This window comes from Semicossyphus pulcher, unplaced genomic scaffold (assembly GCF_022749685.1).
Source record: "Semicossyphus pulcher isolate SPU_LCO1_2020_fin unplaced genomic scaffold, fSemPul1.0.p SCAF_24, whole genome shotgun sequence".
Taxonomy (NCBI): Eukaryota; Metazoa; Chordata; class Actinopteri; order Labriformes; family Labridae; genus Semicossyphus; species Semicossyphus pulcher.
Window position 1 is genome coordinate 9,739,160 of NW_027211698.1, and position 139,322 is coordinate 9,878,481.

Genomic DNA, 139,322 nt, shown 5'->3' on the forward strand with positions numbered 1-139,322 from the left:
ACACGCAAAGCCCTTATAATTTAATGCAGTGTAAGTATAGCATTACAATTGTTAAAACTTTAAGATTAAATACTAAAGACTGCTTGAATGCCCCTCCTAATTTCCCTTCTACATTGATCAAAATGTCCATAAGAGATGAAAATACCCTCAGAAAGAACAAAGAATTGGGTCTCAATTTTTTTCAAATGCTGGTGAACTTTATTTGGTTGCTGTTTGTGTTTTTCCAGATTCTGGTACTTTCTAGTCTGAAGAGTTTAAAGAGGACACAAGTTTGGGGGATAACAAGAGATCCAAAAATAGTTCAAACGGAGGTGACAGGACCTGAAATATCATGACTTTATGTCTTTTAAGTATAGTTGTAAATCACATCAAATAACAGTATGTTCCAACCAAGTAATCTGAGGAGAGGCAGAGTGCTGATATAGAAAACAACATCACTGGGACTTTTCACTCTGTGTATCACATTGCCTCAGTCACATGATCTGAATACTATCACAGCACCGTGTATGTCCACACTGATCAAGCTTGTACCTCTGAATCACGCAGCAGACTCCTATTTCACTCCTATCATACAAAGTAGCAAGAGTGCAGGAGAATGTATGTGTTGCTTGGCAACAAAAGTCCAGTTTCAGTTAAGTTGTGGAAGTGGTTGAGTTGGTGGAGCAAAAAACAATCTGTTGTTGTACTAAGTTTTAATGCTATTTGCTGCTTGTATAACTGTTGTATAAAAGTAGTATTACACTCAAGGTAGTGATGTTATACTGAATATCAGCACTGCTGTGATTATGGAACGACCAAATCACAGCAGTGCTGATATTCAGTACATCTGACCTCTAGTGTGATTTTGCTTTATCACTTGGGTTTATCACTCTTTTTAGGCTAAATCATACTCTCTGTAAGAAATACAGCACACTTGATTTGAAAAAATAGACAGCATGCTCCTTTAAAGCCTGAAGATTGACTCATTGACAGATAAGCAGGTCACAGCCTGATGCTGTCACCCGATAACAACCACACACATTAAAGGAGTGGGCATTAAAGGACGTCTCCTCAATGCACTGTACATCCTCCTCTGAAACCACAATGCTGTGTGCACGAGGCCACACAAGCTTGCAGGAGAAGCAGATTGGGGCGATGAAAGGAAAGGATCAGAGAGGAAGTCAGCTCGAAGAGGGTGAACCACAGACACTGCTAACGAGTGATGAAGCTGAAGTCAAGGTGCACAGTCTGAAACAAGAATCGGAAATGAACAGAGAGGGAAGATCGTAGTAACAAATGAGGTCTTGTCGGGCTGTAATGTAGCAGGTTTCGCACATGAAGTTGTGGAAACCCCCCTAATCTGAGATGTTTCGCTGCTGTGAACCTGCAACATTTGCAAAACCAAGACCACCCACCGACCTTCACTCCCCTCCTGAGCTCTCACCGCCCCTACTTTAAGGGGAAGAGGTATAGGTAGGAAGGAGCTGAGGGTAGAAAGAGGAAGCAGCATATAGCTAAACAGCCACAACCTCGTCTTCAGCACTTCTGTTTTTCTCAGCCTAATGATGCTGTTCGCAGTGGACCGGCTCCCACTTGGATTTGCCGCGTCTGAAAGTTGACAAGAGGTTTTTTGAGCGTTCCCATCATGAGGCCTAACCGCTGCTGGTCCGTCCTGCCTGTGTTTACCTTGGCAGGGCTGCTTCTCACCTTAAAAGCTGACAGTAAGTTTTTCTTTTTGGCATTTTATGCTAGCTCAGTATTTGTGTAGTGTTTCCTTTCCGTCCTTTAAGGGTCTGTAATGTGTAATATCAGGGGTTTTACTGAAAAAGATCACCTTACAAATTAAGAGTTAGAGGCCTGATTTTTGTAAAGGTCGCAAACTTTGAGTGCTGTTAACATTCGACCCAGGATTTAGAACTTAAACGCAAATGGTCACACACTTTTAAAAAGGACATAATTTGTCCAAACCTCTTCAGGTTCAATTAATTTCTGTTTAATTTTTAAATACGGCATAGTGTCTGTTTCTGATGCTAAAAAAGCTTCTTTCACTTTGCATCTTCCATAGGGTGTTTTTTGTGTGTAGGAGCTTGATGGAAACAATTAGAGGTTTTATCCAAACAATAAAGAGACTACTAGAGAATAATTCTAAAGTCTTACTCACTAGCTGCATCAATCGTCTACCCACTCTATATTTCTTGTTTTTGAAGTGTAGATTAAGACAAGGCAGATAACAGTTTCCTGTTTGCAGGTCCTTCCTCATGAAAATAACACAATTTATCATTTCTCAAAAAGTGAAAAGGCCACGTGTGACTTTATTCAGCACTTCTGACCGCAGTGTCATTATTCTTATGATGTCCTATTTAGTTCTATTCTGTGGTTGTCATGAACTCTAAATGTGTCTTTGTGGTCTGAGGGCAGAGAGGGTATTATTAGCGCTGACTCATGGTGTTGGTTACAAGCAGACTTAATTTAAATAAAATTTTGTTCAATACTGGCACTATGAATGCATGGGATGATTAAAAGACAAATGGGTCCTGGGCGCTGTCACGATGAAGGCCCCCCACTCTTCCTACTTTTCTCATCCGAGAAAGGCTTCCGTCGTTTTAAGACATTTTGTGTTTTGCATCTTTTTATCGTCATTTTGTGTCATTTGTAGTCTTTTTTACTCCTTGTGGTTGTTTCCTGTCTCTTTGTTGTACTTTTTATTCTCTTTGTAGTTTGTGTCACTATGCGGTTGTTTGTCTCTTTAAAGTCGTTTTGTGTCTCTCTGTCGTAGATTTGCTTCTTTTTAGTCGTTTACATATCTTCGTAGTATTTTTGTCTCCCCGTAGTTGTTTTGTATCCCTACGTTGTTGTTTTGTGTCCCTTTATAGTAGTCTGTGTCTCTTTGTAGTTCTTTGTGTCTCTCTAGAGTGATTTTGTCTCTTTTTGTATCATTTTTTGCCATTTGTATGTCTTTTTGGATTTTGTATCCCGATTGATGTTGTTTTGTGTTTCTTTGAAGATTTTGTGTCTTTGTGGTTGTTGTAGTTTTTTGTCTCTATGTAGTTGTTTGTATCTTTATGGTTATGTGTCTCCATAGCAATTTGGGTCTCTCTGTAGTAGATTTGTGTTTTTTTGTAGTTGTGTCTTATCTCGTAACAGTTTTTCTCCCTATGTTGTTGTTTTGTGTCTTTTTATAGTAGTCTGTGTATCTTCGTAGTCTTTTGTGTGTCTCTGTAGTCGTTTTGTGTTTCTATGGAGTTGTTTTGGGTCCTTATTCTGTTGTTTTGTGTCTATTCAGAGTCTTTTTGTCTCTTTACAGCCATTTGTATGTGTTTTTGATATTCTGTATCCCCATTGATGTTGTTTTGTGTCTTTTTAGTTCTTTTATGTTCCCTTCATAGATTTCTGCGTTTCTTTCTGGTTATTTTGCGTAGTTGTTTTGCGTCTTTGAAGTCGTTTTGTTTCCCTTTGTTGGTGTTTTGTCTCTTTGTAGTTGTTTGTGTCTCCTTGTAGTTTGATTTTATATCCCTGTGATGTTGTTTTGTGTTTCTTTGTAGTTTGAATATATTCCTCATCTTTTTGTGTCTTTGTAGTTGTTTTTCTTCTCTTCATAGATTTTTGTGGGTCTTTCTGGTTATTTTGTGTCCATATGCAGTTGTTTTGCATCTATTTGTAGTTGTTTTGTTTCCGTATGCTGTTGTTTCATCTTTATAGATTTTTTCAGGTCTTTGAAGTTTTGTGGCTCTATGTAGTTGTTTGTGCTGTACTTGCAGATAGTTTTGCACACTTACCCATCAGCTCTGAAATTGAAAAAAAATCAATTTAATATCTGCCCTTGAAGCTTTACATGTCCAAATTCATCAAATGCTCCAGAACAGCTACATGTGTTGAGACTGTTTTATAAACTGTTGTTTAGAGTTGCTGATTTTTTTGGGGGGTGGGCGGATTTCAAAGATTCCCCGAGAGACACTTCTTTAGGCTGGGTTCACGCTCAGTTACTTAACCGGCTGGAACTCATGCAAATAGTGTTTCCACTAATCACAACAAGAAACGTCACAGAAACTTTCATCAGTTTGTTCACATTTTCATTTTGTGCATCACGTTCACTTTTTTTTTTTGATGTGACGTTTTTGCATATAATGGTAGTTTTTTATTCCTATGTTACTTTTACAATAAGTATAATGCTGCTTATGTTACTTTAAATTTCAGGTGATTTCAGGGTATCTGCATGTTCCTAAAATTGTATCATGAAGTGTATAATTTTCAACAGCTAAAAATATTTTATTAAGTATGTAAGCAGTTTAAGAAAGGTCAAAGCTTCAGTCAACGGCATCAGACCTGTAGCAAACACTGTCCCTGTATCTAACTCGCTCGGAAGCTCATTGACTTGAACAAATTTAACACTGATAACTTCAGAATCCATCCATTATCATCAGTCATGACGCTTACTTGAGTCTCGGTCGTATTTAATTAGGAATGATATATGCTGCTGCAAAGTAGTGGAACATTTTGTTGCTGGTATCAGATTCAATTATTACATAATAGGGATAGACCGATTATCGGCCGGGCCAATTATCGGCGCTGATATTCGGCATTTTGATGCATATCGGCATCGGCCTTTTTTTTTTTTTTTTTCGACAGCCGATAAGAATTCATTTTTTTGCAAATTTTATTTAACTTTGTTTTATTTACTTAATAAAACTTCAGGAAGTTATTTATTTATTTATTTAGTTAACTTTATAAGAGATGCCGCTGACCCTGGGAACTCCCTGCGCTTTTTGTTTGTTTATTTAATAAACATATGCTTAAAGGCATTTAAACAAAGTTAAGTGTTGGAGTTTGTATTATTCAAAGTTTTGGCGCCAATATTTTCACTTTTACTGCAAATGAATATCGGCACCAAATATCAGTTATCGGCCTCCTTGACTACTAATAATCGGTATCGGTATCGGCCCTGAAAAAACCATATCGGTCTATCTCTATTACATAGCAATGTTTTGGTAAACAATCTTGTAAGGATTAACTAATCTATTCTCCATGTTTTTTGTCATTTTCTTGTTGCAGGTGAAGATTCTGAATGTTACGTTAGTATTAACGTTCGTCGCAACACAGTGTATAAAGCTTTCCTCGGAGGAAACCTGAAGATTCACTGCACAGTTACATTCTGTAACAATTCACCACCAACAGTGTCCTGGTTTAAACGTGAGCAAACTGATGTTCCTGTCAATGTCAGCAGCACTCGCTTTAAAACGGAGTGGAAAACTTTAAAGCCTTTAGAGGGAGCATCGTTTCTGATCTTTCAAGACATTGTCAGAAATGACTCAGGTGTGTATCAGTGTCGAAGTGGTCAAGATGTTGGACATGGCATCAACATCTCTATCTATGGTGAGTGTGACTTTTACACTAATAAAACATTTACACTGGACTGAATTGACTTGGTAACATTGGTAACATTGTGCAGCATGAATATAAATAAACAAATCTAGTGTTCATTGAGAGTGTATTTTCACCTCTTCCATCTTTCAATCAAGATTCAAGACTTTGTATTGTTTTATAGATTATCCAGAGAGTAACAATGAAACACAAAAGAATGACACAAGTAAGAAGTTTATATCATATTGTGTTCTAGTGTTGCCTTTGTTAATAAAGTTTTAATACATTTTTATTTTGGGGAACTTCCTCTTTTTCTGCAGACAGCACAACATCTCATACTGAACGTAAAGATGAGCTATGGTTGTACGTCTACGCTGCAGCAGGGATCTTAGCATTCGTCGTCATAGTGATAATTATATCCGTCGCATCAATGCGAGGGTGTAAAGGTGAGATTTTCTGATTTTGTATTCACGATTAAACGCCACCGATCACGACTCCGAAAACAGAAACTAATTTCAGCAAAATGTCATCCCGCAGGAAAATCAGAGAAAGGGACGATCGCAGATAATCAGGTAAGACAAGGATACATCCTAAAAACTAATCCCATTTTTTTCTGTCAAATATTGTGCAAAATGTTGTTTTTTATCTTTGCAGTATGCTGCGATCCCCATGGTGGAGCAACCCTTCCCAGGATCCAGCGTTCACCCGTCGCCAAGAGGAAGCCCCTCTGCGCCGCCGCCTCAGAGGTCGACCCGTAGAAAGACCCCGCCCCCACAACACATAGAGCCACCGTTACCAAGAGACCATGAGGCCGTTTACAGCAGGGTGAGAGAGGACAGAAAGAGGCAGAGGAATACGATGGAAGAAGACAGGAGTTCTCTCGTGTATGCCGCCCTCAACCATCAGGTCCCAGCGAGGCCCGTTGCTCGGCCACGGAGGCAGTTGGAGGAGAATTCAGAGTATGCTGCGATCCGTATTAAAGACCCCAACAGCTGTTAGACACTAGAGGACCACTGATGGACAAACAGAGACTCTCTCACAGCGAGAAGCATGGACAAAGAAAACTGCTCTCTTATTATAACACGAGGATACTACAGCACAATCCCAACCAATGTACCTGAGACTCCAAAGCCTTGCCCTACAATGTTAGCACTAAAATTAGCATCTCCACAATTTGGTCAATTGAACTGAATCCAAAAAGAAAAGGCTCTGTGCTGTCTTTGCTGACGTTTTGAAGCTGTGAAAAGATTACATTTAAAGGGGGGGGGGGGGGGTATTATGCTAATTTCAAGCTTCATATTTCACTCTGTGATACCTGAGTAGCTTAGCATAATTTACAGTTGAAAAAACTCAACATTTTTCTCACACTGGTGCTATGTGCAGGTCCTCATACAGCCTCTGCCTGAAACAACTCAGTCAGCTCTGTCCCTTTAAGAAACCCCGCCCCTACAAGCCTGCTTTCTTCTGATTGGCCAGCTCTGTGACATCACAAAGTGCAGCATGTAGAAAAAACTGTGTGAAACCTGGCGTTCACAACAGCCAGCAGACTGAGCTGAGAAGCCTGGGGATTACTCCAGCATACTTTGACCTACAGATTTTAAACTTCATCCAACATTGTAACATTATATATATCTCTTAAAATCCGAGTTTAAGGCAGCATCAAAACACCAGCTGATAGAGGTCAGAGGTCAGAGGTATTGCCTCCTATCTGCACTCAGATTTGGCCACCTTCCACGTCTTTGGTGCTATGTTGCTAGCCTCACACGAGTTTAGCCAAAGATGAGGGTGTAAGTTATCCCGCACAAACAGGTGCAGCAAAGGGAATACAGGCTTTGAACCTTCATAAATAATGGATCAGCAAGAAATGTCTTTGCCAATTATTTTTGATAATTTTGTAAAAGTTGACTAAATGAAAAATGTTTTGTGGACTAAGGGCCTGTGTCCACTAACTGCGTTTTTTTTTCACGCTGGCCACTTTCTATACACAACCAATGCAGTTCAGCGTTTTCAGTGCTCAGCATCCTCTGCACAAAAACCCTCTGGACGCTCTCAGATGAAAATTGTTTTTTTGCTCATCAATGTCACTTCTCTCTCACCGACCTATCAAAATCAAGAAGGGGTGGGACTTCAGATATTTACTTATTCAACAACAATGGCGGAGGTGAAGCCTTTTGTTTTTTTCGAGGGTACAATTATGTTGTTTAGAGCTGCTGCTAATGCCGGAACTCCTTTCCATTGTTTTTATGTTTTCTTTGTAAAATTTTCTTGAATAGAAGCAAATATTAAACATACAGAGCAATTTAAAAACAGACTTAACGGTCACTACCAAGAGAATCGAAACTGCTGTCAGGTACATTTCGCTACCTAGCAACAGTAAGTGCTGGTGACAAGCGTTTTGAAATTGAGGTTGTGGGCGCTGCCAGCGCAAAAAAAACGCCGCTAGTGGACGCAGGCCCTTATCCATACTGCTATGAACTTTCCCTCTTTATTCTAACAATTTCAGACCTAAATTGGAACTAATCAGCTTGGGGGCGTGTTTCCATCGTGTGCTACGGACAAAAGGAAGTCAGAGAGTTCTGAGAGATTGACTCATGTTTTGGTATATCGTTACATTTGTTGACAGTAAGAATATATAGGATTACACCAAATGGGTAAGGGACTTCAGGCTACATCGCAGCACCAGCTCTTACCAAACTCAATTTGTTTTTAAATGAATTTTGCAAACGTTCTACAAGTCGTACAGGTTTATGTCTGATTGATATGCTTTGTGTAATGTGCTGGCTGCAGGTTAACACTGTGGTTTTATGCTGTCTATAACTTGAAGCATCACATCCGATAACCAATGGTTCCATGAGCTTACAACATGAACCACTGACTCATTTTATGACAATAAGAATGACAATGCAGCTTGTGTAATTTTGTGATTCACAACCTTGTAGAATTATTGATCCTGTTTTTAACTTGCAAGAAAAGAATGTAATAATAACTTAATCATTTTGTGCAATCAAATATAATTGTGTTTGACAAGCTTTTTTGCTGTTTACTGTCTAATACCACTACAGCAATTGTGTTCACTTGAATACCCCCTGAAGTTTTAATTGCACTGAGGTTGAAAAAAATCTTTTGTATGCTGACCTCACACCATACTCAGTAGAGTGGTTTCACACACACCAAAGACTGAATTAGGTGTTACACAGGAAGTAAAGCAGACCAGATGCCATTAACTGACATACATAGAGCAGAGCTACAGCAGAACTGGAAAGCTGGTTCTTGATTGTTTTTTCACCATGAGACCAAACTACTGCTTCACCGTCCTTTATGTGTTCACCTCAGTGGCGCTTCTCCGCACTTTGGAAGCTGACAGTAAGTTTTTGGTTATTTTGTGTCTCTCCGTCTGAGCAGGTCTGCGTTACTGTCCTTGCTTCTCAGACATTAAGAAGTAAATATCGACAAATATGCTTCCGAAAAATTATGTTTTACAATCTTAAAGGTTATAAAGTGAAGGCGTAAAGGACACATATCTCCTACACAAACGAAAAGACAACTGTGTGGCGTTAAAACTCAACACGGAAATGAAGTGGATTCAATGTAAATGTGGTCGGTGGTCTGTTTCTTATGAAGGGAAAGGTAAAACAACCAAATGTTAGATTGTAAAACATGTTTTCGATGCCAATTTGTTCATATTTTGCGTGTCAGGAGGATCTTTATGGAGCATTTGTGTGTTGTCTGGTGGGAAAAAAGCAGCCATGCCTCTTTTACAACCATTTTAGGCAGAAAAAATTACTAATTTGTTTATTTTTCGTGGAAGTGGTGATTACTTTGTATTGGTAAAAATTCATCTGATACAGCAGTGTAATGGCTGAATTCTGAGCTATATAAGCTAATGTAGAGTCACCACGGAAGACAGTTTTAGAGCTCTTTTTGAGCACTTTCTAATAAAGCTCCCCAATAAAATTGGTGAAAACCAATCTCAACCATGGTTTCAACCCAAAATACATCATTTTCTAACTTAAACCAAAACATATTTTATTTTAAGAGAGTTTCTTTCAGTACAGAACCCATTGTTATAAAATAAAAAATTAAGTGCCTTTGTGAAAAGCACACGACACTTGACTTCCTGCCCCGAACTTTCCGTTTGATGAACACAGCTGCTGCAGCATGAGGCAATCCAAAGCAACTTTTTCTGTGATCTAAGTCTCCCCACTGCTTTCATGTTCTGTTAGCATCAGCTGGTATCACAGTCGCAGCTGAGGATAACTGCCCAGACATTTGTAATTTTTAATTGCAACGTTTTGTCATTTTGCTTTCGCAGGTGAAGATTCTGAATGTTCCGTTAGTATTAACGTTCGGCGCAACACAGTGTATAAAGCTGTCCTCGGAGGAAACCTGACGATTAACTGCCCAGTTACATTCTGTAACAATTCACCACCAACAGTGTCCTGGTTTAAACGTGAGCAAACTGATGTTCCTGTCAATGTCAGCAGCACTCGCTTTAAAACGGAGTGGAAAACTTTAAAGCCTTCAGAGGGAGCATCGTTTCTGATCTTCCAAGACATTGTCAGAAATGACTCAGATGTGTATCAGTGTCGAAGTGGTCTAGGTGTTGGACATGGCATCCGCATCTCTATCTATGGTGAGTGTGACTTTTACACTAATTAAACATTTACACTGGACTGAATAAACCCAAGACATCCGTGGTAACATTGTGCAGCTTGTGTTTATACCTGCAACTACTGGATAAGCCTTTTGTTTTTTCGAGGGTACAATTTCGTTGTCTAGAGCTGCTGCTAATGCCGGAACTCCTTTCCATTGTTTTTATGTTTTCTTTGTAAAATTTTCTTGAATAAAAGCAAATATTAAACATACAGAGCAATTTAAAAACAGACTTAACAGTCATTACCAAGAGAATCCAAACTGCTGCCAGATACATTTCGTTACCTAGCAACAGTAAGTGCTGGTGACAAGCGTTTTGAAATTGAGGTTGTGGGCGCTGCCAGCGCAAAAAAACGCTGCTAGTGGACACAGGCCCTTATCCATACTGCTATGAACTTTCCCTCTTTATTGAACAATTTCAGACCTAAATTGCCTGCCTGTTTTCACTTTTTATATATGAATGTATGATATGTCCAATTTTTAAAGTTATACATCTTCAGTTGGAACTAATCAGCTTGGAGGCCTGTGCCACCACAGATCCACTATGAGCGAAACGCTTAAATGAAGTTATTTATTAGCTGAACAAGCTTTTCGTCTTCTAAGGTCACTTCCGGTCGATTCCTGTGTCAAGACGTCAAATCAAATCTGTAAATAAATTTTTGACCCGACCCTCAGCCTTTTGCTGCTTGTCATCCCCACTCTCTCTTCCTATATTTCTGACTCTATCCACTGTCCTATCCAATAAAGGCTCAGAACATAATCTTTAAAAACTTGCTAATACTTCAGAAACCATTGATAACAGACAGGATTACCACCTCACTGTACAAAGACTCTTTGATATCAGCACTAACAAATCAACAACAAAGGCACTTTTCGGTCGAAAGGCACAAACACAGATCCAGTGCAAGGCATCATGGGGTGGCTAAGGGGAGGGCTAATAGTTTATATGACAGAAACATGGATAAATAACCCAATAAAAGAGTATTACAGATTTACTGTACAAAGTTTCAGAAAAAGACACTGTTCAACGCCGGATTGCGAAGCCCCTGAAAGAGAGATGATCGCACCTGACCTCTGTTCGAACATGTTTCTAGTTTACAGAGTTCCAATGATATAAATACAGTAACTTTACCCTCTGATTAGGGATAAACGATATTGGATTTTTTGCCGATATCCGATATGCCGATATTTTACACCTCATTTAGCCGATTACCGATACCGATACCGATATTTTTTCCCCGCACACCTAATTGCAGATTTCATCAACTCTCTTCTGTATTGGAATTAGCGTACAGTATAATGGTGATACTCTTATCACATTTGTTACAACGGTCGGGGTGACGGGTCTTGAGATGGTTAATCAGGTTTGTAGTGTAGAAAGACTTTGCCTCGGCTCCTCCTCGCATCACCGAAGCTGAGCAGTCATTGCAAATAGCAGTTTTGCTTTCTACTTCGGACACAAAAACTTCCACACCGCGGACATTTTGGCTTCTAACTCTCTCATGCTGCAGGTAGACACACGTGACGTCATCACGCTGCGCCGCGCAGGTCTTCTTCGCGCTGGGGACATTGCGCCGAGGTCGGGCATTTAATCAAGTATGCAGCAGCCCATTATATTATCGGTTAATTATATCGGCGGATATCGGCCGATACCGATAACATGCCGATAATATCGTGCATCCCTATCTCTGACGTTTTATGACATCGCTAAACTAAGAGGGTTAATATTTTCAATAAAAAGGAAGTGAGTTTGGTGGGGGAACGAGCATGACTGGTCAAATTCGAGGACATTGGGACATTGCAACTTCCTGGAGGGACTGACTAAAGAAACCCAGATAGCATAGTGCTACTGAAAAAGAGCTTAATACATTTGAAAGTATTCATTATTTCTGACATTAAATCTCCTCATTTTCACCCTGTTTGACTGTCGCTCCGATCGACACATGGACGACTATAGATCCGGGTAAGAAAACTTCATTCACAGTCTGACGGTGCCGGCACAGTACATTATTTAACCTAAGTACACGGATGATGAGTTAAATGTCCTCTTATGTTTTTTTGCAGAAAGCCCAGAATCTAACAACACTCTCTGGCCATTTGTGTACCGTGTCGTTGGAATCATGGCGTTTGTCATCTTAGTGATAACTATGTACATCACATCAAACTCTTTGTGTAAAGGTGAGATTTTATTTTTAACATATAGAAATGGTTCAACTGCACCGTTAATCTGCACAATGCAAACAAAAAATGCCCCATTAATAAACAACACAGTGTCCGGTCTCTCTTAACTTCATATAAAGGTGTCCATGCAGGAGGATCCAGGGACACACCCAATCCGGGCTGCCAGCCGTCCCATCATGCCTTGCCCATGGATCAAATCTATGCAAACGTGTAGTAGTCTGAGTCTTGAAGTTACATAACATATTAGGATTATGGTAAATATGACATTTCCTATAATTAAAGGGGCTATATGTAACTTTCTGAAAATCCTCATTCCTAGTGACAGTCGTTGAGTGAACTGCAGTCAACCTACTTGTACGCGCTTGTGCGGACACTCACTCGCATGAACGAGCATCCGTTTTGGCCGAAGACACACGAAACTGAGCATGCTCAGTCTCGGAACTCACCGGCTCTGTTTACTTTTCACTGACTGTGTTTATTGACCGGAATCATGTTGTCCAAAATCAACACTGTTTGTCATAATACCTAAGTTAGTATCATGTTAGCTGGCAAAGTTATTTGTCAAGCTAGATAACTTACATACACACAGTATTTTGGTAGTCATAACGTTAGTGAGCATGCTAAGGTTAGCCAACTAGCTCTAACGTACATACACTGCATGACTCCAGCATTGTACTTCGTAACCAAACTGCAAATTACGCCGGCGAACCAGCAAATCATCACAAGCATTAGCGAACATTAGCCAGGCGGGGCAGGGCAGCTGGAGAGAGTTTCTATGACAACAATAAGTTTTACTTACTACAGAGTAGGGATGCACGATATTATCGGCAAGTTATCGGTATCAGCTGATATTGGCTTAAAAATGACACGCCAACACGCCGATATCCGCCGATATCCGCTGATATTATTAACCGATAAAATAATGTGCTGCTGCATACTTGATTAAATGCCCGACCTCGGCGCAATGTCCCCGGCGCAAAGAAGACCTGCGTGGCGCAGCGTGATGACGTCACATGTGTCTACCTGCAGCATGAGAGAGTTAGAAGCCAAAATGTCCGTGGTGTGGAAGTTTTTCAAAGTGTCTGAAATAGAAAGCAAAACTGCTATTTGCAATGACTGCTCAGCTTCGGTGATGCGAGGAGGAGCCAAGGCAAAGTCTTTCAACACTACAAACTTGATTAACCATCTCAAGACCCGTCACCCCGACCGTTGTAACAAATGTGATAAGAGTATCACCATTATACTGTACGCTAATTCCAATACAGAAGAGAGTTGATGATCTCTGCAATGAGGTGTGCAGGAAAAAATATCGGTATCGGTATCGGCTAAATGAGTTGTAAAATATCGGCATATCGGATATCGGCAAAAAATCCAATATCGTGCATCCCTACTACAGAGCTAACGACAAGCTTACAACGCGTAGCAAGAAAGCCAGTTCTGGGTCTGTTTTGATCCCCAAAAGCAAACGAAGGTCTACATGATTCGCATGCCCTGCTCCCCCGGACGTCGATGATAAATGACGTCACATGATAAAACCTTTTGTTTTTTATTTTGTGTGTACTTTGTGTTGGTGCTGTTGTGGGCGCCGGTCGTTTGCTAACATGATCCGTCTCCATTTCTCAGCTTGTTGTCGTGGCGCAGAATGAGCTCTCGGCAGAGGTATTCGCGACCGCGCAGATACGTCACATCCTCTTTTTCCACGGAAAATTTAGGAGGAAGTTGGGGAAGATCTTAATTTTTCAGTTCCTCTACTATCCCTTCACATTGGCAATAACATGATATTTGATTGATGAATACATGTAAAACCTTACATATAGCCCCTTTAAGTGCAACTTGTTGATTTCATCACATTTTTACTGACCTGAGTTTGAGCTTAATGTTTTTATGCAATGTGTTTTGGGAGTTATTAATTGTGCTTTAATGGCTTTGAAATAAACAAATTACTTTTTAAACAGGCCAAATAATGGTGTGTTTATTATGGTGAATAATGTTGAATCTTGCTGTCAGACCTTTTATGCTTGTGAGTTCCTGTAAGTGAAGCCGTGATGATACAAGAAGTGAAATTTCAAACCTGAGAAACCGCCATAAAATAGAACTACTATGTGTTTGTGTGTGTGCAGATTTAAAGCATTTACACACATCTGCTTCCTGTATAGGTGACAAACCACTGAGAATTCCTCATGTGAATTTTATTGTCAGCAGCTCTATACTGGTGTGAGTTTTAGCACCTCTTTTCTTTAAGACCTCTTTTTTCATATTATAATAAGTTACATTTCTTGTTGGGTGTCTGTTGAGCCTCTGAGAGCAGACAAACTGACGGCTCACAAACAGGAAGCAGAATTAAACCACACGTCACATGAAGGTTTGTAAAGAAAAAGGCTCCACTTATCCTCCACCGGTGTGAGATGTGACGTTTCACATCAGTTATTACCACTGACATACAGCTTAATGTTAATGATTCACTGAAGATGTTCATTTTCTTTAAAGGTATAATAAGTAGGATTTTCCTAGAAAAATAAAACATAGACTTTTACAAATATAATATAATATAATATAATATAAATGATCACTTATATCACTTATACATGTGTGTTGGTGAGTGTGTGTGCAGACCCTTGTGAGACCCTTCCCTCTGCATCTATTCTGTTGTTTTGCTTTGCACGGGACGTTTTCAGGAGGGGCGCTGTCGTGGTTCTCTGAGCCAATCACAGCGTGTAGGTGAGTGTGGGAGTGGTTCAAATTAGCAACTGGGCCCCATTCAGACCGGCGAACACGGCGCAAGAGCGACGCAGAGTTGGCCTTCTTTCTGGGCAGGTAGGTGCCTCAAACCGGGTAGGACAAGCTAACTGGCTAGCGCAACGGTAACCGGCGGTTAGCATGCTAGCACAAATGTTTGTAGTGAATTTTTTTTGTTTGAATGTGTTGACAAAACACAAGGGCAAATCCTACTTATACCTTTAAACAGATAAATACAAATCATACCACATAAAAAGTAATTTATGGAAAGCTAGCTTTGTAATATTACAGGCTAATTAAGCTTAGCTATCATCATGTTAAGCCTTAAACAAGTTAGCTAACTACATGGTTAGCAAAGTAATTAAAAAGACTTGTCATCAGCTTCGCTATGTCATGCAGTACTAGTACAGGCTAAGTGCTAAAAACATCTATTAGTTTAGCATGTTAGCATGCTAACAATTGCACGTTTCAACTCAAGAACTGTGTCCCAATCCAGGGGCTGCATCCTTCGAAGGACAGGGTCTACGAAGGGTAAGTCATTAGTGCGCAATAAATCTTGGGATACGTCAGGCTGCAAAGGATGCACCCTAAGGATACTTAGTGGCCCGGGAAAAAGAAGGCCGCATCTGAAGGAGCCTTCAAAATGGGACAGCCTTCGACGCAGCCTTCAAATACGTCCTCCGAAGGATGCAGCCCCTGGATTGGGACACAGCTAAAGTGGCCGAGGTCTCTAGTTGTGAAAGTATTTGGTTGTAAACTTTAGTGAATAAATATGTGGATATAAATAGATAATAATAAATAAGCTTTCTACTAGCAAGTTGAGTTATTAATGTGAGGAAAACAACCTGGTTCCAGTAAATGTTAGCTTGACTGACATGAGCACAAAAGGAGCATCTTATTGAGTACGCCAAGTTAGAACATTTTTATGTAAAATATTGAATCATACAGTGACACTTTGAACTTTGCAGTTCAATATTGAAACTTGTGCTTAGGTACACTTTTGATTGTGTCTTCACTCAATCTGAAGGTGAGCTGATGCAAGGTGAGAATTTCCATCCTGTGGTTTCTGACTTCACTGAAACTAGACAACGGTGCAAATAAACTAAATCCCTACAAGATCACAGACATATTTTAATATGAGTCACCATGAAGTTCAGCCGTGTGGAGCAAACAGACGGGGGGAGAAAACTCTTTATTTTTCTATTTTAGCTCATCAGGAGATGAACCAGGAAATGACACCTTTCGGTTCAGACTGAAACTCGGCAGAAAAAAAAATCTCTACAGGCCACAGAACATTTAGTTTCTACAGCTCAAAGTGAATCCATAAATGATAATAACAGAGTGAAAGAAAACACTATTAATATAGTATTTGGACACAAGAACAAGGCTGGCAACAACGAAGGCTACTGGGAAAGGAAACTCTTTTTAATCCGAGTTTTATGTATTCACATTTAAATTCTAAAATGAGCAGCTGCTTAGCATCTTGATTTTATTCAGTGTGAACTTGTGATTTTGTGGCAGCAAATCTGTACGCACATTGACTAACTGCTGATGTTTTGTTGACTTTAATCACTGTATATAAAGCCACAAAAGAAGTGTGAGTGAAAAGTTGTTTGCAGCTGGTTTTAGGGCCAAAAACATATTTAAAAACTGAAGTAGAATGAGTGTGGAGTAAAGTAGTGACGGGGGTGGGGGGGAGTTGGACGTACAGTGCAGGGTGCATGAAGCACGTGGGCTGCGCTGCCTCTGTGGTTTTTAAAAGTGCTTAAAGCCGACATACCACCCCGCACTGCATGCACACACAGTTTCACAAACACACATGCACCCCACCCTTGATGCATCATCGCCCACCACACAGCATGTGATTCATGCAGGCGGAAATTGCCCCTTTAGAGGTGCAACAAGGAAGTCATTAAAATATCTGCTGGTTTAACCTGTATTTACATTACAGTTTCTATATCATTTTGGAAGAGAGCAGGTGGATAAATGTGCACAAAAAGTGGACGTGTCAGGGGAAAAATCTGAGCTCTGACTCTAAAGAATTTAACAACATCGCCCTCTGGTGGCGTAAAAGCAAAACCCCCTTGATTTTAAAGGCAACTTGAAAGATCCTATCTTTTTATCTCGATGACACAAGGTTGTTCAGAGTCTATTAAAAGGAAAGTGGAGTCATGATTTCCTGCAAGTGTGACTCCATAAACCTTAAAGGGCACAGAGGGACCAACAATAACACATTATTCATTTAAGTTTTTATTTTAAGTCCACTTAAGGTGAGCGCAGTTTCCTCCAGATAAGCCTCTGTTTTTATTAATGCTTTAATTTTATCAGTGTTATTGATAAGAAGAATAAATCTGCCACATAAGTGCCTCTTAGTAACAAAGGAATGACTTACCCTTTCCTGTCTTTGTGAGGTTTGTGGAAACTGTGAGGAGAAAAAAACCCATTCATTTACATGATAAATGTTTGAGAAATGGTCACAATGGTGCAATTCAGAGTTTATTTCCAAAACAGGATGAATTCAGTTTGATACAAATGATAAGAAAACAGACACATTTCTGGGAAAAAGAATTAGGTCAGTCTGAGACGATATCGCCTCTGGGGACACCGGTGAACACGCCGGGCGGTAAGCGATAATCGATTTCCCGTCGAGACTTCCTTTTCCGCGTGCTGCATTGTTACAGAAAGAGAAAACGTTTTCTTGTGATTTACTTGTTATTTGCTGAAATTTCAACATCATGATGCAGATTTGAAAGAAGTAAAAATTCAAGCTTTGTCAGGTCTGTCCTCAAGAGGAGAAGAAAGCTTCTAAAATACTCGTTTGTTGAACGGAGGTCGCATCGATCTGATGCATTCAAGGAAGTCGGGAAATCTGAACGGGAGGGAGGGAATTCATCTAAAGTTTTTTTTTTTAAATTTTAGTTCTAGAACAGATTGTTAGCTGTTAGCATGCAGATGTCTCTTTATAGAGATTAACAGGAAGCTAAATTTTCGTCAGATCACTCTGATGGGAGCCGGGATGTCATTACGGCGGATTGCATTCTGCCTGCTTTTGCTCTCCTCACGGACTGTTTTTCCTCCATACGCCACAGCCTGCTGATCCCTGATTGGTCCATATTACTACAGATTCTATTATGTAGAATCTTTAAACAGAGATTAGTGCATCTTTTAACGTTGATGTTTATCTGCGCACTGTCAACTGTCAACATCCCAGAGTAGTCTTATCAGTTTTCAGATGTTCCTGTTTGTTAAAGAATAGATTTTCTTAAATAAATACTTCCACAAATCTGCAACAAACTGCCAGAATATCTTTTGTAACGTTAGTCTCGAATGGTAATTTAACTAGAACTCTGCTGCTGCCCCATTTAAATAAAAGGTAAATCAATTTAACCTCTTTATATCCGCTCAACTGGCAAAATAAGCAAGTGCTGTGTACGCTTAATATTTGAAGATAAAACCTCGTTTCTAGTTAAGTCTCAAAGGAAGTGACAGTGTCATTCAGGTAGACTAACAACTTAACACTTGTGAAACCCTAACCCACTTTAATATCCCAAAATGAAAATGAACTCTTCTTTTCCAATAAAGTGTCCAATTATAAGAAGCACTTCTGTTATGCCGTTCAAATGATGTTGCTCAAATTCCTTTTAATAGCTCTAAAACAATTACTATCACACTTGGCCCAGAAATGAAAGACATGTTTCATAATGTAGGACACTAGGAACATTGATATGCGCTCTTATTGCTTACATGCTAATGGAGCCCTAGCATGCTAGCGCGCTAATCGCGATTAGCATCACAATTTGTATGAACTGTAAGAAATTGGGGGAATATTACAGATACACCCAAGCGTACTTACCTTTTGCAGGTTACGATACGTCCTCAACATGGCTGTGTTACTCTCTGTTATCCGAAGTTGTGGAAATATTAACTAATTATTCGCCAACGACAACTGTCTTCTCGTAGCTAGCTAGATCTACTTTTGACTACCCTAAGCTAACCCTGCAGTGTTACCTTAACAATCTGGCTACAATTGTGGATAAACCTCAATTTATTACATTAAAAGCTATACTTTAATACATTTTTACGTATGTCTTTGACGTCCATCGCTGTCAAATTCTGTATCTAAACAAAAAGTAAGACAATAAAATAGGAAGAATGCAATCCAACATATTCAAAATAATGTATTGATATTCAGTTCCTCTGCAATAGACTTAACGAGCCTTTCATCATTGATGTTTGGGTCCACTGAATTTTTTCCCAGCAATTTTTATCTTGTTTAAGTCAGTGAAAAAGCTCTTTCGGGCTTTTCTGAAGCAGATATTTTTCTGCTATTTTCTCGTCTGAAACTAAGAATTACAACAACAACAAAATTAACCTTCAACATCATAGATCAATTTGAAAAAGGATGGGTATGGATCTCCCTGGAATAAATCCAAATACCTTACCTGAAAGTGTTCATATAATTCATATACAGGAGTAAATGTAACAGCAGCCCATTTGCATTTAGAGCGGGGCTGCTCAGACTGGGACTCTTCCAGTTCTGATTTCAGAGCAGTGATCTCCATCAGATCATGTCCGCCGCCCTCGTTGGGTTTTAAATTGGACTTGCCCTGGTGATGCCAAGTTCCTGCAAAGTCCTTGGTGTTTTGAGCACCACCATCGAGCTCTGTGTTTAGCATGTTTGTGATCTTTGGTTTGACGACTCTTTGGCTTTTTGTTGCCATGTGAACTAAAAACCTCAGCATTCTGGACACATCATAAAACATGTCATAATGGTGACAATGGATGTTGGATTCTATTCCAGTTTTTGTTAAAATCTCAAAATAAAAGCAAACTAAAATAAAACTAAAATAAGAGATTGCAGTGTGTGCCGATTACACATATGAATGTCAACGGCAGGAATGCCACTCGCTGGGTCTGAGAGTGAAATGCTCAAGTCACCGGAGTGGGCTGTGGAGGAAATGATTTTCCTTATTGTGTAACTTTCTGGTGAGGTTTCTGCACCACCCACAATGTTTATACATCACGCGCCAACAATGTCAAAGGAACACAAGGTAGTTTGGAAAGTTAACATACAAATTTAAGATGCTCTTATTGAAAAAAAATAGACAACTATCAACTCTTACATGTATTTAAAAGGTGCTCTAATAAAGCAAACCCTGCAACACAGTTGTCATTGAAAACATGAAACTAGAAGAAAAATAAATCAGCAGGTAGACATTTTTTTACCTTTATTATAAGCATTTAATAACATTTAAACCTAATATAATACTCTTTATATAAATGTATTTCAGTTTACTGCAAAAGTAGACGTCGAGTTTAATTGCAGCCATCCAACAACTGCTAAACTGTTAACAGAATATGAGATTTTCTCTAAAATGAACTACAATGTACATTGCCAAGGCCTATATTAACATTTTCAAAATGAAAGCTAAATTTTAACACTGGTGTTCCCTTCAGTTCGGCTCTGTAAGTCATGAAACACTGTACAACTATGCAAAAAAACGCAGCAATATGGCTCCAGATTTCCACACAAGTACGCACACACACACTCATTCACACAGGAATCATTTGGGCGGTGTTAACCACCCGTAACATGGAGGTTACAGGTTGACCACCCTTCAGCGCAGCAGCTATAAACAACAAAACCTTTCATTCTTTCAGTCTGAGTCACAACAGGGCTGGTTCACTTAAAGTCACATTTAAGCCTCCAACCCCCCAGCTTTTTAAACTTTTATTTACTGTAACTTGGAAGTCCAGTTTAAATTGGCACCCTTTAAATTATCCCCTTCTCCATTTGAACACCACAAACAGACGGTTGTCAGTGAAGCAAGTGGTGGCCGTACTGGATGTCCACAGCAAAGAGCAGCTGATGTGGCTTTAAATTTAGTCACCTTAAAAGGTCCAGAAAACCTATTTGGTCATCTTACTCTGACTGATGAGGTCCCACATGAAGACCACATTTTCTCCCAAAGTTTTTTGTACTTCTGTTGAAAGATTTCTGTTTGTGTTGTTTCTGAATTGATCTATTCTCCACGCCTTATTTATTTGTATTTAGATGACCTCAAGCTAGATATGTCGGCCTAACTTAAAAAAAACAGACACAAATATGCACACACACACACACAGCAAAAACAGGTGCTTAACCACCATTCACCATACTCACACGACGGCCATGTTCCTGTGACGTCACGCTCGAGTGGGAAGCTAATATGCTATTATAATGTTGTAAATATAAATGTATAAATGGAGAAAATCTATCATCATTTCACTGCCACCACATGGTTGGGAACAAAAAATACAATGAACAGTGAAAACCTGGAGGGACGTCAGGCCATTAGCGATCAGAAAACAGCTAATTAGCATTGAACTACATTCTAGCTTAAATTAGTATTAGGTAGAAAGTGGCAGAATGCTAACATTAGCATTTGATCATTTTAAAGCTACTATAGCAAAGGCATTACAAACTTACTTTTTAAAAATAATATATTTGACAACACATTAACCATCAGACAAAAGCTAATGTTAGCATTTAACCACTTCCCAGCTAATATTATCATTAGCTAGGAAGTGGCTTAATGCTAATATAATCTTTTGATAGAGTTATACAGTATGACTTTGTAAAAAAAAACAAAAAACATTTGATATCCTGGCTACTATTGTCAAAGAACAGCTAATATTAGCATTCATCTACTTCCTTGCTGACATTACCGTTATCTAGTGTTAGCTAATGTTTTAAGATACAATAGCAAAGACATTGTTGGATTCCTAAGGTTGCCTATGTTAGCATTAGCTAGGAAGTGACTGAATGCTAACATACTTATAGATACGATAGCTAAGGTATTACAGACTTAACTTGATAACCCGTTAGCTAGGATCAGAAAATAGCTAACTTTAGCATTTACCTACTTTATTGTTGACATTACTGTTATCTAATGGGAGCTGGTGTTGTAAGATAAATTTGCAAAGGCATAAACATATTTAACTTTGTATAATCTATATTTGATAACCCATTAGCTACCATCAGACAACAGCTAATGTTAGCATTTATCTACTTCATTGCTGACATTACTGTTATCTAATGTAATGTTATAAGATGCAGTAGCAAAGACGAAAACAGACTTAACTTACATCTTTTCTATTGTATTGTACAACACGCTCAAAAGTAAAGTTAGCATTTAGCCCCTTCTTAGCCAACAGTAATATTAGCTATTAGCTTTAAAAATGTTGTTTTAGCTTGAAATGTGTCCCTATGTCTCTCCAAATTATCACAAAGAAACATCTCTTCAGTTGCTGATCAATCACAAAGCGGTGAAATGATAACCGTCAGATTCAATACGTTTATATCTGCAACACTGCAACGACGACTGTGATGTCAGAGGAAAATGGCGGCCGTGTGAATATGTTGTATGAAAACATTTTCATATCACAAGGATATCATCAAAAATCAAGGCAGCTAGTGTAATATGTAGCATTAAATAATGTGGTTTTAGGTATGTTTACTCTGTGGTTAATGACAGGAGAAATCAGTGTCTGCACCAGCAATGTCTACACAGCTCATGGAAGCAGAACCAGCAGTGTTGGCTGAGCTCTGTGAAAGCTCTGTTCTCTTCCTCTGCACGCTGAGCTGCAGGGCACGGTGCTGAGCAGCTAGGTCAGGCTCGGGTCTCCGCTGGACCTTCATCAAAGCAGCAGTGACGCCGGCCGTCCAAATCAGTCTACACAGAAAGAAAGAGACAGATTGTTGGTCAGCTTTGTCCAAAAGTAATTTTCCGCAATTTTGCTACAATCACACGGATCAAATCCTTCCTCAGCAGCCTGCAAGTCCTGTTAGGCAGTGACACCCTTTTCCTGACAGAGCACCCTGGAGATTTAGTCATTAAAATGAATATTATGAGAGGACATCAGGTTGTTTAGGAAGCTGACTCATGTTATACTGTTTTTTCCCCATTAAGTGATGAGAACGTGACACTATAAAGGCTGGTGCTTTTATTTTGAAAGCGTAATGCTGGTAGGAGTAAAAGAGGCAAAATAACGCTTTCATAGATCCATGAATGTTTATGGTGCAATAACCTTTGTATTATATGTCCACACTTTGCTTAATTACATATCATTTATTCAATATGGATTACTTATTTTTTTTAAATGGAGGTGAAAACCAACATTTTCAGCCACAGTAAAAATATTTTTTGACCCCCTGTTTTCCGGCCCTAACCTGCGCTCTTTGTCTCGACAGGAACAGTGAAGAATAAGTGTTTCCACAGCTAAAATGTCATAAAGTGAGAGGTTAAAGGGGGAGAGGTTGTGTTTCCTTGATATAAATCCAACACAAGAATGCAAAAAAACCCCACAGCAAGCACATACACGTCTGTATACGCACAGAGTCCCCAAAACACCCACTCAAATCCAAAAAGACCACATGAACACAAGAATGAAACACTGCGGGAATTCCACAGACATCATAAAGAACCTGCCACACCTCAATGTACATGTGGCAGCAATGCGAGCTATTAAGTGACTCATTTTGAAAAAGTCTATAGGGTTGACGCTGCATGTACACACATAGCCTTAAATCCAATTAGAGCATGTGTGACAAAATAACAACACAGAAGCCAACAATCCGTGTAAGAATTAGCTATAGGGTCTAAAAAGTGAAGCTAATGTGGAAGTGCCTTAAACTTGCATTCTTTCTCGTGGCCAGCAGGGGGCAACTCCAGTGGTTGTTAAAAGAAGTCTGATTATTACATAGACGCTTATGAGAAGATGACCCTACATTTCCTTGAATTTTTACCTTAGTTAAAACGTCCCTAATGAGTTTATGGACTCAATCCTCAGATTTTTATTTTGTAAACTAAACTAAGCCCCGCCCTAAGTCAAGGGTATGCCTTAGGGTGGGGCTACCTTGTGATTGACAAGACACTACCAGCCTGTAGCCTGTCTTTGCTAGCCAAAATTAGCCTCCAAGTTAGTATTACAGTTCCAGTAAATTCCGGATGGATCCTGCTTACCAAACCAGTGTTGGCTTAACCTTAGCATTAACGTAGCATTTTCTAACCCCTTGCTCCTATCCTGCACTGGCTACAATGCCAAACTCAAGGCTTCAAAATGGTTGTCCAGAAATCAAAGGGTGACATCACCGTGGCCACTTAAGTCCCGCCCCTAATTTAGTGTTTCTAGTCATTTATTTTCTAGCAGCTAGCTAGCAAGGGACAGAAAAAGGGCTAGAAGCTGCTGTGTGGTGGATAAAGTGCCAACAACACGGTGAATTTTAGAAAATCTGGCTGGATTCAGAGGGATCATATCTCCAACAAAAACAAGCTAACAAGGAGTCAAAATATTTGGCATGATTTAATCTTGTGTTTTGAGCTAGTTACTGGTGTTCTGTTAGCGTTTATTTTGCTGCATATTGTGGCGCCAAAATGTTTCCCTCTAATGGGCGTTGTTTCTGTTAATCCTCTGCAGTCTAGCGAGCAGCAGGTGCCAGCTCCACCATGATTATATCAACTGTGCTGTTTAGTGTTATTTTAAAGATATCATGAATGTCATGCTTTCCTCCCTGTAATCTCTAAGGAGCGATCAGTGTTACTCTCAGTTCTTCCCTCGTGATTCAAAGGCCGACCGTGTTTGTGCGCTGGACTGGATGTGGTCGCTCCCCTGCACTTCCTGTGGTGCTACAGATTTAAAAAAGGTGCCACTGGAAACATTTACTTTCATGAGTAAAAATGATCTTATCTGTGGTTCACTTCCTGTCTTGAGGTTGTGCCACCACCAACCCCTATAGTCTGTACATCTCCACCCGACCACACTAAAAAAGAAAAAAATCAGACCCAAATAGACCAGTGGCATTTTACTGGAAGAACCTCTTCGGGCTTTGGCCCGACTTCCCAGTCGTGATTGATTGAAGCAGGCAGAGGCTGAATGACGCCCACTGACTCAAAAAGAACCACAGAAGCCTTTGTTGCCTGCTCGCGGTTTGACCTAAGCCGCAGACATCACAACTTCTCGGGCCGTCCACAGCGGACTCCTCTGCAGAAGAGCACGACAGACACACTGTAATGTTTGTTTTAGTTTCGGTTGTAAAGTATTTGTTTTGTTTTTTAATTATTCTGCTGCTGAGGTTTGTGGCACCACTTATGAAAGGCTTTCTAACATAGCTGCTTATTCAGAGGTCCCACAAGAAGACAAAACTCAGTCTGACACATTCAGAAGTTTAGTTAATTTTTTGATTAAAAAAATGGTTGAAAATTTACTTTATTTTTTCTCTGCGCTTCTCGATGGTTTGAAGTGGGTGGGGCTTAGTCAGAAAAGGGCATTTTTCCTGCTGACTGACTGCAGTATAGGTGATAAAGCCCATGTTAACAGATGGGACATGAATCAAACTATAAAATCAAAACATTTTTCTTCAACATGGTTTCTGTCATTAAAGTTAGTTCTTATCATGCTGATTTACGTCCAAGTGTTCACTTTTCTGACAAGTTTATTTTTAATTAGTTATTTGATGCTGTCAAAATGATGATTGACAGCTCTGTTGACAAATCCGGCTCCTGCAGCCAATGAGTTCCGGATTAGCAGAGTAGAGGAGGAACGACGAGAGGAGACGTAACTAAAACAAAGTTTCCATATCTGTGAACGTCTGCTTCAGACCAACACAAGAAGCTGTTCTGCTGTTAAATATGCCGACGTGCGGGATTGTTGACTGCGCAGTCTCTCTCCGTCACGGGGGCTATTTTGGCATCAATTTTGTACGGTAAGAGCAGATGGGGACGCGTTGTCTATCTTTGTATACAGCCATTGGAAAAAGGTGATGGTGAGAAATTGCACCAATCAGAATTGTCATGAGATTTGTGGGCGTGTTCGATTACGTTGTTAATCTTTATGAAGCCGTTTTTTGAATCTATAACGACTGTAATGTCTCAACTTTTTCCATAGTTTAATATTGAATGTTTTTCTTCTGTTGTTCTGTTGCTTTAGTCTTCTTTATTTCTTATCTACACTTACTTATTATGATAACCACACGACAGTGACGACATGACTGAATGAATGTTGTACGCTTTTAGTCGGCTCTGTAACCATTGCAGGCACGGTAACACAACCGTGTTGCTCCGCCGTCACTCATTTAGTTCATTTTTTCCCGGAATACTTCACAATAAACACTCACTTCCTGTCTAATGGTCACATGACAACAGAAGCTGCACAAGGGGCTTAAAAGGAGTTGTTTGTAAGGACTATTTTTATGGTAGTATGTAGTTGTGCAGGGATATCTTAAAACCTCTCTTAAAACCCTAAAACATGACGCAAAAAATATCTGCATGCCTAGAAAAACACCTGGCAAAAGTAGGCGTAACTTAGGTAAAGTAATCGTTAAACTGGAACTACTTTTTTTCATTGTGTGTGACGAAATCAGAACAGCCTTATAACGCTGTGACAGAAGCTCCAAATTGCGTCACAGCTCGCTCCCCTTAAACTTCAATCCCATCACAGTAAAAGCCTGTGTTCCTCGCACTCTTCAGGCCAAGCAATGGCTGAAATATACAATAAGTATGTGTGTCTCTACAGTCGAGTGTTGTTATCAACTGGGCAGACTTTCAACTTCAGGCTCGGGTCCTTCTCGTCACTGCCCCCTCCTCCTCCAGGCCCACTAATGTCTGCCTGTGCCCCTCCGCCGTCCCGAGGGATTACACAGAGAAAGAGGGTCTTTTCTTCTGGCTGCTACCTCGAGACAATCAGCAGAACTACTTGTTATTCTGCTCAGGAATCAAGAAGTTGGAAAACAAGGAAACTGGGGGAAGCGATGCGTAAAGTCTCAAGCGAACAGGAGCTTTCGTTCTTGGGAAAAATCTATTTTTGCAGCGACCCAGCTGCGGTCTGTTCCGAGATATCCCACGCTGACTTCTGGCCACAGATACTTGAGCCAGATCTGGTCCAACTCAGCGCTATCAATCATATCTAATTGTAGTATTTAGGAGAGTCAGGACTGTCCATGATCTTTATGTTGATTTAGTGATGCAAGGAAAGTTGAAGCCTTTGTTGTGTGCAACCGATGTGGGCAAATGTTGGTTTGAGGACTCGATGCGATGAAATGACGAACAATGTGTTTGAGACAAGAGGAAACTGGGCGTATGTGCCCTCTGCTTTCTTATCGCGTAAGAAAATAAAGACGAGGAGGAGATGACGGATAAGGAAACTCCTTTCTTGAACTTATGATTAAGGTCAGCGTGAGGAAGCAACACTCACCCGTCATTTATGATGACCGTCAAATGTGGAATATAAGACTCACATCACATTCCTCTCTCTGCATTTTATACTGGTATATTAGTTGCACCCGTAAATATGATGTAGCCCACTTTTTTAGATGAAAAGAAATGTATTAAACGTGTGTCTTATACTCTGAATTTAACGGTAAGTTGTTTCTTTTTTCTTTTTATCCATTTTAGTTGATGAAAACATGTCCGTCATTTATTGTGTTATCACTCAAGTATTTGTTTAATTCTTTACTTTGATTTCTAATCATGAGCTGAGTCTCAATTCAGAGGCTGCATCCTTTGAAGGACGCGCCGTACGGAGGATGAGTCATTCATAGCCTGCGTAGTCGCTAAGGCCGACCTGAAATGAGACGGTCCGGTCTATGGAGGACTTCCTGTTTGCGTCACCAGCTGTCCCCGCGCTTACCCTTGCGTCACCAAACGCTGTCGCAGAGCAACAGGTAGCTAGTTAACTTACGTAACTTAACCTATTATTCGAAAGATAACTTGTTTCAAGGGCCCTTTCATTTTTTTTAACCTGTAATGCGAGCTATTCGATTTATGTGAAACCAATATCGTGTATTCCTCGGTCGCGTAAGAGTCCGCCATCTTGGTTGAATTGGAATAAATCTTTGGATGCGTTTGGCAACAAAGGATGCGAAGGATTTCGCATCTGAAGGACCCTTCGAAATGGGACCGCCTTCGACGTACCGCTGTGACGCAATTGGCCTTAAAAAACAGCCCCTGAAATGAGCACTGAGTCCACTTCCTGGTTGAGGAGAGCGCTCTCATAAACACGCGCACATGAATGCCCCTTGCTCAACCAGGTGTTGGCAATGTGGACTGTACCAAGTGGGACTTTGGGACAGGGGAGGATGCAACGGTTTCTTGTTTATGTATTTATTTATTACTTATTTCCGACCAGATTAATTCTTGCTTGAAGACAACGTAGGAGAGTTACTGCACATTTTTGACCCCTGAACCCTAACCGTCTCCTGAGGACAATTCATTACAAGAGAGACTTTTTAGAAACCTTTCAAGGCTCCAACGTTTGGAGAAATCCCAGTGATTATAACACATATTTCCCCGTGACTTTTAGACTCTGGTTAGCCCAAGCGAAATTGTACATTGCCAAATCGAGAGGAGCCCTGGGACAGTCCTGACCATGAGAAATCAGCTCCCACATTTGTTTTTCTTCCTCCGCGACTTTTGTTTTGGCCCGCAGCAGCACCGACGTCAGCCAAGGGTTCCGTCACTGCAGAGATCACTTTAGTTTTTCCCTGCCTCTCCTTGGTGGCGAAATTTATGATAACGGGGAAGTGGGCAGTGGTCCACATGCCACATTGTGCTGACACCGCACGGTGGATGATAGGAAGGTGTGAACAGGAGCCAAAGGGAGGTTCACACAGCAAAGCAGCCATCCTGACACCCCTGTGTGGAAAGTAGCTGTTAGCTGACCTTTAGAGCGTTTCAGAGGGTTCAGTGAGGCGCTCATTCTCACTTTATCAACGTGCACCTTCACCACATCCACTTCATGTGTGGTTGAAACTGTTGTGTTTCCTGAATCTACTACATTTCCCAGAATAGATAAGACCATATTCTTTTTTTAAATGCTGAATTTCCCTTTTGCTCGTAATGGACTTTTTTATTGCCGATGAAAACATCTGTCAGGTGTTGGGCTGCAATTGGGCGTCTGCTTCTGTTGGCCGTTGAAGGTTTCGATACGTTTTTACGCATTTTTTAATTGAGTTTCAACAAAAGTCTGATTAAGTATTATTAGTATTTAAAGTAATAATAAGATTTTCATTTGAATAAATGTCTGTTAAGTCACTACCTATCGCTGAATGAGGTAACAATGGTGATTGAGCCAATGGCCCGCTGCTGAAAGCCTTTGCATTTGCAGTATTACAGACTGGGTGACGCATTTTCCATCAGCCAGCAGTGGTTGGTCTGCCAGAGAGGGTAGGCGGAGCTAAGTGGCTGCTTTTCCGGCCTCTGCAAGCGTTGCGAGTAAACAGTAATCTACTATGGCTGAACAAACAAAGAAAAGATGGATGACTACAGATACAACTTCAACAAGAAGTGAAAATCCAAAGAAGAAGAAACAAACTCGACGCTCAGATGAAGCAAACAGTCTAAAAAGGAAAGCGACCGTCAGCGAGGAAAATCTGGTTAAAACCGGGGCCAACCGTGGACGTCACACATGAGACCCCGTCTGGATATCTGGGAAGTGTGCTCCTGTAATTACCGTCTATCACCATAGGTGCCGCCAGAGAGAACAAAACTGAGATCTCGAGATTACAACTGTAATACAGTTACTTTAAAGATGATGGCTCATTAACACAGAGACTTTTATCTCTGTTTTTGGTCTCCACCAGCTCCTGAGGGAAACACCCGTCACTTTAGCTGCTTAACCCTTCGCTATGGTTACAAAAAAGTTCAGGTGTATTCAAGTAAAACTGAAAGAGGTCCAGATAGAGAAATTTCTCTCAAGCAAAGGTCCGGAAAATCATAATGTCTAACTTACGTTATGATTCAGTAACATACATTTTTTAGTAGCCTAGCAGTTGTAGCAACGTCAAGAGTGAGAGTCAGACAAATATTTGCCACAGTCACATAACTATACGAGTCTGTCCATCCTTGATTAAAAGTTCTGTCTTCTTTTCTCATTTTAGAGCACGACTCACTTACACCCCTTTCCCACTGAAATCGGCGCGTCGATGCGGGTTTTGTGTTCCCATCAATGCCGATCGGAGCCGAGGCGATAATTACCCAGGTCTACTGCAGAGTAATTTGAATGCCGATTGTAGCCTTTCCCACTGAGCAAAAACGCCAGGTGTTAGCGGGTGTTAGCAGGTTTTTGACCAGTGGGAAAGGGGCTTGATTTTCTCCCGTGACTCTCCTCTTGGCCTGCTCCTTCGTGCATCTGTATTCTCACACGCACTGGGTCCAGTCGTGATGTTTATCTGAGTAACAGATTTAATTGACTGAGTAGCGTCACGTGTAATGAGCTACAACGAATTCATTGGTCTGCGAGTTTCCTGGGCCTTTTAAGACAAGCAGTTATGTGGTCTATTTCAACAGTAAAAAAATACCACAGCAGCTTTGAATAAAACGTCTTAAAGCAAAAGTCTATTATCAGCAGTGCAGGTTTTGTCAGAGCTCATAAACTCACTGGATGTTTTCTGTTTGTATAACATTCATTATAATCAGTGACAAGCAGCACTCAAAACTTGGCCAGAACAATTTCCTGTCATAAAGAAACGCCAACAAAAGAGACTGTATCATCTTCAGCCTGTTTTTTCAGGCTGCTTCTCATTCGTAAATCACGCTGTCACTCCGAAACGCTGCCTAGACAAAACCCCAGACTTCTTTTATAACTCAAAGCATCAACATTAGGAAGTGCTAAAAAACGCTTCCTACTCACATTCTTAGTCCGTGTTTTCCTGAGCGACTGGAAAGCGGAAATCCACATCCAGGTACTCAGAAAACAGGACTTCCAGTATTTTTGATGACTGCTTTAATTCGCTCTTCCACGCATTGCACTTCCCAGAATTCTTTTGGAAAACAACAGGACTAAAGGCTTAACCTACAGCTGCGGCGAACGCCGTAATTTCTGTTTAAGGTGGATTAAATGAAGTTGTAATTAAGTGACACCTCGACGAATGTGAGCAGAAATAGCAAACGCATTTTGCAAAGTCATTCGAGATGATGAGAGAGTAAACTTTTGGGGTTTTTGTGGGATGCAGCGCTCGGACTCACCGTCGGTGCAGATGAAGCGCTTGCAGAGACACACACACAGGCAGAGGAGGAGGACCGCCGCCACACCGCACACAGAGACGAGGATGACCGTGGCTGGACCCACTAGAGCACAAAAACACACCTAGAGTTACTGTTTATGTTTTAAAATGACAGAGTGTAAAATGCATAACATCTGGACCAGACATTTAGGATGGTGAGGCTTGTATGCTGCGACATTTGAGGATTCAGGACCCCTTCAAAGCCGCCATAATTACCCGTTACTAAAATAGCTTAAAATACACACATGCGGAAACATAACTTTAAACTGCACCTCAGCACCCAAAGATGGGAAGTGGAGCTGTTTTAACCATTTAGAGACAGGCAGTACCTGTACCTGGGGTAACATCACTATTTTCACCTGGTCAATCATGAAAACTTAAAACATTAAGTTACAACAGGATTTAGGAGCTCCTCACCATCTGTGTTGAGGGACACCGATAGGGGTTTCTCCAGACCCGGGTGGTGCACGATGCACTTGACGGACAGGTCACTGAACAGCGCGGACTGTAACAACAGCGTGCTCGTCACGATCGTCGTGCCATCGCCCTGGTCGTAGGAAGTGGTAATAGGCGGCCCGAGTGTTCGGTTCTCCCCGCCGACGTCCCACGTGATGTCTGCTGCCGGCCGAGACTGAGCGGTGCAGTTCGCCTCGGTGACTCCCAAGGGCGAGGTCGCATGGTTCACCTCCGGTTTGGGTAAAACTGTTGACAGAAAGAAAGATTGTGTTATTATTCTCATATCAAATTTATTTTTCTTCAGTAAGCTTTCAGTTCATGTCACACATAAAATCCTTTATAGGTCGCACAAGTGTCATATTTTTTAATCTTTGTTTTATTGTTGTTAAAAAGCATTAAATTACGTTTTTAAAAAGTTACTACACAAATAAATAAAGTTACTATTTTACCAAGCAAGCTATGTCAGCCATATGCAGAAAGTAGTCAGCTGCAAATGTCTGCGTTTCAAGTCACGTCAGTTAGCTAAAGTTAGCAGCTGAGCTAGCTCATCTAAAAGTGAGCTAAAAGTGATTTTAAAAGTGTTTTTTGCCGATTTAAAACATTTACAGCAGACTGCTTTCTTAGTATTTTAAATTAAGTCACCATCTTTTTTTAAAAATTGAATCATTTAACCAGATTTAGGATTTCAGTTAGCTACTGAGCTAAATTTAGCGACAGTTCGGCTCACACCTTAGCTAGCTTCTCTTAAGAGCGTCGGATAAATACATTTTTTTTATTTAGTAATTTTACCAGCTTAAGAAATTAACTGCTGACTACTTTCTTATTATTTTATATCACGTCACCGTCTTGTTTTGACTGAATCATTTGACCAGTTTATTTAGCTAGTGAGCTTAAGTTAGCAACAGCTCGGCTCAAACCTTAGCTAGCTTTTCCTCAGAGTGTCGGACAAACAGAAATGGTTTAACTCTGTAATTTTAGCGGTTTTAAATACCATCTCTGTTCCTTTTAGAGAGCAGACCTCTGCAAATATTGAGCTCTCTGTCAAACTATCGAGAACAATGAATACTAAAGGAGTGCTAAGAGAAAAACAAGCTAGCAGCAGCTCCGCTCGCAGCCCCTGCTAACATCCTGTGCCTCATGAGGAAGAGGAGCGTCAGAGAGACACTGTATTTTTACTGGAAACTTCTTCATTTGTCTTTTTACTTTAATGACAGGGTCTGTTTGTTTTTCGGCGGGGTGAAGAATTTGTCTCTTGGTAAAAAAAAAGCTAAAAACGAGCATCGTCAAACTAGCTAGCGGCAGCTCAGCTCGCAGCCCCTCTTAAGTTCCTGTCAGTCGAAGAGGTCGGTTTGAACACTGATTTTTAACACTAAAACTTCTTCAACAAAATGTTTTTCACAGGTTTCAATCAACAGGTTGGGTTGTTTTTTTAAAGGAAAAAACCTCTGCGGTTAATTTGTCTCCAGGTAAAAACAGTTGAAGGGTTATTTTGGGCCTAGTCGAATGAGGATCAAATTTTATGCCATTGTATTTGGGTCATTTTCTTTATCCTGTACTCCTTTTACTTTGTGGTACAGGCGGGTGTTTTCTTTTTCATCCGAGCCCGTCAATCACAGCGAACTGAAAGCAGATATTTGTTCCTCCGCCTTCATAATGGAGATGGAGAGACATGGCATGTCAATGGGACAACAATGACACAAGTTGTCCTCCGACAGGCCGCCAGAAAACAGAAGCCGAGCAGCTTTTAGTGACTCTGTGTGGTTGTGTTTGTGTGTCTGGATCTCTGCTCCCATCTGTGGGGACAGAGCTTGTTTGGCAGAGGAAGGAGAAGGCCACACACACACACACACACACACACACTGAAGGCCTTGTGTCTCGGGAAACAGTGAGCCACTCATCCCCTGGGCTTTCTCCCAAATAAATTACCACTTTCCCCTCAGTGACACCCCTCGCTCTGTTCACATTATCACTCCAAAAACACACACACACGAAGAAAATCAACAGCCACTCATAGTCCTGGCACGTTAGCTTAGATCCTAATAGTGTGAGTGAGTTCCTGACTTTGTGGTTTACACCGCTGTGAAGGAAAAAGTGCTGTCGAGGGACATGAAGCACCGTCGGTACAGCAGGTCAGAACAGTAGTCTAATGACCAGAATAACTCTCACCTCAGGGCTGCCTGAGGTTTATTTATACACGGCGCTTCCCTTTCCTGCTATGGGATGCACACACACACACACACACACACACACACACACACATTTCCTCTCAGGTTACAATATATCTCCAGAGTTGTACAGCGGGCAAGCACATGGTCCCGTGGAGGTCCGTTAAGCAGAACAATGTATTCACTTTTACTGTTTAATAGTGCTTTTTGTGCTAATGCTATTTTTGTATTCCGGTTATTTTTTTGTGTGATATGTAAAAGGCTTATATAAAGACTATAAAAATCTATATAATTTAAAAAAAACAGTAAGCTCCACTGAGAAAGTTTGCAGCTGCTATTTATGCTAGCTCATGACCGATTAGCCCAACATTGCTAGCATCTTTACTGTAGCAAAAAACAAGGGTTAGCATCATTTCCTTCCCACTAAATGACACCAAGAAGAAGCAGAACACTTCCCATTTCATTTTGTCTTCATCTGATTTACAAAGAACAAAGACTGGAAATACTTGCGCATGAGTTATAAGAAGCTGTTTCCAAATTAGCTTCATTAAACGTGACAAATCATACGACATGGCTAACAAGACAGGGCTACATTTTGTGGCGTTGTAAATAGTCCATTAATATGTTTTGTGTGATGTGTTCTGCGGCTTTGGAGCAAGTCGTTAAAATTACTCAAGTGACATCATCCAAGTATATCAGGTTTGGGAAAAGTTAATGAAGCTGGAGGCGTGGAGGTTTAAAGACAGACTGTTTACCAGACAGGAAGGATGACAGGCGCGATGGAGTTACATTATTTGGGGGTGTAGGAGCGTTTTTAGAGACAATAACATCTCCACCTCTGCTACATACATTTTCAACACTATTTTGTTTATACTGTGTCTGGCAGGTAAATGGCGGGGGTACTTCTTTACACATTGCTTTATGAAGATTCAAAACCTATGAGGGAAAATAACAGCCTTGGCTCCTCCTCGCATCACCGAAACTGAGCAGTCATTGCAAATAGCAGTTCTGCTATCTATTTCGGACACTTTGAAAAACTTCCACACCACGGACATTTTGGCTTCTAACTCTCTCATGCTGCAGGTAGACACACGTGACGTCATCACGCTGCGCCGCGCAGGTCTTCTTCGCGCCGGGGACATTGAGCCGAGGTCGGGCATTTAATCAAGTATGCAGCAGCCCATTATTTTATCGGTTAATTATATCAGCGGATATCAGCGTGTTGGCCGATAGTTAATTTTTAAGCCAATATCGGCTGATACCGATAACGTGCCGATAATAACGTTGAACCCCTTTTGATTTTGGCTCTTCTTGATTGACATCTCCCCAGCTCTGTCCACAGTAGGGTGCAAGTGACAATCAGTGTCGTGCAGCCCGAAACAGCATGTTTGAGTCGCCTGAGCCAGAATCAGTGCAGGCAGCAGAAGCCCTGCCATCTGAAATGACTTTTGGTAACTAGCTGTTTTTAAAGCAATAAAGGCAATGCTACATGATAGCTCGGAGTTAGCTCGTGCTATATTAACACCAACACTCAACACCGGCCGTCGAAAACAGATCAACGGCCTGAACTAAACTCCTGCAGCTGAAATTACACAATAATTCACAATAACGCCCACTTCAAACTCAGAATCAGGACAGGTTACAGACACTTAGATTTGATAAACTCGATAAAATACATAACCCAAAATGTTACTTTAAACAGAAACTATTCAATGTATATTTATATCGGAGAAAACTCAAACTTATATAAAAGACTGACCGTAAACAAAGAGGCAGGCGGTGGAGATCATGGTGCCGCCAGGATACGTGTGGAACTCGCACGTGTAGCACGCCTCGTCCTCCGTCCTCACCTCCTGGATGGTCAGCTGGGTGTCGCCCAGCGTTTCACTCAAGCTGACCCGACCCACAAACTGCTCCCCCATGTTGTGGCGTCCATGCCTGGCGAAGTAGGCGACCATCGTGGTGTCCCCCTGCTCGGCCGTCTTCCTCCACATCACCTGTTGCACCCTCTTGGGGATGCTGTACCAGCAGGAGAGGGTGGCCGGCTTCCCGTTAACAGCTGTTTTGTTGCCCTCCTGGCGCACTCTACCTGTGGGAGGAAATTGAAAAATGTGAGTGTGGTGTTTGTGGCTGCATGTTTGCTGCTGTTTGTTTGCAGGTGCCAGGACAACGAGAGAAATCTGGGACTAATAAAAAGGTTGTGCAGCGGTAACAAAAAGTACAAAAGGAAGTGTCAAGGCTAGGCGGCTGGGTGGGCGAACTCCCTGCTGGTTTAGTTCAGAATTTTGTCTTCCTGTGTTAGACGAGGTCTAGTGAGAAAAACAAGCGCTCTGTGAGCCTTATCAGGAGAGAGAGCAGAGACTTTGTCTTAGGGGAAAAAAGGAACAAAAGTTCAGGTGTTAGGTGTGAGAAAAGGCTTATTTAGTGAAGACAACAGAAACTAGGAAGCAAAATCCAAAACAAATCCAAAAATTGCTTTATCATCTTGTCACATATTTTAAGGGACCAAAATGTGATCTCAAAATTTCCTCTTTTACACAGTTTTAAAAGTGTTATATTAAGAAATTATAGTATATAGAAATTGAGGTACAAAAATGCTAATTAGGAAGATTAAAACCAACCCTCACCTGTGACGCTGACGCACGTCCTGGCATCCTGCGCGCCTTTGGGGAAAACATCAAAGACGCAGCGGAAGCATCCCTCGTCGTCAGGGTGAATCCTCTTGATGGTGATGTAGGAGGCCTGGTTGTTGGAGGCGGTGAGTTTCACGTTGGGGTCTTGCAGGCTGATCCGGAGCGGCGCGCTCTGCTCGTACGCCAGGATGACTTTGCTGTACTTGTTGAGCCAGCGCACCTGCCGGATGCTGTCGCCGGGCGCTGTTGTGATGTTACAGCCGAGCTGGAGGGGTTGACCGGCCTCCACGGTCAGACGGGCGGGAGCTAGGACCTGACCTAGAATGAGAAGTAAAATTTTTGTCATTAAAAACGTTGATATATTATAGCTGCATTAGTGAAGAGTGTTTCAGTTAGCGTGCGGTGCTAAAATAGGGAAAGAAACGACCCATCGCTGCTGTAGGATAACTTTCTTTGCAATAATGCAGAAGAAGAAGAAGTAGCAAGAGTAATTCATACAAGCAAAAGGACAGAAGTATTATGGGCAACATATACTTACAAACATACCCGCCCTGTAGAAAAATAGTCCCTTTGAGTGATATATTATTATGTTACAATACTGGGGCTGCACAGTGTTGCAGTGGTTCGTGCTGTTGCCTCACAGCTAGAAGGTTCCTAGTTCAAGTCCAGGTTCGGACATGTCTCTATGTGTCAGCCCTGTGATTGACTGGCAATCAGTCCAGGGTGTACCCCGCCTCTTGCCCAATGACAGCTGGGATAGGCTTCAGCCCCGGGACCCTGAACAGCACGAGCAGTATAGATAATGGAAGGCTGTTACATGAATGTGTATGTATTATTTTACTGTTGTAGCTTGTCATTGTGGAGCTAGTTTTAGCTAGTTTAAATGCAGTTTGGTAGTTAAGTCTGTTAACGCAAAGGTCAGTACAAAAGTCAGCTGTCTGTCAAACATGTTAGGGAAGCAGCCAGCGGTCTGGAGTCTGACCTGCCGTGGTCAAAGCACAATCTTTGATGCTGATGTTGCTGAGCTACCCGCTGTCTACCCGCAGTTTGAGGAGCTATTTTGCCGGTACCGTCCATCTTCTGACTCCGACACGGGACGCTCGCGCTCTCTTTTGAGTCAGTCATTTTAATAAGTCACGTGACTCCGGTCCAATTAAAAACGAGAGGACGGGAGAGCTTGGCGAGTCCGCTCAACAAGGCCACAAAAGTTACGAGACACAACATGGTGTTAAATTTGGACTTCTGTCTTAGTTTTTATCACATTGAGTCTGCCACATTTACTTATATTAAACCATGAGAAACGTTGGTATTGTGGTAAAGCTAACAAATAACTTAACAGTAAAGCGAGTCCAACAAGGTTTAATATTAAAAGCAAAAAAGGTAAACAGTTAGGAATAATTAAGATCATTAGTACATATAATAACTTTTTATCGCTGCCCAAATGAATGCAAAGAGCAGAGCATTGGGAGGAAACTAACACAACTTTTATTATATCTTAAATCCGTCAGTAAAACAACATACCTTGCGTCCTTGAAACAGCCGTCCCTCCTATCCAGAGCAGCAGACACAGAGGAAGCGCGGGTCCACACATCGCACACATGGGTTACAAACACACGCTGACCCAGTATCACATCCAGCTGCAATCACAAACACAGAACCTCAAAAGCTAGCTTGTGGCTACATCGGATTGAAAAAAAAAAGGGACTTCATGTAGCAAAGAAACAAGAGGCGGTGATGCAGACGCACTTAGCTGTCAGCCGTCCAGTGTTGTGACTTGTTGCTGGCGTTGGTCAGCACAGTTGTGGCTGCATCTTACTGGCACACTGTCTGATGTAGCGGGAGGCAGGAGGATGACATGAGCAGTGACAGCATCTCTTTGCTTAGCAGGGGAGGGGAGGGGAAAAAACACATTAGCAACAGTTACCAGAGGTCTAATAGAGGCTGTAATGTTAATGCACAGCAGGCAAATCCCGCCCACACCCATCCGGCAGCAACACAAGCAGCCACTTTGAAGTCTAGACGAAAGCCAACCTTCAGATTTCAAAATATAGTCCTCCAACAAATTATGGTAGTCACATGATGAGGCAAGAGGTGAGGGGGTGTTAGTCATTAAAGGTGAGTTTGCATGTAATCAGAGGGCGTGTTTGCAGAGCTAAGCCCAGCGGTCAAATTGTGTGTTTTTCTAACCCTGGAAAATCAACTCAGATCACCTGTTAAAGTGGACATGTTGGTGGAAATATCTGGGATCAGGCTTTAAAAAAAATCCGCCTTGTTACCACACCTACAAGAGATTCAAAGTGAACTCAGTGGGAGAGAAAAAACCGCCGAAACCACAAGACAGACCAGGTCCAGACCTCAGAGCTTTATAGGCGTTATCTGCTCTCTTTACAGCGCCAGCTCATGCGGCTTCAAACGTGCAGCCTGCTCCTGTTGGGCAGCAGTTAAACCACGTTTCCACTACAAATACTACACAAAGCCACAACACATCTCAAACTGAGGGCTTTTAATTGGAAACTCCAGCAGAAATAGCCATTGATTTTGCTGTATTTAATCACTGAATTAATTGAAAGTGTATGTTTACTGACAACAGGAAAGGAGGGATTGAAACCAGGTGAGAAACCTACACCCAGATGTTATTTAAAATTGCTTTAACAGAATGCTGAGGGAGGAAAACGGTTAAAAATCATTACCTTTCTCACATTCACGTTATATCAAAGGAAGGAGGGCAATGGCTTTTACATTTAGGGGGTGTAAATCTCTCTTGGCAGGTTTAACACATGGAAATCATAAAAATTGAGAAATACAACCTCCTAAGAAAAGAGGGAAGATGGCTAAATTAAATGTTTACGTTTGTAAATCTGTCTCGTGCACCCAAAATAACAAGTGAAAATGGCGTTTTTACAGCTAGGAACACCCACAGAATTAACAAATGTTTATATAAGAGGTGCAAAAAGGACAATTGAAGTTAAACATTAATTAAATTGCGATTCATTGAAGTTTAAAGTGGATTTAAGTGTATTTTCTAGAGATACAAGTGCAAAATTTCTTAATTTTTACGCCTTTTTTTTTCGTAAAAAGTACGCTATTTATCTTCGTAGACAGGTGCTAAAAACGTTTCACAATACAATGTTAATTGAAGTGTTTTAACTTGTAAAACTTAATCCCAGTGCCGTCGAACAGACTGTTAGTGTGCTACAAAGACTTTAAACTTACCAGCTGACAGTTAATCGTCCTCAGCAGTGTCTGTTGTCTCCCCGTATCTGAGGTGTTCCCAGCGCTACAGGTGAAGTAAATCTGGAGCACAGTTAGCCATGGTTCCTACATTTATCTACGAATGAAGTGTGCTGAATTCCTGCTGCCGCTTTTCACTCCCACATCCTTCAAACCGCCTCAACTCTTCTTCTACGAATCTTATTACAGCGGGACCTCTAGTGGCCATAATGTGCTACTGCAGCTAGAAAAACTCCACAGGAAAGATACAGATTTTTTGGCAGTTTTAAATAAATAATTTGATCAAAATACAATCAAAAGCAGTTATATTACAAAAGGCAACGTATACAAACTTTGGCCCTAACATTGAGTCAATAAAGCCCTTTTCAGAAATGTAAAATACAACGTTTTAAGGTGTTTTGTTGTTCAATGTTCCTTTAACAAAGTAATGATAAATTAACTTCACATGTATTTACTTTTTTCTTTTTTCTAGTTCTCTAATCATACTATTTATTTATTTTTTATCTCACTAAGAGAAATTCTGTTAAAGCGGGCCTACGGCAATGCAGTGCAAAAAGATAATTCATCTACATGTAGGGAACAATTTGTAAAGCAAAAAAGAAAGCTGGTAAAAAGAGTAATTGCAACAATATTTTGGTATTTATGCTTAAATCCAACATTGTTCGGGACCTGTGCGTTATTTTGTGTTATCAAAGAGTGGCCTTAGCACTCGTCTACACTTCACTCCAGGAAATGATTTGGGGACTTCTGGGAAGTCGTTGTCCTTCTTCTCAGCAGTAGACGTCTGCAGCCTGAGGCCTGCCTGCTCGCTCTGTTGCTTTATTAAAGGAGCAACTCCAGCAATCAAAGGAGTTCTGATGCGAAAGATAAAAACATTTTTTACATTAATGTACCAATGGGTAGGAAAGTCAATGGACAAAGAAGTAATAAAACATTATGGATGCATTAAAACATTTTTTTCTTTCTAAATCTGTCATATCTGCAGGGTACGGAGCCCCTAAAGTCCCAAAAGGTGACATTTTTTATCCTGTGCGCACAAGATAATAACTTGTTTGCACAAGATAATAATTTGTTTGCACATGATAATTATCTTGTGCACACAAGATAAAAATGTTCACCTTTTGGGACTTAAGGGGCTCCGTAGATTACCTTTTTGCAGGGAGGAGAAATTTATTCTGCCATGTTTCAAACAATGGTGAAAACATATCAACATATACTGATACTGCTTTTTACAGAGCCCCTGAAGTCCCAAAAGTTAATTATCTTGTGGCAACAAGTTATTATCTTGTGCGAACAATATAATTATCTTGTGGGAACAAGTTATTATCTTGTGTGAACAATATAATTATCTTGTGGGAACAAGTTATTATCTTGTGCGCACAAGTTATTTTCTTGTGCGAACAATATAATTATCTTGTGGGAACAAGTTATTATCTTGTGCGCACAAGTTATTTTCTTGTGCGAACAATATAATTATCTTGTGGGAACAAGTTATTATCTTGTACGCACGAGATAATTATCTTGTGGGAACAAGTTATTATCTTGTGCGAACAATGTAATCATCTTGTGGGAACAAGTTATTATCTTGTGCGAACAATATAATTATCTTGTGGGAACAAGTTATTATCTTGTACGCACAAGATAATTATCTTGTGGGAACAAGTTATTATCTTGTGCGAACAATATAATTATCTTGTGCGAACAATATAATTATCTTGTGGGAACAAGTTATTATCTTGTGGGAACAAGTTATTATCTCGTGGGAACAAGTTATTTTCTTGTACGCACAATATAATTATCTTGTGGGAACAAGTTATTTTCTTGTGCAAACAATATAATTATCTTGTGGGAACAAGTTATTATCTTGTGGGAACAAGTTATTGTCTTGTGCGCACAAGATACAATTTTTCACCTTATGGGTGTTCAGGGGCTCTGTAGCAGGGTAACACAGCAATGAAGTACTGATTCTGGCTGATTTTCATGTCAGGATAATACAAAAATAAATTTTAAAAAGTGCAGTGCTAGCTTTTGGAGTGTTAGAGAGTGTTACCCCGTTATAGGAGATGATGCTTCTGGGGATTTGTTTTCCTTCTTAGCAGTAGACGTCCGCAGCCTGACGCCTGCCTGCTCGCTCTGATGCCGGGTTGAAGGAGTTGCAATTAAAGGCGTTTTGGTCCTTTAGATAAAAAAAAGACATGGAGGTCAATATTCAAATCAGTGTATGAATGGGTAGGAAATTATAAAGAAGTAATAAACATGGATGCATTACACCTTTTTCTTCCCTCTAAAACTGCCCAAAAAAATGTATCTTCAGGGTAGCACAGCAAAGGCGAACTGATTCGGGCTTATTTTAATGTAAAGGAGTGTTAGAGAGTGTTACCCCATTATAGGAGATGATGTGTCTGGGAAGTTGTTTTCCTTCTTAGCAGTAGACATCTGCAGCCTGAGGCCTGCCTGCTCGCTCTGTTGCCGCATTGAAGGAGTTACTCCGGCAATTAAAGGCGTTTTGGTCCTTTAGATAAAAACAAGACATTGAAGTCAATTTTCATATCAGTGAATCAATGGGTAGGAAATTCTAGTAATAAACATGGATGCATTATACCTAAAACTGTCACAAAAAATGTATCTGCAGGGTAGCACAGCAAAGAGATTGGAGTGTTAGAGAGTGTTACCCCACTACAGGAGATGAGGCTTCTGGTAAGTTGTTTTCCTTCATAGCAGGAGGCGTCTGCAGCCTGAGGCCGGCCTGCTCGCTCTGTCGCTGGATTGAAGGAGTCCTTAAGATAAAAGCCAAGTCAATTTTTACCACAATTTACTGCAAATATATAAAGCAAAACAACAACAGTGCAGCGCTAGCTTTTGGAGGGTTAGAGAGTGTTACCCCTTTGTAGGAGATGATGCTTCTGGGAAGTTGTTTTCCTTCTGAGCCGTATACGTCTGCTCGTTGCCTTGCTGGATTGAATGAGTCCTTTAGATAAAAACAAGACATTGAAGCCAATTTTTACATCAATGTATCAATGGGTTGGAAAGTAAATTACAAAATAGACAAAGAAGTAATAAAACAGTATGGACGCATTATACTTTTTTCCTTTTTAATCTGTCAAAAATGTTTTTGCAAAACATGTAGCTTTTGGAGTGTTAGCGAAAGCTGGCAAAATGTGGAAATGAGGTGTTCAGTGTGGCTGCATTTCCCCCGAAATTTAGGAAAATATAACTAATATCAGCAAAAACACCGCAAAGAAGGACTGATTCTCTGTAAGTTCTGTGATGATAACAACAGCAGCAATTCTAGTTTAAGCTAGCAACACGTCAGCAATCGCTGTTCCCATCACATATTTTAAGGTTGCATTGTTATCTTAAGTAGGGACAGTTAAAAATAAGTATTTCATTTATCTTCAGAGGTCAAAGGACGTCAGGAGGGAACTTCCAAAAACACGGTCAGACTAGCCCCCACGTCATTGGTATACTGAGTATTACGGTAAGAGAGTCGAAGCATTGATTTCAAAATAAAATCACTGATCCTGTGAAATTGGTTTCACACAGGCTACGTTTAATTAATCAAGCAATAATAAATAAATACATATATTAATGACGGTATTAAAAATACCTTTTCCGCTGTTGTTTCCACAAGCACAGAACTGCTGCAACACAAGCAATGACCACTGGCACTACAATGGCCCAAGCGATGTAGCTGTTATCAGATCCAGATTCTGCCTCTACACCTGAAAAAAAAAACACATCAGAAACGTGAAGTATTAATCAATCTAATAATCTGTATCTTTGGACGTGTTTCTCACCATCAGCAGACGTCTGTTCGACCTCAGGAATCGTCACAGACACCTTTTTTGGAGGAACGGAGAGCACTTGAACTGCACATTCAACCCGTGCGCTGTTGTTATGGAGACGAGAGAGCACAGCTGTCCTGGTGACAGCGACTGTACCGTTTGTGTTGGTGTGAACGTGGTCAGAAGAGTCGAGTTTGAGTTGTAGGACACTTAATGTCACGGTGGGAGCAGGTCGACCTGTGGCCGAGCAGGAAACAACGGCCTCTTCAGAAGAAACTCTGACATCTAAAACGGGGCCATGCAGCTCTGCAAACACAAGGTCATTAAAAATATGACATTAATGACATTAAAGAAGGATTACAAATGTGTCTAATAATGCAGACAGGCTCACCATAGAGTTTGAGGCAGGTTGAACCAATGAGAGCACCACCAGGGTAGGTGTTAAACAGACAGCGATAGCAGCCTTCATCCTGCTCCGTCACCTCCCTGATCACTAAGGAGGTGTTCTGCAGTCCACTAACTTTAATCTCCACATTGTCTTGATAACCAGGATTCACTCTTTGACCAAAATCTTTGTTGTAGATGGCAATATTCATCACTCCCTCAGGTGTAACCTTCTGCCAGGTGACTTGAAGAACGGTTTTAGTTTCTATCAGCAGACAGTTTAAGCAGGCCTGGTCTCCTGCTGCTGCGCACACAGTCTGCTGTGTTTGTATCAGAGCTGTTAGACCTGCACGAGATCAGGCAGATGGAAAGTGTATTTTACATTTATAATAAATCTGATGAAAATATATATATTTACAATACGCGACTACAACAGTGATAAATTCAGGTTTGATAGGGCGTGTTTTTCGCTGCAAAATGATATGAATGCAAAGCAGTTTAAAAAGACGCACCGCAAAACACGTGAAGTGTAACGCGCAACTGCAACATCTCAACAACAGACTCACACAGCGGTGCGTTCAGTTTAGGAAAACTAAATTACGCAGGGCTTATTAAATAGACTGTTTGAGATCTTACTTACCTTTCTGAGACAATACCGAAGCACAGAGTAAAAGTGTAACTGCACCGTGCGCCATCTTTGATTTTGATTTGAACTGAATTTACCGCCAAAGTAAAAGTGAAAGGTAGAAGTGTGAGCACGTCACTAACTGCTACAGAGGCTGCACACAGACACGTTTACAGCAGAATTATTTACACATTTTTTATATATTATCAAATTAAAATAGCTTTTTAAAAAGCTATTAATTAATTAATAAGCTAAAAATATTATACTTTATTAAAACATAATGTTTATACAGCAATCAGATGATTTAACATTATGTAAAGTGAAATTTGTTCGTTAACTAAATGTACTCCTTGTATCTGTTAAAAGTCTGAGTTACTGATCGATTGTAGTCCACAAAACAATAAAACAGGAAGTTCATAAAAAAGTGGAAAGGGGGCTCTGAAGACATTCCTAGCATTGGGAGCAGGAACTTTAGATTTCCTATTTTTACTGGAAAAAACTTTCATGAAAACAAAAAGACAGCAGCGAGAGAGAGAGAGAGAGGTGAAATGATATATCTGTGCTTTTTAATGTTTCAATGTTTATATACAAACACACAAAAACATGAAAAACCATGTAATACTGTGTATTTAACCATCAGAGGCTGATTGAAAGTGTTTGTTTACTGACTAAAGGAAAAGAGGGAGTGAAACCAGGTGGGAAACCTACGTCCAGATGTGCATTCTGTACTTATTCCACCACAGCTGGTTAGGTGCCAGAAGACAGATGTTATTTAAAATTGCTTTAGCAGAACGCTGATGCTGATTGGCTAAAGCAATACAGTGTAAAACGATAATTCATCTACATACAACAATTTGTAAAAAAGCAAAAATTCTAATGTATGTATTTATTGTGTCCTATTGTCAATATTTGTTATCAGTAAATACAACAAGTCTTCTGTTGTTACATTTTTGATTTATAATATACAAATAATCTTCATTTAAAAAAAAGCAATAGCAGTAATTATATACACAAACATACAAAGTAATAAGGAGTCATGTCTGGAACAAATGACGCAAATCACTCATCTGGATGCAACAGTGAATCTCAGCGGGAAGTGTTTGTCATTAACTCAACTCTCAACTAAACTTTATTTATATAGCACTTTAAAAACAGCTGAAAATAAAGTGCTGTACACAAATAGACAAAATAAAACAATTAAAAGCAATAGAATAAAAAAAAATAAAAAAAACAAGAATAAACACTAAAATAGTTGATTCATTGTTTTTAAAACAATCAGAAACAATAAAACAATTAATAAAAACAAACCAGACCTCGGTACCTCCAGGAGCAGCAGGTCAGCTGACCTGAGGCACCGAGCAGGAGTGTAGGGCTGGAGGAGCTCAGAGAGGTAAGGCGGGGCGAGACCATTTAAAGACTTAAAAACAAATAGAAGAATCTTAAAATGGACTCTAAGGTGCACAGGCAGCCAGTGGATGGAGGCCAGGATGGGGGTTATGTGCTCCCTCTTACGTGCTCCAGTTAGCAGGCGAGCGGCTGCATTTTGCACCAGCTGGAGATGAGCAAGGGAGGATTGGCTGACTCCAAAATAAAGTGCATTGCAGTAATCCTGCTGAGATGTTATAAAGGCGTGGATCCCTGTCTCAAAGTGCTTTTGTGCAAGGAAAGGCTTCACCTTTGCCAGCTGCCTAATCAGAAAAAAGCTGGACTTCACTACAGCACTAATTTGCCGATCCAATTTAAAATCACTGTCCATCTTAAAACCCAAGTTAGTGACTGTTGGCTTCACATAGCCTGCCAAAGGGCCCAAGTCAATGGTCGTGGGGTTCACAAGAGCCACTGGGGCCAAACACCATCACTTCTGTTTTTTCCTCGTTCAAATTTAAAAAGTTCAAGGCCATCCAGGATTTGATGTCTTCAAGACAAAAGTGGTGTGAGGGAGAAACATTTTTCTTTTTCAGCGGAAAATATATCTGACTGTCGTCCGCATAACAATGAAAAGAGATGCCATGCTTTCTCAGGATGGATCCCAGGGGCAGCAAATACAAAGAGAAAAGCAGGGGCCCTAAAATGGACCCCTGTGGAACCCCATACAACAGTGGAGCAGCGCCGATTTCCCAGGCTTACACTCATGCTCCTGTCAGCCAGATAAGATTTTAACCACTCTAGAGCAGTACCACAAATACCCACTAGGTGGTGTAACCGAGCCACTAAGGTGTTGTGGTCCACAGTGTCAAAAACTGCAGTTAGGTCCAACAGAACAAGGATTACGTGGTCACCAGAGTCATTAGCCTGAAGGATGTCATTAAAACTCTTGATAGAGCTGACTCGGTGCTATGCAGAGTTTTAAAGCCAGATTGAAAGACCTCCAGGACATCTAGAAACTATTTTAACTGAGCATGAACAACTTTCTCCAAAATTTTGGAAATAAACGGCAGCTTGGAGATGGGTCTAAAATTGGCCAGCAGGCTGCAATCAAGGCCAGGTTTCTTAAGTAGTGGCTGCACCACTGCATGTTTAAAACTTAAGGGGACAACACCAGAAGACAGACTGCTGTTAATGATACCTAGGACTGACTGCCCTATACTAGGAAAAACCTCTTTAAGGAGACGAGGAGAGACAGCGTCACAGGGGGAACCTGAAGGCTTAATATGGTCAACCAGATCTTCTAAGAACGACAGGGACACAGGCTCTTGACAGTGGATTTATGTGTAAATCCAACGTCTTTGGGCACCTGTGCGTTATTCTGTGCTACTAAAGAGTCGACTTAGCTCTTGTCTCACTTTAGATGATCTGGAGACTTTTGGGACATTGTTGTCCTCCTTTTTCCCAGTCGACGTCCGCAGCCTTAGGCCTTCCTGCTCGTTCAGTTGCTGCACTAAAGGAGTTCCTCTAGCAGTTGCAGGAGTTCTGGTCCTTCAGATAAAACCAAGAATTTAAAGTTAATTTCTACATGAATGTATTATTGTGTAGGAAAGAACATGACAAAATAGACAGGGAAGTAGCTCAACATTATGGATGCATTATAACCTTTTTTCCCACTAAATCTGTCTGCAGGGTAAATTATCTGAGGGATCCATTTCTTATTTACTCAAGTAAAGTAATCATGTCAACACACACTGATATATTCAGATACAGCTGTAATAGGCTTATATTGATTATTATCTGGCAGATACATGCCGCGCATCCCCACAGAAAATAAATATGTAAAAGAGAAACTGATAATCGTCTTACTCATGACGGTCCTCCGTAGATTTAAGAGGCGTTTTGATCACCTCAGGGTCCTTCTGTGACACCCTGAAGGATTTAAGAAAAGTTCATGTTAAACATGTATCAAGTATTTGTTTGCAAGTATTTGTTTCGGCACGGCCAATTATCGGCGCCGATATTCGGTATTTTGACTATTTTGTTTTTTATCCGACGGCCGATAAGAGATCAATTTAAAACTAGGTTATTTTGGCTCTGATGCATATGCTTAAAGGCATTTAAACAAAGTTAAGTGTTGGAGTTTGTATTATTCAAAATTTGACGCCAATATTTTCACTTTTACTGCAAATGAATATCGGCTTCAAATATCAGTTATCGGCCTCCTTGACTACTAATAATCGGTATCGGCCCTGAAAAAAACATATCGGTCTATCTCTAACTATAAGACTAGGGTTGTTCCGATACCAACTCCAGTATTGGAAATGCCTCCAATACTGCTTTAAACACAAAACAGGTCTCGTGAGTACACAGTCAATGAAGCGAACCAATACCATCATTTTTTAGCCCCCCGATAAATTAACTTGTTTTTGATTCTCCAAAACTGTCGCCAGATATATTTACCATGGCTGCCACCAGCAACTGTTTTAAAGGAACAAAGAATGTTTTGTGGCCAATTATCAGCCGACGTTAGCAAACAACAACAGTGCTAGCGGAGCGTGTTACGTTAGTCAAAGCTAGCAAGATGTCAGCAATCAGTGTTTTCCACGACATATTTAAAGGCTGCATTTTTAAATTTCAAGTAAAAATTATAAAACCCAGAAAAAAAAAACACGGCAAAGAAGTTCTGATTTGGGAAACTTTTCATGTGACGATAGCAAGTGCAGTGCTTGCTAGCGGAGAGTGTAGTAATCTCTTTTTTCCCATCACCATTTTAAGGCTACATCTTTCAATATTTTCGAGAAGAAGAAGAGAAGATGATTCAAATCGCCAAAAACAGCAAAGAAGACACTATTTGAAGTTAACTTTAATGGGATTATAGCAAACAACCACAGTGCAGTGCTAGCAGAGGGGTGTAATGTTACTCAAAAATGTGCTGCTGATGTCAGCTTGGCTTGTTTTTATTTAACAAGGCAGGCCATACAACGATAGCAAACACATCTATACAGGGTTTGGGGTTAAGAGCTGTTAAATTATTATTACACGGCTGTGTTAAATTCTCGATGCTGACTGGTTAATTATAGCATTCTGAGGTCTGTTATTTGTCGATAACAGACCGTTGTTATGGAGAACAGACCGTCGCTAGGGATGCAGCTCTAATCACACAATCCGGAGGCCTAACTGTGATCGTATCAGCCAAAAGAAGTCCGGTAAATTTGACATCAGTCTGTTTACAGATGGGACGAAAAGAGAAGAACAGCAGAGAGAAAGCAATGAAGGTTGAAAAACTGCAAACACACAGTACGGCGGTGTTTAAAGACGGTGAAAGGAAAATGGAAATGTTTCCAATTACTGTGAGCAAAGTTAGCTAGGTTAGCTCATTTAAAGAAGGCTCAAGTTAACCGTTGCTATGGACGCAGCTCTCCCTGTGAGTGTAACGGACTATTTTTAAATTTTTAATTATTTTTTAAATGACTAAAATCATTTACAAATTTATATATTTTGTCATATAATTGATTTCATAAGTAAAAAGCTGCGGCTTTTAATGTATGATGTCCTGCGCACCCTGTCGGGGTTCCATTCCTCAATAACAACCTGCTCACTATACATTATCCCCAACATATTAACTTACATTTTTTCGTATTTCTTTGGTACTAGAAGGTTGCTCAGTATTGAATTTATATCAGGAAGGAAAAAAACGTCATCAGAACATCTCGAAACAGGCACGAGCTAAAGGTAAAAAGAAAAAGGGTACCTTTTCCACTGTTGTTTCCACAAGCACAGAATTGCAGCAATTAAAACAATGGCCACTAACACAATCACGACAACGACCCAAGTGATGTAGTTATCAGATCCAGATTCTGCCTTCAAAACTGAAAAAAGACAACAAAGAAACATCAGAAACATGAAGTATTAATCAGTCTAATAATCTGTGACTGTGGACGTGTTTCTCACCATCAGAAGAAGACGTCGGTTCGACCTCAGGAATCGTCACAGACACCTTTTTGGGAGGGACGGAGAGCACTTGAGCTGCACATTCAACCTGTGCGCTGTTGTTATGGAGACGAGAGAGCACAGCTGTCCTGGTGACAGTGACCGTACCGTTTGTGTTGGTGTGAACGTGGTCAGAAGAGTTGACTTTGTGTTGTAGGACACTTAATGTCACGGTGGGAGCAGGTCGACCTGTGGCCGAGCAGGAAACAACGGCCTCTTCAGAAGAGTTTGAAACTCTGACATCTAAAACGGGGCCATGCAGCTCTGCAAACACAAGATCATTAAAAATATGACATTAATGACATTAAAGAAAGATTACAAATGTGTATAATAATGCAGACAGGCTCACCATAGAGTTTGAGGCAGGTTAAACCAGTGAGAGCACCATCAGGGTAGGTGTTAAACAGACAGCGATAGCAGCCTTCATCATACTCTGTCACCTCTCTGATCACTATGGAGGTGTTCTGCAGTCCACCATCATTGATCTCCACTCTACCGATAAAATACGGATCCACTCTTTGACCAAAGTATTTATTATCAGTGGCAAGAGTCTTTTCTTTACCAGGTGAACACTTCTGCCAGGTGACTTGAAGAACATCTCTAGTTTGCATCAGCCGACAGCTGAAATGAGCCTCCTCTCCCAGTGCTGCCATCACAGTCAGCTGTGTTTGTATCAGAGCTGTTAGACCTGCAAACCAAATGAGTTACTTTAAGGGACAGAAAAACAGCACTATACAAACATCAGTCAGACCCAGGACGGAGAATCGTCAAAAATAAAACACGTCAGCGTACTAAGGGATGCAATTGTTAGAAAACTACTTTTAGTGTTTCTTCATAATCAAGATAAAGTGAAAGTTAAAATCAAATATATTTTGTTTGATATTGACAGCATAGTGTTTAGAAATTACAAGTACCATTTTGATTATTTACGGCAGTGAAAGGCTTAATAGGAGGTTAATGTCTAGTTTGTTACTTTAACAGTTAAACACAGACAGTAAAGACGACATAATAAGATATTGTTTTGTGAGACCAATTCAGGACATAATTCAAGGCGTAATCTAGTTTTGGTTTCAATCTGGATTAAACCTTGAGTAAGTAACATCATTGATCATGCATTTAACTATTAAATAAAGCAACTTTTGCAATCTTCCAAATTGCAGTCCACTAACTATTAAACTATTAAACCGCTGTGTTTGTATCAGAGCTGTTAGACCTGCACGAGATCAGGGAGATGGAAAGTGTGTTTTACATTTATAATGAATGTGATATAAGTTTTAAAAAAAAAGTTGAATCTGAAGTATCCTGGCGTGACTGTGTGCCTTTATATGTGCTGCAAGTTTACAGGATAAGTGGCCATAGCATATTAGAGGTATATTACAGGCTACAATACGCGACTACAACAGTGATAAATTCGGGTTTGTTAGTGTGTGTTTTTCGCTGCATAATATGATACAAGATATGAATTGAAGCAGTGACTAATGGCAAAGTATTTTAATTAACCGCCAAAAATGTGGAGCGTAATGCGCAAGCCAACAACAGAATCACGCAAGTGTGCGTTCATTTTAGGAAACCTAAGTTGCACAGGGCTTAATAAAAAAGACTAAATGAAATCTTACTTACCTTCCTGAAAAAGTCCCGAAGCACAGAGGAAAAGTATGACTGCACGGTGCGCCATTGTTAAATTGAACTGAATCTACCGCCAAACAAAGTGAAAGTGTTTGAGGAGATAAGTACGGAAGCCCGTTTCCGCCACTTGGATTAAAAAAGAGAAGCTCCTGTAAGTCATTACATTGAGATACTTTCTCAATATTTCGACTTAGTATTTCAAAATAATGACTATTGAGATAACAGGTCATTATTTTGAGATATTAAGTCGAAATATTGAGAAAGTATCGACGTATAATGACTCAGCCTACAGTGGTGGAAACGAGCTTCCATACGTAAGATTAATTTACATTCTTGTGTCTAAAACCACACTCCATTAAGTTTTAGTTTTACGAATTTCTCCACAAATTATATCCGACTGTTTGCCAAATATAATTTTTTTTAATAAAGACGTAATATCGAAGTTAAAAACTTGATTGATGATTGATTTATGACTCATGATGAAGCTGCACCTAATATTAAATCCTCCAGTATTAAGCAGGTGCTTTGTCATGACCCGGCATTCCTAACCGTTAACAGAAGTAACGATGGCTGAAGTATTATTATATTTATTATTATAATAAGAATACATAAATTAATCGATCACAGCACAACAGATTGGCACACACAAATTTAAAAATGCCATACTTCTTTATTTAGGTCTAAATTGAGGAAGAATGAGCAGGGGGTGTGGAAGATGAAGCTTAAAGTGAGGAAGAAGAAGCAGGGGGTGTGGAAGATGAAGCTTAAAGTGAGGAAGAAGAAGCAGGGGGTGTGGAAGATGAAGCTTAAAGTGAGGAAGAAGAAGCAGGGGGTGTGGAAGATGAAGCTTAAAGTGAGGAAGAAGAAGCAGGAGGTGTGGAAGATGAAGCTTAAAGTGAGGAAGAAGAAGCAGAAGGTGTAGAAAAATGAGCTTAAAGTGGGGAAGATGAAGGTGAGGAAGAGGAAGAAGCTGAAAGTGAGATAAAAAAAAGCTGATGAGTGAGAGATATAGCAAGAGGGAGTAAGACAGAGAGAGGGAGAGAACAAGAGAGAGAGGGAGGAAGAGAGAGAGCAAGAGGGAGTAAGAGATAGAGAGAGAGAGGCAGAGAAAGACACTCGTGTGTCTTACTGCACTAATTAGCTCATCTCAATCAGCTGTGTGGCTGTGACTCCTGGTTGAAACTGTTGATTTTCTTGACATTTTAGCTCTGAATTTTCTACTGCAGGGCCAAACCCGTAACTGATATCAGCAAAATGACCACACCAGCAGAAACCTTAGAGTCTACTGAAGACACACATGTAATTTTCATGGCATAGATGCCAGAAATGTGGCCAAGGTGGCGATAGAAGAGAATGCTCACATCTTGTGTGTATTGGAACTTTGCTGTCAGAATTTAACATAGGAGCAGATGGAGGCAGTTGTCAAGTTCATGTTGGATTTAAGCTTCTTGTGGCAGAACTGTAAAACTTTTTGCTTTAATAACCCAGCTAGCAGTACCAGCACAAGTTTACTTACATTTTGATGTATGAATTATGCATGTGGAGTGAAAATTGTGGGCTCAGGAGCAATTTGTTTGGATACATTTTGAGTTATTTTTAACCTGCTCTACACTCTACCGATGACATCACGTGCTCTAGCCTGTGCCATCTGCACCCATTGTAAAATCTGAAAATTGCTGAAAACATCTTGTTACTTAGAGCTGAATTATGCAAAAACTGTAAAAGATAGCAAAATGCTGAATACAAGTACAATAGTAGAAAGATTTGTGAACATTTTAAAGCAAAAATGAAGACTGTGAGTGAAAGTATGCTGAAGCAGTAGCGTGTCAAAGTTGAAGGAGTTGAAGTGAAGTTGAAGATTTTTCCCATCTGGTTCAATAGTAAAAATAAAAGTAGAAAAAGTAGAATATTTAAAAAAAGTAGGAGTAGAAATGTGAAAAGTAGTAGCGTAAATGTGCTGAAGAAGATGAACAGTTTGATAGTTGAATGGTTTCTGTAGCCCAAAGTATGTAAAAGTAGTAGCGGGACAAAAACGTACGGAAGAAGTAGCTATAATAATAATAATAATAATAAAGAACCGAATAACAATAGTGAGAATGCTGTATCAGCATTCCCACTAATAAATAAAACAAGAAGTTCTGTTTAACTACAAACCAGCCTGTGTTGAAATCTGAATAAACAGGGACCTCTAGTGGCCAAATAGTGCAACTGATGCTGATAACCTGCCGCTCACATTGAGGCTTAATTGGATAAAATAATTAAATACAAATAATTATGAATATATGAAGGTTTGACAGGTCCGGTATAGTTGTCGTCACAGTTATCATTAGCAGGAGTAGAAGACATTCCTAGCATTGGGAGCAGGAACTTTAGATTTCCTATTTTTACTGGAAAAAACTTTCAGGAAAACAAAAAGACAGCAGCGAGAGAGAGAGAGAGAGGTGAAATGATATATCTGTGCTTTTTAATGTTTCAATGTTTATATACAAACACACAAAAACATGAAAACAGCAAATGGTTTAAAAATGATTTAGTGTATTTAACCATCAGAGGCTGATTGAAAGTGTTTGTTTACTGACTAAAGGAAAAGAGGGAGTGAAACCAGGTGGGAAACCTACGTCCAGATGTGCATTCTGTACTTATTCCACCACAGCTGGTTAGGTGCCAGAAGACAGATGTTATTTAAAATTGCTTTAGCAGAACGCTGATGCTGATTGGCTAAAGCAATACAGTGTAAAACGATAATTCATCTACATACAACAATTTGTAAAAAAGCAAAAATTCTAATGTATGTATTTATTGTGTCCTATTGTGAATATTTGTAATCAGTAAATACAACAAGTCTTCTGTTGTTACATTTTTGATTTATAATATACAAATAATCTTCATTAAAAAAAGCAATAGCAGTAATTATATACACAAACATACAAAGTAAGAAGGAGACATGTCTGGAACAAATGACGCAAATCACTCATCTGGATGCAACAGTGAATCTCAGCGGGAAGTGTTTGTCATTAACAGGGACAGACATGCTCTTTGACAAATGCAACAATTATGTGTAAATCCAACATCTTTTGGCACCTGTGCGTTACTCTTTGTTACAAAAGAGTCGACTTAGCTTTTGTCTCACTTTAGGAGATGATTTGGAGCCTTTGGGGACATTGTTGTCCTTCTTTTTCACAGTCGACGTCCGCTGCCTTGTGCCTGTCTGCTCGTTCAGTTGCTGCACTAAAGGAGTTCCTCTAGCAGTTGCAGGAGTTCTGGTCCTTCAGATAAAAACAAGAATTTAAAGTTAATTTCTACATGAATGTATTATTGTGTAGGAAAGAACATGACAAAATAGACAGGGAAGTAGCTCAACATTATGGATGCATTATAACCTTTTTTCCCACTAAATCTGTCTGCAGGGTAAATTATCTGAGGGATCCATTTCTTATTTACTCAAGTAAAGTAATCATGTCAACACACACTGATATATTCAGATACAGCTGTAATAGGCTTATATTGATTATTATCTGGCAGATACATGCCGCGCATCCCCACAGAAAATAAATATGTAAAAGAGAAAATGATAATCGTCTTACTCAGGACGGTCCTCCGTAGATTTAAGAGGCGTTTCGATCTCCTCAGGGTCCTTCTGTGACACCCTGAAGGATTTAAGAAAAGTTCATGTTAAACATGTATCAAGTTTTGTTTGCAGCTATTAAGTTATTATTACACGGCTGTGTTAAATTCTCGATGCTGACTGGTTAATTACAGCATTCTGAGGTCTGTTATGTCTCGATAACAGACCGTCGTTATGAAGAACAGACCGTTGCTAGGGATGTAGCTCTCTCTGTGAGTGTAACGGACTATTTTTACATTTTTAATTATTTTTTAAATGACTAAAATCATTTACAAATTTATATATTTTGTCGAAGAATTGATTTCATAAGTAAAAAGCTGCGGCTTTTAATGTATGATGTCCTGCGCACCCTGTCGGGGTTCCATTCCTCAATAACAACCTGCTCACTATACATTATCCCCAACATATTAACTTACATTTTTTCGTATTTCTTTGGTACTAGAAGGTTGCTCAGTATTGGAATTCATATCAGGAAGGAAAAAACGTCATCAGAACATCTCGAAACAGGCGCGAGCTAAAGGTAAAAAGAAAAAGGGTACCTTTTCCACTGTTGTTTCCACAAGCACAGAATTGCAGCAATTAAAACAATGGCCACTAACACAATCCCGACAACGACCCAAGTGGTGATGTAGTTATCAGATCCAGATTCTGCCTTCAAAGCTGAAAAAAACAAACAAAGAAACATCAGAAACATGAAGTATTAATCAGTCTAATAATCTGTGGCGGTGGACGTGTTTCTCACCATCAGAAGAAGACGTCTGTTTGACCTCAGGAATCGTCACAGACACCTTTTTGGGAGGAACGGAGAGCACTTGAACTGCACATTCAACCTGTGCGCTGTTGTTATGGTGACGAGAGAGCACAGCTGTCCTGGTGACAGTGACTGTACCGTTTGTGTTGGTGTGAACGTGGTCAGAAGAGACGAGTTTGAGTTGTAGGACACTTAATGTCACGGTGGGAGCAGGTCGACCTGTGGCCGAGCAGGAAACAACGGCCTCTTCAGAAGAAACTCTGACATCTAAAACGGGGCCATGCAGCTCTGCAAACACAAGGTCATTAAAAATATGACATTAATGACATTAAAGAAAGATTATACAAATGTGTCTAATAATGCAGACAGGCTCACCATAGAGTTTGAGGCAGGTATAATCAATGAGGGCACCATCAGGGTAGGTGTTAAACAGACAGCGATAGCAGCCTTCATCCTGCTCCGTCACCTCCCTGATCACTATGGAGGTGTTCTGCAGTCCTCCAACTTTTAACTCCACTTTGCCTTGATAACCAGGATTCACTCTTTCACCAGAGTATTTGTTGTAGGTGCCAATATTCATCTCTCCCTCAGGTGTAACCTTCTGCCAGGTGACTTGATGAACGGTTTTAGTTTCCATCAGCAGACAGTTTAAGCAGGCCTGGTCTCCTGCTGCTGCGCACACAGTCCGCTGTGTTTGTATCAGAGCTGTTAGACCTGCACGAGATCAGGCAGATGGAAAGTGTATTTTACATTTATAATGAATGTGATATATGTGGTTATATCTTAACTCTTTGTAAGTTTAAAAGTTTAAAACAAATTTTGAATCTGAAGTATCCTGGCGTGACTGTGTGCCTTTATATGTGCTGCAAGTTTACAGGATAAGTGGCCATAGCATATTAGAGGTATATTACAGGCTACAATACGCGACTACAACAGTGATGAATTCGGGGTTGTTAGTGTGTGTTTTTCGCTGCATAATATGATACAAGATATGAATTGAAGCAGTGACTAATGGAAAAGTATTTTCAAAATTTACCGCCAAAAATGTGGAGCGTAACGCGCAAGCCAACAACAGAATCACACAAGTGTGCGTTCATTTTAGGAAACCTAAGTTGCACAGGGCTTAATAAAAAAGACTAAACGAAATCTTACTTACCTTCCTGAAAATGTCCCGAAGCACAGAGGAAAAGTATGACTGCACGGTGCGCCATTTTCATTTGAACTGAATCAACCGCCAAACAAAGTGAAAGTGTTTGAGGAGATAAGTACGGAAGCCCGTTTCCGCCACTTGGATTAAAAAAGAGAATTGGGTCATTACATAGAGATACCTAACTTCCCTAAAGCCATTACATTAAGATACTTTCTCAAAATTTCGACTTCATATCTCAATAGTCATTATTTTGAAATACTAAGTCAAAATATTGAGAAAGTATCGAAGTATAAGTTGTTGTTTTTTTTACCAATTTCTCCACAAATTATATCCGACTATTTGCCAAATATTTTTTTTTATAAAAACGTAATATCGAAGTTAAAAACCTGATTGATGATTGATTTATGACTCATGATGAAGCTGCACCTCATATTAAATCCTCCAGTATTAAGCAGGTGCTTTGTCATGACCCGGCATTCCTAACCGTTAACAGAAGTAACAATGGCTGAAGTATTATTATATTTATTATTATAATAAGAATACATAAATTAATCGATCACAGCGCAACAGATTAGCACACACAAATGTAAAAATGCCATACTTCTTTATTTAGGTCTACCAAAACTTACATTAAAAGTATAATGTAGTCCGATAAAAATAAAAAAATATTTTGGAGGTTCATAAGAGGAAATAAAATGCATCACATATTCAAACATGTTGTGTCAGACAAGTAACAAAGACATGACGTATATCAGTCCACAATAAATAAAACTGGAAGTTCCGTTGAACTACAAACCAGCCTGTGTTGAAATCTGAATCAACAGGGACCTCTAGTGGCCAAATAGTGCAACTGATGCTGATTATCTGCAGCACACATTGAGGCACAATTAGGAAATAAACAATGATAAATACATGACGGTTTGACAAGGTCAGTAATGTTGGCCACAGTTAGCAGCCGTAGAAGACATTCCCTGCCTTGGTAGCAGGAACAGTGATAACGGACTCATGTAACTAATCATTTATTTGTCATCATTTGAATATTAGACAGTAAGAGATTTTTCTATTTTTAGTAGAAACATATTTTCAAGATGGCAGCCGGAGAGAGGTGAAAAGATATGTACGTTTTTTAATGTTTGATGTACCTACACCACCTTGAGCGTTTAGCCCCCTGCATGCGGAAGCGGGGGATACCAGTTAACACGTACTTTAGTCATCAAGTGATATTGACATATTTTTTGTAGGGCATGTCAGTGATTTAGGTTGACACAATGACACACATATGAAAAGAGTTAACAAAAAATAAGCGTACAAAACAGTATCAAGTAACAGGAAAGAAAACAGTGAGAGGTGAAACAATACTTCTGTAATTGTTGAGTTGTGAATATCAGTTCACTGGTATGAGCAGCATGATGTAAAAAAAAGCTTATTGTACAAAAATACATTCATGATGTCACAAACGTCACAAAACTCTGTCAGAACACTTCTTATAAAAAACAGACTGTGGGATTGATCAGATTAACAGTGAGTACATCGTTAATCATAATCAAGAGGAAAATGTGCATTACACGTGCAGTAAATACCAACAGGAAGTTATAAAGGCGGGTCCTGAGATATAAAATGAGACAATATATAGCAGCTTTAAGAATGACTGTAGTTCATCTGGAGGTTCCTGTGTGGCTGACAGAGCTGGACCAACATTCATCGACTTAAACCAGGAGTGGCAAACTCACATGAGGTAGTGAGTCACGTGTTCAAATGAGACGTAGCAGAGGCCGGACTCGAATTTGCCAACATCATTATGACTTAACTCATAGATATTGAAATCACTCAACAAGAGCCAGCAGATACTTGTAACTATCAGTGAGCGTTTCATATCGTCTCACAAACAAGAATAAAATTACACTGAGCAGAAGTGAGAGCAGCAAGTCTTTACAAAGACACTTTAGATACAACAGATGCACTGATGATACACGGTGCAGCTATAAAGCACTACATTTATTCTTGCACGTTGAAAATAACAACAGTAATAAAACTGTTCTCTGCCACTGGCTTTCCTTTCAGTGCCATGAATAGCGACGCATTTGAGCACCACTCCTCGGCTCGACCAGCAGACCTCAGTGTGTGATCAGCCTGTGCCTAGTATCGTGTCCAGGCGCTGGTCAAGTCTTTTCGCTCTGTGCACAATTCACAGTTTGGTATAACAACACGCATAGCGTGGTCCATTCTCTTCTTGTGCCTCAAGCGTCACAAATGCACGCGTCCACACCGTGAATAAATGCGCTCAACAGAGCGACATCAGTCACGTCGGTGCTTTCGTCAGCAGCGATAGAGAGGTAGTTAAAGACTTCATATTGTTACTTCCTGCTGAGGGAGACGGTGGTAGTTTAAAGGGCCACGTTTAATTAATTTATCATATCATAGAAACTGCTTACTTTGCCAATTACATAGAACATCGACCTCTTGTACATAACCTGATTCACAACCATATTTATCTCTGCACCGTTGCACTCCCTTTTGCACCGTTGCACTCTCTATTGCACCGTTGCACTAGTGTCTCCTGTCTATAAGTGTTGTTGTGTGTTTTTAAAATGTATAATTTGTCAAATATATTTGTACCCAAAGGTCTGTATATAGTTCTTTTAGATCTAGTTTTTTATCGTGTCTGTGTTACCTAGTCTAACCTGTCCTTGTCTTTAAGTTCAGTATGTCTGTTTAGTATGTGTGTCTGTACGTTGAGAGTCAAATTCCTCGTATGTGCCCAACCTTTTTTCCTTCTTTTTTCCTCCCTGTACCCCAAAACATCTAGTAGGCCTCTCATGGGCCCGCAGGCCATGTCTTTGACACCCCATTACTAAGATACAAGTGATAACATAACGAGTACCTGCTGTTTTTTATGTTTCTGCAGTAAAAATGTGACTGCAGCAACACAAAACACGGTCACAAACGAGACAATGATCCAAGTTTGACCTTTGAGGAAAGAGAAATAATGTTTATGATACAAATAATAAATTACAGATTAAATGGGAATATAACTTCTGAATATAAACTTACTGCGGCCCCTGTTAGCTGATCCAGATTCTACATCGAAATCTGGGAAAATAAACAAACATCAGAATCATAACATATTAATCAATGTAGAAATCTGTGGCTGTGGACGTGTTTCTCGCCATCAGCAGAAGACGTCTGTTCGACCTCAGGAATCGTCACAGACACCTTTTTTGGAGGAACGGAGAGCACTTGAACTGCACATTCAACCTGTGCGCTGTTGTTATGGAGACGAGAGAGCACAGCTGTCCTGGTGACAGCGACTGTACCGTTTGTGTTGGTGAGAACGTGGACAGAAGAGTCGAGTTTGAGTTGTAGGACACTTAATGTCACGGTGGGAGCAGGTCGACCTGTGGCCGAGCAGGAAACAACGGCCTCTTCAGAAGAGTTTGAAACTCTGACATCTAAAACAGGGCCATGCAGCTCTGCAAACACAAGATCATTAGAAATATGACATTAATGACATTAAAGAAAGATTACAAATGTGTCTAATAATGCAGACAGGCTCACCATAGAGTTTGAGGCAGGTTGAACCAATGAGAGCACCATCAGGGTAGGTGTTAAACAGACAGCGATAGCAGCCTTCATCCTGCTCCGTCACCTCCCTGATCACTAAGGAGGTGTTCTGCAGTCCACTAACTTTAATCTCCACATTGTCTTGATAACCAGGATTCACTCTTTCACCAGAGTATTTGTTGTAGGTGCCAATATTCATCTCTCCCTCAGGTGTAACCTTCTGCCAGGTGACTTGATGAACGGTTTTAGTTTCCATCAGCAGACAGTTTAAGCAGGCCTGGTCTCCTGCTGCTGCGCACACAGTCTGCTGTGTTTGTATCAGAGCTGTTAGACCTGCACGAGATCAGGGAGATGGAAAGTGTATTTTACATTTATAATAAATCTGATGAATATATAGATATATATATATACAATACGCGACTACAACAGTGATACATTCAGGTTTGTTACGGTGTGTTTTTCGCTGCAAAATATAATATAACATGTGAATTGAGCCAGTGACGAATGCAAAGCAGTTTAAAAAGACGCACCGTCAAACACGTGGAGTGCAATGCGCACCTGCTCTATCTCAACAACAGAATCACACAGCGGTGCGTTCACTTTAGGAAAAGTAAATTACGCAGGGCTTAATAAATAGACTGTTTGAAATCTAATTTACCTTTATGAGAAAATACCAAAGCACAGAATAAAAGTATAACTGCACCGTGCGCCATCTTTGATTTGAACTGAATCTTCCGCCAGACAAAGTGACAGGACGTAAAAATGTGAGCACGTCACTGACTTCTACAGAGGCTGCACACAGACACGTTTACGGCAGAATTATTTACACACTTTTAATATATAATAAGGGTGCTTACATTACATTCTTACATTTCCACTCCATTTAAGCATTTTTACACATTTTCCCAAAAATGATATTAGGAGTAAGAAGCATTATTACAAGAATAAATACATCAATCGATCACAACAGATGTGAACATACAAATGTGATATTAAGCTGCCACACTTTATTTTTTAGTCCCACAAAGACAAAAAAAGAAGAAAGTACCTTCACAAACAGACAGCGTGAAGTAGCTCTTTGAAAAAAGAACAAGTGCTCCCTGTATCTGTTCGAAGTCTGAGTTATTGAGCATTGTAATCCACCAACAATAAAACAGGAAGTTCATAAAAAAGTAGAAAGGTGGTTCTTCTGTTAAACGACAAACAAACCTGCGATGAAATCTGAATCAACAGGGACCTCTAGTGGCCAAAAGGTGCAGCTAATGCTGATAATCAGCAGCTCACATTGAGGCACAATTGGTGCCGAACAAAGAAATAATTCACAATACTTACAGGAAATAGTGGATCAATGGCCAACACAATTACACACAAATGTTGGTAATCCATTTATCTCTACACCCCCTGGATGTGAAAGTTAGTGCTCTGAGTTATAACGTCCTTTAGTCATCAAAGAGATGTTGACATAAAGAAAATGTACCACATTTGAAGGCTCAGTGCAAAAACTAGTCTGCCATTTAGGTTTAAGTTAAAGTACAAAATAAACAGAAGAACATTTTCCTTGTTTGGATTCTTAAATATGTATATATGTATAATATGTATCATTCATGTGTTTTTTAAGTTGTAGTTTCTACATAATTATTGCATACTCTACTTTTTGTACTGTCACACAGAGCTAACAAATCCCTATTTGGACATAAAGTATTAACAAGTTTGGCTTTTTTCATGTCCAAAGGTCTGTTAAACATTCTTCTGTAAACATTATTTATGTTCAGTCACAACACAGAATTACTTTTTTTGGCACAATTCAACTTTTTGAACGACACAAATGATAAAAACTTGTACAAAAGTTTAAAAAATACGCTTTCAAAACAGGATCAAGTCACAGGAGAGAAACCAGTGAGAGGGGAAACTATACTTCTGTTGGATATTAATTCACTGGTATGTGCAGCATGATGTTGTTAAAAAAAAGGTTATCGTATAAAAACATGAAAACAGTAAACGGTATAAAAAATATAAAACTTGTTCTCCAAGCGTTGGATGAAGAAGTCAATCATTAGTGCCTTCAGGAAGTCGTGCGTCACACAGCTACAAGAATCGGATCAATCGAACATCAATGGTCTTGATGTGACAGGTGATGGATTTGTGTTACTACTTGCTTGACTCTTCACAGGAGATGTCCGGAGTCTGATCTGACCTTCCTGTAAAGATGCTTCGGCCCTTAAGATAAAAACAAATAACGACATTTTAACTCCCAATGTTAAATGATTAAGTTCATAATGCATGAATTAATAGTGAATAACATTTTAGGATCAGGAATTTGCTTCACATGTGCAGTAAATATCAGTAGGAAGGTATAGAGGCAGGTCCTGAGGTATAAAATGTTACAAAGGTGTAATATAACAAAGCATTTCTTACACATGAGGGTCACTGACTGTAGCTGTAGGCACTTCAATCATCTCTAGGAAACTGTGTGAGAGACTGAAGGATGTAACAGTTAGAGCTGGAGCAACAATAATCGACTTAAACTAAGATACAAGTATTAAAATAACGAGTACCTGATCAGTTTTTTATATTTAAACAGTAAAAATGTGACTGCAGCAACACAAAACACGATCCCAAACACAGAGAAGAGAATGATCCAAGTTTGACCTTTGAGGAAAGAGAAATAATGTTTATGATACAAATAATAAATTACAGATTAAATGGGAATATAACTTCTGAATATAAACTTACTGCGGCCCCTGTTAGCTGATCCAGATTCTACATCGAAATCTGGAAAAAGAAACAAACATCAGAATCATAACATATTAATCAATGTAGAAATCTGTGGCTGTGGACGTGTTTCTCACCATCAGAAGAAGACGTCTGTTCGACCTCAGGAATCGTCACAAACACCTTTTTGGGAGGAACGGAGAGCACTTGAACTGCACATTCAACCTGTGCGCTGTTGTCATGGAGACGAGAGAGCACAGCTGTCCTGGTGACAGTGTCTGTACCGTTTGTGTTGTTGACAATGACAGAGCTGTTGTGTAAGACGTAGAAGTCTTGCTGAGTGACCATAAATGTCACAGTGGGAGCAGGTCGACCTGTGGCCGAGCAGGAAACAACGGCCTCTTCAGAAGAGTCTGAGTCTCTGACTCTGAGGACGGGTCCATAAAGCTCTGCAAAAACAAAAATTACATTATTGCTTATATTTAAGCAATATCACACTAGAGGGAGTGCTGTTGTACTGAATATCAGCACGGCTGTGATCCAGTTACAGACGATAATCACAGCTGTGCTGTTATTCAGTACAACAGCACTCCCTCTCGTGTGTTACAAGTAAATAGTAGAAAACAGTAATGATGATTCATTTGGCTCCATTTCATGTCTACATGTTATTACAAACCACCTACTTTTTACTGGGTTCATTTTCTGTTTCTATTTATTCTGCAACCAGTGAAATAAGAGTTTGTTCACAGTTGGTATGTGAATGATTTAAAGGTATCAGCTTCAGAGGAGACTATAATCTGTAACGTAAAGTAAAGTTACTCAGATAACCTGACGCGAATACACAGTTAAATGTGCCAGTTCTGTTATACTCTATATCAGCACTCATAGAATCGCTCTTGTCCAATAAGGTTACTTGGTCAGAACTAACTGTTGTATAACTAATAATATCACATGAATGAAGGTCCAGAAAAGACTTCAAGGGGAAATTTCACTTATTTTCAACCTTCTTGCTATCTTTCTCATACATTATGTAAATGCCTGCAGTTTTTGTCACTAATTTTTTTTTTGCTTCCGTGACTATATTAACTATCACACTGATTGGAAATCAGCACAAAAAACAGTGTAAGGAAAGTGTGTTGCATAAATGTTCTTACCGTACATTTGCAAGCAGGTTGTACCAGTGAGAGCACCATCAGGGTAGGTGTTAAACAAACAGTGATAGCATCCTTCATCATACTCTGTCACCTCTCTGATCACTATGGAGGTGTTCTGCAGTCCACCATCTTTGAACTCCACTCTACCCTTAAAATATGGATCCACTCTTTGACCAAAGTATTTATTATCAGTGGCAACAGTCTTTTCTCCATCAGATGAACACTTCTGCCAGGTGACTTGAAGAACATCTCTAGTTTGCATCAGCCGACAGCTGAAATGAGCCTCCTCTCCCAGTGCTGCCATCACAGTCTGCTGTGTTTGTATCAGAGCTGTTAGACCTGCAAACCAAATGAGTTACTTTAAGGGACAGAAAAACAGCACTATACAAACATCAGTCAGACACAGGACGGAAAGTTGTCAAAAATAAAACACTGAAGAGTACTAAGGGATGCAATTGTTAGAAAACTACTTTGATTGACAGCACAGTGTATTTAAATCGACAAGTATCATTTTGATCATTTACGGCAGTGAAAGGCTTAGGAGGAAGTTAATGTCTAGTTTGTTACTTTAACAGTTAAACACAGACAGTAAAGACGACATAATAAGATATTGTTTTGTGAGACCAATTCAGGACATAATTCAAGACATAATCTAGTTTTGGTTTCAATCTGGATTAAACCTTGAGTAAGTAACATCATTGATCACTGAAACCAAATCCTCCACATAAATGTATTTTCATGTTTACACTCGGCCATGTAATGCTGCCTAAATAAATATGTGTAATATATTGTGAAATATAATTATAAAGGTTCTATATGATCTTTCTCTGCACATTTATGACAAATTATTTTACATTTTATTACATTTTTTTATGTAAGATTTATTTTTATTTTTTATTTAATGAATGTGATAAAGTTTAGCACAATCATGGTTGGCAATGTTGTGCTGGACTGCATCATATTGGGAGGAGTTTCTATTGATTTCCCCGCCTCATTTACATTTGTTATTGTAGCACACCACTTACTATGACCTCAATAATAAAAACATAAGATATAATTAACACATATTTAACAAAAGCGGAGCATTGTAACTTTCCTTAAATGTATAAGTTCTGGCAGATCTGCTGAATTGGATGGCATTAAATTGTTTAGATTTTCCAAAAAGTGCATTAAGAGTATAAAATAATGATACGATGTTGATAATGCCAATAAGCATTTATTCATTCAGCTCTATGCATGATTTATGGCCCCGGCCTCATTCACTGACTTCAAGGATGAGCCCCTGATTCCCACTGACCCCAGAACAGCCCCTGAATGAAAGTCCTGTTTATTAAACCTAAACCTAAATCTTTGCATAATTATATAAAGCTTGAATTCAACAATTAAATAAAGCACCTTTTGCAATCTTCCAAATACCGTTGCCTGAGTCCACAATAACAAAATGCAACTGTGCTCTGATTAAGGAAAATCAAATACAATGTGCAAAATGTGGGACACAAACGGAACTGTATTATTTCCGTCTTACCTTTGTGAAATACTCCAAGCACACAAAGGAAGTGCAAGATTGTAAGGTATGCCATGCATACCGTACATTTGTATAACTTATAGTCTCCGGTTCCACCCGCCAAAAATTTCAAATGAAAGTAAGTTTGTCGCCGTGGGAGGGATCGAAAGAGCGCGCACCGCTCAGTGGGCGTGGGATCTGCCGGACATTGTAATAGGCTTGTTCAAGATGACTGCCGGCTCACCTCGAAAACAGGCGAGAGTAGCCGATTGCAGCCGGGGGAGGAGTCATAAAGTCGGACACTTCCTTGTTGACAAGTTTGCTGCTGGCCTCGTCAAGCATCTATAATACCAACACCTCACTGTAAATTGAAGTGAATAAAGTCTTCATTTGTTGTTGTTATTATTATTACTATAATTGTTATTTTAATTGGATTTAATATTAAGTTCTCATTATACTTTATTCAGGGCTTTTGATACTTATTTCGATATAAAAGTCATTGTATTTATGTTTATTAAGTCAACGTTCATGAGGCATGAGTAAAGCATCACAATGTGAATGACAGTACTTTGATAAACCCGTTTGGTGTCTGTCTGACACTTCATGAAGTTTAATGAATAATGAAGAATAAGACAGAAGTCTCATCACTTCCTTGTGGGGTGTGACACGGCCTTTTTCAGCCAATAGGCGCTTCACTCAAACCAGAGCAAGTCGTTTCCCATCATGCATGGAGTTGTACAGTCGGTGGAGAGCAACTGCGGCGCCTGGCCCTGAAAACTTTTTAAAAACGATACAAGCAATCTCTTAAGGGGTTATGTTATGAGAAATAATCAGAAGTCTATAGTTTATGAAGGCTTAGTGTCGTTTGTGTTTTTTAGCCTCAGGAGAAAAAGCACATTATTTGTGTGATCTGTAATATACCCGTCAAAACGTGTAAGGGAAACTCGTTAATTTTTTACATTCGGAAAAAATGACAAACTCGATCAAATAAAAGAAGTTTACCTGGTGTGCAGTGGTATTTCAGGCCAGGTAATTAATTACCTGTTACTCCCAACAACCGTGAATCAAACAAACATGTTAATTAAATCAAAAACCCACCGCTGTTAAAAGAAACTTAACAGAGGTCGGTGCATTATTTGGCTACACATGCCAGTGGAATGGTACATCCGGGCCAATCAGGAAGAATCATTTTATTTACAACATGGCAGTGGGCAGCTGTGAGCAAAATTATTGTATTTATCCAAGTTTAGTAAGTTCATCACGTCATTGTTGCTTTCCCCATGATGTTTAATTACAGATAAGTAAAGGTAAGAATGATACAGTTAAACAACAGTTACCAACAAGCAAAACACATGCATCTGAATTTGAGACATGTAACATTAAAGTGCAAAACTATACAAAACAAACAAATGTAATTCATAGATAGATACATATATCAATATCCTCATCCATGGGAATAAATAATCACCTGATTGTGTCACATCTCAATATTTTAGATCATTTAATGAAGTAAAAAGTGTCAGTATCCTGTGCAAAAAACAAAGATTGAAATATCTGCTACATTCCTGCGGTCCTCTGGCTCACGTGCCCATAATGCTCACTAGATGGCGCCATAGCCCCGCTCTGTGACATTGCTGCCTGCCACAGGGCGTCTCCTTGACTTCAGCCCCACTCCTATTTCAGTGACAAATCGGTTTCTTATGCAAGAACTCTGCCTTTAAGAGCAGATCGAAGCCAACTTTCACTATTACACTGTGTCACAGTCACTGGTACTCTGACTAAGAGTGAAATCACCTGCTTTAAAATTCCTAAATCTAATTAATTATGCATGAATGAGGCTCCTTGGAAACAACATATTGGTCTGATGACTCATGTTTTAGCTAGGTTGAGTCATTTAGGTTTAAGTTAATGTACAAAATAAACAGAATAACACACAGCTACAAGAATCTGATCAATCGTACATCAATGGTCTTGATGTGACAGGTGATGGATTTGTGTTACTACTTGCTTGACTCTTCACAGGAGATGTCCGGAGTCTGATCTGACCTTCCTGTAAAGATGCTTCGGCCCTTAAGATAAAAACAAATAACGACATTTTAACTCCCAATGTTAAATGATTAAGTTCATAATGCATGAATTAATAGTGAATAACATTTTAGGATCAGGAATTTGCTTCACATGTGCAGTAAATATCAGTAGGAAGGTATAGAGGCAGGTCCTGAGGTATAAAATGTTACAAAGGTGTAATATAACAAAGCATTTCTTACACATGAGGGTCATTGACTGTAGCTGTAGGCACTTCAATCATCTCTAGGAAACTGTGTGAGAGACTGAAGGATGTAACAGTTAGAGCTGGAGCAACAATAATCGACTTAAACTAAGATACAAGTATTAAAATAACGAGTACCTGCTCGTTTTTTATATTTACGCAGTAAAAATGTGACTGAAGTATGTGGCTGTGGACGTGTTTCTCACCATCAGCAGAAGACGTCTGTTCGACCTCAGGAATCGTCACAAACACCTTTTTGGGAGGAACGGAGAGCACTTGAACTGCACATTCAACCTGTGCGTTGTTGTTATGGAGACGAGAGAGCACAGCTGTCCTGGTGACCGCGACTGTACCGTTTGTGTTGGTGTGAACGTGGTCAGAAGAGTCGAGTTTGAGTTGTAGGACACTTAATGTCACGGTGGGAGCAGGTCGACCTGTGGCCGAGCAGGAAACAACGGCCTCTTCAGAAGAGTTTGAAACTCTGACATCTAAAACGGGGCCATGCAGCTCTGCAAACACAAGGTCATTAAAAATATGACATTAAAGAAAGATTATACAAATGTGTCTAATAATGCAGACAGGCTCACCACAGAGTTTGAGGCAGGTTAAACCAATGAGAGCACCATCAGGGTAGGTGTTAAACAGACAGCGATAGCAGCCTTCATCCTGCTCCGTCACCTCCCTGATCACTATGGAGGTGTTCTGCAGTCCACTAACTTTAATCTCCACATTGTCTTGATAACCAGGATTCACTCTTTCACCAGAGTATTTGTTGTAGGTGCCAATATTCATCTCTCCCTCAGGTGTAACCTTCTGCCAGGTGACTTGATGAACGGTTTTAGTTTCTATCAGCAGACAGTTTAAGCAGGCCTGGTCTCCTGCTGCTGCGCACACAGTCTGCTGTGTTTGTATCAGAGCTGTTAGACCTGCACGAGATCAGGGAGATGGAAAGTGTGTTTTACATTTATAATAAATCTGATGAATATATATATATATATATACAATACGCGACCACAACAGTGATAAATTCAGGTTTGTTACGGTGTGTTTTTCGCTGCAAAATATAATATAACATGTGAATTGAGCCAGTGACGAATGCAAAGCAGTTTAAAAAGACGCACCGTCAAACACGTGGAGTGCAATGCGCACCTGCTCTATCTCAACAACAGAATCACACAGCGGTGCGTTCACTTTAGGAAAAGTAAATTACGCAGGGCTTAATAAATAGACTGTTTGAAATCTAACTTACCTTTATGAGAAAATACCAAAGCACATAATAAAAGTATAACTGCACCGTGCGCCATGTTTGATTTGAACTGAATCTTCCGCCAGACAAAGTGACAGGACGTAAAAATGTGAGCACGTCACTGACTTCTACAGAGGCTGCACACAGACACGTTTACGGCAGAATTATTTACACACTTTTAATATATAATAAGGGTGCTTACATTACATTCTTACATTTCCACTCCATTTAAGCATTTTTACACATTTTCCCAAAAATGATATTAGGAGTAAGAAGCATTATTACAAGAATAAATACATCAATCGATCACAACAGATGTGAACATACAAATGTGATATTAAGCTGCCACACTTTATTTTTTAGTCCCACAAAGACAAAAAAAGAAGAAAGTACCTTCACAAACAGACAGCGTGAAGTAGCTCTTTGAAAAAAGAACAAGTGCTCCCTGTATCTGTTCGAAGTCTGAGTTATTGAGCATTGTAATCCACCAACAATAAAACAGGAAGTTCATAAAAAAGTAGAAAGGTGGTTCTTCTGTTAAACGACAAACAAACCTGCGATGAAATCTGAATCAACAGGGACCTCTAGTGGCCAAAAGGTGCAGCTGATGCTGATAATCAGCAGCTCACATTGAGGCACAATTGGTGCCGAACAAAGAAATAATTCACAATACTTACAGGAAATAGTGGATCAATGGCCAACACAATTACACACAAATGTTGGTAATCCATTTATCTCTACACCCCCTGGATGTGAAAGTTAGTGCTTTGAGTTATAACGTCCTTTAGTCATCAAAGAGACGTTGACATAAAGAAAATGTACCACATTTGAAGGCTCAGTGCAAAAACTAGTCAGCCATTTAGGTTTAAGTTAAAGTACAAAATATACAGAAGAACATTTTCCTTGTTTGGATTCTTCTTGGAAAACTTGTTCTCCAAGCGTTGAATGAAGAAGTCAATCATTAGTGCCTTCAGGAAGTCGTGCGTCACACAGCTACAAGAATCTGATCAATCGAACATCAATTGTCTTGATGTGACAGGTGATGGATTTGTGTTACTACTTGCTTGACTCTTCACAGGAGATGTCTGGAGTCTGATCTGACCAACTTCATTCATCTATAGGACACTGCGTAAGAGACTGAAGGATGTAACAGTTAGAGCTGGAGCAACAATAATCGACTTAAACTAAGATACAAGTATTAAAATAACGAGTACCTGATCAGTTTTTTACGTTTACACAGGAAAAATGTGACTGCAGCATCACAAAACACGGTCCCACAGACAAGACAACAATCCAAGTTTTACCTTTGAGGAAAGAGAAATAATGTTTATGATACAAATAATAATTTAAGATAAATTACAGATTAAATGGGAATAAACTTCTGAATATAAACTTACTGAGGCCCCTGTTAGCTGATCCAGATTCTACATCGAATTCTGGAAAAAGAAACAAACATCAGAATCATAACATATTAATCAATGTAGAAATCTGTGGCTGTGGACGTGTTTCTCACCATCAGCAGAAGACGTCTGTTCGACCTCAGGAATCGTCACAGACACCTTTTTGGGAGGAACGGAGAGCACTTGAACTGCACATTCAACCTGTGCGCTGTTGTCATGGAGACGAGAGAGCACAGCTGTCCTGGTGACAGTGACTGTACCGTTGGTGTTGGTGACAATGACAGAGCTGTTGTGTAAGACGTAGAAGTCTTGCTGAGTGACCATAAACGTCACAGTGGGAGCAGGTCGACCTGTGGCTGAGCAGGAAACAACGGCCTCTTCAGAAGAGTTTGAGTCTCTGACTCTGAGGACGGGTCCATAAAGCTCTGCAAACACAAAAATTACATTATTGCTTATATTTAAGCAGTATCACACTAGAGGGAGTGCTGTTGTACTGAATATCAGCACGGCTGTGATCCAGTTATAGACGATAATCACAGCTGTGCTGTTATTCAGTACAACAGCACTCCCTCTCGTGTGTTATTGCTTTCATACAACAACTGTACAAGTGGTAAATAGTTTTTGTTTATTTAATGATTTATTTGGCTCTGCTAACACAACTAGTTCAGTGACTCGAGAGGAACTGGATTGTTGCCGAGCAACCCAAACATTTTTCTGCACTCTTGCTACTTCTACACTTAACCACAGACCAGCTACTTCGTACGGTGCACCTTTACCTGAATGTTTCAATTTATCAGGAAACAATCAAATAAGTGTGTTGACAGTTGTTTTGGTGTCATGTGTGATTCAGAGGTACCAGCTTAATCAATCTAGAGAAAAGAGTTTTTGCTGTAACATAAATTAAAGATATTCAGATCTTAGGCAGGATGATACAACATAGTGAAACATCCCAGTTCTCTTATACTCTATATCAGCACTCATAAATGCCTCTTGTCCAATCAGATTACGTGGTCGGAGCTAACTTTTGTGTAGTTAAAAATATCACATTAATAAAAGTAACAAAACAGACGTTCAGGGGAAATTTCACAGATTTTCAACCTTATTTCTACCCAAGTAAAGTATACGTTATAAAAACCATCTGGGGCGCTGGTTTAGCTCAGTTGTTAGAGCGAGAGCCCCGTGTACAGAGGCTACAGTCCTCGACACACTGATCGCAGACTCGACTCCCGGTCTTCCGATCCATTTGGCACATTTTTCATTCCACACTCTCTACTCCCAACTTTTCCTGCCTCTCTTCAGCTGTCCTATAAATAAAGGCAAAAGCCAAAAACTAAATAATCTTTAAAAAAATAAATTTGATAAACTGCTAGTTTGTGTGCCAGAAGAACTACTGAATATTTTAGCTCAGGATGAGTATATATCTATGTTTACAGTATTTTGTATGAACCAGATATATAGCCGTTTGTTTGAGCCAAAGTAAACTGGTAAGCAGGAGAACTCAGCTTTCGCGGTCTGCACACACTGCTTCAGTTGATTACATTTACGATCAACTCTGTTTGGAAATCAACACAAAAAGGGGAAACATTAGCTTTAAGTGTCTGTGAACGTGTTGCATAAAGGTTCTCACCATAGAGTTTGAGGCAGGTTGTACCATTGAGAACAACATAAGGGTAGGTGTTAAACAAACAGCGATAGCATCCTTCATCCTGCTCCGTCACCTCCCTGATCACTATGGAGGTGTTCTGCAGTCCACCATCTTTGAACTCCACTCTACCGCTAAAATACGGATCCACTCTTTGACCAAAGAATTTATCATCAGTGGCAAAAGTCTTTTCTCCATCAGATGAAAACTTCTGCCAGGTGACGTGATGAACATCTCTAGTTTGCATCAGCCGACAGCTGAATTGAGCCTCCTCTCCCAGTGCTGCCATCACAATCCTCTGTGTTTGTATCAGAGCTGTTAGACCTGCAGGAAATTATACGTTAAAGTCAATTTAAAGCCAAATTAAAGTTAGGTCATGAAATGTTTCACTGGGTGAATAAGTGTTTTGGAAAGTTGCCTAGTGACGTCACACCCATTTGGGGATGCAATTTTGAATATGATGACTTTACATGTGAAATACCATTAACACCAGCAAATATGCCAACCAAAATTAAACTTAAGTCTTTATATCCAACTTTAAATCCTACCTGGTACAAACATGACTAAATCATCTTTCTCACCTTCACCAAAGACTCGGAACGCACAGATGACATGTAGAAGAGCTCGATACTTCATTTTTGCTTCAAATTGTTTGACTTAAACGAAGAAGCTAAACCTCAGTGTAGATTCAAGTCCTGGTACAAAGGTCACCAATGGCCATAAATGAAGACAAGAAAGTGAAGTGACACGTCAGTAAGACGCCCCAGCTGTTATCAGCTGTCAGCTGACTGAATGATTGGCTGTGGTCCAAATGTGCTTTATAAAGGAAGCAACAAAGCTCCTTTCCTCATCATCTTTCCTTACCCGACGCCTCATCCTGTCGAGGTTCCATTCCGCGATACGCTGCTCACTATACATTATCCCTTACATAACTCTTTGTGTGAAAGTATTGATAGGATGCCGAGCAGTGCCTACATACATCATCGGTGGTCTAAATATGATAGACTTCAGTACTCAATGCATTCAAAATAAACTGGATTAAACAATAGCTTAAAAAAACAACAACTTCTATTTGGCATTTCACGTCTCATCACGTCTTTTCACGTTCAGGTGGCCTAAAATTATTTTGCCTTGTAACTATAGTATTCCAAAAATCCCACTCAAACTTTCCAACTTTCACCAGAAGGTTCTTTTGGCATTGGCGCTGCTTTACAAGCACAACTTCTCTCCACAGAGATGTTATGTGTGGAACAAATGAAGCCTAGTATTTTGTATAAGAACAAGTCATTATGATAAATGGTTAAGCAATGCTATTGTGAGTCAGTTAATAAAGAGGGACTGCTGTACGATACAGGTACAATATACTAATAGCCTAATCACCCCTTTCATTGTCGCCCCCCTGGCCCAATTCAAAGGTTTGAACTCCAGAATGAGGGCTTTATTTCAGGTTTCAACTTGGTAGCATTTTATTGGAGTCATTTTGTTGGTAATATTGACTGGAAGAAGGTGGACCTTGGCACAAAAGTACGTTTGAACAAATAAGGTGAAAGACGTCTTCTTTAAGCTGATCCATAGAGTCTATCCTGTGAAGAATTTTTTTTACAAAAGTTAAACAGTGACATAGATGCAAATTGCTCTTTCTGTGAGTTACATTGTGCCTGTCATTATAGAAATGTCATATTTGGTTGCTATTGTAAGCTATTTGGTTATTAGGGCTGTTTTATGTAAACTGGTGTGTAACCATGTTTGTATTATATACTGTTGAGCAGTGTACTATCTATACTTAGAGCTCTTGTTTTCAAAGGAAAAAGAAGGGAAGTTGTTGTTGGTTCGGCAGAAGCGGTATTGTCAGTACCCCATCCGTCCCAGCTGCCCGATCCGTTCTGCGCATGCTCGTACGTATTCCTGCCCGATTTGTATCTCGTGTGTGAACGTTTGACGGCAGCAAGTCTTTTTTTAAATTACTTTATTAACAACACAATATTGGACAAATACACTTCACTGCAATACAAAAAACAGTACGTGGCCAACATTAGTCAACATAAAAGCACAGAAAGGATGCGCAACTGCTTGTTTTATTAGCATTGACTGTTAAAAGAACTCTGTACTCATACATACTAATTAGCTAATTTGGTAAAACTAGCTAATTTGACAGCCAACCCAATGACACAACTCTCCAATCTAATGTTACACACCAATTCGACCACCAGCACACGAACACAACTCTCTCGAGTCGAGCGATGCATGCGTGGAACAGATCGGGCTGTGTCGTAAAACAGGTTCAATTCTGCGCATGCGCAAAAGTCAGTGCATGCACAGAACGGATTTGGCAGCCGGGACGGATGTGACAGGTATAAACCATAGACTGTATAAAAAGATAGATAGATAGATCTATATATACAGTCATTGGTATAAACTGGTGTGGACGTTTCTGAATAAAAAGTTCTCCCGACGGAGTCTCCGTGGTTTATTGTTTTGTAGTTCTAACAAGTCTAGGCGCCTTTATAAACCCTCGGTTACACTATGATTACAGTGACAAAGATGTTAATGCTGTTTCCCTTGTTAATCTAATCTTACTTCTCGCCAAATTCCACATCCACAAAAGTACATTTACAAACTAGAAAATGCAATTTCTGAAGAAATTGCACTGTGAATGCTGTCTGCTGAATTTAGCATCTACACTGCTAATAGAGCTGACGCGAAGTTGCTAATGCTAAGCTGCTAATGCTAAACTGCTAATGCTGTGCTTGAAAGATGAATTAATGTAATGTATGAATGATGTAAAATGTGTTGTTGAAGGGCTTACGCCAAACTGCTAATGCTGTGCATGAAAGATGAATTAATGTAATGTATGAATGATGTAAAATGTGTTGTTGAAGGGCTTACGCTAAACTGCTAATGCTGTGCATGAATGTTGAATGAATATAAGTTTGAATGATCTGTAATATGTTGTTGAAGAGCTGACGCTAAGCTGCTAATGCTGCACTTGAATGTTGAATGAATATAAGTATGAAAGATATGGAATATGTTGTGGAAGAGCTGATGCTTAATTGCTAATGCTGGACTGCTTATGTTGAATGAATATATGAATGAATGAGTCTGGAGGTGAGGAAGATGACTGAGGAGGTAATAAAGGTTAGGTTAGAGGTGATGAGAGTCAGTCTGGAGGTGAAGAAGATGACTGAGGAGGTGATGAGGATGATGGAGGAGTTTAAAATGGAAGACCAGCCTTGAGAAATGCTTGAGATAGTGTCAAAATGTCTGTCCTGTGTGTATGTGTCAACTAAGCTCCAAAAGAACTCAAGTGACCCCTAGCTGAACTCAGCTGTTGCCGTGGTGATGGCTCATGAGGAGAGGCTGTGGGTTAATTAGCAGCAGCTGTGTGACTCCTTGGCTGAGCAGTTGATTTTACTGAGATTTTAGCCGAAAACACCCTCTCAATCTTCTGCCATTGTGCCAAGACCGTAAATGCTATCAACACAAGATTTTCCTATGAGCATCATGAGGGTTTGATGAAGCTGTCATTCGAATTTTATGTCTCTACGGCCAAACATGTGGTCAGGGCGGCGACAGAAAGAAGGGCTTCTGTTTGCAGTTTTCCAGAAATGTTTAACATTAGAGCAGATGGGGCAGTTGGGCAACTTTCTGTGACATCGAGGCATCTAGTGGCAAAAGCGTACATTTTTTGGCTTTGGGCCACCATTTACCACGAGCAGCACAAGATTACCTACGATTTGATGCATTTTTTTACGTATGTGGAGGGAACATTCTGTGCGCTGTTGCAATTTGTTTGGGAAATTTCTGAGGTGTTTTTTCACAGCCTCCCACCTCTGGCGATGACATCACCCACTCTAATGCCGGGCATTTTTCACTCGTTTTGTGAAAACTTTAGGTACTTTGAAAGATTCCTGTGAAGAAAGTATGAATGCTATGAAAGAGGCGAATGATCTGGATGAAGGCTGAAAGATGTTTGAATATTTTAAAAGTGGAATGGAGTTTCTAAGTGAATGTATGAATGAGTTATGGAGGGTTGAATTTAGTGTTAATTTTTGAGAGTTTGAATTTTTTTCCCATTCATTCCAGATGGGGAATTTTTTCGGGAATAACTCGGAATTTTTGAATGGTATAAATGCCAAAAGTCATAACAAACGAATCCCGAATGAAGCGCACGTAATGATGTTTGAATGGTTTGAATTGGTTGAAGTTTGTGGAAGGAGTAGCGCGACAAAAAACGCGGCAGAATAAAAAGTAGAAGAACATATGTGTTAAGAAGCCTAATTTTTTTTGTTTTTACGAAGGAAATACAACAACGCAATTTCTTTGATTTCTACCTCGCTAAGCAAAAAAAGCTATCAAAACAATGAGTGTATGCGATATCTTATATAAAGATTTTTGTTTGTGTTGTCTTTTGCTGTTGAGACTTTTTGTTGCGTCAGTGCCTCATTTTTATGTATGTGATTGTGATGTTTTCTTTTGATGTTGTGTATGTTGACAGTTTGAAATAAAGGTAAAGAAATATAAATGATTAAATAAATAAAAGGAAAAAGGAAGTTTATAAAAAAGTAGAAAGGCGGTTCTTCCATTAAACTACAAACAAACGTGCAATTAAATCTGAATCAACAGGGACCTCTAGTGGCCACAAGGTGCAACTGATGCTGATAATCTGCAGCTCACATTGAGGCCTCACTCCTAATCATTTCTAAGTAATGATGAACAACACAAGAGTTTGATAGGCCCAGTACAGTTGTGGCTACGTAGCAGCAGTAGAAGACATTCTTAGCGTTGGTAGCAGGAACAGTGATAACTTTAGATTTCATATTTTATTGGAAAAACTTTCAGGAACACAAAAAGACAGCAGCGAGAGAGAGGTGAAATGATGTATCTATTTTTTTTTATGTTTTAATGCTTAGATACACAGGTATGTGCAGCATCATGTTGGGTTCACATTTTTGAATTCAAACATACAAAAACATGAAATACAGCAAATGTTTATAATACATTATTTTATCCTGAGATGCTGCAATAACTTTGCAGTTATTTTACAAAAAGATTTGTCCCTTAACTGAAGTGTTAAACAAAGAAATAATTCACAATACTTACAGGAAATAGTGGATCAATGGCCAACACAATTACACACAAAGTGTTGGTAATCCATTTATCTCTACACCCCCTGGATGTGAAAGTTAATGTGAGTTATAGTACTGTATGTAGCGGCAATCTATCTACAAAAAATGCCACTTGAGGGAACTTGAAGCCTTTCCAACTCATGCTGGTGTGTAAAAAGCTCCTCCATGTTTGACACTTTATTTGATCACAAACATTAAAAACACCTACAAAAAGACAGGTGTAAAAACGACTGTACCAAAACTCATTCACTCGACACACACACACACAGACACGGTTGTAAAACTGTGTGGCTTCCCTATCTAGCCTACATGTGACTAATCACCACCTATGCTCACAGATGTGCAGGTAACCAATAGCAACCATAGTGCCTATCATAAACACACACCCAGATTCACGCACACAAACATACACAAGTCTAAATTGGCTGCAACAAACATCCTTTAGTCATCAAAGAGACGTTGACATAACAGAGAAAATGTACCACATTTCAAGGCTCAGTGCAAAAACTAGTCAGCCATTTAGGTTTAAGTTTATGTACAAAATAAACAGAATAAAATTTTCCTTGCTATACAAAATATAAAACTTGTTCTCCAAGCATTGAATGAAGAAGTCAATCATTAATGCCTTCAGGAAGTCGTGCGTCACACAGCTACAAGAATCTGATCAATCGAACATCAATGGTCTTGATGTGACAGGTGATGGATTTGTGTTACTACTTGCTTGACTCTTCACAGGAGATGTCCGGAGTCTGATCTGACCTTCCTGTAAAGATGCTTCGGCCCTTAAGATAAAAACAAATAACTTCATTTTAACTCCCAATGTTAAATGATTAAGTTCATAATGCATGAATTAATAGTGAATAACATTTTAGGATCAGGAATTTGCTTCACATGTGCAGTAAATATCAGTAGGAAGGTATAGAGGCAGGTCCTGAGGTATAAAATGTTACAAAGGTGTAATATAACAAAGCATTTCTTACACATGAGGGTCACTGACTGTAGCTGTAGGCACTTCATTCATCTCTAGGACACTGTGTGACAGACTGAAGGATGTAACAGTTAGAGCTGGAGCAACAATAATCGACTTAAACTAAGATACAAGTATTAAAATAACGAGTACCTGCTCTGTTTTTTACGTTTACACAGGAAAAATGTGACTGCAGCAACACAAAACACGGTCACAAACGAGACAATGATCCAAGTTTGACCTTTGAGGAAAGAGAAATAATGTTTATGATACAAATAATAAATTACAGATTAAATGGGAATATAACTTCTGAATATAAACTTACTGCGGCCCCTGTTAGCTGATCCAGATTCTACATCGAAATCTGGAGAAAGAAACAAACATCAGAATCATAACATATTAATCAATGTAGAAATCTGTGGCTGTGGACGTGTTTCTCACCATCAGCAGAAGACGTCTGTTCGACCTCAGGAATCGTCACAGACACCTTTTTGGGAGGAACAGAGAGCACTTGAACTGCACATTCAACCTGTGCGCTGTTGTTATGGAGACGAGAGAGCACAGCTGTCCTGGTGACAGCGACTGTACCGTTTGTGTTGGTGTGAACGTGGTCAGAAGAGTCGAGTTTGAGTTGTAGGACACTTAATGTCACGGTGGGAGCAGGTCGACCTGTGGCCGAGCAGGAAACAACGGCCTCTTCAGAAGAAACTCTGACATCTAAAACGGGGCCATGCAGCTCTGCAAACACAAGGTCATTAAAAATATGACATTAATGACATTAAAGAAAGATTATACAAATGTGTCTAATAATGCAGACAGGCTCACCACAGAGTTTGAGGCAGGTTAAACCAATGAGAGCACCATCAGGGTAGGTGTTAAACAGACAGCGATAGCAGCCTTCATCCTGCTCCGTCACCTCCCTGATCACTATGGAGGTGTTCTGCAGTCCACTAACTATTAACTCCACTTTGCCTTGATAACCAGGATTCACTCTTTGACCAGAGTATTTGTAGGTGCCAATATTCATCTCTCCCTCAGGTGTAACCTTCTGCCAGGTGACTTGAAGAACGGTTTTAGTTTCCATCAGCAGACAGTTTAAGCAGGCCTGGTCTCCTGCTGCTGCGCACACAGTCTGCTGTGTTTGTATGAGAGCTGTTAGACCTGCACGAGATCAGGGAGATGGAAAGTGTATTTTACATTTATAGGCTAATCAACAAATTGATACATTCAAATTAGGTAAGGTGTGTTTTTCGTTGCAAAGTAAGATATACTATATCAATTGAACCAGCAGGTAAAGCCAAAGTATTTTCAAAAGAACCGCCAAAAAACAGAGCGCAATGCGCAAATGACAAAACCCCAGGGCCGGCTCTGGCCTGGCCCTTTCAGTGCCTTAGGTGAGTAAAATGTTTGCCATCCCACACCGCAAATGGTGTATCATTTTCAGAATCAGAGTGAGTTTTACTGGCCAAGTATGTGGGCACATACAAGGAATTTGAATCTGGTTTTACATCACTCTCAATGTACAGACAAACTGACATAGGCTACTACACTTAAAACAAGGAAAAGTCAAGGTGACTCACAAACTTAAACACTAAAAACTATAACCACTATATACAGGCCCATGAATACAAATATATATCAAAAAGTATTTATATATTTAAGATTGAGCTCATGACAATGTGTTAATGTGTGATGATGTTGTGGGGCCTTAGACGCCAGAACGGGGTCTGCGGGATTTGACCCCAGAATTTTTGATGCCATTTTTGACACTCTTTATTTGCAACCAAAGTAGCTTAATCATGACAAAGTTTAAAATGTGTACCTCAACTTCTTTCAATTAAACTTTGACTAGAGTTGGAAAAAAAGGGAATTTCATACGATTAGTTTATTGTCATATTAAAAGGGTTTTCTTCGTTCTCAGACAGATAGAGTTTATGCTTTATAGTGCTGCACCTCTCAGCATCTGCTACTCTCTCTTCACTTGTGCTGTCTCTTTCCTCTCTCTCTACATCACATGCTGCTGTTTCTATACCTATTCTATAGGATCAGACGTGTAGCCTAGGGCAAGCTAATTAAACGATAAAACGTACAATATACACATCTATAACCTACAGTATATCAAAAGATAAATCAACAATTATTGAGAGATCAGAGCATGCGCTGGACTTTTTCGTTGTCTGTCATTTTGACTGACAGGGTCATAAAAATCCCATCATAATCTGTTTACCCCTCACTTTAAGTTTTTAAAATGATAATAATGACATATTCAATAGCATTTAATTTTCATTCATTTTTAATTATTCCGTCCGAACAAGCTGAACAGAGAATATACACCGTGCCATCAAGCAGTTCTCCGCAGTGACAAAAACCACTGACTGTGGCCCCAGTAGCTACATATGAACAATGAAATTAAACGATTGCATGAACAGTTCACCTGCTGTGGCCTGAACGCACAGTCTCACACCGCCCTCCTGGTCCACATGGACTTGAATTGCGTGCCCGCTTGTGCGTAATCAAATGTCTCAAGTGGGATTGCTGCAGCGGCTATTGTCATGAGGTTTTGGACTTTTGCCTCGGACAGACTTCCCATGGCTGTTTTAATGTTGTTCTGGAGGCTGAATCCGCGCTCTGCTGCCACACTGGAGACTGGAATTACAAGCGCCAATTCAGCCAACGTTTGGAAATCAGGGAACATTTCTCCAAGTGAAGTGATCAGAAGTCGGCAAGACTCTCTGAACGAGAGGTTTCCTGATCCCGCAAGCACTCGTTTCAGCGGGGGGAAATACCGCAGCATGCGCTCCTTCTGCACAACAGATGGCCCTCAGATTTTTCCGGCACCGTTTTAAAAAAGCGGTCAACGACGGAAAATATTCGGTTAACGCGACCCCTGCTACAGATGCCAACGTTTTACCCTCCCCTCTATTAAAAGATCGAGTCTGAGTCTTCCCAACTGGACTTGAACGCTCTCACATCTCTCCTCTCGTAACTTGTGTCGCAGTGAGTGAGTGTAAATGAGTGCCCTGCCTAACTCCCAACAGTATCACACAGCTGCGCGTTCAATCTAAAGAAATGGATTACACAGGGCTTAATAAATAGAATGAATAAAAACGCACTGACCTTTCTGAGAAAATCCAATGGCACAAAGAAAAATAAACGCTGTGTGCGCCATCTTTAAATCATGATCAAAAGAGAAAGTTCATACAAGTTTACACACGCCCCTAGGCTGCAAACAAACGAGTTGACAGCAGCATTTATTTACGTATTTTTATAGATATAATAAGGGTGTTAACATAAGAGCATCTAACATTCGTGTTAAAACCCTTCTGCATTTTGCCTTTTCCTTTTGAATTTCCTTAAAATATTTCAAATTCGACTGTGTGCCAAAGTTAAAAAATGAAGCTGTTGCTAAATTGATATGATTTATGACTTTAGATGAAGCTGCTCGTCATTTGCCATGCTCCAATATTGAGCAGGTGCACTGTCATGACCTGGCATTGGTAACTGTTAAATACATCAATCATCACAGCACAACAGATGTGAACATACAAATCTAATGTAAAGCTGCCATACTTTATTTTTCTACAATAGAGTCGTAACAATCAAATACGATCAAAAATATCAAGTGTAAAGCCCTTGAAAAAAAGGGGGAAATTAAATAATAATTAAAAACAATAAAGTAGAAAGAGGGTTCTTCCGTTAAACTACTAACAAACGTGTGTTGAATCTGAACAGGGACCTCTAGTGGCCAAAAGGTGCAACTGAGGCTGATGATCTGCAGCTCACATTGAGGCACAATTATGAATACAAGAGAACAATAATGAACAATAGGAGTGTGATGGGTCCATTATAGTTGTGGCCACATATTAGCAGTAGAAGACATTCCCAGCATTGGTAGCAGGAACAGTGACCACATCAATTTTAATCAGGATAGAAAATAACCTAAATTACTCCTCAGAGATACTGTAAAAAAGTGCAGCATCATGTTGGGTTCACAATTAAACAATTCAAACATATAAATACATGAAAACACAAAATGGTTTAAGGAGACATTCTTGTATCCTGAGATGCTGCCGTAATTTTGCAGTTACTTAAAAAAAAGACTTGTTCTTTTACTTTGGTGCCGAACAAAGAAATAATTCACAATACTTACAGGAAATAGTGGATCAATGGCCAACACAATTACACACAAATGTTGGTAATCCATTTATCTCTACACCCCCTGGATGTGAAAGTTAGTGCTCTGAGTTATAACGTCCTTTAGTCATCAAAGAGACGTTGACATAACAGAGAAAATGTACCACATTTAAAGGCTCAGTGCAAAAACTAGTCAGCCATTTAGGTTTAAGTTAAAGTACAAAATAAACAGAATAACATTTTCCTTGTTTGGATTCTTAAATATGTCAGTGCTAGTTCATTGTTTAGATTTCATTCATGTGTTTTTTAAGTTGTAGTTTCTACATAATTATTGCATACTCTACTTTTTGTACCGTCACACAGAGCTAACAAATCCCTATTTGGACATACAGTATTAACAAGTTTGGCTTTTTTCATGTCCAAAGGTCTGTTAAACATTCTTCTGTAAACATTATATCTGTTCAGTCACAACACAGAATTACTTTTTTTTGGCACAATTCAACTTTTTGAACGACACAAATGATAAAAACTTGTACAAAAGTTTAAAAAATACGCTTTCAAAACAGGATCAAGTCACAGGAGAGAAACCAGTGAGAGGGGAAACTATACTTCTGTTGGATATTAATTCACTGGTATGTGCAGCATGATGTTGTTAAAAAAAAGGTTATCGTATAAAAACATGAAAACAGTAAACGGTATAAAAAATATAAAACTTGTTCTCCAAGCGTTGGATGAAGAAGTCAATCATTAGTGGCTTCAGGAAGTCGTGCGTCACACAGCTACAAGAATCGGATCAATCGAACATCAATGGTCTTGATGTGACAGGTGATGGATTTGTGTTACTACTTGCTTGACTATTCACAGGAGATGTCCGGTGTCTGATCTGACCTTCCTGTAAAGATGCTTCGGCCCTTAAGATAAAAACAAATAACGACATTTTAACTCCCAATGTTAAATGATTAAGTTCATAATGCATGAATTAATAGTGAATAACATTTTAGGATCAGGAATTTGCTTCACATGTGCAGTAAATATCAGTAGGAAGGTATAGAGGCAGGTCCTGAGGTATAAAATGTTACAAAGGTGTAATATAACAAAGCATTTCTTACACATGAGGGTCATTGACTGTAGCTGTAGGCACTTCATTCATCTCTAGGACACTGTGTGACAGACTGAAGGATGTAACAGTTAGAGCTGGAGCAACAATAATCGACTTAAACTAAGATACAAGTATTAAAATAACGAGTACCTGCTCTGTTTTTTACGTTTACACAGGAAAAATGTGACTGCAGCAACACAAAACACGATCCCAAACACAGAGAAGAGAATGATCCAAGTTTGACCTTTGAGGAAAGAGAAATAATGTTTATGATACAAATAATAAATTACAGATTAAATGGGAATATAACTTCTGAATATAAACTTACTGCGGCCCCTGTTAGCTGATCCAGATTCTACATCGAAATCTGGAGAAAGAAACAAACATCAGAATCATAACATATTAATCAATGTAGAAATCTGTGGCTGTGGACGTGTTTCTCACCATCAGAAGAAGACGTCTGTTCGACCTCAGGAATCGTCACAAACACCTTTTTGGGAGGAACGGAGAGCACTTGAACTGCACATTCAACCTGTGCGCTGTTGTCATGGAGACGAGAGAGCACAGCTGTCCTGGTGACAGTGACTGTACCGTTGGTGTTGGTGACAATGACAGAGCTGTTGTGTAAGACGTAGAAGTCTTGCTGAGTGACCATAAACGTCACAGTGGGAGCAGGTCGACCTGTGGCTGAGCAGGAAACAACGGCCTCTTCAGAAGAGTCTGAGTCTCTGACTCTGAGGACGGGTCCACAAAGCTCTGCAAACACAAAAATTACATTATTGCTTATATTTAAGCAGTATCACACTAGAGGGAGTGCTGTTGTACTGAATATCAGCAGGGCTGTGATCCAGTTACAGACGATAATCACAGCTGTGCTGTTATTCAGTACAACAGCACTCCCTCTCGTGTGTTACAAGTAAATAGTAGAAAACAGTAAAAAGCAACAGATTATTACTTTTTTAAAATGTAATGGTTCATTTGGCTCCATTTTATGTCTACATGTTATTACAAACCACCTACTTTGTACTGGGTTCATTTATCTGTTTCTATTTATTCTGCAACCAGTGAAATAAGAGTTTGTTCACAGTTGGTATGTGAATGATTTAAAGGTATCAGCTTCAGAAAAGACCATAATCTGTAACGTAAAGTAAAGTTACTCAGATAACCTGAGGCGAATTAATACACAGTTAAATGTGCCAGTTCTGTCATACTCTATATCAGTACTCTAGAATGACTCTTGTCCAATAAGGTTACTTGGTCAGAACTAACTGTTGTATAACTAATAATATCACATGAATGAAGGTCCAGAAGAGACTTTCAGTTGAATTTCACTTATTTTCAACCTTCTTGCTATCTTTCTCATACATTATGTAAATGCCTGCAGTTTTTGTCACTAATTTTCTTTTGCTTACGTTGACAACATTCACTATCACACTGATTGGAAATCAGCACAAAAAACAGTGTAAGGAAAGTGTGTTGCATAAATGTTCTTACCGTACATTTGCAAGCAGGTTGTACCAGTGAGAGCACCATCAGGGTAGGTGTTAAACAAACAGTGATAGCATCCTTCATCATACTCTGTCACCTCTCTGATCACTATGGAGGTGTTCTGCAGTCCACCATCTTTGAACTCCACTCTACCCTTAAAATATGGATCCACTCTTTGACCAAAGTATTTATTAACAGTGGCAACAGTCTTTTCTTCACCACGTGAAAACTTCTGCCAGGTGACTTGAAGAACATCTCTAGTTTGCATCAGCCGACATCTGAAATGAGCCTCCTCTCCCAGTGCTGCCGTCACAGTCAGCTGTGTTTGTATCAGAGCTGTTAGACCTGCAAACCAAATGAGTTACTTTAAGGGACAGAAAAACAGCACTATACAAACATCAGTCAGACACAGGACGGAAAGTTGTCAAAAATAAAACACTGAAGAGTACTAAGGGATGCAATTGTTAGAAAACTACTTTGATTGACAGCATAGTGTATTTAAATCGACAAGTATCATTTTGATCATTTACGGCAGTGAAAGGCTTAGGAGGAAGTTAATGTCTAGTTTGTTACTTTAACAGTTAAACACAGACAGTAAAGACGACATAATAAGATATTGTTTTGTGAGACCAATTCAGGACATAATTCAAGACATAATCTAGTTTTGGTTTCAATCTGGATTAAACCTTGAGTAAGTAACATCATTGATCACTGAAACCAAATCCTCCACATAAATGTATTTTCATGTTTACACTCGGCCATGTAATGCTGCCTAAATAAATATGTGTAGTATATTGTGAAATATAATTATAAAGGTTCTATATGATCTTTCTCTGCACATTTATGACAAATTATTTTACATTTTATTACATTTTTTTATGTAAGATTTATTTTTATTTTTTATTTAATGAATGTGATAAAGTTTAGCACAATCATGGTTTGGCAATGTTGTGCTGGACTGCATCATATTGGGAGGAGTTTCTATTGATTTCCCCGCCTCATTTACATTTGTTATCGTAGCACACCACGTACTATGACCTCAATAATAAAAACATAAGATATAATTAACACATATTTAACAAAAGCGGAGCATTGTAACTTTCCTTAAATGTTTAAGTTCTGGCAGATCTGCTAAATTGGATGTCATTAAATTGTTTTGATTTTCCAAAAAGTGCATTAAGAGTATAAAATAATGATACGATGTTGATAATGCCAATAAGCATTTATTCATACAGCTCTGTGCAATATTAATCGATCCTCACGTGGCCCCTGCCTCATTCACTGACTTCAAGGATAAGCCCCTGATTCTCACTGACCCCAGAACAGCCCCTGAATGAAAGTCCCGTTTATCGAACCTAGTCTTTCTTTGCATCATTATAAAAACATGAATTTCCGTTTTCAAAGTCCACAATAACAAAATGCAACTGTGAATACATTGTACAAAATGTGGGACACGAACGGAACTGTATTATCTTACCTTTGTGAAAGACTCCAAGCGCATAAAGGAAATGAAAGACCGCATGGTGTGCCATGCTGCATACTGTTGCTTGAGCCAACCGCCAAAAATGCAGAAGTGAAAGTCTCGCAAAATTGCGGGAGGCATCGCGAGAGTTCGCACCGCTCAGTGGGAGTGGGAACTGTAATGTTTTCTACGGCAATTTACTGTTTAAAAACGATACAAGTAATCTCTTAAGGGGTTATGTTATGAGAAATAATCAGAAGTCTATAGTTTATGAAGGCTTAGTGTCGTTTGTGTTTTTTAGCCTCAGGAGAAAAAGCACATTATTTGTGTGATCTGTAATATACCCGTCAAAACGTGTATGGGAAACTCGTTAATTTTTTACATTCGGAAAAAATGACAAACTCGATCAAATAAAAGAAGTTTACCTGGTGTGCAGTGGTATTTCAGGCCAGGTAATTAATTACCTGTTACTCCCACCAACCGTGAATCAAACAAACATGCTAATTAAATCAAAAATCCACCTCTGTTAAAAGAAACTTAACAGAGGTCGGTGCATTATTTGGCTACACATGCCAGTGGAATGGTACATCCGGGCCAATCAGGAAGAATCATTTTATTTACAACATGGCAGTGGGCAGCTGTGAGCAAAATTATTGTATTTATCCAAGTTTAGTAAGTACGTTACGTCAGCACGTTATTGTTGCTTTACCCATGATGTTTAATTACAGATAAGTAAAGGTAAGAATGATACAGTTAAAAAACTCATGTTGTTGACTTACAAACTCCCTGTCAAATTATACTGTATATTTGAAATCCAGGGATACAAACACATAGTACACAAGTGAAATCACGTATCACAGAGTCATTTTTTAATTAACACAAATAAATAAATAGCCTATAGGCTAAGGTTTATGTCACAATAAATTATTGAAGCACATTAGCATAAAGATGATATCATTAGAAATGCCATAAACATAATACAATAACACTACGTGTTATTAATCTAGTTTGACAGCTGTTGGCTACATTACATCCGTACCACAGTTACTAACAAGCAAAACACATTTGAATTTGAGATATTTCAACATAACACAGAGAAATGTAACATTAAAGTGCAAAACTATACAAAACAAACAAATGTAATTCATAGATAGATACATATATCAATATCCTCATCCATGGGAATAAATAATCACCTGATTGTGTCACATCTCAATATTTTAGATCATTTAATGAAGTAAAAAGTGTCAGTATCCTGTGCAAAAAACAAAGATTGAAATATCTGCTACATTCCTGCGGTTCTCTGGCTCACGTGCCCATAATGCTCACTAGATGGCGCCATAGCCCCGCTCTGTGACATTGCTGCCTCCCACAGGGCGTCTCCTTGACTTCAGCCCCACTCCTATTTCAGTGACAAATCGGTTTCTTATGCAAGAACTCTGCCTTTAAGAGCAGTTCGAAGCCAACTTTCACTATTACACTGTGTCACAGTCACTGGTACTCTGACTAAGAGAGAAATCACCTGCTTTAAAATTCCTAAATCTAATTAATTATGCATGAATGAGGCTCCTTGGAAACAACATATTGGTTTGATGACTCATGTTTTAGCCCGCAACTGATTTGAAGCAACAACATTGTTCACGTTTGATGCATTTTTCAATTAACGAAGCCTAAACAGGTGTCTTCGTTGAAGCTCTATTATCAAGGTTAAATTCCTAAGAATATTGCACATTAAAAGAAATGTTCTGAAGGCAGGTGTTTCTCACAACACCTGTGAAAAATGAATCTTGAAGAGCTTTCTAGCTTAATTCACTGTCACATCTTTAAAGTTTAGAGGCAAAATAATACAGACTTTTATGATGCTTTCATGCTTTGATGTCCTCAGTGACAAGACAGCCGTGTGAAGGGTCAAAGGTCACTTAAACAACATTAGCATTTCTTCTGTTGCTCATTAACCTATGGAAAAGAGAATAGCAAAGTTTAGTAGAATGTAGGCAGAACATCACACAGGTAAAAAGCTCCTGCTTCACTGGGATGGTATTTAAGGAGCATGCAGGTACGTTTATTTGCATGGTGTAAAATATATTACCTTTTACGCTTCAGTGCAACAGCAACAGCGATGAAGGTAACAAAAACTGTAGAACTAATTACAAGTGCAATCCCTGATTTAGACAGTGATTTCACTATGGAGAGAAAAAGCACAGGGTTAGACTACACCGGAATAATGGCAATTAAATATCCCTAAAAAAGATGAAACGGTACCATCCTACCTAAAATGCCAAAGACCAAACTTCCCCAGACCTTTCATGTGACCACCCCAGGAGAAATCCTGTTTATCAACATAATCCTGAACTGTGACGTGGTTTTACCCAGATATGAAAGCTAGTAAGAAATGAAACTGAAAGCTATTTCATTTTATGAGTCACTGTCAGCTGACTCTCAGGAAAGTCCACAATAGTCTGCAGAGTAAGTGACATGCAGCACCTGACAGAGGTGCTCCTGGTGCTGTGATTAAGGTGACATTTAAGTGTCATTGATGTGGAACAAATAACCAGGCACTTCAATGACATATTCTCTGCGTGTGTTAGAAAGTCAAATAATGAGAATAGTCATAATGAAGAGATTAAATCATGATGTTTATCTGCTAATTACCTTTTTATCTCACAATGTCAATATTCGACTTGATCATGATTTTCTTTCTCATAATAATGTCTTTACCTCATTATTGACCTTTTCTCACATCTCTCATGATTATGAACTTTGCCTTATAACGCCTACTTCTTTACCTCATAACTATTACTAAATTTTGTTCTCACAATTATGACTTTTTTTCCCCCCACTTTTTTTTTCTTTTTATCTCATGATTCCATATAACTTTCATTTTTTCCTCATAATTATGACTTTTTGACAGAAATACTCATAGATACAAAAAGTAGAAATTATTAGCTAAGTCGTGATGTTTTATGTCATAATTGTGACTTTTTACCTCAATTAACTTTATTTATTTTTATATCTGACATCTCAAAAGTTTTACTTATTCATTATTATGCCTTTTTACCTCATAATTTTGACTATTTATCCCATACTGTTACTTTCCATCTGATAAGTTCTATCACCAATTATTACTTACTTATTTAACTATTAGTTTTCTCTGTGTGGTGGACTACAAAGTGAAAGATATTAGAAGTATTCACTGGGTAAGAGATATGTCATAATTATGAAATAAAGCACATTTCGTCTCCTAAATAAGATTTATTTTAATATCATTATTGTGACTTTTTAATCTCATAAAGTACTATTTTATAATTCAGATTTTTTTCTCATAACTGTTCCTCAAAATTGTATCTCAGTATTAAGACTTTTTAATCTCATAATTCTGACTCTTTATGCCACATTATGACTTTCTATCTCATAAGTGGAACTTTTTAAACTCAATTATGAATTGTTATCTCGAATTTCTGACATATTTCTGTTTTTTTTTACAGTTTTTACACCATGAGTTTATGACAGAAGTCATAATTATGACACAAAGCCATGATGTATTCTCCCTAAAGTATGATTGATTATGATGCTCTTTAACCTAATCTTTTTTTCACAAAACAAAGTAATTTTTCCTCGTAATTTGTCCTCAAAATCTTCTCATAATTAGACTTTTTATCCCATAATATAATTTTTACTTCCTATAATGGGGATTTATTAAACACATACTTATGACTTTATCTCATAAATGACTTCTAGTCCACAAACTACAGAGGAATATAACTTACTTTGTAAGTTACTAACTTGTAAGCAAATATTGAAAAGAAGTAAATGTGCTTACTGGCACACCAACATCAGCTCCACCCATTGTGATCTTGTTCAATATTGACATTATTCTCTAGAAAGGATGTTGCGGATGGCTCCACCTCTTCCAGTTAGTGGGGATAATTAACAAAGATGCTTATTGCTGGGAAAATCCCCACACTACAGCTACATTACGACACATACTCATGATTGTCAGACTAATAAAGCAGTCAGGCCCTTACAAAGTGAGTGCATACCTTTCTCTTCCTTATTCGTCTCGTCCCCGGGACCAAAAGAAAAAGGGATCCTCTCCCGCCTTTGTCCTCTCACTCCTTTGTTCAGCACACAGTCCACATATCCATTCCAGTCTGAAGGTACTTGCAGAGTGATGCTGCTGCTGCTGGTAAATGTCCGGTCACTGTTTATTACTGTGGCACTCTGTGATTGGTTTAAGATGGTGGCCTCAGGTGGGAAATCCCAATGAATGGTAGGAGCTGGTTTACCTGTTGCAGAGCAGCTAATCCCAACCACATCCTCGTCCTCCTCCTGCTCACTGCTTGGAGAATGCACTTCTGTTTTCACCTCAGATATTCCTGGACAGAGAAGCAAAACCTGGTCATTTTGAGAGATGCAGCCACAATGTTTCCCATTCTGACAAAGATCATTTGAGAACTTCAATACTTCAGATATACTTTATAGAATCAGGGCCAATAAAAATGTATTTCACATTTTGAAATCTGTTTTTTCTGAACAGCAGTTTACCTTGCACTGTGAGACATATCTGCTTCCTTTGAGACCCCTCAGGAAACGCATTGAAAGAGCAGATATAACAGCTGTCATCTTCCCACGTCACGTTCCTCACAGTGATGGATGATGAATTTAAAGACACCTCTGTGAAGATCACTTTCCCATGGTAAGGTTCATTTACTTGCTCTCCAAACCGATGGCTGTAAGTGGCCAAATTCTCAATAGACTGATCCTTGGGAAGCCTCTGCCAGGTGACCTGGAGCACACCTGTTGGGGAAAGGTCATTCTCCAGTTAGTATTAAAAGTATAAAAACATCGGATGTAGCCAATTAAAAAAGGTGTTATTTCTGTTATTGTTCTAAATGAGATATTACTGATGATCATACAACAGTACATTGAGCTATGGAAGCCCACTTTAGCCAGCATAAGAAAAAAAGAAAACAATTTTAAAATTTATTTTGTTTTAAATAAGATGAAAACTGGGTGCTGGTTTAGCGCAGCGCTTAAATTGGCGACCATATACAGAGGCTGTTGTCCTCCATGTGGCTGCCCCAGGTTCAACTCCCGCCATCGGCCCTTTGCCGTGTTTCCAACACTAACCACTCTCCTATCTGTCAATAAAGTCATTAAAGGCCAAAAAAAAAAGTTAAGATAATAATAATTGACAGTTATCTTATTTTGACTTTTTCCTTATAAATTCATTTTGACTTTTAATGTCAGACTTCTAACTCTCACATAATTTCGACTTTGTGTCATAATTATAACTTAATTAATAAGTTATATATATATGTATACATAAAATTAATAAATATTTATATTTAAATATAACTACCATATCTGAATTTTGTTTTTTTAATTCTACGATTATGACTTTTTTTTTCAAAATTTAGACTTTATATATCATAATTCAACTTTATACTAAAAACAAATATATTTTTAATTAATTAAAGCTCCTGTAAGGCGTTTTTTTGCTGGATACGAAACAGAGTGAAATTATTTCTGATTACTCGATACGACGTACAAAAGCCAACCAGACCATCAACAACAAAATTGATTAATTCTATATAGTTATTTTTAATACCTGAAACTGCTGGTGGGGGGTAGGTGTCAGATGAGAGGCAGTCAGTCAGTCAGCTGCACGCTGCCTTTGTTTACATTTTCCAGGGCAGAGATTTAAAGTGATTGATACATATGACTGTTAAAGAAAGCAGCTTTGTCCACAGGGGGGCGCCAAAATCAACACGAACCTAAAGTTCCTCACAGGAGCATAAATAATCATGACTATTTATCTCACAATGATGTCTTTACTAATTTCACTTTTTAATCTCAAAATTATGATACTAAAATGATTATTTTCATATTTTAATATTGCAGTTTTATCTTATAATTGTGACTACATTTTTAAAATTTTTAATCCAAGAATTATGACTTTCTTTCTCATAGTTATGACTCATAATTTTGGCCTAAATAACGCCTTTTTAACTCCCAGTTAAGTCTTTTTAACTTGTAATGTCGACTCGCCCTTTTCATCTTGTAATTATGACTAAAGGCTAAGGTCTCTCCATTGCCAGAATTTGGCTTCCACATCATTCTTACTATAAATATACAATTTAAATATAAAGTTACTTCCTTACCCTTTGGGTTGTCTACTATACAGCCATAGTGCGCATCCCTGCCATAGACAGCTGTTTTATTTCCAGAAATGGTGATGTGTGACATCGAGGCTAAAGAAATAAAATGAGTGTGAATAAGGGCAGGTTTAAAGTAAAAGCATACTATCACTGTTGTGTCTTCAACCATTAAGATGCAAGAAATGACAATTTTACTGGATTAGTAGTACATTAATGTAAGCACTGTGCTTAAGTACTTGTACTTTACACAACTTTTGAAGCCCTTTTCCATTACTACTCCTTTACAATTCAGAGAGCAATACTGTTAAACAAAATACAATGTCTTGAGTTAAATTACAGTATGTACTAATACAGCTGTAGTCATGAGTTGATCAACAGACAATGAATTGGCAACTCCTTTGATGAACATCCTCTAAATCTACAATTAAAATAATCAGATGTAATACTATAAAAGTCACAATGTATTTTTACTTTTCATTCTTTAAGAACATCGTCCTTATACTTTGGCTCAGGTTACATTTTAAATACAAGAATATCTTTACAAACTTTTACTTCTTCAAGCTCTTTATACATAATAATGTAGCTTACATGTATTTAATTTGGGTTACATGATCATATCTGGCTACAAAACAGGCGTGTCTCTATTAATAACTACAAAAAAAACGACTATAAAAACTACAAGGCTAAACATAACAAATACAATAGAGGAGGTCACCCTCTCATATAAAATGTCCCTTACCTTTAAACAGCAAACCAATAAATATCAGGAGCAGCATTTTGTTGCGCCAGAGGAAAGACTTTCAGTTTTGATTCCAAGCTTGGGTTTAAATAGAGAGGATGGGTGGAGCCTCTCTGTGGCTGCCTATTTTTGAACCTCACTGACTCGCTCTTATCTGATTGTTTATATGACCACTTCTTTAATTACTAACGTAAAGTCCAGGCAAGCACTTCTCTTACTGGACCAAGTGATCCAGTAATCGTACGTGCTTGAAAAAAAACCCCAAGGCAACAGTTCCTTCTCTGGTGGCCAAATATCACACTTACTCTTATGAGACTTTGACTCTGTATACCATGGGAAAGTGTTGTTACACACAACCATAAAGCCCTCTCACGAAAACTTGGGAAAGTCCAACAGTATACATGTGCTTACAGTTAACAAAGGGTTCTTGGCACTCTCACAGATGAAATATTATACTGTGTGATTCCTCTGTCTCTACTGTCTCATCCTCTGGGGCAAATTCATGTCCTAGAAAGGATCCATTTCACAATTTCCACTGTTGATCAATACATTTTCCTCTCCTCTGTCCAACCACATTGGTTTGATTGGTTTCCGGGTACTACTAATTGCAAATGTTCTGCATTTTCTCATTAAAAGGATAGGATTCATAAATCCCAGGACACAACTGCTGCTCGATATGTTCCTGTCCATCATGGCCTTTAGTTCTAACGTTTCAGCTATAGTCATGGGACAATCATGGGATTCAGAGTGTCATTCAGTCACTTTTTTCATTGTCACTGTGATATGTAAAAAAACACCACAACGTACTGCCTGAAATGCAACATGACAAGAAAACCTATTTTATAAACACACATTCACACTCGTACTGCGAACATTCGACCAATCAGACACAGCCATGGATACATGCATTTAAACCTTTTTCCCAATTTGAAAAAATCACAAGCGGCGCCCAGTTAGTGACACGTTTTCCATCGCCCAGCAGAGATTGGTCTGCCAGAGAGGGTAGGTGGAGCTAAGCAGCTGCTTTTCAGGGGTGTGTTTCAGAAAGGAGGCTCAACAAACCCTCAGTCTAACCCCGGACTGTGGTTTGATTTACCCTGAGCTGAAAGATGCTGGCTTTTTGGTTTCAGAGCAGCTGATCAGAGTTCAGACTGAGCTAAGTGCGTGCACGCTGACTATAAAAAGCAAGCATTAATGGAGCCAAGATACCACGATTCACCATGGCAACGGTACAATAAAAGAGGTCCTCTTACGTAAAACCAGTGGAGCTCCAAATCCTCACGCGGACGTTCAGCAAAGACGAGCATGTTTTTAGAAAAATAAAGTAACACAGCTGAAGCTGCAATAGAGAGAGAAGCGGCGTGGGAAGAAACTGCTGCTTGAGTAAACGCGTAAGTTGGAACTGGTCTATTTATTTAATACTTAATCACGACCGGAAGCTAAAATTTATATTCATTTAGGAGCAATCCAGCGGGAGAAAAACGTACATGGAAGCAGTTAAAAATGAAATACCAGAACATCATTCAAAGGTAAGGCTCAGGCAGAACAGGCTCATGGCTGAACCTTTTAAATATTAAACAAATTAAATATCATTCAGTGGCTGTTTTAATGTGTATTAGCTTTATCCCTAACATAATGCCGATTTCACATACATTATGTCCTCTCACCTAAATCCTGTTTAGTTGATTAAACTGATTTTTTAAATATTATTCCAATTATTAACGGCTGCTTTTGTATTCGTAGGAAATGAAGAGGACCAAATAAATTATCATTTGTCTTATTTGAGTGCTCTCGGATGTGGTGGCGGAAAATCTACAAAGGATGTCTTTTGATTATTTTATTATAATTATGAAAGACTTTTGAAAAGGGGTCACAGCACCACAGAGATGTAACGCTCAAACGCACATGATACGGGCAGAATGAATGAGGAAGTCGAATGAGGGTTTTATAGCCTAGAGGGAGGAGAATCTTGGAGTTTCCTGAAGAAAACCTGCTCCCGATCAGGTTAGGTTCACAGACACAGTTACCATAGTAACCAATTCAGAGTTGAAGTTACCTTTCTTTCTGAAACGGAAAGCCCGAGGTTTCCCTCATTTCAGGGTTAACAAACCCGGGGTTTTCACTAAACCCGCTTTCTGAAACTGACCCCAGGTTTTCGGCAAGTGTTGTGAATAAACAGTAATCTACTCTGGCTAAACAAACAAACAAAAGATGGATGACTACAGAGACAACTTCAAAAATAAGTGACAATCCAAAGAAAAAGGAACAAATTCGACGCTCAGATGAAGGCAAACAGTCAAAAAAGGAAAGCGACTGTCAGCAAGGAAAGAACAAAACAGATCTTTGAGATTACAACTTTAAGGAGCAACATCTTGTTATGACCATATGTACGGTGTAAAACATACCGAACAGCGGAAAGACATAGGAACTGCAGCTTTATAGCTAATCTCTGTAAACAGGTCTGTTGGCGTTGCACTAAATTTATTGTGTCATAAGCGTTCTGGTTTCTTTTTGTAGTGTGAGAGTTTTTAGAGTGATTTGCTTGTATGCAGGGAAGCAGGCTGTGTGGAGAGCAAAAGAGGAGGCCATAATACAGGCCTTTGGCAATCATCGGACGACAATTGAGCAGTTATTAACCCTTACATGAAGACCTGTAAGTCAACAACAATATGGCCCTCGATGTTGCTCTCCATTCTCCTGACTCCAGTTGATAGTTGGACTGTAAACTATGAAGAGTGCATAGGGAAGGAAAGGAAGTCTTGGCCCAGATAGTCCGCACACTAAAATTCATCTCCACAGGCTATATTGTCATCAGTAGGGACAATGTTCAATGTGATAAAATGACAATCTTGTGAATCATGTCCAGTCATAACTTGATGATAAGAATGTTTGTTATAATAAAACTCTCATTGTTAAACAGTAATTCTATCTATAGGAAATGTGCTAAGAATGCATTGTAACTGCAATCTTATGCAGTGAGTGTACATTCATGTGTTTTACCTCAGTGCATCACGACACCACCCGAAAGGAAAGAACAACAGGAGAGCTTAAAGGAGAAGGTAGTTTTGGCCCTGGTTCTTTTAAACTCTATCTTTTACAAATTTGGGTGTCAAAATGACTCATCGAAACAAAAAGTTTTGGAATCGGTCCAGTAGGTGGAATCTGCCATAGGCGCGATACGGTAGCAATGGCTGACAGGGGCAAATGCTCCCGATCAAAGTACGTCCACTAAAAGTGCTTGTTCTGCCACTTACAGGCTCAGATTGTTACCCCAGGAGAGATTACAGTGGACCGTAGTATTTTGAGTTTCCCATTACGTGTCATTCACCTGGCGAGCGAGCATCTTTAGTCTGATAAATAAACACCTGCAGTCAGTCACCGTGACAAACAGAATCTGCTCTGTGGGAAACACCAAGTTAAACTAGCTCATTCACTATTTATACAGTCTATGGCTAATAACCGCTTGCTACGCTGAGAAGCATATAGCCTAGCTTCCTAGTCGTAGCTGGCCTGGTTGTTCGATTTAAATGGGCATGTGTCAGCAACAAAGATTCATGCGGCCCGCCTTAGCCATATAGGCCTCAGCTTATTCGCGCTCCGCCTCTTTGCCTGCCTCTGGATTAGTCAGCTCCAATATGGCAGCAGCCAGCGCAATTCGGGCTTTAAAAATGCTGCTTCAGAAACCGATTGGTGACGTCAATGAAACTACGTGCATTAGTTATATAGTTTATGGTTTGTTATGGTTAATAATCACCATCACTAATCTCATATGATTAGGTTCCTTTTTAAATCTTGTTTACAAAACAACATGAAGGGGAAGTTTGAATTCTTCTTAAGTCTCCAGGAAAGAACCTAGCTCTTCTGGTTGGAAAGAGGTTACTTTAGTTTATGCTGTTGTTTGCTAAACATGTTTAAATAAACAAATGGATGTATAGCCTGGGAGAAACAATGATAAGTGGGCGACACTTGTAATGAGGTATTCAGGGACCTCTCCCTTTCATAGACCATTTTCATTTTCTATCTATTTCTATATATAAGTCTTTAAGCCAGCATACACACACACAGTCAGCAAGAGCAAAGTACCTACTAAGTAGTCAATACTAGATTGCAGTCTTGTTATTGCAGTAACATGCAGCAATATTTTGCAAGGTCTGTATTTTGGAAATTATGAAATTCCATTCCAAACTATCATTACGAAAGGAAAGTACCTGTGCTACCTGGCAGCTGAAGAGTGTAATTTGATACAAGTATGCGATGCTAAAAGCACATGTCACAGCTTGGCTTGTGGTTAAGCTGCATTAAAATGTGCCAATTATATCAAAGTTTCAACTACATTAGCTAGAATAGACCAGCAAGTATCCACTATTTCTGTCACAAGGGCCACTTCTCGTATGTTTAAACTTATCTCTGTGGACCAGCTGAAGATCACAGCCTGCCAGTAAGTTTCTTTTGGTTGTGAACTTTTCAGTTTTGAGGAAAAGAAAGTAAAAGCTTCTCTGAGCATGGATTGATTTTTTCATTTTCCTTTTTCACAGTCAAATGTGCCAAAGGTTGGGTGAGCATCCCTATAGTAGCCCAGTTTTCATGGTAAATAATGTAACGACCAATCATTAGGCCATGCAGTGGGTGTCATAAATCTACTCGTCCTTCTGACAAACAAAACAATTCTCTAATATTGATCTAAGGCACGTTTGAACTTCCTTTTTATCCTACTGTCACCCGAAGACTGAGCAAATTCTGTGCAGCTGGATATCAGAATATCTACCGACTGGCCTTACTGGTTTGAAGAGGGGTCTGAATCCCATCCAGCCACATCACAACTGTAGTTATAGTTTGCATTTATGGTTCAAATTCCTCGAAGTCTGCAGGAAATAACATAGCTGCTTTGCGCGGAAAGGGTCCATTATGACGTATGTTGAACAGTTAAAAGGAAGCAGGAGTAGATTGTTCTTTAGAAAATGCTACACACACACACACCACACACCACATACACGTACAGGACAGAACATAAACAGCAAAGTAATAACTCGTTCCTGCTTTGTCAACAGAGGATGACAAAATCATTCCTCAACTTCCTCAAGTCAAGTAAAGATATCAGTAATCTGGTATGACAGAAATGTAATGATTCATGTCCTCTGACCGGAACTCCCAGAGTTTCTATATGAAGTAATTTACGAGTCTAAGGGGCCACCCTAAAAGGACCCTGCTGGTAAGTGGAAGTGATTCATGATCTCCTTACCTGCAATCACACCAATCTTAAGCCTCTACATATCAAACTATTAAGTCTACAATCTGACTAAAATCATCGGCTAACCACATGCTAGCTTTCAACAACCAGCTAATAACTTACTAAGCTAACTTCGGATAAGCAGGAACATTGGAACAAGTCTCAGATACCCTTCATCCAAATTCAAACAAAGTAGAAACAAAGTAACTACTAGGTACAAGTACAATACGTTTCCCTGATATGTTGCAAAGCATAAGCAGCTATAGGGAAAAAACATTTTTGTGCGTGGACAAATTACATAACAAAAAAAGGGAGATGTAAATCCCCAGCAGCTATTTGATGCTTCTAAGACAGGTACAGTAAATTGGAAAGAGAAAGAAAAACAAGTCTTTTAGCCAAGTGATTCCTTGGTATAGAAATCAAGCTTCAGTGGAGAAATTATAATCTAATCTAGATTTCATTCACACTCAATCATTGTGCTCTGAAAACCAATCATTATTATGTTGTTGAATGCAATAAAATGCCTGTATTATCACAAGGAGATGCTGCATTTACTGTTTCAGTCAGGACAGCTGACTCTAAAAATCTCCGGAAATAATGCTGAGGGCATCTGTTCTGTTGACCCTTGAAAATTTCCCCTTGTTGGAAGCCTAGGAGCTTTCTAATGAGGTGAGCATCGACAAATCATCAACTGCTGCCAATTAGCTCAGACTCCTGACAATGAAGAAGAGGAGGATGCCTGCATTATGGGTTATGACATGACGGATGATCTCACCATCCACGAGACAGACGCAGTAAACCAATTATCTCAGCACCTATCAAGGCCACAGAGCTGAGAGGTTCACAAAGAGGGCAAACAACCTGCACCAACATCTGGAGAGAACTTTGGGTTCACAGCGCTCATCCACCATGGGACCATTTCCACAAGCACACACACCTTCTCTAACTTCAGCTAACAGGTGAAAAATTTGCTGCTGAGGAACCTAAGGAGAAAGAATTAAGGCTTAACCTAACGGAAAAAGCTAACAGGTGGAAGTACTTTGGAATCATTAAGGAATTAAGGCTTTACCTACACCGGAAACTATTTTAGCAACAGCAGACTTATAGCTCCTCTCTGAAGAAATAACCGCTTGTGGAAATTGTAAAGCCACACATATACTTGAGTGTTCACAAGAATTGTCGAATAAAGAAAATGAACTGAGAAGTAGAAAATCCCTCTTCATTTCTCTGAAGGGTGAATAAACTCTTGAATAACAACTGTTTCCCGAAGAGGTCACAGCCTCTCCCTGGTGAGGGTATGACCCTCCCAGCACTCTCCCTTGACAATTGAGGTTGCGCAGCCTCACTGTCGCTGTCACACAGAGAAAGGGGCAGGATCTGATTAAAAGATCTCTGGTTAAAATGACTACTACACTTCAGGCCCGAGTGGGTAGCGCCCCCAGCGACTCTCCTGACACCCCTACAAAAGGGCAAGTTCCCAAAACCCAAGAACTGCAACACATAAGAGACATTAGAAAGTTAACAGAATGAGCAGCTCTCATCAAAGAGGAGGGAGTTTTTGATCACATCGCCTATTCATGCTTACTCTGTGAATGAAAGCAGAGCGTTAGCAGGGGAACACCAGTGACAGAAAACAATAAAAGCCTTGGTGTTGAAGCAGAAAATCAAACCTTGTTTTATGTGGGGAAAAAAGGAAACGATGGATCATAGTTCCAAGAAAAACAGAACAAAAACAGAGTGGTATTGTATTTGTTAACCTAAAGCATCACTTCCTTGCAACTAATGCCAAATAAAACCTGCATTAAGGACGCTTTATTATTTGAATTTAACCAATTCAGCTCCAAGTAAAATAATTGATAATGTGAAAAATGCAATTTGTTGATGAAAGTAGATTAAACCAGTAAACACTGAGCAACAACTGAGTTTTATTTGTCAGAAAGCAACTTAATTGTAACATACAATAACACTGCGATTCCGTTATTTCACTCGGTTCAAGAAATTTAACTTGCAATACAATGCAATACAGTACAATGGTACTGGTACAGTACAATGACAGTCACTGTGAGAGTGAAAACACTGACGGGGATACCGTGAGAACAAGACAGAGTGAAATACAGGATGTTGTTACAAAGCAAAGTAGTGCCATCTTGTGGACAATCGGCCTTGTTTCACAAAACTGAACATTCATGCCTTGGGAATGTGACAACGCAATTATTATCTATAAACAACATATGCATAAGAATAACAACTCTACAAAATATTTCCTGCATGCCTCTCCTCACTGGGAAACATGTTTCAATTGTTCGGGTTGGAGCAATGCACTCTGGCAGTTGAATAAAGGCCACTCTCTCTCTGTATGAATGTGCTGTACGGCTCGATGTCAAGAGGCTCCTACAGACAAACGTATACAATTGGGAAAAAATTAGTTCAAGTTCAATGAATCGCAAAATGAAGATTTTTCCGTACAGTACCATGTTTGGAGGGCTGCTCAGTGGTTTTCTGTAAAGTTAAACAACAATGCATTGGTAAGTAAATCTTGATTATTCACAAGACAGCAACTAAAACACCATGTTGTTGAAATCATATTGAATACACACATATTGAAACTAAGATCCTGATTGAAGACTTAATTGCAATTTGTTATTTTAAAAGCAGATCAAGTGTTGTGGGAGTATATAATGTATTAAACATTGATTTGACTGAATACAACTTGACAATGTGAGAGGGGGTGCTGTTGTACCATGTTGTAATATAAGCGCAGCTGTGACAAGGGTACGAGCCTGCAGGCCAAATGCTGCAGATAATCACAGCCGTGATGACACTGAGTACAGCAGCATGACCTAGAGTGTGATATTTCATCAGCTCTACAAGCATCATGTCGTAGTACAAAGTAATAACAGATTACTAGTTTTTGTTTATTAAATCAACCATTTGGCTTCACCAACGCAACTAGTTCCCAAATTGACCCTAAGTGGACTTTTACCAAACATTTTCCTGCACATTTTCCTCAAACCAGATATTTTATGGGATGTATATTCATCAGTATGTTTCCAATTATAATGCAACTGGTGAAATAAGAGTTTTTTGACATTTTCTTTGATGGCATGTGTGGTTGTTTTATCTAAACAAAGACTAATTGCTGTTACGTTAAGCAGAAAACCTGAAGTGGAAGGATACATATAGTTAAAAGTCCCAGTGCTGTTATACTCTATATAAGAACTCATACATTGCTCTTGTCCAATCACATTACTTGGTCAGCACTAACAGGGTAAGTAAGTAACTATTTACACTATTAACTAATAGTAATTAATAATAGTAATAGTATAGTAATTATTTATCAAAAACATATGTTACAAATATTATAGTAGTCCCTCACCTGTGACGTATTCTGCTGTAGATAAATCCAAGGATAACTGCAGTTATAATAACAACTGTAGTTGCACCAAACAAAGGAAAAACATGATCACGTGCATGATTTCCAGCATCTTCAGACTCTAAAAGTTTGAAAGAAAAAGTTAGAAATGTGACACCAACGTTTCGTATTTGTAAAGACACATAAATAGGCTACTGCGTGATGAATAAAGCAACATTTAATATGGTTTTCCTGGAATCTGCAAAACAAATTGCGCAAAGCTAAGAAAAAGCAGACTTGGCCTTATTACTGTATGCTTGATCAACCTATAAACTAAGAACAGGTATCATATGATCATACAAAGAGAATCAGCTTCAATTTAGCCAAAGTATGGGCCAAAACATGTTTACCTTTCACAGTGATATTCAGATGGGTAATATACGTTCCATTAGTAACTGAACAATCACAGGTGTAGATCCCACTATCCTCTGATGTTAAACCATTCAAATGGAGAAATACAACCTGATTCTTTGTCATTAGTCTGAATCTTGAGTCACAGTTGTGCTCAAAGTCATGTCCTTGTCGATAAAACAGACCACACTCTTCTCCCCCTTTTCTGATCTTACACACTATCAGTGTAATTGTATTCAGTGTGTCATTGGTGCATAATGGTGTGACATCTGGTTTGCTCCCAATGGTCTTCACAAGAGTCACTGCAAACATAGAGAATAGCTTTTAAATTACTTAGTCCTGGGTTCATGTAGACGTTTAGTAAATAACATTCCCGAGAAAGTCTCAATCATAGTGTTATAATCAAATCGATATGAAAGTAAGTCTAAGTTAGCGATTGCTGTACTTTTTCCTTTCTGAATAGTTGAACACTAAATTTCACCATAAAGACAAGGCAATTGCAGAAAATGTTGAGCTGTCTACTTTAAACCAACAACAAGAACATAAAAGGAAAAGTAGTTTCTGTACGTTACCTTCGCTGTCAGAACACACCACTAGTAGCAGAAGCAGAACAAAGCACAGCGTCCTTTTTGCCATAATAGTCAAGACTCAACTGCTGCTGTCTGAGCACAAAACTGCACTCTAGAGAACAAAAGAATCTTGTTGCTCTTTGGCTACCTAAAGTGCAAACTCTCACAGCGGTAGTGCGAACTCTTCTATAAAGGAAGTGTTGCTTCACGTGCTTCTGCTTTCACTTGACAACTCAACAGCATCTTGTAGTTTGCAATAAGTCCTCAAGAGCCATACGTCACATAACCCACTTAAACTGACATGTTCGCTCTTGTGGCCCTGACATATTTAGAGGCTCGAGCTTTGGCAAGAATAGAACGCACTGTGGTCTCTGCAGCTCAGTGAAACTATGACCGTCACATCTTTCACAAGGAAACCAGTGTGTCATCTTCTCACAGCACTCGTATAACCTGACAACTAGGTGTCAAAAAGACTTCACACTTGTTGCAAGTAAATAAGGGTAACAGTACATTTCTTCGGTTCTTTCCAACCTGGGCCCCATTTTTATATGTTTAGGTGTGTAAATGACTTTCAGGTTCAAACCCTTTAGCAATTGCTTCAGCTAGCAGCCATGACTCTGCTATTATGGATGCAATGTATTTTTTGGGGCGATTACTGGTGAGCAGAGAAGTCTCTTCTCTCCCTCTCTTTGTTGTCTTTCCACAATCTCAAGGACTTCTTGGTCTGTATACACCGGCTCAAATAAAAAGGGGAAGACACACCTAAAATGTCTTAATACAGCCCAGGTTGAGAAATTCAGACATTTATTTTTCTAATTTAGAATTTTGAACGCTGTATTTGAAAAACTGTACTTTGGTGCAAAATGCAGTGTGCAGGAATTCAAGATTTTGGGACATTTGCCTTCAAATGAGTAAGTAATTAAGTAAAGATTATTTGGTATGGCACCTTTCACAGAGCAAGGTCACAAAGTGCTTCACAATATTACACACATATATATATATATACACAAATATTACAAGAATGATAATAATAGTACCAGAAGCACAGAAAAGGTACAAAGGTACAATATTACATCAGACAATCAAAAGCCAGTTTAAAAAGATACAACTAAAGCTGCTTTTTAAAAGCGTCAGTAGAAACTGCAGATCATATGTGCATAGGAAGAGTGTTCAAAAGTGTTACAGCCACAAAACCAAAGGTACAATCACCCTAGTTTTCAGTTGGACACGAGGTACGACAAGTAGACCTTGGTCAGAAGACCTGAGAGACAACAGTTTAATTTAGCAACGTTTCTTAAGTTAAAGAAACATGAAAGGGTTAATAACTTAATATGCTGATCAAATATGACTCCAAGATTTTTAAGGTTTGACTTTACAGAAGAAAGTAATCCAATACAAGCAGTTTGTTCCAATGACTTGATTTGCCTTGACTTGTACGATGGAAACTCTAAATCACTAAAATCCTTGGATGACTGTGCACCAAACAAGCTATATAGTAACAATTCTCGACTTAATAACCACTGCAATAGTTTTATATCAAGCATTTATGGACAAACTAGACAAGTGCAGTAACAACTTAAAGAATATACTATTGTTATAGGAAGATACCTCCCATATCTGATAGAGGATAGCCTCTTTAATAAGTAACATAAGTCCTTATCTTCAGCATGAAAACACTGTTGGGTGTGGTTTCAGATGTACTCCTGCTAATCAACCTTCATGTTCTCAACACCCTTGTGGCCAAAAATAGTATCTCCTCACTTCCTTGTTATGCTGCTGGTCAATTAAATACTTATGACAGTATTTCTCTTGTTATTATGTCAACATAAAAGCAGTCATTGTACCTCTATTTCCCCAAAATTACAATCTTCTTGCTTACTGTGCACATAAACATGTTCAGTTGCAGACCTTGATCATTCTACATCAACAATGTTGCTTAAAAACCTTCATATACAAAAATGCAATAATTTCAACTCTCTCAAAGAACTGAAGCCGACCACCTCAGTAGTCCAAGAAAACACACATATAACAGTTATTTTGTCTTGATCCTTTGGTTGAAATGATTGCATGTGTTTTGCAATGTGGATCAGTCTCTCTTTAATCTCTGTCCAATTTATTTAAATGTCAAGTCGTATATTGTTATTGGCTGCATTTCTCTGGTGTCGTGTTGGTCATGCACCCGGTAGATTGTCTGGTAGAGATCACTTGCTGGGTGCTGAAGGCTTGTGTAAGGGTCGTCTGGGTTGTCTCCCTGTAAAAAAACAAAACATCTTGATGGGTCATAAGTCAAATCAATTTATATTGAGACTGAAACAAAACGTATAGATTTCTACTTTCAAGGTTTGAAGATATGTAAGAATAATTTACGCACCAAAGATTGAGGAGTTTCACATTCAGATAATCCAGGTGCGCCTGAATTTGAACAGACCCATTAAATTAAAAGAATTATCACAGTAAATTGATCAACAAACAGACACTAGAAAAGTCAAGTGAGGGCTCAAAGCTTATTATAATAAAAATGAAAAGCACTGCAAGGAAAAGGAGCATATGCAGCAAATGCACCACAGCTAATTTCTAATAATAAAGATGATTTTCACTTTTTCTTTGAGTTTTTAGCTGTAAAGACAGTGAAGAAAGTTACAATTATAAAAGTCTTACCCATTACATTTCCTTGTGCAGATAAATCCTCCAATAACTCCAGTTATGACGACTATAGTTACACCAAACACAGCACTTCGAACTGGTATCGCTGTTAAACTGCGTCCATCTTCAGCCTCTAAAGGATCGTTAATAAATAACAGAAAAGAGGCACTGTTCAATCTATTTGAGAAATACGGAATAGACATTATATTTCTCAACACAGTGTCAGGATTAAATATTAAAACTTACTTTCTACAAATCAAATACATCATGTTTTTTTTCAGTCATATTTTATATCTGCTTCTCCGTCTCTCAGCACTTTTTAACCTGCATTTTACACATACAAAGATGAAGCAATGAACACAGCTTTTATAATAACACTTGTGTCAAAGTAAGTCTCACTTTAATACCAAGATGGCAAATATACGTTCCATCAGTACTACAGGTGTAGTTGGCCTATTTACTGTATGCTGGATTTAACCTCTAAACTTTAAGTACAGGTATAATACAGGCATGCTAAAGGAACAAGCTTACATTTAACCAAAGTATGGGACAAAACATGTTTACCTTTCACAGTGATATTCAGATGGGTAACATACGTTCCATCAGTAACTGAACAATCACAGGTGTAGATCCCACTATCCTCTGATGTTAAACCATTCAAATGGAGAAATACAGTCTGATTCTTTGTCATTAGTCTGAATCTTGAGTCACAGTTGTGCTCAAAGTCATGTCCTTGTCGATAAAACAGACCACACTCTTCTCCCCCTTTTCTGATCTTACACACTATCAGTGTAATTTTATCCAGTGTGTCATTGGTGCATAATGGTGTGACATCTGGTTTGCTCCCAATGGTCTTCACAAGAGTCACTGCAAACATAGAGAATAGCTTTTAAATTACTTAGTCCTGGGTTCATGTAGACGTTTAGTAAATAATATTCCCGAGAAAGTTTCAATCACACTGTTACAATTAAAACGATATTAAAGCAAGTCTAAGTTAGCGATTGCTTTACTTTTTCCCTTCTGAATAGTGAAACACTAAATTTCACAAGAAAGACAAGGCAATTGCAGAAAATGTTGAGTTGTGTACTTTAAACCAACAACAAGAGCATAAAAGGAAAAGTAGTTTCTGTACGTTACCTTCGCTGTCAGAACACACCCCTAGTGGCAGAAGCAGAACAAAGTACAGCGTCCTTTTTGCCATAATGATCAAGACTCAACTGCTGCTGTCCGAGCACAAAACTGCACCCAGGAGGACGAAATAATCTTGTTGCTTTTTGCCTAAAGTGCAAACTCTCACAGAGGTAGTGAGAGCTCTTCTATGAAGGAAGTACTGCTTTACGCGCTTCTGCATTCATTTGACGACTCAACTGCATCTTGTAGTTTGCGGTACAGTTCTCAAGAGCCATACGTCACATAACCCGCTTAAAGTGACATGTTTGCTCTTGTGGTCCTGACATTTTAAGGGGCTCGAGCTTTGACAAGAATAGAACGCACTGTGGTCTCTGAAGCTCAGTGAAACTATGACCGTCACATCTTTCACAAGGAAAGCAGTGTGACATCTTCTCACAGCACTTGTATAACCTGACAACTGTAAGTGTTAAAACACGTCATCTACGAAATCGTATACAGCCATGCTTTCAGCAATAGATTCTTGCTAGCAGTTTCTCTACACAACTTCAAAACTCTGCACTCAAACTCTGACTTTCACCATCATTTCAAAGCAAGACTTCCCCTTGACTAGGAGTGTACTTTACTCAGTTGAATACCATAGGGATGGTTTAAGAAATCTTATCAGACAATGTGAGCCTGAAAGTGGCAAAACAAGCAGCTTTAGTGGACTCTGCCTGCTTGCCTGTAATTGCCCCAAAGGAATATGTTGCAGCCATTACAGCTGACTCGAGGCTGCTGGCTGAGAAATCTATAGGTACAATTCCAAATGGGTTTAAGCCTGCAAGTCATTTACACACCTAAAAATGTGTAAATATTGCCCAGGTTGAAAAATTCTGGGAATTTGGGAAATTCTGGGAAACAAAAGATATATAGAGGCATCATATTTGACTTGTTAACCACTCAAATAGTTTTGTATCAAGCATTTAAGGACAAACTAGATGAGTGCAGCAACAACTTAAAAGAAGTGGGGCCTAAATACTATTGGATATTGGAAGATACCTCCCAAATCTGATAGATTTGTGTTGCTTTGGCTTTTGACAAAGCTGTACCTCACTTTTTTTGCTGATTTCGTCCTGTACATGCTTAAGTGGTGGTTTTTAACAAAAACTCTCACCGTGCTTTCTTTTGGTCATCTGTATCACTCACTTTAAATGTTTGCCCTGGAAAATGTAAACAAAGGCAGCGTGCAGTTAATCGCTTCGTCTGACACCAACCCCCCAGCCAGCGGTTTCAGGCATTAAAAATAACAATATAGAAATAATCAATCTTGTCTCTAATGATCTGGTTTGCTTTTGTAGGTCATATAGAGTAATCAGAATAAATTTCAGTCAATTTCATAACCAGCGAAACTCTTTATTGTTTTAAAACACTTTATTGTTTTAATGTAAACAATCAACCTTCACATACTTAACACCTTTGTGGCCAAAAATAGTATCTCCTCACTTCCTTGTTATCCTGCTGGTCAATTAAATACTTATGAGAGTGTATTTCCCTCGTTTCATATCAACATTAAAGCAGTCATTGTACCTCAATGTGCCAAAATGTACAACCTTCATGTTTATTTTGCACATAACAATGTTCACTTGCAGATCTGTATTATTCTACATCAACAATGTTGCCAAAAAATTCTTCATATATAAAATTGCAGTTATTTCAAATCTCTCAAAGAACTGAAGCTGACCACGTCAGTACTCCAAGAAAACACACATACAACAGAGTTATTTTATCTTGATTCTTTGGTTGAAATGATTGCATTTGTTTTGCAATGTGGATCAGTCTCTCTTCAATCTCTGTCCAATTTATTTAAATGTCAAGTCGTATATTGTTATTGGCTGCATTTCTCTGGTGTCGTGTTGGTCATGCACCCGGTAGATTGTCTGGTAGATATCACTTGCTGGGTGCTGAAGGCTTGTGTAAGGGTCATCTGGGTTGTCTCCCTGTAAAAAAATAATGCATCAAAAGTCAAATCATATTAAAATGAATGTTTGAAAGTGAAAAATAATGTAAATTAATATTTTTCCGTGATTGCAAACATCAAACTTTCGACTTTGAGTTTAAAGGTGCACTATGTACGATTTTACATGTATTCATCAATCAAATATTTTTTATTGCCAATGTGAGAAGGGATAGTAGAGGAACTGACAAATTGAGACTTTCCCAAACTTCCTTCATTGCCTCTAACAGCCTGTGGGCTGATTTCTATATAACCCACTCGGGATGACTTTTCTGCAAAAAGAAGAGGATGTGACATATATGCGTGCTCGCGAGTACCTCTGCCTAGAGCTCATTCTCCACCACTACAGTCAACAATGTGCAACACAAGACAACACAAGCTGGGAAATGGAGACGGATAAGGCCAACAAACGACTGGCATCCACAACAACACCAACACAAACTACACACAGGGCATGGTAGGGCATGCAAATCATGGAGACCTTCGATTGCTTTTGGGGTTCAAAACAGACCCAGAACTGTCCACACGTTGCAAGCTTGTTTTTTAGCTCTGTATTAAGTTAAACTTATTGTTGTCATAGAAACAAAACCTGCATGCAGTGTCTTTTCTCTCACAGCACAAGCGCTTCATCCCAGCTCTCTCCAGCCACCCTGCCCTGCTAATTTTCGCTAATGCTTGTGATGATTTGCTGGTTTGCTGGCATAATTTGCTGTTTGGTTACTAGGCACAGTGCCAGCTTCATGCAGTGTATTTATGTTAGAGCTAGTTGGCTAATCTTAGCATGTTCACTAAGGTTATGACAAATAACTAGGACACTAGGAATGAGGATTTTTTGAAAGTTACATATAGCCCCTTTAAAAAGGTATAGAATGTGAGAATACATTACACACCAAAGATTGAAGAGTTTCACATTCAGATATTCCAGGTGTGCCTGAACTCGAACAGACTCTTTAAATTAGAAGAATTATCACAGTAAGTTGACCAGCAAACAGACACTAGAAAAGTGACGGCTCAAAGCTTATTATAATAAAAATTAAAACCACTGCAAGGAAAAGTGCAGCAAATGCACCACACTTATTTTACCATTATAAAGATGTTTTTCACTTTACAAGTTTTCCGCTATAAAGACAGCACAACTGCAGATAAAAAAGTTACAATTATAAAAGTCTTACCCATTACATTTCCATGCGCAGATTAATCCCACAATAACTCCAGTTATAATGACGACTATAGTTACACCAATCACAGCACTTGCAATAGTAGTCGCTGTTAAACTGCCTCCATCTTCAACCTCTAAAGCATCTTTAAGAAATAACAAAAGAGGCACTGTTCAATCTATTGGAGAAATACAGAGTAGAGTCATTATGTTTCTCAACAGTGAATTTTAATATTTCTCTATCTGCACATATTTAATATCTGCTCCACCATTTCTTCACACTTTTGAAATCTGCATTTTACATCTACAGAAATTATGCAATGAATATAGATTTTATAATAAAAGGTAAATCAAAACAATTAAACCGTAAAACTTTACCAGTCTACACTTTTCCTGCAAAATATATTGACAAGGGTCTAAGTGTCAACATCATATTTCAGGTAAAAATACGTTAAAGAAGAAGTGGAAAATTACCTTCTCGAACTAAGTCAATGTACGAGACTGATAAATACTTTGAGACACATAAGCAAGAGTATAATAAAACATTTACCGTCCACAGTGATACCAAGATGGCGAATAAACGTTCCATCAGTGCGTGAGCACTCACAGGTGTAGTTCCCACTATCTTCTGGTTTTAAACCAGCCAGGTGGAGGAAAATAGTCTGATTCTCTGCCATTAGTCTGAATCTTGAGTCACAAGAGTGCTCAAAACTATGTCCATGTTGATAAAACAGTCCACATTCTTCTCCCCCATTTCTCTCCGTTCTAATCCTGCACACTATCAATGTAATTATAGCCAGTGTGTCATTGGTGCATAATGTTGTGACATCTGGTTTGCTCCCAATGGTCTTCACAAGAGTCACTGCAATTAAAGGACAGAGCTTTTGTATGACACAGCATTTGATTTGTCATAATTTGTAAATTACATGACAAATCATGTTTATTTTAACGTCCACTGCATTACAGAAAAGATATTGTAGATAGCTGGATAAGCTTTTTGAGTTAAAACTAATTATAACTGGCTAAATAAGAAACTGCATGTGACTGTTTAAAATGAAAAGCTCCTTTACAGTACCTTCGCCTTCAAAACACAAACACAGAGGCAGAAGCAGGAGACCACACAGTGTCAGTTGATCCATTATGGTCGACAGGTCTGAGTAACTCAGTGTCTTCAGGAAACTATACCCAAAGGGGAGGAGGGCTTTAAATGTAACAAGTACAAGAGGTAACAGGGAAGTGGTTAAGACAGGAAGTGAAAGTTGGAAGTGAACGTATTTAGTAGAGACAATCCGTTTTATTTTTGTATTTCTAAAGTGGTCAGAAATCTGGTCAGAAATCAGGGCAGATGGGCAGAACCAATAAATGAAGCATATAGAGCATATGACATACTTGTTGACTACACCATACCACACAGGATTTCACAGTGACTATTGTATGCGTTTTTTGGCCTTGCGAGGAAACATACTGCAGTTGTGCCTTTCTTCATAATAATGAATTTACAGATTTTCCTTTCAAAAATGTCAGAATAAGGGCTTTTTTAAACTCTATTTCCCCAATCAGCAATTCTTAGCTTAACTAAACTATCATCCATAACAGTCAATAATTAAACAAGTCATAATCTGATGTTTATTAACTACTATTTGACTCTTTTATGAAAGAAATATCACACTTGAGGGTGTGCTGCTATACTGAATATCAGCATGTCTGTGACCGCACAGCTGTGCTGATATTTCGTTTAACTTGTGTGATATTGCTTAATTTCACACTGCAAGCAGTTGTGCTACTTTCTTTTGGTCCGATAAGATTTTTTGTCACATTTTTATATAAGACTGCACCCTTAACTAGTCAGTCGACTTACACAGAAGAACAACTAAGGTGTCACACATAACAAGCTTTCATAAAGGAAGTACACTTGGAGGCAACTGAATTGGTGGCATTTTCAGTTTTCTCTATAAGTTACAGACGATGAGGAAGAGGAAAGACACATTTGTAATATCTTTTTGTGGAGCAATGACAGCTATCCGAACAGAGATGTGTGGATTTGGAGTTAGAATCAGGGGTCATGGAATAATCCAACATTTCAGAGTGTCAAGGGTTACGTTTAACTATACCTGTCAGCACTTGTGCAGAATTGTAACAAATGTCAAACTAATGGGATGCAAAAGTGAGGAGTCTCGATACGATTGTTCAGACTGAAGCTGCATTATGAAAAATCAATCATAATCAAGAAGATCAGAAACAATATGACGTGTTTTTAAAATAATGAAAAAAAGGATAACTCATTATTTTACAAATCATGTTTATTTCTGTACCAAAATATATAAATGTACATGTCCAGCAAAAACAATTCATGGATTAATGAATAAGTAGATTGAGAGAAAGTAAGTTGGCAGCTACTTTGATAACTAGCTCTTTTCAATGCCAAAACAATTAATGGTTCAGTCTAAACAACTGTTTTGAAATTTTTCAATTCTTTTAAAATTATTCAATTATTAAAATGTATTTTCAATTATTCAGAGATTTGGATTGTTAGTTAGACACAACATGCATTGCTAAGGAGGCTGATGGATCTGTATAATTATGACAGTATTACTTAATATCAGTGTTGTGACCAAGTCATCTTTGCTCAAGTCCCAAGTAAGTCTCAAGTCATTTGGTCCAAGTCTCAAGCATGTCTCGATTCGTTTTTTCTTGGGCAAGTCAAGTCAAGTCAGTATCCGGTCTTTATAAAGAGAAAAGACAAGTATTAGTATCTCGTCTAATAATGATATTATTGGCCAATTTATATAACCTGTTCAAAAAGTATGACAATTAGGGGCGCTGGTATAGCTCAGTTGGTAGAGCGGGTGCCCCATGTACAGAGGCTATAGTCCTCGTCGCACTGATCGCAGGTTCGACTCCCAGTCTGCCGATCATTTGGTGCATGTCATCCCCCACTCTCTTTCCCCAACATTTCCTGTCTATCTTCAGCTGTCCTGTCAAATAAAGGCAAAAGCCACGAAAATAATCTTAAAAAAAAAAAAAAAAAGTATGACAATTAATTGTATCTGTATTATCTCGGCACAGACGCAGCCATGATGATGGTCTGGTCTGAGACCATATTGAGTAGGAACGAGTACGACTGATGAGGCTTCTCTTTGATGTTGCGTGTTGCCATAGCGAGGAGTTTGACTGACAGCCAGTCCTCCAATCATGACAGCCACATACTGGGGAGCTTTTTGAGTCGTCCAATCATGATTCCCAGTTTGCGCTGCGTAGTAGTAGTAGTTAGAATAGTTAGAAACTTGATAACATTGAATTATGTCGTTTTATATTTTACAGCTAACATTCAAACTCATCAATACGCGCAAGTCATCCGAGCCATCATGCCTCAAGTCAAGTCAAGTCTCAAGTCATCAAAACAGTGACTCGAGTCGACTCAAGTCCAAGTCACCGTCCAACTCTCAAGTCCACATCTCTGCCTAATATTTTCAGAATTTCTACAAACCAAACAATTTATTTCGGTAAAAACAAAGTTTCAAAGGTTTTCATAGATTTCCAATCTTTGCTCAGTCTCTGCATCATCTATTTCCTGATTAACAAAATGTGCAGTCACTGTGTAGTCGGTGGTGGTATTGTGTTGATGGTGCACTGAGGAGATAGTTTGATAGAGGTCACTTGCTGGTCGTTGAAGGCTTTCGTAGGGGTCATCTGGGTCCTATGGAAACATTAAATTTTACTGCGTCATGTTTCAGAAGTCTGAGTAAAGTAAGTGAAATGCAGATTTACCAAATAACCTCTTATTTTTCATCACTGTTAACTTTAAAGTAATAACCTTAGATTTTAAGCTAAATAAATGTCTGTTGAGGCAATATCTCTTGCCGAATGAGGTAACACAATGGTGATTAAGCCACTGATGTAAGCCTTTGCATTAGCATTATATAGTATTATTATAGACTGGGTGTCTGTGGTGACATTCACAGAAAAAAATCACAAGTGCCCAGTTAGTGACGTCACCCAGCAGTGGTTGGTCTGCCAGAGAGGGTAGGCGAAGCTAAGCGGCTGCTTTTCCGCTCTCTGCAAGTCTTGCAAGTAAACAGTAATCGGCTATTGCTGAACAAACAAAGAAAAGATTGATGACTACAGATACACCTCAAAAATAAGAGAAAATCTAAAGAAAAAGGAATAATTTCGATGCTCAGATGAAGGCAGTCTGAAAAGGAAAGCGACTGTCCAACCGTAACAAAGGGAGCCAACCGTAGATGTAGACGTTTTCTGGGACATATTCACCCGTAGTTGCCATTTATCACCATAAGATGCCACCAAATAGAATGAAACTGAGATGATCAGATAAAGGACTATATAAGAGAAAAATCAAAATGATCTTTAACTGCTAGACGAAACATTAAAAGGATATGTCTTTCTAGCTGGTCTGAAAACAACATGAACAATGAGACAAGTTAAATCATCCCTTCTGTCATATAGGCCATTAGGAAATCTTGCTTTGTTTGCAAAATTGCAAATATTTCTTTTTTAAAGTTAAAATATGCAATACACCAGTCAGAAACAAATCAATTACAAGTAATTGCTTTGACTCTTGAACAAATAAAAAAATTGTCCAATTCTGACGGCTGAAGCCTAAATTATCTTCTAAATTTATTTTGCAATGAATCAGGAGTGCGTATTTTGTCCCCCATTGCTCACATTGGAGGAAGATTAGATGGAGGAATGATTACAACAAGCAAAAACTCTCAATGTTCAAATGTGCACCTGACTACTGGAAACACAAAAGCCTAGCTAGTAAAGACTGGTCTTACATACCTCATCTATATCTGTTAAGTCATTTAATGATCACAGGAGCGTTGTCACGGGTCTCGAGTTTTAAAAAAAAGCTTCCATTACTGTTACAAAATCTAATAGGCGCTGTGGTGGCCTCGTGGTTAACACATGTTGCAGAATGTACATTGTGAGCGTAGCTTTCAAGACCGAAAGGGGTGCTTTGTTACATTTTATACTACTTTCTCTATCCTTTCATCATTTACTGTCTGCAAAAAATAATTAAAAATCTAACATTACATTTTAAAGGACATGTACTATGTTCAAGAATGCATATGTGGCTCACCAAAGAGCAGGGGGGTTCAGACACAGATAACCCAGATGCTTTTGACCTTGTATCGGCTCTGTGAATAAGAAAAAGATGTCAGATGTCATGTTCTGAACTTTGCAACAAAACCCACATTACTGCTGTATAGAGTATACACAAGTTTTTTTCAATAATGCAACCATTATTTTACAAGGCTTTAAATGCAAGGACTTATAGAAAGTTTTACCAGCAGTATTTTATGCTCAGGATACATCCAAGGACAACTCCAGTCACAGTGATAAATGCAGGAACGGCAATCATAATGTGGGTTAAAATCCAAGGGAAGACTTGCTGAGAACTGCTGTTGAACTGTCCATTTGATTCTGCTGGATTCGTTAACATACAACAGGATTTACTTTCCACTGTGATACCGAGGCAGAACATTTATTTTGAATATTCATATATAACTACTTCATAGCTTTAGCCAAAGTGTAGGAGAAAACATTAGTGATTACCTTCCACGGTGATATTCAGATGGGTAATATACGTTCCATCAGGACGTGAACACTTACAGCTGTAGATCCCATTGTCCTCTAGTGATAAACTGGTCAGATTGAGAAATACAGTCTGATCCTTTGTAATGAGTGTAAACCTGGAGTCACAATTGTGGTCAAAGTCGTGTCCTTGTTGATAAAACAGATGACGCTCTTCTACCCCTTTTCTGATCTTGCACAGTATCAGTGTGATTCTATTCAGTGTGTCATTGGTGCATATTGGAGTGACATCTGGTTTGCTTCTAATGGTCTTCACAAGAATCTCTGCAAACGTAGAAAAAGGTTTGAATTACAAATTTTCCTTTTCTGTCTACACAAGAAAAGAAGGATAATTTACAGGAGAAAGTAGGATATGTCCTTCAAAACTCAAAGTTAAGACAATGATTACTAGCTACATACCGAACTGTTGCCTAAAGTTGCCTAAATTATATATAACAAAAGGCTGCGGTACAGTACCTTCAGAGTTGAAACACAAACACAGCGGCAGAAGTAGAACAAGTAGAAGTAGAGGTGTCCATCGATCCATGATTGCGAAATCTGAACAACAGTATTGCTCTCAGTAAGGTGGGCCCCTTTTGCAACCTAAACCCAAAATAACCTACAAGTATCAGAGCTGATAATGTTGCATGCTAAAAGGGAAGTACAAAACATGACTTCCTTTACTTTCAAGTTAAAACTCTCTGTGGGTGAATCTTTAATACTTGTTTTAACATACTGTGAGAAGTTTTCAACTGGTTAATGAGACCATCAGGAATGAGAGTACTTCTTTTATTTACTTTCAATGCTTGGGGGGTCAAAGCCATTTATAGCACACTGAAAGAGCATTTATTTACATTTCCGCTGCAAAGATGTACCTTGAGTACTAGGTAGACAGTTTAAAGGGGTTTAAGAACCTACTAAGACGTACGGGACAGGTTAAGCAAAGAATCAGTTAATGCTTTGTCCACAGGGGTCCACCAAAATTGACCTCACAGTTGCTTGAAATGACGGACTCCATTTGGACTAAAGCTTCTTCTTGATGGAAAAAAGTCCAACCATGACAACTTACCTAGGCTGAGATAGCCTTAGTATCATATTGAAAGAAGAGTGAACAGGGGGGAAAAACTAAAGATTAAGCTATAAGGATCACTTTATATTCATTACAATGATGAATTTGAATAATGATGCAAAGTTTGTGAGAATAATCTAAATTGTAACAACATTTGTCTTGATAACCGTATTGGATTTATCAACATTTTACTTAAACAAATTAGTCATAATTTTCCATCTGTCTCAACACTGCAATAAATGCGAACATCATCCAAAGTCATCTTCATTCTGGACAGTTTATATTGGATATGCGTCAAGACCTTCCTATAAACCTGTGCAAGTGACTAAGTTAGAACAGTGGACCTTTGGATAGTCATTACACCTACAAACTTTAATCTTTATTGAAGACAATTCAATAGTAATTAAAGTTTTTAACTTACAATGTTATTTACGCCTATTTATTTAAGGATTATTTGTCGGCATTAGTACAGAACGACTACTACCGTTTCCTCATTGCTGACAGCGGTGATGTGTACTTTATAATACATAATATCATGTAACCTTCAACCACGGTCTAAAAAGGTGCTGCAAGTCAAGTTGTCTACTGCAGAAAGGCTCGAGCTGTGTAGTCTATTTAAAGCCGCCTTTCTGCAGATCACTGTGCGAAGGAAGTGCGAAGGAGGTGGAGAGGCGTCCGCAGTGTCACGGGGGCAGCAGAGAAAGCCGCAAGGTAGATTTGGTAAGGACAGAAAGTTCATGATGGAAAATCACAAACATGTAACGCGGGGGCTTGATTAACTGAAGTCTGATTTTAAAAGTAACAAAAAATCCAACAATCCCTTTTTAAATCACTGATGTGTTCAGGAGAATTAAGACTTGTAATATCACACAGCAGTTCAGAGAAAAAGAGAATAATAGGTGCATTGTCAATTTATTGTATATTCAGAGTCCATTTTAGAGATGCAAGGGATGTTTGTTTTAAAATAAACCTGTATTTATTCATAATTAGTAATTATTACAGCCTAGCAGCATTTTGTCAAACTTAAAAGCTCACATAGAGAGAACATGACACACAATTCCTTCACACACACACACATTTATTAAAGAACAATGGGCTTCTTTTACATACAATTTGCAAAATTAATTAAATTTATAGAAACAATTTTAGAATGAGAAGCACTTAGCAAAATAGTCAATTTTATGGACACAAGGTCCTGTTGCACTTGTTATTCAATAGAAAATAAAGTACATATTCTACACTTAAACCTCTACACAAGGCATCTTTAAGTCTATGCCATCCTAGGTGAATTAATCATATTAGCTTTACGACTGGGCAATCTGAGAAGTGAATAAAGTCCATTCTCTCTCTGTAAGAATATGTCGTACGGCTCAATGTCTTCCACATGTTCCTGCAAGAACACGTAGTTTAGATACATATTCTAAAATTAAAATAAGAGCAGACATGAAGTAGGAAAAATATTTTAGGGCACAGTACCGTAACTGGGAGATTGGTCGGTAGTTCATGAAGTCTTCTGTTGCTTAAACAGAAAATAACAACAGAATTTTTATTCCGTCTGCATTGTGATATTATAGGAAAAAACATGGTGCTAATTTCTTTACTTGACAAATAAATATTAGTCTCTTACCCATGACGGATTGCTCTGTGGATAAATCCTAGTATAACTCCAGTTATAATGCTGAATGTAACTACACCAGTTACAAGAAACATGAAAGGCATTTCTGTAATGCTGCTGGTGTCTTCATCCCCTTGAACAAAAGAAAAATCCCCGTCAGAAAAGAAGCATGGCTATTTACTCTATTTTCAAAGAAACATGAAGATATAGTATGATTCAATTTAAATGAGATATATTATATTGTTAAGTACATAGTTTATACCTAGTTTTTTTTTGAGTAATTACCACATTTTTTTTCCATTTACCCTTACAAATCAGACTTTTAATTTTGTCGACCCAAGTTAATACCATGATAAATAACCAGAAAAATAACTTACTTACCTTCCACAGTGATGTTCAGATGGAGCTTATTTGTCCCGTCAGGGGTTGAACACTCACAGCTGTAGGTCCCACTATCCTCTGGTGTTAAGCCGGTCAGGTGAAGAAATACAGTCTGATTCTCTCTTACGAGTCTGAATCTTGAGTCACATTCATGCTCAAAGTCATGTCCAAGGCGATACATCAGACGACACTCTTCTCGGTGGCTCATCTCAGTGTGGATCTTACAAATTATCAGTGTGATGATATTCAGAGTTGAGTTGGTGCATATCGGAGTGAAGTCTGGTTCACTACCAATAGTTTTCTCAAGATTCTCAGTAGCCGCTTCAAACAAATAAAAAATCTGTATAAATTGGTTTGCTGAGTTGCCATTTAATGTATTTTTGTGAATTAAATAACCTTAAACATTTTTCAACATGAAAGAATGACCAAATTACAGAACAAAGACATTTATGTTACTTATAATATAAAACGGGTACAGTACCTTTGTTGTCGACATAAAATGTTTGCATCAGAAGCAGAACAAAGAACAGTTTGCATCTGTCCATACTGATTAAACTTCTGAACAACAGTTCAAACTGCTGCTGTGGGTGTACAGTAAACTGAAGTGTAGGTAGGAGGACAGACCCACCCATGTCTTTGCACGGTTCTCTGTATACATAAACCTCAGACCCTCAAAGACACAAGGTGGTGTAAAGGCTTTTGAAAAGGAAGTGCAAGACATGACTGCTTCTGCTTTTATGTTATTGCATGCTTCAACAACACAGTAAGCATGTCATTAAGTTGAGAGTCGGTATCATTAATTAAAAATAAGTTGCTCTACTGGCACAAAATACAGGCCTTTAATCTCATAGTTATGTGGTTCATGGATAAAAAGGCAACCACGTTCAGCTAAAAGCAGTAGTTCACCAGTGTCACCAGAAGAGTAAATACATTTTTAAGGAACCCACAACAAAGCAGACGCTCCTTACTGAAGGTCGGGCACATTTGCAGGCCTTCCTATGCACCTTGGCTCCAAGTCAAAGACCAAAAGAGCTGTTTTAAGGATTTTCTGTCAGCAGTTAAAACTTAAATTCTTCCCTCTCCTGAAGCAGAATCAGCAGCAAGTGAGCTGTGGCTATGGCTGGGTTGATGTCAATCTTAGAACCCATCGACAACCAAAATATTTTTGAGGCTTTCACTGTAACAAGTCATTATTCAGAAAAACAACAAGAAACTTCTTGCTCACAACTTCCTTTTTCGGTGAGTTGGTCAATGGTGACAGTCAAACAGGCAACATGAGATGGAGAATTAAGTAGGAAGTGAGATACCATGTCAGGACTGGATTGTAAGCTTTACACATTATGCAGATGTCTGTTTAAAGAGGTTAACAAAAAGCTTTATCATTGTCAGATAAAATCAAGCAGGATCCTCCAGTGTTGAAAAACAAAGCCAATGCATAAGAGCAAAAAAATGCAGTTCCTCATGTGGCCACTTGAGGCTACAGAAACCAAGAAATAACATTATGGCAGATGGGAAAAGGCCCATTTTTACAGCAGAAAAAAACATATTTACAGCCTGGTACAAAAAAAAGGTTTTGTTATAAAAAGCTAATTTTATTGTACAAGATAACTGTAGGGGGGGTGAATTTGGTTATAACACATTCGTTTTAATTATATTAAGCCTCAAATCATAGGAGCCGGGTCACCTGAGTGACCTGAGTGGATACTGCTGGCTGTCTGCTAGATGTCAACACAGACACACAGTCACTGAACTTAACTTCTCCTGTTTGTGTTGTTGGAGCCTTTTGGGGATTTTTTCATTCAAAATTTGGACAAATAATCTGTCTCTCTCTCTGTGGGATTTATGGAACTTTCTGGCCATGCAAGAAGTATGTGCTCCAACTCCGGTGAGTTAAATGCGAGTATTATTGTGTAGATATATTTTTAGCACTCAGTAGCAGGTATACTGTGTTGTCATACCTGGCTTAATAATAATAACTTTGATTATATAGCACCTTTAAAAACTGAATGTTGACAAAGTGCTTTGACAGACAAAGCAAAGGCAGGAACTCAGGAAGATTACGGAATACAAAACAGATTTAAGGATCTTTCAACAATGAGGCCAAACCGAGAGTATTCAAAAGAATAAAATTGACAAAACAGGAACAGAGGCATTTCGAGTAATAAGCAATGCAAATTAAGAGAAAAATAAATAAATAAAAATAAAAGCAATGAAAGACCGTAAAAGGTTATAAAAAAAATAAAAAGATAAGGCTTGTTAGCCTGTGCAGTGTTTTTCAAGCATTTATTAAATCATCAGCCAGTAAATAGGAGTCAGAAGTTGTTGGCTTTTCCCCAGAGAGATTACAACGGACCATAGTGATGAGAGGACCGGTTATTTTAAGTTTCCCGTTCGGTGTCGACTCGCCGCCATCTCACTGGGTGAGCGAGCGGCGAGTCCTCTACTTCTTCAGTCTGATAACTAAACACCTGCAGTCAGTCACCGTCACAAAAAGAATATCCTCTGTGGGAAACATGAAGTTAAACTAGCTCATTCACAAGTTAACGGAGTAGCCACAGTCGTTTTTTAACCACTCGCTTTTCTGCAGCGCCACCCTCTCTTCCAAATTTGGTCATTTCAGGCTCCAGTAAACCAACATTGCCGCGCACATATCCTGGCTTCATTTTCGCAGTCAAGAAACAAATGGGTGATGTCACGGTGGCTACGTCCATTATTTGTACAGTCTATGGATAAAACCCAGTGGGTTCCGGGACTACATTTCAGCCACACAGACTACTTTCCAGTATACATCCATTGCCTGCAGAAACATTATTCGCATTACAATTGGAAACCAGAACACTTCCTCTAACAAAATCCCTTTCCAACAAATTCTGTATTCAAGTGCAGAATATGATCTTAAGGGATTAAGTCCAGGTCAAATAGGCTTGGCTTGCAGTCAATTCAATTGTATTTAAATTAAAAACATTTTTAAGGATGTAAGATAACCGTTCCAGTAATGACTTCATCAAAGCAATGTTACAGACAAAGATGGACTGACTTGAAGCATTTTTTTCCCAACAGTGCAAGTATTACAAGCATTTTTTAAACAGAATTTTCATCAATAACTGTATGAATATCTGAACATTTTCAGTAATATTATGCAAAACTGATTCCAAAAACATTTGGTCATTCTGAACCTGTATCAGCGCTATGCTAACAGGTCAAACTGTCCACGTATTTTGTACATGAGCTGAACATTTCATGCATCATCTCCAGTTTAGTTTTTCACCGTTTCATAGGTGCAAATTGAAAGTAAATTCCTTTCAGCCACAGCATCATGTTCAATCCAACTTAAGACATAGTAGACATCACTGGCTTGTTGTTGAAGTTCTGCGTAGGTCTCATCTTGGTCCTACAGGAACAATTAAAATCATCTATTACAAATTGTGTCTCAGTAAGTGTTCATCGCTCCAGCCATTAAGTAGGAAAAATATATTAGGGCACTGTAACCGTACCGTAACTGGGAGATTGGTCGGTAGTTCATGAAGTCTTCTGTTGCTTAAACAGAAAATAACAACTGATTTTTTATTCCCTCTGCATTGTGATATCATAGGAAAAAACATGGTACTAATTTCTTTACTTTACAAATAAATATTTGTCTCTTACCCATGACGGATTGCTCTGTGGATAAATCCTAGTATAACTCCAGTTATAATCATGAATGTAACTACACCAGTTACAAGAAACATGAAAGGCATTTCTGTAATGCTGCTGGTGTCTTCATCCCCTTGAACAAAGAAAAAATCCCCGTCAGAAAAGAAGCATGGCTATTTACTCTATTTTCAAAGAAACATGAAGACACAATTTTTTCATTTACCCTTACAAAAAGGAGGTTTCACTTTGTCGACCAAAATTAATCCCATGATAAAGAACCAGAAAAATAACTTACTTACCTTCCACAGTGATGTTCAGATGGAGCTTATTTGTCCCGTCAGGGGTTGCACACTCACAGCTGTAGGTCCCACTATCCTCTGGTGTTAAGCCGGTCAGGTGAAGAAATAAAGTCTGATTCTCTCTTACGAGTCTGAATCTTGAGTCACATTCATGCTCAAAGTCATGTCCAAGGCGATACATCAGACGACACTCTTCTCGGTGGCTCATCTCAGTGTGGATCTTACAAATTATCAGTGTGATGATATTCAGAGTTGAGTTGGTGCATATCGGAGTGAAGTCTGGTTCACTACCAATAGTTTTCTCAAGATTCTCAGTAGCCGCTTCAAACAAATAAAAAATCTGTATAAATTGGTTTGCCGAGTTACCACTTAATGCATTTTTTTGAATTACATAACCTTTAACATTTTTCAACACGCAAGAATGACCAAATTACAGAACAAAGACATTGACGTTATAATATAAAACGGGTACAGTACCTTTGTTGTCGACATAAAATGTTTGCATCAGAAGCAGAACAAAGAACAGTTTGCATCTGTCCATACTTGTTAAACTTCTGAACAACAGTTCAAACTGCTGCTGTGGGTGTACAGTAAACTGAAGTGTAGGTAGGAGGACAGACCCACCCATGTCTTTGCACGGTTCTCTGTATACATAAACCTCAGACCCTCAAAGACACAAGATGGTGGAAAGGCTTTTGAAAAGGAAGTGCAAGACATGACTGCCTCTGCTTATATGTCATAACACACTTCAACGACACAGTAAGCAATACGGTAAGTTTGAGAGTCGGTATCATTGATTAAAAATAAGTTGCATCAGCACAAAATACAATCTCAGGCCTTTAATCTGATAGTCATATGGTTCGTGGATAAAAAGGCAACCATGATCAGCTAAAAGAAGTAGTTCACCAGTGTCACCAGAAGAGTAAATACATTTTTAAGTAATCCACAACAAAAAGACACTCCTTACTGAAGGTCGGGCACATTTGCAGGCCTTCCTATGCACCTTGGCTCCAAGTCAAAGACCAAAAGAGCTGTTTTAAGGATTTTCTGTTGGCAGTAAACTTGCTGCAAAGGTTGTTAATTAAGCCATGGGTCTGCAGTGAACTAAAAGAAAAAAAGATCCTTCCTCTCCTGAAGCAGAATCGGCTGCATGTGAGCTGTGGCTATGGCTGGGTTGACGCCACTCTTGGAACCCATCGGCTGTCCTCTGATGAAGTAATATATTTGAGGCTTTCACTTTAGCCAGTGATCATTCAGAAAACAGACAAGGAACTTCTGGCTTACGACTTCCTTTTTTCGGTGAGTTGGTCATTGGTGACAGTCCAACAAGCAACATGAGATGGAGGATTAAGTAGGAAGTGAGATACCATGTCTACGACTGGATTGTAAGATGCACACATATAGAGATGTCTGTTTAAAGAGGTTGACAAAAAGCGAAATCATTGTCAGATAATACACAGTGGGTTCTGGGACTACATTATAGCCGATGTGCTGCTCTCCGCACAGAATGTTTTCCAGTATACATCCAATTCTCGCAGAAACATTTGGAGACGATACTTCTAACACTACAAAAGGAAACCATAACGCTTCAGACGCCAAAAATCTTGTCCCTTTCCGACAGATTCTGTATTCATGTGCAGAAAATGTTGAAGTCAAATAGGATGGAGGGTAGAGATGGAGAGATTCCCATGTTCAAGACACATTCACATCACAGGTAAGGTTGGCATTGCAGTCACCAAATACATTAAATAAAAAATGTATTAAAAGACACAAAATAAAGGACAGTGCAAGTATTACAAGCATTTTGAAACGTATTTTTATCAATAACTGTGAATATCGGAATTTGAAGTATTATGCAAAACTGATTACATAAATATTTGGTCTTTCTGAAACCTGTATCAGCGCTACGCTAGCAGGTTAAACTGTCCATGTATTTTGTACATCAGCTGATCATTTCATATATCATCTCCAGTTTAGTTTTTGATAGATGTGTAAATTGGAAACAAATCCGTTTCAGCCTCAGCATCATGTTCAATCCGACTTGAGAAGACATTGTGGTAGACATCACTGGCTTGTCGTTGAAGTTCTGCGTAGGACTCATCTTGGTCCTAAAGGAACAATTAAAATCATATTACACATTGTGTCTCAGGAAATGTTCATCGCTCCAGCCATTAAGCACATAGATAAGGAGAATAACTGCTCACCACAAATTCAGGAGTTTCATATATGGTTAATTCAGATGCTGCTGATCTTGTGTTGTCTCTGTAAGCACAAATGCATGTGCAAGTTAGTCGAGACACTATTAACTGCTCAAAAATAATACACAGTCTAGCTCGCTTTTCGTAGAACAAATGAACGTTCTATTCAAAGTCAATCATTTCAAAACAAAATGATAAATTAAAGTCTGCTTCACTTAAAAGAGAGCAATACAAACTGGAAATAGGGTTATATCTTAAAGGTGGGGTATTATGCTAATTTCAAGATACATGTCACTCTTTGATACCTGCCAAGTTGCTTAGCATAATTTACGGTTGAAAAAAAAAAGTTTTTTCTCACACTGGTGCTCTGTGCAGGTCAGCTCTGTCCCTTTAAGAAACCCCGCCCCTACAAGCCCGCTTTCTTCTGATTGGCCAGCTCTCCGAAGCCTGCCGAGGGGCAGAACTCCTGTGGCTGTTTTACAGAGTTGTCGGCAAAGAGTGAACTTCAATTCAAAATAAAGGTCTGGAACTCTCTGATGTCTTTCCTTCACAGCCAAAGAAACACTTTCTCCAAGACATTCTTAACCAACTTAACCAACCAAGCAGAGTGGTGGAGTGGAAAAAAATGTCTGAGGCAGACTGAGCTGCTGGGTGGGCATGTCCTTTAACTCTGCCAGGGGCAGGAAGTTCTGCGGTGTCTTGGATAGATGCCCAAATATAGAGTTCCTCCACTTGGTGACATCACAAAGTGAAGCATCTGGAGAAGTCTGAAACCTGGCATTCACAGCAGACAGACTTTTTTGCCTGGGGATTACTCCAACATACTTTGACCTACAGACTTGAAACTTCACCCATGTTTAGTCTGGACAACCAACATTGTTGTATGTATATAAAATGTCTTAAACAGCATAATACCTCCTCTTTCATGTGAATAGAGCATATTGAAGCATTTTGTTACCAAGGAAGGAAACTGTACTGTACACATTAATGTTATTGTTTGAAGGATTTAATACAATTTTCTTACCTGCGACGTTTTCTTCTCCATGTATGTGCACAGATTATTCCAGCTGTAATGGTAAACGTAGCAGCAACAGAGAGGGGAATTGCAACCGCAGTGATCAACTTCCTGTTCTGTTCTGCTTGAGAAATCAAGAAAGAAAAATGTCAGGGACAATCTGTATACAACACCTGTGTCGAAGACAATTTCTACTCCACCAAACACAATGTCAATGTGGCATTTAATCTTTTCTATGTACAAACTCAAAAACATATCTTACCTTGCACAGTAATATTAAGCTGGACAACATGTGTTCCTCTTTCATATGAGCACTCGCAGGTGTAACTCCCACGGTCCACTGGAGTTAAACCAGTTAGATGGAGGAACACAGTCTGATTCTCTTTTAACAGTGTGAACCTGGAGTCAAATTCACAGTCATATTTCTTGTCAGGTATTAGACAACACTCTTCCCCATGGTGTCTCTCTGTGCTGATTCTACATCTTACAAATACAATGATACCCAAGTTTTTCCTGATGCATATAGGAGTAATGTCGGATTCTCCTACGATGTTTTTTACAGCAGTCTCTGAAACCAAAAAGAAAGATGATCAGAGACTCAGTGTATCATATACACTTTTTTAACAGCAGTAAAATGTTAAGCGCAAAGACGGCATTTGATACAAAGAAGGTTATTAACATTACCTTTGCTTTGAGCACACAAAGACAGTCCCAGAAGCAGAAAAATTAAAGGGTTCAGTCCATCCATACTGGGCCCCAAGATCTTAAACCATCTAACTGACTGTACTGACAAGAAGACTGACACAGCTCTCTGAACTACAACTAGACGAATGACGACCTCAAACTCTTATATCCTATTAAAGAACAATACAAGCTGATGTGAAGCGATATAAAACAGAAGTGAACCCTACTGCTATAAGTTAAACAATATCATCTTCTACCGTAGGCGTTGTGGTAATCCTGAGGGGTAAAAAGTAACTTCTCCAAATCTAAATCTAGTTATATAAACATTAAGATTAAAAAACAGATGGAAAACTTTCAGCACTGAACAAAATAGAGAAAAATAAAGAGAAATCGTGAAAAATATTTTCAAACGTTAGTTTAGCTAGTTCAAATACGTTGTTTCCTGTGGTTCTTAGTAAAATCCCTGTTACATAATGGTGACACAACCCACACTCTTCTCTATGGGTTTGATGTAGTACTGTATAGTGTTGTGACGTTGCCGAACAATCCGATTCTTTTGAACGGCTCTTTGGTGGGAACGACAGGAACTGAGTCGTAGGTCGTTTTTATAGTTATTGAAATTTCACTGCCTGCCCTAGATCCACTCACCTTTTTTCAATTGCATCTCCGCTATACTAGGTCACGTGCAGCAGAGTCATGTCATCGAGTAATTTAGTGCTGTTAAACCGAGTCCACACATGCAAATTGAAATTATATTGGTGGGATGTCTAACTTTGAATCTAATCCAAATCTTAGCCTCATTATCCTAGTGATTATTTCACAGATAAATCTAGTAACCTCCGCCCCCTGAAAAAAAAGAACGATGGCTCTCGGAAAGGAACGGAGCCATAAGATCCGGCTCCCTTCAAAGAGCCGTAATTCCCAACACTAGTACTGTACTATAAGACAACATGTGATGCACGATTTTTAAAACTAAAATTGTAGTATTACTTACCAAAACAATCTCAAGAAACCAGTGTGTTTTTTAAGACAATATAGGAATACATAAGACATGCTGAGGCTGACTTTTGAGTCTGTTCAGGACCTTATGTTTTGTGACAAAAGTATTGACATGATTCTCAATGTCCAGGTCCTACATAACCCTAACCCCCCTGCTGTAATGATCACGCTAGTCACAAGGCTACTTCTACAAATATGTTGATTGAGTCTTCTGTTGTAACTCACATCACAACATTAAACTTTGTAGTCATCTAAAAATAAGCCTAGCTGTCATTTCACATTGAACTGAACATTTCTATTGATGTCGGAACTGTTTCAATCACACCAGCAAGTTTTTAACGAGCCGTTACTGTCATAGTCCAATAACATTTGTTTACTTCATTTCTGACCTCATCAATATTATCATTACCTTTTAGTCTGGCCCTTTTCTTTTTTGCCACCCTGCCAATGGTCTGACTTCAGATGTACCGAAGTTCTTTCTGAGGATTGATATGATTAGGCCCAAAGTCTCTGACCCAGTTCAGACCTGGTATCAACATGTGGTTTTTCGTGATCGGATCACATGTGGACAGGCTTAACGCTCCCAGGATGGGTTGAAGACGCATTCAGAGATAAGAACTGTGTCCGTAGCAGTGCTCTGTTAGTTAGCAGTTGGTATGCTACTTAGAAAATAACAGACAGTGCAATGCTGTGCTTGACCAATCAGAATCAAGTATTCAACCAAGTGTAAAAACAAGAGTCATACTGAAACCTCAGCTTCACACTCAAACCACTGACCCTCAAAGTCATCTATGTTTCTTGTAAATCCAGTGCGTACTTTTTCACATTCATCTGCCTGTTCTTGCTAATGCCTACCTTTAAGCTCTAAGTGATTATATAACATATGGATTAAAACTATTCCTCTTTAGTGGCAGGAAACACCACAAGCCCTCTGCCAAAAGGAGACCAGTGTGACGCTCTAAAAATGCATTCAGAAAGTGTCAACTGCAAAGATTTATATTTGGTTTTAACCTTAAATTGGCAACAAATGCATAGCCTAACATGTAGTATGATTGAAGCATTTGGTTTCAGTGACTCAGATGAGCTAACTTCCTGTGATTCGACAACGGGGTGAGTTAAAAAAGTGTCAACCATCAAACAATAGGTGAACAACCCTTATGACAAGTGTAATGAGCTGCTATGTGTTCATAAACCTTCTTACATAAATGTTGATACCTACACCTTAGAGCGAAGGCTTTCACATACAGATAATCCAGCAGGCCTAACCTTGTGTTATCTCTGAAAATTAGAAAAGAAGTATTACCACCTGGCTTATATTGTGTCTGATGGACTCTACTTTACTTCTGAAGGTGCGCTGAGGTATCTAGCACCAAGACATTAGCAGCAGATTTCCTGTAAGTTGCGAGGTGGGGCCTCCATGGATCGGACTTGTTTGTCCAGCACATCCCACAGATGCTCCATTGGACTAAGACCTGAGGATTCTGAAGCCAGTCAACACCTTGAACTCGTCTTCCTCAAACCATTCCTAAACCATTTCTGCAGTGTGGCAGAGCGCATTATCCTGCTGAAAGAGGCCGAAATACCGTTTCCATGAATGGGTGTACTTGGTCTGCAACAATGTTAAGGAGGTGGTACGTGTCAATGTAACATCCACATGAATGGCAGGACCCAACGTTTCCCAGCAGAACATTGCCCAAAGCATCACACTGCCTCCGCAGGCTTGTCTTCTTCTCAAAGTGCATCCTGGTACCATGTCTTCCCCACGTAAGCGACAACATGACGTAAAAGAAAATGTTTAGCATCAAACCAGGCCACCTTCTTCCATCGCTCCGTGGTCCAGTTCTGATGCTCAGGTGCCCCTTGTAGGTGCTTTCAGTGGTGGACAGGGATCAAGACAAACTTAATTAGGGCTGTTCAACACTTTGCAACAAAACATATGACAGTTTGTTCCTGCAATAATGTGTTCTCAGGATAAGGCCATGTACAAAACAATGTATAATGATGAACATAGTACCAATACCAACCACAGTGATTAAATTAAAATAAATGCAATAATTGTATCTTCTTAGGATAATTTAGACCATCAAATCACATCAATATTTAGCAATAAATACAGCAATAGTACAGTGATGTATCTTATGGCATCTTACTACCCGGCAACTGCAAAAGTGACGATAGATTTTATTTAAAGAAACCTGGTATGCAAGCTGCAGAAGCAGTTTCCATCTAACAGTATGTAGAGGATCTTTTACACTGGTTTCATTAAGAAGTATCTATTTCGGTTAAAGGAGCATTTCTTAAGAGCGTTAATACTGCACGTATAAAAACAACAGTTCCATTAAAGAGTGTATGGGAGGTCAAACTTACCCAGGCTGAGGTCGTAATTTCATGAAGCAGGGCCCCGGAAAAATTGAACTTTCAAACGAAGAACTTGTTTTATGACTGAAAGGCGTGGCATGAAATTTCTGCCACTCTGAGTCTCTCAATGAAATGAATTACAAAAGATGTAGTTTGAAGATGTCGCCAAGTTACAATGTTACTTTTTCATTTAACTTTTGTACGATGTATGTCGCTTTTGTCCAAAGAGATGTACATCTGAGAGTTAATACAACGCAAGCAACGATCAAGACAGGAGGGAACAAAGTCAGTAAGTGCCAGAAAATAGCTTCAAGTGTGATTGGACACTGGTGCCGCCAGGCAGTGTATAGGGCGTTTTATTTTTTGGGTTTGTTTTTTGATAATAATCATCATCATGAATATCCTAGTCAGCATAAACTACATCCTTGATGTCATCATCATCAATAGCATCAATATCATGAAGTGCAGAAGTGTTCATGAAGAGCTGGGTCTTTAGCTTCTTCTTAAAGGTGAAAGAGAAACTGCGGACCGAGTGGAGTTTGGTAGCTCGTTCCACCACCAGGGGACTACTGAGGAGAAGAGTCTAGTTAGGGACTTAGGGCCCTGTTGTGATGGGAGTACCAGGCGCCTTTCATTGGCAGAGCGTAGTGGGTGGGACAGAGTGTAGACCTGGATGAGGGCATTCAGGTAGGCAGTAGCATTTTTTTGTTGCTGTTTTGTAAGCCATCAAGAGGGTTTTGAATTTGAAGTAGTAGCGTGGGATTATGGGAGTTGTTGTCCCATAATCTCTTGAGGTTACTCACCTGTACTTTTGTATTTTACGGAGACATCTTCAGCGACAAAACACACAGCAAACATTAAATACCACTCTCTAAATCAAGCGAGCAAAACAAACAATCTGGTGTTTCCTGTTTCCTGGAAGTTATATCCACTGGAGACGGTAGATTATGTGTGTATTGGGTAAAGAGCATAGCACCCTTGACAGGCGACCCAATTAAATGTTACCTACTTACCTTGAAATGATTGTTTGAAACATTTGGGTGAACACGCAACATGAAATATACACATCATACTTTAACATTGACACCAGTCAAAATTAGACATGTGATATAAAGCAAGGTAGCAATATAATGGTCGGGGTTAAAGATTTTGTGTACGAGATAGATAGATAGATATAGGTGTATATACTGTATATGCCTCTGGTATATACATTTACAGTGCGTGTTACAGACTTACCTTCACACACACAGGGATGTCCACCGAGGTCCAAGCTGCACAGCCGCCGCTGCAGGACTTCTCCTTGTATAACTGTGAAGTTAAGACCACACACACAAACTTTAGGTATCTGTTAAGTCAACCAACACATGTAGATACTGGTGAGAGAGACTTTGTATGTGGAACACAGAGGAATCAGATTAGAAGGGAATTTTCTTCCTCTCTAATTAAATTGCGTTGAACCTCTATATTATTTAAACTATTACGACATTAGTTTTAACATTAGAAAAGGCGTTTTTCTTCTTTTCAATGCACTTTATTTGACTCATCAGGGTTTGGTTTAGTCAGTTTGGTAAATAAAATGTGAGTTTTGTGCACCTGATATAATTAAAAAAGCCACTTTAAATTTAAAAAACTTTAAATTCATGATTATTAAAAGAGACTGTCTGCACATTAGGAGGATGGAAGCCTCTTTTCTTTGCCTTTCTCAGGCCGAAGCGTCCTTGTGCGGCTGGAAACAGAAACTCACATCATTCTCACACAAACTGAAACCACAACAAAGAGAGATGGAAATATTTCAATGTACACACGTTAGGCAATGGAACCAGCTAGCATCGCACATGCAGACCAACAACCGACGTTTTGATGTTTGTGTTGCAGCTCTCGCTAATATGCGATAACAAGACCGACCACAGCTGCAAGTTCGTGGTTCGTGGGCTGCAAAAGAAGTACCTTAAGGATGAAACTAGGTCGAGCATTTTGACACCACAGTCATGAGACAAGCATGAAAATTATGTGTGAAGCTGTTTAATCCATTATTGACAGTGCTGGTCATAGTTCTATTTTTGTGGTCAGCTAATATAACTTTCGGATTCTTTATCTATTTAATTATATAATCAATTTAATATAAAGCTTGCAGAAAGAAGAAGACGACTCTGTTATTACAAACCTGCTACACACACAAAGGCCCGAAATACACACATGCACTAACACAACCCTATGGACATGCACTAATGGAGAGATGTCAGAGTGAGGGGGCTGCACGTGAACACCTCACAGAGCGCAGGAAATGACACAGCACCACACCAGCTACCAGCCCCAAGCAGACACCCTCTGGTTCCCACACCTTTGCTGTGTTCGAAATGCCACACTATTCTAGCAGTACATACTGATTTGGCCAAAGTGTAAAATGCAGTATGCAAACAAAAGCAAAATGTGCAGTGTGCCAAAAATACCCGGATGTCGTACTGACTCAGAGAGCAGGAGGCGGCAGGCGGCGCTATAGCTAAAGAAGCGGCGGTTATTGTATACTTCCGCCTGACGTAGCAAACTGCGAAATGAATTTGAAAAGCTCCTCCATACTACAGACTACCACCGAAACGCAAACCCCAAAGAGATTGTGCACTCTAACCTTAGCCAACAGTTTAACCTGTAGAACAAATGGCAGTACGTCAAAAAGAAAAATTAGTGAGGGAAGTTCATAACACAAACAACAGCTTCAAAAGCAGCTTTTATTTGTATCTCTTGTCCCTTTATGGTGCTGCTGTCAGTCTTGCTTACTTGTAATGCTGACATCAGGGTCAAATGTTGGGTTAAACTGCCTTACTTTTAAAAGGAAGAGGAAAATATAACTCATAGTACATGTTGTATATAATGAGGGAATAAATACAATGGCTGGCAATGCTAGTGTAACAGGACTCTCAGCGAGGCCTACCAGCAGAGGGAGCAGTAAACACACTGTTGCACTGTATGACCTATATTACATTTAACAGCATCCAGGTATCAATAACCAATGTCTGATCATTGCCCTAAATGTTAAAGACATATTAAGCCCTACTGTGACATTTTATCTACAAGTGACTTCCACAAAGGTTTAAAATAAGGTTACTTGAGCTTAATATTGATCGAATTATAACACCCCAGAGCAGCACTATGCTTAAGGAAATTAAAGATTACAATGTGCTTTATTGTATAGCGGTTAATGTTTCACAGTCCTTAGATACCAACTGAATTTATCTCTGAATTCGGGTGGAAATATGGGTGATAAGCGCATTTAAAAAAGGCAAAAATATACAGTTAGAGGCATTCACATGATGTTAAACCACCCATCATGCATTAAGAGGCATTGGACACGCTGTTTCCTAACCTTTAAGCTGTTAGGCCTAGTTTACCTTGAAAATTATAACAATGCAATCAAAAAATAGGCTGCATTATCCACAACGCACTAAAATGCATGTAGTAATAAATGTATGTAAAACACTGGTTTGGAAATACTTCAAGTAGTATTCAAGGCAGCAGTAAAACACTTTGTATTTTTAGATTTATTCCTTTGTGTTAATAAATCCACTCAACCACATAGAGGGAAAAGTGTTTTGAAAAGGCACATCTGTCTTTTTGCATTTCCTCTGAAAGCTTTGAAGCCTCGAGCCAAAGCATGACCCAGATATACAGTCAAACATGTCTCTCAGCACTCAAACACTCAAAACTACTCTGTTTTACACTGCCTGCCAAAAATATCACAGTGAAATCCTTGCTCACATACTGGTACGTTTTTTAAACTATGAAGACTCTGTAATCAAACGCTTAAACCCGGATGTACAAAATTCAGACAAGGAGACACTGAAACAACTCTCATGGCTTTTCAAAATGCATAGTGCCACCCACACCTGTATCTCATAGACAACACAGTTAGCTAAACCTGCAAATTAAGATTAATACAGATAAGATCTCTTACCAGAGTCAAACGTGGCAGAAGACAGTAAGGAGGGCCTCTGCTTCCTTCTTGATGTGTCGCTCCAGCTGGAGGGCCAGTGTTTCTTCTTCTCCTGCACATCCTCAGGAGCTTCATCCTACAGCAGGCAGAAAACAGATTAACTTTTTGCCTCAGATGAGGGCACTTAAACTACCAGTACAACAATCTTTAAACTAAATGTATGGAAGATGACAGAAAGGCCTCAAGCCAGTAACCCTTGGTGAAATAGCCATTAGTTATAATTAAATTAGTTATATCAAAAGTTGGCAAAACCGTTGTCAAACAATTTTTAAGTCTTACACAAATTACATATTAAAAGCCTAAAAAGCAGCTAACTTGCATTCGATTTAAAATATCTGAATTGCTAATTTGCAAATTGTACAACCGGGCTAGCTACTTTTGTAATCAAAGCTAAAGCTAGCTCTGCTAAAACACTACTGAGAGTTTAAGAGGAGTAGTAATTGAGTTAACAAGTAAACTGAATGATTTCAAATATAGCTCAGGTCTTCTAAAAAAATACTTAATGTCATAAATAAATATCAGTTACTTGCCACTAAAATATAAATATATGGTTATGAACGCTAACAAGCTCACTAAATTCACCTTCACTGTGTATTCAGAGGAGAACGTCGCCCATATTTCTTCAATTTTTCTTTGAATAAATAGAAAGCACGGCACTATCTCGACTGTTTGGTGATAAAAAAGGAACTGGACCGTCAAAATTCTACACAACTTCAAGTGAAAATTCTTTATAACTTTCGGAAGTGACTCTGTTTAAGCTTTAACGTTCATCATAGTTACTGAACGGGCGAACGAACTACGCATTTATCATTAAAACAAATGTTTTGGCGGTAAACGGATCCGGAAATGAGTCATGTTGCTTTCAAAATCAAACCATGATAGGATTTTATTTGTGAAAAAGCGAGTAGAAGTGTTATAAATTAATATTGACAAGTTGTGTTCCAATCATAAAATTATAAATACTCTAAATGTAAAATACATCACAATACATTATGTGCAATACTATCTTGAAAAAAAAAGTCTCAAAGACTCAAGTAACTCGTTTATTGTAACTCGAAAAAGAAACATTTTTTTAATATATATCTTTGTTGTTTGTTTACCATGTACTCAGAGTAATGTCATTTTACAGGTGCAACGTCAATTATTTGAATATTTTGCATTATCGCACAGTATCCACTGGGTGGCGCCACGTAGCCAGCTTTTATTTTGCTCTGACTCAAGGGCTGCTGGGTAATTTTCTCTGAGGAAGCATCATGAGCTACTAAACAAGTTGTCAACGCAGAGGTAAACGTTATCAAAAGAGAGGCATTCCGTTTATAATTACATTTGTACGTTGCATTTAGTAACTGTGAGATTAGTCTCTTTATGTCGTTGATTAGTGGTGCTCGGCATGAAGTTCGGTGTGCATCCATTTTTGTTTTTTAAGATGTCAGCATGTCGCTCTCATTCCTCCTGACCAGTTAGCCTATGTGGTGTTATAGATTAGTATTTTACCCTAGTAGACGCTCATATTGTTTAGTAGTACAACACATGTGTTAGCGTTTCTCATTCGTTTTTTCTGTTTCTTTCAGAATTAGCTGGTTTGTGGGTGTTAGCAAAGTTAGCAGGAAGATTCACTGAACTGCAGCATCTTCAATCATGGTAAGTGAAGTTTGACCGCATTGAGCTTTAGTATTACAAATTATACGTTAAAGGTGAACTAGGTGTGATGGTATAATCGCACTTTTTAATGATAAAATTCAATGAGTAAGTCGGACCTCAATATAGAAGAGCAAAAAAGACACCTGTAGGGACCAGGTGCCCACACTTTATCAACAGGAAGTGAAAGATTAGAGCTTTATTGTGATGTACATTTAATTCTAAAGAAGTAAACATGTTCAAATCCGTGCAACATGGCCATTGTGAGAATGTCATGTGCAGTGAAGTATAAGTTCACTGCCATTTAGAGACATCAAGGTAAAATAGTGCTCAGTATACCCATACGTAAATCTAAAAGCAGCACATTTTTGATAAACAATAAGTGACTAGTAATTAAAACTAAGCATTAAAGCTGTACTGATCTTTCTCATCAGCAGGAGGACATAAGCACTGTGATGTCCTGGTTTTCCAGCCCTGTGTATAGCCGCTACTGGCAGCACTACCAGCAAGCAATGGCCTGGCACCAGAGACACAGGCGTGCCTATCGGAAGGCCTTAGAGGCCGCCTACGGCCCAGGCTACTGCCAGGAGCAGCCTCCCAGCAGCCACCAGCGCTATGCAGACTGGCACGGCGGTGAGTGTGACAGCAATGAGGAGGAGGAGAGCAGCTCGGACAGCGAGATCGAGTGTGACGTCAGCAACATGGAGATCAGCGAGGAGCTCCGGCAGTACTTCGCGCAGACAGAGAAACACAGGGAGGAGCTGAGTAAGAGAACAGGGGCTGAAGATTTTGAAAAAGCTGAAGAGACTGCCTGCTTGCTATGTGCCTTAAAATAACCTGATTTCCTGTCCTTGCAGAGAAGCAGCAGCAGATGGAGGCTGAGCAGCAGGACAGCTACGTGCCGGCCGATCAGGACCTGCACGGCGTCTCCTGGCGGGGCAGCGCGGCTCCTCCCTTCGAGCGACCCGGCGAGAGACGAGGGGCAGAGATGAAGAAGCTGTACGGCAAAGACTCGGCCAAGATCATGGCCATGGAGGCGGCGATGCAGCTTACTTTCGACAGGAACTGTGACCGCAAACAGCCCAAGTACTGGCCTGTCATACCTTTGAAACTGTGATGGCTCTGGACGGAGCTGTGAACTGTTTGTTTCAGAGGAAAATTATCGAAACTGCTGGTTTAGAACTAATGGGCAGGTTAGCTGAGGGATGGAGGTTATTTAAAGCACAAAAAATAGGCAGGACATTATTAGTTTCTGCTTGGCCAAACAAAAAAAGTATTTCCCCTTTATTTCTCTTGTTTTGAAAGCACTGATGTCAGATAAGGGTCAGAAGTACAGTAGATCTGCAGCTGCCGGTGATGTAAATATATTCAAACAACATGAGCCTGCGTGTTTCCTCCTAATCTGTTTCTGTTTCCCCTCTAGCTCGGTGCTCTACATGCTGCAGTACCTCCTCTTTAGCCTGTCAACTAGGTTTAACCACAAAAACATTACCAACCTTCCTCCTGCGCTTAAATTTAGAGACGCGTTCCCGCATGGCTGCCTCTGATATTCCCCCTGTTCACCAAACGCAGAGAGTGATTTGTTGTTGTTGCTTCTAAACCGTGCCGCTCTGATTCTGACATCGCGTTCAAAGCAGCTCATGTGGTTTCTCAGGGGGGGACGGGGACTATTCCTTTTTATCTCGTGCTCGCACCACAATGCATCCATTTATTTTTAAACTATGGGATGTATATTTTAATATAAATTCTGTTTATAATAAAGTGTTTTATGTCTGGATAAAACCGGCTTTGTCAGTCGTCATTTCTCAGTACCTCTCTGTAATTATGTAACTGCTTTTAAGCTCTTGGCCAGCACATGAGCAAATGTTGTATTTTAATTAAACATGTTCCACTTGGTTTCTAGATTTGAAAGTTTCAGTGTGACAGATGCTGCTGGAAAACTAAGCAAGGAAATAATTCAATCAAGTTCTCAACCACAAAATAAATCCTCCAGGGACTTAAAGTGCGTGTTGACAATTGTACGTTTGAACGAGGAAGTCCTTACATTCTTCACTCAAGTAAAGGTACTCATGCAGCCGCGTGAAAACGCTATTTCAAGTCAAAGTCCTCCAATCGGAATCTATTTAAGTACAAATATGTTAGTTAAAAGTCGTACTTTTAAGCAATATCATACGAGAGGTAGTGTTGTACCTGCAACCGAATCACAACCGTGCTGATATTCAGTACAACAGCATGACCTCGAGTGCGATATTGCTTTTATACAACAGTTACACAAGCGGCAAATACTAGTAAACAGTAATAAACCATAAAAGATTATTTTCTGCTCCACCAACTCAACTAGACTGAACTGTTGTTGCCAAGCAACCCAAACATTCCGCTGCACTCTGTCTACAGGTTACCACAGATCAGCTGTTTTTCATCATGTACATTTATCTGTTTTAATTTATCATCAACAAGTGAATAAGAGTCTGCTGTGTGACTGAGGTACCAGTTTGATTAATGTCGACATACACGGTCGGCTGTAATGTTAATTAACAGTATTCAGAACATGTGGCTGAGGCGGAGTGATGTTCTCTATACCAGCACTCATGGAATGCCTCTTATCCAATCAGATTACTTGCTCAGAACTATCTGTTGTATAAATTGATACACATTGTTTTATGACATCATTAGACAATTTACACTCATCAAACAATGCCTACAGTGTAAGTACCATTTTACTGTTATAGCTGCTCGAGGTGGAGCTCGTTTGAACTACTTTATATACCTTTTATTGTGATGCGTTCTCTAACCTCAGTGTCACAGGATAAATATAAGGTTGTAAGATTATCAGTATGAAAGGAAAGACGAGACAAAGTTTGTGTTGTTTGCCAGCCTTTTTGTGAGGCAAATTAGGGATAATTGTTTCCCTTAGTGCTTCATATATTATAATAAACTATATCAGAGGTTAAGACTTCTTATAGACATTTAAAACGCAATGTGTCACAAATTAGAGGATGTTTTTTTGTAAGGTTTAACTGTGCACTTTATTTTGTAAAATCATCATATATTCATTAAATATAAACTCTTAATTTGAAAAGTACCTGTAGCTGCCATTAAATATACTGTAGTAAAAAGTACAATATCTACCTCAAAGTTGAGTATAAGTATCTCCACCTCTGCATGTTGGGAGTCCTCTTGTGGCATTGTGTTGTAGTATAATAAGGCACTAATTTATCAATAATATCACATACATTTGGAAATGAATAAATTAAGAAACTTCTCTTTTCTGCACTTTAGTCAACTGAAAGTGTATAATATATTCGTTTGTCGTTTCATGACGTTTGGAGAACCTATGAAAACACTTGGAGTGCTTTTGGATTAATGAGGTCTGATCCATTTCTAGCCCCGGCCGTGACGTCAGCCCGTCTACCCCCACCCCCCTGATTCCAAAACGGGACGTCCAGTTTGCATGCTGACCCCCTCCAAACAACCTGTGGATAATCATCTGGGAGTTTTGTCACTTTTTGTCTCAGGGCCAGTTTGAACGGGAGCTGAAAAAATGGGTAAGGACTACTTTCTGTATGTTTCTGTTTTGTCTACTTCCGTTTTAACATTTGCTTAAGAAATCGGGTCATATTTAAATTCGTATCTTGATATTTAGATGCTTTTTTTGCTGCTGCAAAGACTTTTACTGCTGGCTGCGTGACCTGCGTGAGATGCAGAGATGTGTAGCTTAATTGTGTATCCTCTAATCAGTTTAAAGGCTCAAACTAAGATTGCAACCCACCTCAGCCTGTTTACTTTCCCCGGTGCCCCCGTTTGTTTGTCAACGGCATCATTATCATTTAGTTTTTTTGGGCGTCACGGGGTTTGCGTCATTGAAATTGAGCGTGCGCGCGCTCTCGTGGACGAGTATCCACTGCCGTAACTGTGTGTGTGATCACATCCTTGTGCTGTTGTCTTCCTTTAAAGACTACGGATCAAAAT

At 39.1% G+C, this 139,322-nt stretch overlaps 15 protein-coding genes and 1 long non-coding RNA gene across 19 annotated transcripts; 2 read left to right on the plus strand and 14 right to left on the minus strand.

Moving 5' to 3' along the window:
- Positions 1-1,577: 1,577 nt before the first annotated feature.
- On the plus strand, positions 1,578-6,598 carry LOC138603619 (B- and T-lymphocyte attenuator-like). Its single transcript, XM_069675490.1, has 6 exons — positions 1,578-1,700; positions 5,029-5,349; positions 5,522-5,563; positions 5,658-5,783; positions 5,875-5,909; positions 5,992-6,598. Exons 1-6 carry the CDS (start codon positions 1,625-1,627, stop codon positions 6,334-6,336), a joined length of 945 nt encoding a protein of 314 aa, XP_069531591.1. The 5' UTR covers positions 1,578-1,624; the 3' UTR covers positions 6,337-6,598.
- A 13,531-nt stretch (positions 6,599-20,129) lies between these two features.
- Positions 20,130-39,694, minus strand: LOC138603743 (OX-2 membrane glycoprotein-like). Its single transcript, XM_069675639.1, has 8 exons — positions 39,414-39,694; positions 37,947-38,079; positions 37,722-37,837; positions 36,195-36,518; positions 35,327-35,656; positions 31,364-31,648; positions 30,909-31,010; positions 20,130-22,622 (listed from the first exon to the last, which is right to left on the minus strand). The coding sequence occupies exons 3-8, from the start codon at positions 37,798-37,800 to the stop codon at positions 22,618-22,620; spliced, it is 1,125 nt and encodes a 374-aa protein (XP_069531740.1). The 5' UTR covers positions 37,801-37,837; positions 37,947-38,079; positions 39,414-39,694; the 3' UTR covers positions 20,130-22,617.
- A 101-nt stretch (positions 39,695-39,795) lies between these two features.
- On the minus strand, positions 39,796-43,812 carry LOC138603795 (uncharacterized). Its single transcript, XM_069675705.1, has 8 exons — positions 43,608-43,812; positions 43,229-43,522; positions 43,039-43,153; positions 42,313-42,399; positions 42,104-42,208; positions 41,812-41,943; positions 41,482-41,607; positions 39,796-40,285 (listed from the first exon to the last, which is right to left on the minus strand). The coding sequence occupies exons 1-8, from the start codon at positions 43,810-43,812 to the stop codon at positions 40,108-40,110; spliced, it is 1,242 nt and encodes a 413-aa protein (XP_069531806.1). The 3' UTR covers positions 39,796-40,107.
- Positions 43,813-47,088: 3,276 nt separating this feature from the next.
- Positions 47,089-49,448, minus strand: LOC138603715 (uncharacterized). Its single transcript, XR_011309252.1, has 3 exons — positions 49,345-49,448; positions 47,460-47,522; positions 47,089-47,141 (listed from the first exon to the last, which is right to left on the minus strand). It is a non-coding gene; the product is annotated as an uncharacterized lncRNA (long non-coding RNA).
- A 58-nt stretch (positions 49,449-49,506) lies between these two features.
- LOC138603796 (OX-2 membrane glycoprotein-like) lies at positions 49,507-51,258 on the minus strand. The gene is made up of 3 exons (XM_069675706.1): positions 51,204-51,258; positions 49,933-50,271; positions 49,507-49,847 (listed from the first exon to the last, which is right to left on the minus strand). The coding sequence occupies exons 1-3, from the start codon at positions 51,256-51,258 to the stop codon at positions 49,507-49,509; spliced, it is 735 nt and encodes a 244-aa protein (XP_069531807.1).
- Positions 51,259-53,672: 2,414 nt separating this feature from the next.
- LOC138603653 (OX-2 membrane glycoprotein-like) lies at positions 53,673-56,796 on the minus strand. Its single transcript, XM_069675529.1, has 6 exons — positions 56,742-56,796; positions 55,961-56,299; positions 55,577-55,873; positions 55,374-55,494; positions 54,794-54,856; positions 53,673-54,475 (listed from the first exon to the last, which is right to left on the minus strand). Exons 1-6 carry the CDS (start codon positions 56,794-56,796, stop codon positions 54,298-54,300), a joined length of 1,053 nt encoding a protein of 350 aa, XP_069531630.1. The 3' UTR covers positions 53,673-54,297.
- A 3,068-nt stretch (positions 56,797-59,864) lies between these two features.
- Positions 59,865-61,009, minus strand: LOC138603798 (OX-2 membrane glycoprotein-like). Its single transcript, XM_069675707.1, has 3 exons — positions 60,955-61,009; positions 60,291-60,629; positions 59,865-60,205 (listed from the first exon to the last, which is right to left on the minus strand). The coding sequence occupies exons 1-3, from the start codon at positions 61,007-61,009 to the stop codon at positions 59,865-59,867; spliced, it is 735 nt and encodes a 244-aa protein (XP_069531808.1).
- A 279-nt stretch (positions 61,010-61,288) lies between these two features.
- LOC138603573 (OX-2 membrane glycoprotein-like) lies at positions 61,289-65,742 on the minus strand. Its single transcript, XM_069675424.1, has 7 exons — positions 65,688-65,742; positions 64,163-64,501; positions 63,146-63,457; positions 63,030-63,068; positions 62,852-62,945; positions 62,712-62,774; positions 61,289-62,513 (listed from the first exon to the last, which is right to left on the minus strand). The coding sequence occupies exons 1-7, from the start codon at positions 65,740-65,742 to the stop codon at positions 62,396-62,398; spliced, it is 1,020 nt and encodes a 339-aa protein (XP_069531525.1). The 3' UTR covers positions 61,289-62,395.
- A 1,149-nt stretch (positions 65,743-66,891) lies between these two features.
- LOC138603679 (OX-2 membrane glycoprotein-like) lies at positions 66,892-69,764 on the minus strand. 3 transcript variants are annotated; one of them, XM_069675558.1, is made up of 5 exons: positions 69,575-69,764; positions 68,523-68,861; positions 68,142-68,444; positions 67,934-67,996; positions 66,892-67,735 (listed from the first exon to the last, which is right to left on the minus strand). In XM_069675558.1, exons 1-4 carry the CDS (start codon positions 69,690-69,692, stop codon positions 67,977-67,979), a joined length of 780 nt encoding a protein of 259 aa, XP_069531659.1. In that variant the 5' UTR covers positions 69,693-69,764; the 3' UTR covers positions 66,892-67,735; positions 67,934-67,976. The 3 variants fall into 3 exon arrangements, with proteins under 3 accessions (XP_069531659.1, XP_069531658.1, XP_069531660.1); XM_069675557.1 differs by lacking the exon at positions 67,934-67,996; XM_069675559.1 differs by lacking the exons at positions 67,934-67,996; positions 69,575-69,764 and adding an exon at positions 69,185-69,256.
- An 892-nt stretch (positions 69,765-70,656) lies between these two features.
- On the minus strand, positions 70,657-73,115 carry LOC138603266 (OX-2 membrane glycoprotein-like). The gene is made up of 3 exons (XM_069674948.1): positions 73,088-73,115; positions 72,209-72,556; positions 70,657-71,006 (listed from the first exon to the last, which is right to left on the minus strand). The coding sequence occupies exons 1-3, from the start codon at positions 73,113-73,115 to the stop codon at positions 70,657-70,659; spliced, it is 726 nt and encodes a 241-aa protein (XP_069531049.1).
- A 3,989-nt stretch (positions 73,116-77,104) lies between these two features.
- Positions 77,105-81,485, minus strand: LOC138603268 (nectin-4-like). The gene is made up of 7 exons (XM_069674949.1): positions 81,434-81,485; positions 79,142-79,477; positions 78,758-79,054; positions 78,642-78,680; positions 78,470-78,557; positions 78,330-78,392; positions 77,105-78,131 (listed from the first exon to the last, which is right to left on the minus strand). The coding sequence occupies exons 1-7, from the start codon at positions 81,483-81,485 to the stop codon at positions 78,014-78,016; spliced, it is 993 nt and encodes a 330-aa protein (XP_069531050.1). The 3' UTR covers positions 77,105-78,013.
- A 407-nt stretch (positions 81,486-81,892) lies between these two features.
- LOC138603676 (OX-2 membrane glycoprotein-like) lies at positions 81,893-86,569 on the minus strand. The gene is made up of 7 exons (XM_069675553.1): positions 86,515-86,569; positions 85,044-85,382; positions 83,994-84,305; positions 83,878-83,916; positions 83,700-83,793; positions 83,560-83,622; positions 81,893-83,361 (listed from the first exon to the last, which is right to left on the minus strand). Exons 1-7 carry the CDS (start codon positions 86,567-86,569, stop codon positions 83,244-83,246), a joined length of 1,020 nt encoding a protein of 339 aa, XP_069531654.1. The 3' UTR covers positions 81,893-83,243.
- Positions 86,570-87,138: 569 nt separating this feature from the next.
- Positions 87,139-93,444, minus strand: LOC138603704 (OX-2 membrane glycoprotein-like). The gene is made up of 6 exons (XM_069675595.1): positions 93,400-93,444; positions 92,664-92,753; positions 91,045-91,296; positions 90,540-90,875; positions 88,589-88,682; positions 87,139-88,455 (listed from the first exon to the last, which is right to left on the minus strand). The coding sequence occupies exons 1-6, from the start codon at positions 93,434-93,436 to the stop codon at positions 88,419-88,421; spliced, it is 846 nt and encodes a 281-aa protein (XP_069531696.1). The 5' UTR covers positions 93,437-93,444; the 3' UTR covers positions 87,139-88,418.
- A 7,099-nt stretch (positions 93,445-100,543) lies between these two features.
- Positions 100,544-103,078, minus strand: LOC138603707 (uncharacterized). Its single transcript, XM_069675598.1, has 5 exons — positions 102,962-103,078; positions 102,389-102,691; positions 102,003-102,120; positions 101,098-101,125; positions 100,544-101,017 (listed from the first exon to the last, which is right to left on the minus strand). The coding sequence occupies exons 1-5, from the start codon at positions 103,023-103,025 to the stop codon at positions 100,922-100,924; spliced, it is 609 nt and encodes a 202-aa protein (XP_069531699.1). The 5' UTR covers positions 103,026-103,078; the 3' UTR covers positions 100,544-100,921.
- A 14,525-nt stretch (positions 103,079-117,603) lies between these two features.
- LOC138603730 (uncharacterized) lies at positions 117,604-119,104 on the minus strand. Of its 2 annotated transcripts, none has more exons than XM_069675627.1 (5): positions 119,023-119,104; positions 118,542-118,862; positions 118,173-118,293; positions 118,022-118,058; positions 117,604-117,935 (listed from the first exon to the last, which is right to left on the minus strand). In XM_069675627.1, the coding sequence occupies exons 1-5, from the start codon at positions 119,084-119,086 to the stop codon at positions 117,816-117,818; spliced, it is 663 nt and encodes a 220-aa protein (XP_069531728.1). In that variant the 5' UTR covers positions 119,087-119,104; the 3' UTR covers positions 117,604-117,815. The 2 variants fall into 2 exon arrangements, with proteins under 2 accessions (XP_069531728.1, XP_069531727.1); XM_069675626.1 differs by having other exon boundaries at positions 118,022-118,064.
- A 15,846-nt stretch (positions 119,105-134,950) lies between these two features.
- gemin8 (gem (nuclear organelle) associated protein 8) lies at positions 134,951-137,129 on the plus strand. Its single transcript, XM_069675532.1, has 4 exons — positions 134,951-134,999; positions 135,287-135,356; positions 135,788-136,118; positions 136,211-137,129. The coding sequence occupies exons 2-4, from the start codon at positions 135,354-135,356 to the stop codon at positions 136,468-136,470; spliced, it is 594 nt and encodes a 197-aa protein (XP_069531633.1). The 5' UTR covers positions 134,951-134,999; positions 135,287-135,353; the 3' UTR covers positions 136,471-137,129.
- Positions 137,130-139,322: the final 2,193 nt, after the last annotated feature.

What these genes read in the sequence shown, in the direction of transcription:
- LOC138603796 (XM_069675706.1), bottom strand. Translation starts at nt 51,258, where the DNA reads ATGGCGCACCGTGCAGTCATACTTTTCCTCTGTGCTTCGGGACTTTTT. An exon ending in TTCGGGACTTTTTCAGGAAG is followed by an intron (nt 50,272 to 51,203) that starts GTAAGTAAGATT and finishes TTTGGTTTGCAG; the next exon opens with GTCTAACAGCTCTGATACAA. An exon ending in AACCTGCCTCAAACTCTATG is followed by an intron (nt 49,848 to 49,932) that starts GTGAGCCTGTCT and finishes TTGTGTTTGCAG; the next exon opens with AGCTGCATGGCCCCGTTTTA.
- LOC138603266 (XM_069674948.1), bottom strand. Translation starts at nt 73,115, where the DNA reads ATGGAACCTCGACAGGATGAGGCGTCGG. An exon ending in TCGACAGGATGAGGCGTCGG is followed by an intron (nt 72,557 to 73,087) that starts GTAAGGAAAGAT and finishes TTAACGTATAAT; the next exon opens with TTCCTGCAGGTCTAACAGCT. An exon ending in AACCTGCCTCAAACTCTATG is followed by an intron (nt 71,007 to 72,208) that starts GTGAGAACCTTT and finishes TTGTGTTTGCAG; the next exon opens with AGCTTTATGGACCCGTCCTC.
- LOC138603573 (XM_069675424.1), bottom strand. Translation starts at nt 65,742, where the DNA reads ATGGCATACCTTACAATCTTGCACTTCCTTTGTGTGCTTGGAGTATTT. An exon ending in AACCTGCTTGCAAATGTACG is followed by an intron (nt 63,458 to 64,162) that starts GTAAGAACATTT and finishes TTGTTTTTGCAG; the next exon opens with AGCTTTATGGACCCGTCCTC. An exon ending in ACAGACGTCTTCTTCTGATG is followed by an intron (nt 63,069 to 63,145) that starts GTGAGAAACACG and finishes TTCTTTTTCCAG; the next exon opens with ATTTCGATGTAGAATCTGGA.
- LOC138603707 (XM_069675598.1), bottom strand. Translation starts at nt 103,025, where the DNA reads ATGGCAAAAAGGACGCTGTGCTTTGTTCTGCTTCTGCTACTAGTGGTG. An exon ending in TACAGCAGAATACGTCACAG is followed by an intron (nt 101,126 to 102,002) that starts GTGAGGGACTAC and finishes TTAACTTTACAG; the next exon opens with AAAACCACTGAGCAGCCCTC. An exon ending in TGAGCAGCCCTCCAAACATG is followed by an intron (nt 101,018 to 101,097) that starts GTACTGTACGGA and finishes GTTTGTCTGTAG; the next exon opens with GAGCCTCTTGACATCGAGCC.
- LOC138603743 (XM_069675639.1), bottom strand. Translation starts at nt 37,800, where the DNA reads ATGTGTGCGATGTGTGGACCCGCGCTTCCTCTGTGTCTGCTGCTCTGG. An exon ending in CGCCTGCCTCTTTGTTTACG is followed by an intron (nt 31,649 to 35,326) that starts GTCAGTCTTTTA and finishes TTCTGTCAACAG; the next exon opens with TTTTACCCAAACCGGAGGTG. An exon ending in GGTGTCCCTCAACACAGATG is followed by an intron (nt 31,011 to 31,363) that starts GTGAGGAGCTCC and finishes TTTGTGCTCTAG; the next exon opens with TGGGTCCAGCCACGGTCATC.
- gemin8 (XM_069675532.1), top strand. An exon ending in GAAACACAGGGAGGAGCTGA is followed by an intron (nt 136,119 to 136,210) that starts GTAAGAGAACAG and finishes CTGTCCTTGCAG; the next exon opens with AGAAGCAGCAGCAGATGGAG.
- LOC138603619 (XM_069675490.1), top strand. Translation starts at nt 1,625, where the DNA reads ATGAGGCCTAACCGCTGCTGGTCCGTCCTGCCTGTGTTTACCTTGGCA. An exon ending in CATCAACATCTCTATCTATG is followed by an intron (nt 5,350 to 5,521) that starts GTGAGTGTGACT and finishes ATTGTTTTATAG; the next exon opens with ATTATCCAGAGAGTAACAAT. An exon ending in ATCAATGCGAGGGTGTAAAG is followed by an intron (nt 5,784 to 5,874) that starts GTGAGATTTTCT and finishes GTCATCCCGCAG; the next exon opens with GAAAATCAGAGAAAGGGACG.
- LOC138603679 (XM_069675557.1), bottom strand. Translation starts at nt 69,692, where the DNA reads ATGAACTTCCTGTTTTATTGTTGGTGGATTACAATGCTCAATAACTCA. An exon ending in AACCTGCCTCAAACTCTGTG is followed by an intron (nt 68,445 to 68,522) that starts GTGAGCCTGTCT and finishes TTGTGTTTGCAG; the next exon opens with AGCTGCATGGCCCCGTTTTA. An exon ending in ACAGACGTCTTCTGCTGATG is followed by an intron (nt 67,736 to 68,141) that starts GTGAGAAACACG and finishes TTTTATCTTAAG; the next exon opens with GGCCGAAGCATCTTTACAGG.
- LOC138603704 (XM_069675595.1), bottom strand. Translation starts at nt 93,436, where the DNA reads ATGCTGCTCCTGATATTTATTGGTTTGCTGTTTAAAG. An exon ending in TATTGGTTTGCTGTTTAAAG is followed by an intron (nt 92,754 to 93,399) that starts GTAAGGGACATT and finishes TTATTTCTTTAG; the next exon opens with CCTCGATGTCACACATCACC. An exon ending in TATAGTAGACAACCCAAAGG is followed by an intron (nt 91,297 to 92,663) that starts GTAAGGAAGTAA and finishes TTTCCCCAACAG; the next exon opens with GTGTGCTCCAGGTCACCTGG.
- LOC138603798 (XM_069675707.1), bottom strand. Translation starts at nt 61,009, where the DNA reads ATGGCGCACGGTGCAGTTATACTTTTATTCTGTGCTTTGGTATTTTCT. An exon ending in TTTGGTATTTTCTCATAAAG is followed by an intron (nt 60,630 to 60,954) that starts GTAAATTAGATT and finishes GATCTCGTGCAG; the next exon opens with GTCTAACAGCTCTGATACAA. An exon ending in AACCTGCCTCAAACTCTATG is followed by an intron (nt 60,206 to 60,290) that starts GTGAGCCTGTCT and finishes TTGTGTTTGCAG; the next exon opens with AGCTGCATGGCCCTGTTTTA.
- LOC138603730 (XM_069675626.1), bottom strand. Translation starts at nt 119,086, where the DNA reads ATGGACAGATGCAAACTGTTCTTTGTTCTGCTTCTGATGCAAACATTT. An exon ending in ATTTTATGTCGACAACAAAG is followed by an intron (nt 118,863 to 119,022) that starts GTACTGTACCCG and finishes ATTTGTTTGAAG; the next exon opens with CGGCTACTGAGAATCTTGAG. An exon ending in TCTGAACATCACTGTGGAAG is followed by an intron (nt 118,294 to 118,541) that starts GTAAGTAAGTTA and finishes CTTTTGTTCAAG; the next exon opens with GGGATGAAGACACCAGCAGC.
- LOC138603795 (XM_069675705.1), bottom strand. Translation starts at nt 43,812, where the DNA reads ATGAATATTGCCATCTACAACAAAGATTTTGGTCAAAGAGTGAATCCT. An exon ending in TGGAAACAACAGCGGAAAAG is followed by an intron (nt 42,400 to 43,038) that starts GTATTTTTAATA and finishes TTTTATCTAAAG; the next exon opens with GACTCATTCAATCCAGCAAG. An exon ending in ACATCATCTCCTATAATGGG is followed by an intron (nt 41,608 to 41,811) that starts GTAACACTCTCT and finishes TTTTATCTAAAG; the next exon opens with GACCAAAACGCCTTTAATTG.
- LOC138603268 (XM_069674949.1), bottom strand. Translation starts at nt 81,485, where the DNA reads ATGGCGCACACAGCGTTTATTTTTCTTTGTGCCATTGGATTTTCTCAG. An exon ending in ATCAGCTAACAGGGGCCGCA is followed by an intron (nt 78,558 to 78,641) that starts GTAAGTTTATAT and finishes CTTTCCTCAAAG; the next exon opens with GTCAAACTTGGATCATTGTC. An exon ending in ACAGTCAGTGACCCTCATGT is followed by an intron (nt 78,132 to 78,329) that starts GTAAGAAATGCT and finishes TTTTATCTTAAG; the next exon opens with GGCCGAAGCATCTTTACAGG.
- LOC138603676 (XM_069675553.1), bottom strand. Translation starts at nt 86,569, where the DNA reads ATGGCACACCATGCGGTCTTTCATTTCCTTTATGCGCTTGGAGTCTTT. An exon ending in GCTTGGAGTCTTTCACAAAG is followed by an intron (nt 85,383 to 86,514) that starts GTAAGATAATAC and finishes TTTGGTTTGCAG; the next exon opens with GTCTAACAGCTCTGATACAA. An exon ending in AACCTGCTTGCAAATGTACG is followed by an intron (nt 84,306 to 85,043) that starts GTAAGAACATTT and finishes TTGTGTTTGCAG; the next exon opens with AGCTTTGTGGACCCGTCCTC.
- LOC138603653 (XM_069675529.1), bottom strand. Translation starts at nt 56,796, where the DNA reads ATGGCGCACCGTGCAGTCATACTTTTCCTCTGTGCTTCGGGACATTTT. An exon ending in TTCGGGACATTTTCAGGAAG is followed by an intron (nt 56,300 to 56,741) that starts GTAAGTAAGATT and finishes GATCTCGTGCAG; the next exon opens with GTCTAACAGCTCTGATACAA. An exon ending in TACCTGCCTCAAACTCTATG is followed by an intron (nt 55,874 to 55,960) that starts GTGAGCCTGTCT and finishes TTGTGTTTGCAG; the next exon opens with AGCTGCATGGCCCCGTTTTA.